The sequence below is a fragment of the Triturus cristatus genome, chromosome 1_2, assembly GCF_964204655.1.
Source record: "Triturus cristatus chromosome 1_2, aTriCri1.1, whole genome shotgun sequence".
Classification (NCBI taxonomy): domain Eukaryota; kingdom Metazoa; phylum Chordata; class Amphibia; order Caudata; family Salamandridae; genus Triturus; species Triturus cristatus.
In genome coordinates this window covers 1,139,128,769-1,139,272,947 of record NC_140580.1, presented here as the reverse complement: position 1 = coordinate 1,139,272,947, position 144,179 = coordinate 1,139,128,769, and the positions used below count along the sequence as shown (strand labels likewise).

Here is a 144,179-nt window from a genome sequence, read left to right as displayed (position 1 = left end):
CTGGCTTTTACATCGGCTGTTTCTTGCCTAGAGGCAGCCACTTCAACTTGCATGGCCGCTAAAGCAGCCAGCACATCATCAAGTGTTGCCATGTCTGTTATTGACCGGGAGACAGTTAGTGTTATTAAGGTCGGATATTTTGTAACGCCCTGAACGTCTCAGGATCGTTTAACAGACACGACAATGAGGACGCAACCACCTGTGAAGGGTTAGTTCTTTTAATGAAGGCAAATAAAATACAAAGAACAAACAAAAGTTATAGTCACTGGAATCCTCCAGGCTAAGTACGTTACCAGCCCACAGCACGGATGGTCCTAACAGTCCTCTGCATATACGCCGATCCCGGCGTATGCCAACAGAGGGCAGAAATGAAATGGCCGACAATGCCAATCGGTAGGCTGTGAGGGGCACTAAGAGTGTTGGGGAGAATCGAGGAGTCAGGGAAACACCCAGCCGGGGTCTCTACCTGAAGGGAGCAGCCGCTCAACCTCTTCCTCAGACTGCACCGGGACGCGGAGTCACCTCCTGGTGATGCGTCACCGATACCCCAATCACAAGCAAGAAGACTGAACCGAGAGCAGCCGCTCGATCGATCCTGTGGACTTCCGAGTCTGTAACGCGGCAAACACCTCCTGGTGTGCGTTACAGCTGGCAGTCCCTGTGTCTCTGGTCGGGCTGGGAGTTACGACTCCAACCAGCAAAAGCGCCACTGCGCTTGGACTCAGCCGAGTCAAAAAGCGAAGCTCAATGGTTGACCGGTAGAGCTTCCGGGTCCTTCACAGGTGACGATGGGGCAAGACACGGCCCAGGGAGTAACGACTCGACCTACCTCCGTTCTTGCCTTACTGGAGCACCACTCCGGAACACTGCTCTTCACGAAGCAGGTACGTCGGTGTAAACACAATATCCGACAGCCTTGTACCTCCCGGTTCCTCCCTTTATAGGGCGTGTTTTCCTTGAGTTATGTAACAGCTTTCCTGTTTACATAAGGGCGTGTTTCCCTTGAGTTATGTAACAGCTCTCCTGTTTACATAAGGGCGTGTTTCCCTTGAGTTATGTAACAGCTCTCCTGTTTACATAAGGGCGTGTTTCCCTTGAGTTATGTAACAGCTCTCCTGTTTACATAAGGGCGTGTTTCCCTTGTATGACAGGAATTCTTGACAGGTGGAGAGGGTGACGGAGGGCCAGACCTGAAGCGCGTAGGGCGTCGCCCGCGACTTGTGACTGACAAGGGGAGGAGAAGCGAACAGCCTCCACAGCACGCTGAGCACGTGCCAAGATGGCGTCTATTCCCGCCATAGAGCCGTTCGTCCCTTGCCCCGCGCTGGAGGGATTGGACAGACCGCCTACAAATATACTTTGAGGGGGCAGGCATATCGAGGGAGAGACGCAGAGCCTTACTGCTACACCTCGGAGGCAAGGACATACACCGCATTTACAAGACCATCGTGGAGGCAACGCCAAAGACATACCTCACGCTGCTGAACGCTCTCAATGCCCACTTCGAGCCCATGGCAAACGGGGACTATGAAAGATTTATCTATCGTCAAGCCAAGCAGGAGGCCGACGAGTCTCTAGATGCATTCCATGGCAGACTGAAGGAGTTAGCCAGCACGTGTGGGTTCCGAGATGAGCAGGAAGAGATCCGAGGACAGATCATACAAGGGTGTTACTCTTCCAAGCTCCGAGTCACCATCCTCCAGGAAGATGGCAAGCCCCTGGCGGACATACTCACGTTAGGCCGTTCAAAGGAGCTGTCGCAGGCGAGGGCCTCGCACATGGAAGCAGCCCTCCATCGCCCCGTAAAGACAGAACAAGTCCAGGTGGCAGAAAAGGTGAATGTGGTGCGGCCCAAGGTGAGACCAGCTGGAGGAAAGAGACAACCGGACACGAAAAAGGAGTGCGGGTATTGCAGAGGCCTGCCTCACCGCATACAAGATTGCCTGGCAAGAGGGAAAAAATGCAGCGCATGCGGATGGATGAACCACTTCGCTGCGGTGTGTAGATCCACAAGTGTCAAGAAAGAGGCGGCACATGCGGTGTGAGAAGAGGCGGATAGCGAAGACATGGACGACGACACCGAGGAGTACCCAGTCCACTACGTATTCGCTATCAACCAGCCGCACAGGAAGAAGCGCCGACTCCCAAAGTGTCGCATCTTAATCCACCAACAGGAAGTAAAAGCGACCATTGACACAGGGGCATCCATTGAGCTGATGGCCACCAACGTCTATCACCAACTACGCAACAAACCCCCGCTACGTGAAGCGAAGGTTCGGGTGTTTGCATACGGCCAAAAGACGCCCATCCCACTCAGCGGGTGTTTCAAGACGGAACTGCAACACGGGGAGGTTAAGATAAGCACCACCATCTAACCACATCTATGTCACGGAAGAAGGCAGCGGGATGCTGTTGAGCGGGCAATCGGCCGAAGAGCTGAGACTGATATCGTTTGCCATGGCGGTCCTAGAGGAGGAGCTGGATACCATCATGGAGGAGTTCGGGGAAGTGTTCAAAGGAATCGGGTGCCTGAAAGGGAAGGAGGTGTCCTTACATATTGATCCATCTGTCCAACCGGTGGCGCTGAGGCACAGGCGAATTGCATTCCATCTAAGGCAAAAGGTCGAAGAGGAGCTGGAGGCTCTGGAAAAACAAGGCATCATAGAGAAGGTCTGCAGACCAACCCCATGGGTGTCCCCGATCGTCATTGCCAGGAAGCCGAAACAGCCCGGACAGGTCCGCATCTGCGTGGATATGCGCCTCCCCAATGCCGCCGTAAAAAGGGAAAGACACCTGACACCCCCCATTGATGACATCTTAGGAGAGTTGAATGGGGCCAGGTGGTTCTCAAAAATGGACCTCCGATCAGACTACCACCAGCTGCCACTCCATCCAGACTCAAGGTACATAACCACCTTCTCCACCCATGTAGGCCTCAGACGGTATCGGCGCCTAAACTTCGGCATCTTGAGTGCCGCGGAGGTATTCCAAAATACCATTAGAGAAGTCCTCAGCGGGCTCCCCGGAGTGCTGAATGTAAGCGATGATCTGCTGATCTATGAGTCAACCATAGAGGAACACCATCAGAGGTTGAGGGGAGTCCTCAAGAGAATCCAGGAGTCGGGCCTGACTCTGCACCGGGAGAAATGCCAATTTTTGCAGAACAAGATTAGTTTCTTTGGATACACGTTCTCGGATCAAGGAGTGGCCCCAGACCCGGACATGGTGAAGGACGTGCAAGAAGCCCCAGCCCCAACAAACATCTCAGAAGCAAGAAGTTTCCTGGGCATGGTAAATTTCTGCGGGCGCTTCATCCCCGATCTCTCCAACCTCACCAAACCCCTCAGGGAATTGACAAAATCTACGACCACATGGCAATGGGGCCCCGAACAAGAGCAAGCTTTTCAAGCAACGAAAGCAGCCCTTTCAGCGGACACCACCTTATCGTACTTCGACCCGGCGAAGCTCACCAACGTGGTGGTGGACGCAAGCCCCTATGGTCTGGGAGCGGTGTTGGCTCAACTTCAAAGCAATGGAGAGTGGGCCCCCATCGCCTACGCAAGCCGGTCTTTGACCGAGACAGAACAGCGATACTCGCAAATTGAGCGAGAGGCCATCGCCATCTACTGGGCCTGTAGACATTTTCACGTGTATGGCCACCACTTCACGGTTGCGACTGATCACAAGCCCCTCATACCTCTCTTCCAAGGGTCAGCATCGAAACCACCACCCAGAATCGAAAAATGGATTCTTCAAGGATACGATTACCGGGTAGAGTACAAACCGGGGGCCACAAACCCGGCAGATTACCTGTCGAGGCACCCGCGGAAAGCCATCTGAGAAGAAAGGGAAGAGGCGGAGGACATAGAAGAATATGTCCGGTTAGTGACGGAGTGATCACGACCCCTCCCGATGAGTCTAGCTGCAATCGTCGAAGCGTCAAGAAGAGACGAATGTCTGCAAGCAGTGGTGGATGCTGTCAGGTCAGGGGATTGGAAGGCCATCCAAGAATCGCTAAACAGGAGGACACCCCAAGCCAAAATGACACTGGAATCCATCCTGAGGATAAAGGGGGAACTGTCCATTGACGGCCAAGGATGCCTTCTACAAGGCCCCAGACTGGTCATGCCGGCCAGCCTCGCCCAGCAGGCAGTAGACCTAGCCCATAGAAGACACCAAGGAATGGTGAAGACCAAGGGCAGGCTCAGAGCCAAGGTGTGGTTCCCTGGCATGGATTCGATGGTAGAGCAGACCGTGAGAACCTGTAATTGGTGCCAAGCGGCACGACAGCCGGACCGCCCTCACCCCGTGGTAACAGAAGAAAACCCCCAGAGGCCGTGGGAGTGTGTGAGTGCCGACTTCGGACACCTCCCAGATGGGCGTTATGCACTAGTTATCATCGATGATTTCACCAAGTATCCAGAGGTCGAAATAGTGGGGAGCCAGACAGCCGCGGAGGTGATTGCGAAGTTTGAGAAAACCATCGCCACTCATGGCATATTTGAAGTGGTCAAGACTGACAACGGACCCCCCTTCCAGGGGCAAGAGTTCGCAGAGTACCTCAGGAGTTGGGGGATCCACCATCGCAAGGTGACACCTCGATGGCCCCAAGCCAACGGAGAGGTGGAAAGGTTTATGCGCACCCTTAATAAGACAATACGCATAGCCATGGCAGACGGATCCCTGTTTGAAAGAGCGATCTATCGTTTTCTGAGGGAGTACACAATGACCCCCCACGTCACAACAGAGGCGGCGCCAGGAACGGCAACCATGGGCCGGATAGTGAGTGCCCCACCACCGACCTAGGTCCCGACACAGGCCAGCAACGAGAAGACTCTGGCCAATCGGACTCGCTCGAACGATCAAGCCAGCTGGCGGAGAGGAGCTAAGGAGTCAACGATCCAGATGCAAGATCAAGTGCATGTCAAGGACCGATACCCGGGAAGCAAATTCCGACTTCCTTTTGAACCACGTCCATGGACTGTCACCCGCCGAACCGGCACGATGGTGACCGCCCAGAGAGGAGCTGAAACTGTCACCCGGGATGTATCCTTTTTCAAGAGAGTCCATCCTGGAACACCTCCCTGTCCCGGGTTCGAGCAGAAGGACGGAGTCCGAACCAACTGAGCGGAGACCAGGAGGGGGAGGAAGACCCGGATGGCGATTACAGTTCCAGAGTTTGTGACCCCCAGTCCCTGCCAGCCACGCCCGGGGGTAACCTGCCCAGCTGCTCCCCAGCCCGGGAGGAGCACAACACCCCAAGGTGCAGGACCCCAGAGGTGGCCCTGTCCAGAGGCGGCCAATCCCACTATAGCCTGCGGAGGAATCCCGCACCGTCTCCCCAACTGGCTGACTATCTGGTGTAACCCACAAGAACTGGCAGACTGGTAACAGATCCATCGTTCATTTGCATATTGTGTTAACTGTTTGTTGTTTTGATAAAGTTTGGAAGGAGTGTAATGTCCGGCGCGCGATGTAGCGTTCTAGACTACAGCGCGGCTGGGGTGCGTTAGCGCTGACGCGTGACGTCAGACGCTAGCAAGTATTTAATAAAGAGGCGTGGCCTCGGACGACAGTCGGAGCCGCGTGTATAAACCAGATCACCGGCTCCTGTGTTGATTTAGCGGTGCGCGCTAGTATGATAATGAGCGCGAGTAGCAACGCTACAATACCAACAAGATAACTGTTCAGGGCACCAAATATCACATTGTAGCAGTCAGAAATGGGATAGCAATTGTGCTAAACGATTGCAAAGGGCTGCAGTGTGTGCAAGGTGAAGCTAGTCTGAAGGATAAACTGGAGACGGCTGAGGGTAGGATCTGTGCATTAAAGCATGATGTGAGTAGGATGTTCCTTATCCACATATGGACACTTCATTGAGTGGAATGGGAGGCCAAGAACAGCAGAAACTCTCAGTGAGCAAAGCTGCTGCTTATAACCTAGCATGGGTACAGCAGCAAGGCACGTGACGTCCATTGACTGGTCAGTTACAACACATAAATTAACATAATCAAAACATGTAAGCCAAGTAGGAAGAAAGAGTCCGTTCCTCATGAGATAACATCCATTTAGGGTAGGAGGTGTTCTATTGAACCACTGAAAGAGCGAAACATTATCTGCAACATCTCTTACAAGATTCTCTCCAACAAGAAACACAGGCAGAAATTATACATGGCAGCAGGTTCGAGTTTTCATAATGTTTCCTATGCTCCATTGCAAAGACCAAATTATATATTTGATATGGACCCATAGCTCCAGAAGGATGAAATTCAGTAAAAGCAGGCATTCAAGCTGTTTTAGATAGAATGCAATTTGCAATGGATACAGTATTAAAATGTGCAAAAAAATATAAAGGAAATTATCATTGAGCACGTCTTCTACACTCATGTCATTGCACTTGTGTTAATACAGTTTAGTACATGTTGCTGATATCAAAATAACACACGGCACAGCGGGTGACTAACCTTCCTGCAGCCATTTCACAAGTGCTTGGGGTGTCAAATCTGAGCGCTTCGGCCAGCAGCTTTGTTTACACGTTTTGAGCTGCCGCGTTTCTTGGGCCTTCGAGATGGAGGGTCACAGGCAGGTCTCCTCTGCTAAGGAGTGTCTCGCTCTGGCTGGCAGCAGTTTCAGTGGTTAGGGAACTCTCCACTCATTTGTTTTCTGGCAGGATTTAGCTAAATTAAAAAACGTCCTGCCTGGTATCAGTCACGCTAGCTAAAGTGCACAGTCAACGAGGCGCAGCATAACCCACAGGAAGCCGGCCCCACACATACTCTGCCTGCGGTGGGGCGGGCCTTGCACCAAGAAAAATAAAGTTTAATGTAATTTCACAAAAATCCAACTCAATTTAGCCAGCCAGTAGGCCCATCACCATCATCCTGCACCTCGGAGTCGAACTCGGAGGAGTCGTCAGATAACATTCATACTAAGTTTACATTGCAACCACGCAAAAAAAATAAAAAGAGTTGAATACTTACTGGGCGACGGTTACAGTCTGTTGATTAGACTCCTGCTGCATGACACGCTGCTTCAAGTAGTGGTACCGGTCGTGCTGAACTGCCGGTGCGTGCGTTGTGACTAAAGATTACGCGCGCTGTTGCAGCGCAGACGCACAGTGAGGACCAAATCCAGCCCAATCAGTGGCCCGCCCACTAGCAACACTGACTGAAGGGCAGGCATTGATTTATCAGCTAAGCTAGCACTCTTCACCGGGAAGTCACAGAATGTAAGTCAATAAATTATGTTTTTGGGACACGTGGTGCAGTTGTTGTTGACATAATTTGGCAAGCAGTGGCATTCAGGTCTAGACCCGGCCCTGAGAAAAAAGTGCTGAGTACTGGAAAACACCGCAACAATTAAGCACTGGTCTTCGTGATCCTGCGCTAGAACACCAGACTCGAGCAGACAAAACAATCATGTGGCTCTGTATAGGCGCAGCGAAAGTCACCCTGGCAGCCGCCTGGAAAAGGAGGGAGGCACCAGTGATCTCCCTTTGGCACTCTAGACTATGGAAACTACTCAGTCTGGAACGAGTGTCAGATGTCTTTCGAGATGATTTTAAGAACTTCGCGTTCAAGTAGGGACCCCTGGTTGCCTTCCTTTGACGAGGTCCTCCAGCTGCTGTATGCCCTTCGTCTATTAGAGCCCTTCATCTTTTTCAACTATAAACTGCCTTACACGCCCATAGTCAGACTAGCTGTTTGAACACCGCCACCACTGTCGAGGAGGGAAGTTTAATTTTTGTTCCCATTATCCCCTGGTTGGGGATTGTTCCTGCACAAATATAAGCTATTCAAGTGCCTCCCTCCGACGAGGGACTCAATGCGTTTTCCACCGCAAAAGAAAGATGGGACGCATACAGACATGCTGGCTATCATTAAACGCTGTTAAAGACCTCACCCACACCCCGTCAATACAAGAAACTGTAACCCTTTTTTTAGCAATCCGGTGATGGACTGATACAGAATGTTATGTGTTATTAGCCACTCACTCATTGAATCCAGAGACCCCCTGCGAGAGGTGACTTGATAGCTGTGCCGTATGATGTACTTTGTAAAAACTAATAAAACATGTTTGACAAAAGCAGCCCTCTGTTGCAGGACTGCTTTTAAAATGCAAATTGTGCCCAAATTCGACTGTTGTGTTTGGGGCACTTACAAATGAATCAACTACAATGTTTGGGCATGGCAGGTACCCCCAGGGTCTCCACTAGGTGTTCAAGGGGTGGGGAGTCAGATACTTATAAGGAGAATCCTTATAAAAATGTTTTTATATGCCCTGGGGTTAGTGAAATTGCACATTTCACTCCCTATATTGTTGTAAAGTGCTTCCCAAAATCGAATTTTGTGCTAGGAGCACTTTGAAATGAGGATCTGCAATATTTTGATATATTCAGAACCCCTAAAATCTTTCCTAGGTCCTGTAGGTATAAGCAGAATCCTTATAAAACCTGTTTTATAGGTCCTGGTATTGGAGAAATAGTCTAGTTCATTTTTCCATTGCAGATCCCCAGCCCATAGGTTAATATTGGGAGAGGTTATTGGTTAATAACTGGAGAAAGTAAAGCCCTAAAACTAGGATTAAAGGATTTAGAAGAATGGTAATGATAAATCCAACAACATGGTATTGTTGAATTTATGACTTCTTTGTCTATAAGCCAAAATTCAACCTTGTATTGCTCTGCCCTGATTGGTCAGAGATAAGTGGGCGAGCCTGGCTGCTTTGAAGAGGTGATAATTGACCTCCGGGGTTAGGAAGCCTCTCCAGGAGGAGTGGTTGCTGTGCATAGGAATGCCAGAGCCAAGGGGAGGGTTAGTAAATAATGATCTTCAAGGGAAGGGGAGACAAGCTAAAGACAGTTTCATTTACAACTCTCCTCTTTGAACCAAGGCAGATGCTAGGCTTAAGAAAGGAATGAGCATGTGTTTAGCCAGCTCTTCTCCCTCTGCTGAAAATTTGAATATTCTGAATTTTGGAAGAATAGTGGTTTCTGGGTTAGCATTGTGCCACACTTTGGAGGAAGTGGTCATGCTCTGGGGGGTGTTGCCCTGCACCTCATTGGACAGGAGTGCCCTCCTGCTGGACCCCAGAGAACACTGAATAAGTATCCGAGAGGGGCAGTGCCTCTCAGACCTGCTTTTTGAAACTTAAGAGAAACAGAAGGGCCCACGCTGAAGAGTTTGATGTGCATTCACGAGGCCCTGCACCGTTGCACCATCTGAAACTACAGTGCTGTGGATCAAACCTGCTTCAAAAGGACTAAAGCGTGGACTCCCTGCAAGCTACAGGTTAACAGAGCTCACCATCACCACAAAGTATCCTCAGCCTGGAGTGCCAACAGTGGGTTGTTGAAACTGAAGTTTCAAACTTTCAAGGATCCCCTTGGAGATTCCAGACCCTTGGATTGTGTTTTGGAGACTTTGGACCCGCAAGAGGAACTAGAGGAAGGAGTTCCTAACTGGATCAAGCCTGCTGGAGGAGGATGCACAAGTCTGGTGAGAAATCCTCCAGAACAATTGACAGGGACATATTCACCTTTAGCAAAGGCAACCGTATGTCCAAAAGTGGCACTGTTTGTTTCTAAGCACTAGAAAGTGCCTAATAATTACAAATTCATATCTCTGGTTCCCTACAGTGGAGTTTCCACGTTTTTGTGTCATTTTAAAGAGAGCAATGTTTCCTATTTTTATATATTGGTGTTGGATTTTTATTGTGTGTAGGGTCTAAAATAATTTACTGAATTGGTGTGTTTAAATGCTTTACTTACCTGTCTTTGAAGTTAAGTCTGCCTGCTCGCAGCCACGCTACCCAGGGTTGAGCATGGGAATCATTTTCTAAGACCTACTCTGAGCCCTATATCGTGTCAGTGGTTTTATTGCCAGTGGTAAATGCATATCTGCCACTACTAATAAACCACTTTCCAACATGCATATTTTTTTCTAATTACATTAAAAAACATGAAGCGCGTAGGGCGTCGCCCGCGACTTGCGACTGACAAGGGGAGGAGAAGCGAACAGCCTCCGCAGCACGCTGAGCACGTGCCAAGATGGCGTCGATTCCCGCCATAGAGCCGTTCGTCCCTTGCCCCGCGCTGGAGGGATTGGACAGACCGCCTACAAATATACTTTGAGGGGGCAGGCATATCGAGGGAGAGACGCAGAGCCTTACTGCTACACCTCGGAGGCAAGGACATACACCGCATTTACAAGACCATCGTGGAGGCAACGCCAAAGACATACCTCACGCTGCTGAACGCTCTCAATGCCCACTTCGAGCCCATGGCAAACGGGGACTATGAAAGATTTCTCTTTCGTCAAGCCAAGCAGGAGGCCGACGAGTCTCTAGATGCATTCCATGGCAGACTGAAGGAGTTAGCCAGCACGTGTGGGTTCCGAGATGAGCAGGAAGAGATCCGAGGACAGATCATACAAGGGTGTTACTCTTCCAAGCTCCGAGTCACCATCCTCCAGGAAGATGGCAAGCCCCTGGCGGACATACTCACGTTAGGCCGTTCAAAGGAGCTGTCGCAGGCGAGGGCCTCACACATGGAAGCAGCCCTCCATCGCCCCGTAAAGACAGAACAAGTCCAGGTGGCAGAAAAGGTGAATGTGGTGCCTAATAATGACAAATTCATATCTCTGGTTCCCTACAGTGGAGTTTCCACGTTTTTGTGTCATTTTAAAGAGAGCAATGTTTCCTATTATTATATATTGGTGTTGGATTTTTATTGTGTGTAGGGTCTAAAATAATTTACTGAATTTGTGTGTTTAAATGCTTTACTTACCTGTCTTTGAAGTTAAGTCTGCCTGCTCGCAGCCACGCTACCCAGGGTTGAGCATGGGAATAATTTTCTAAGACCTACTCTGAGCCCTATATTGTGTCAGTGGTTTTATTGCCAGTGGTAAATGCATATCTGCCACTACTAATAAACCACTTTCCAACATGCATATTTTTTTCTAATTACATTAAAAAACATGTCAGCTTATGTCATGCACCTTGCAGATACTTAACTATGGCATGTACAGCAAACAGGGCTTGACTTTTTTTAAAGGCCAGCAATGCAGATGTCGGACATTGTAGATTCAACATATACCATAGTGTATCACAAGGGGTAACAGTTCGCTGCAGTCCTCCAGGGGCCCCACGAGAGGTCTCTTTATCGGAGATCTTTTTAGGAGACGCCGCAGTTGTGCATGTGGGTCTTAAAAAGTGTGAAAGTGATTTAAAATTACCTAACTGGTACCTAGGGAACACACTTTATTCAGGTGTCCAGGAGGTAAAGAGTAGTGTGTGCGTACCACGCTGGATATAAAGCACCTACAAAAAACAAATATAATGGATGGGAGAGTATTGCTCTGCTGCTTCCTTTAAAATTCCATGCGTGTATGTGAAGGTGAAGGTGAAGGTGTGGTCGACATGTGTCCCTAGAGGATCCCGGTGCGCTTCTTCAGGACCGTGCAAAGTGGAATAAAATAGTTAAAATAGGGTTCAGGGACGGCGACACCCTATAGCCCTATGGTACTTATAGTAAGGTGGCGATGCGTCTAAATAGCGCAATGGAACATCAACTGCATGTTCCTATGATCAACCTGAAAGAAAGACAAAGGGATAAAAATAGAGACATTTCATGCAGAAAAGATACGAGTTGATGCAGCATTATTCATCATCATCATTTCATCTTTATTTCGGTCACTCGGACCATAAAAGGGTGCAACAAATATACAATTGAAAATGAGACAATGTAAAAATATCACACATGATAAATTAAGATCAATCATAAAACAAATGACCAAGAATCATCAAAAATATTCATTCAGATGTGTTTAGCTTAATGCATCGGTTACGGCTAATCCACATTGTTGTTAAAAATTTTGCAACTGCAAATACAATTGGGGCCGATAAGTCTGTTTTTAGGATTCTGAATGCTGGAAAGTGTTGCCTGAAGCCGAGATTTTTGAGGAGTGGGACGAGCCAATAGTTCCTTGCTCTTTGATAAGCTGGACAAAAGAATATGATATGTAAATCAGTCTCTCGCGGGTAAGCGCAAGCTGGGCATTGCACTGTAGGCTGGGGATATGTCCAGCGGTCAGTGTGCGCCCTGAGGGGGAGAGTGCCATATCGCCATTGCATGTATAGCTTCCTTGTTAACGAAGGGCCTATATCATCGAATGCGAGCTCTAGTTGATATGTGTCTTTAAACCCCAGAAAGTGTTCGGATAGGGACCCTTCCCGTGCGCTCTTGATTGAAACGCGTAGGTTATGCTCGTAATAAGCCTTGGAGATGGATTTGCGTGAGATCCTGCGGCATGCATTTCCTGGATCAGACCACAAATCCGATCTTCCAAGTGACTCGCATGTTTGCTTGATATAACCTAGCCATGGGATTTGTGCAGCTTTAGCAAGACGCAAAATCTCTTGGAGCTCAGCTCTGTAATTAGATAGTTCCGGCGGGCTCCATATTTTGCGCCAAAAAGTTATGGGTTTGAGTCCCAACTCCTCTGTAATGGGTCTTAGGCCCAGGTCTAATCTCAGTGGGAGGAGAGGGGTACTGGACGGTAAAGCTGCCAGTTGCCTTACAAAATTGTTCTCTGTGACCTGCAATTTCTGGACGGCAGTGTGCCCCCATATTTCACCTCCATAAGTAACTGCCCCTCTTGCCTGAATTTTGTAAATTTGGAGGCAGGGGCCAAATGGCTTATAGGTCAGTCCTCTTGTCATCCTTGCTATGCCACCCGTCAACTGGATCAGTTTCAGATTTGCCTTAATTCGGTGCGAATCCCACGTCATGAACTGGTTGATTGTTACCCCCAGATATTCAAACGTGTAAACCCTCTCTAATCTGGAGGACCCTATAACAGGATTCGCGCGTGTTGAGGAGGGCGGGTTGAAGATCATGTACTTGGTTTTTGAAGCATTAATCTCCAATCCGCGTCTCACACAGAAATTCGCAAATCCATCCAGCACCCGTTGTATGCCCATAGGGGATTTGGAAAGCAGCAGGGTATCATCTGCAAACATGATAGCAGGAACCCTGCTGCCATCCAACCTAGGGGCATCGATGTTGCTCAGCCCATTGAGATGGTTAATGACCCCGTTGACAAAGAGGCAGAAAAGGGTCGGTGCGAGCACACAACCCTGCCTAACCCCCCTGTCAACGGGGAAGCCATCCGAAAGAATTCCTCCTCTTCCACACCTAACCCTGGCGAAATTTCCCTGGTGTAATCTTTTCAGAATTAGTAAGATGTCGGCAGGAACCTCAAGGTCCGTTAAGACGGCCCATAGTTTGTCCCTGGGCACTAAATCGAAGGCGGCTCGCAAGTCCACGAACACCGTGTATAAGCTGCCGCCCTCGATTGACACAGTCTTCCAATATAGAAGGTTCAAACGGAAAATCTGGTCGATAGTTGAAATACCCCTTCTGAACCCTGCTTGGTATGGACTCATAATTTCGCATTCTTCAATCCAATCTTGAAGGCGATTTAGCAGGAGTCTGCCGAAAATCTTTTGGGGCACATCGATGAGACTGATGGGTCTGTAGTTGCCTGGGAGCAGAGGCAAGCCCTTTTTAAATATTGGGACAATCTCTGCGCCCAGCCAAGTATCAGGCAGCTCCATTCCCCCCAAAGTGGAATTAAATAGAATCATAAGATAGGGTGCCCAGACATCCGGTTCTTGTTTGAATAAGTCACCGGGCAAACCATCCAAACCTGGTGCCTTGCCTGATGCCAACCCGGCGATAGCTGCTCGGACCTCCTTTAATGTGAATGGCACCCCTTTCGAAGTGATGCTAGCCGTCTGGGTTGAGTTTGTCCTAGCCCCCTCAGGTGACTTATAAAGGGACTGAAAATGATCTTGCCATGCCTTAGCTGAGATGTTGGGCTCTATTGCAGGGGCCAACTCTTCGGAACCTGTATTCACGCAGCGCCAGAATTTGCGCGAATCCCCACATGCCAGGGAGATAGTAAGTTTTTCCCACCTTTGATACTCTCATTTGCTTTTAGCATTGGTGGTCAGGGTCTTATAGGCCGTTCTCCTGGCCCTAATTTCCACACTTCCCTCCCCCGCCTTAATCGAGGTCAGGAGATCAGTTTTTGCCTTACGGCATGCAATGTTATACCAGAGGGGACCGGCAGCACATCCATTAGCCCTTTTTGGTATAGTGATAAGGATTTCAGACACCGATTTGATGAGGTCTTCGTGTAACTGCCCCAGTTGTTTGTATGCACCCTGGGTGGTACCTTGCACCTTTAATGCCTGAACCTTTTCGAGTGTAGGAATTACCCGAGCGTACAGCTTGGATATCTTCCCTGGATTGGAAGCTATTTTCTCCCACTTTTGTTCGCGAGGGCTAACCCCACCTCAGATGCCTCCCTCTGCTTCCCCCTGACCTCAAGACCAGGAGGGTCGTATTCCAGTTCTAATGCGTTGTGGTCGCTATCTTCTCTAGATGTCACCCGGAAGTCTCTAATAAGTGACCACGAGGCCAGTGGGACCAGGATAGAATCACGTCTTGACTCCCTGCCCACTCTATTGTAGGTGCATCTTGGAGGGATATCAGATTTTAGCCTACCATTACAGGCCCGAAGACCATATTTCAGGGTTAGGGATGTAATTTGTAGAGCCAGTGGGGTCCATGCTCTTGGGGCCGGTGCCTGCGAAGGAGGTATAGACCACGCCAGGTCCTCCTCCTGAGCCAAACCATCCAGTGTACCCGAGAGGGGCTCGAAATGGCAATTCAGGTCACCACCTATTAAAACAAGCATTTACAATGCAACGGTCTCGGCATTATTAAAGTTAGAGCTATTGGCATTGCTCATGACAATGCCGTTTCTTTAAATGTTTTAAAAACAAAAACATAAACAAAAAAAATGTCATGAGCAATGCCAATAGCTCTAACTTTACCAATGCCGAGACCATTGCATTGTAAATGCTTGTGTTCCAGTCTCTTGGCTGGGAGCAGTCAGGAGCCTCACACCTGATGCAAATGAAGTAGAGGGGAAACAAAGGCTCACACCTTCTTGGCACTTCACACATACTTAAGAGAGGCAGCTTTTCACTTTGTTCAGTCCCTGTTTAGGAGATATGCATGCGCTGTCAGATGTGTTGGTCTTTCCCAGTATTCACACAAAGCAAATTGCATTTATATAGAGTTTACTTCCCCTGAGGAGGCGTTGAAATAATTTACTATTACTATTGACTATTTTACTTGTATAGCCCTACTCATTCCAATGCAGGGTGTCAGAGCGCTTTACATCAACACGTGCATATTACACGTACATTTATTACATGTTCAAAAATGATATGTTTGTAAAGGAATGTACAGGATGTGTTGCATAAAACTGGGGGGTTGCAAGGTGTGGAAGTCACATACCATCTTCCATAGCTCACTGTGGTATTATCCTCGCAATGCGCTCAAACGTACACTTGATAGACCTGCTAAACATATATGTGAGGGCTTTAGATCTCATGTCACTTCTTGGGGTGCCACTTCCTGTAAAGTCGTGGCTTGTGATGCCACTTTCTATGAAGTCAATTCCTGTGATGGCTTGTGTGATGTCATGCGCCGAGATGTCACGCGCCGTGGCTTCGTGCGCCGTGATGTCACTTGCATGCTGCCAAACTAGGTCAGTCCCCCCACTTATTATTTGTATGACTTGTGCCCGGCGCAAAACAGTGTTCATCCCACGTAACGCACTCGCTGCAGTCATTGGACGTCATAACTAAACTGTAGCAAGTTGTTACTCTCGGTGATATTTTACCTCTCATTACAGTAGAGGTAAGTGGTGCTGTCGAGAAGCCAAATCCTTGCGCGTCATTATTGTCCATGAACCCCACTGGTAAAAAAAAAAACTGTTAGTGACAACTACTGATTTAAGATGTACATTGCTCTCCCCCAGAGCTGCGCTCTCCTGTGTGAGGGTGGGGGGGGCTGGCGGTGGGGGAGCTGGGCCACGCTGACAGCTTCACTAACAACCCCTCGTCATCGACCAACACAGCTGGAGCAGCTGTGTTGGTCGATGACAAGCTGCAACCCAGGGGGTTACCCAGACCGGCTGCTGACAGGAGAGACAGGGGTCGGTCGGGGGGGGGGGGGGGGGGGGGGTGCGGGAGCGACACTCGTCCTCCCTGCCTCCCTTGTGTCTGTGGGGTCCACGGTTAGTAGAGGACCCTTTGCCCCAGACCGTGACATCCGGGCCAGGAGTCATGCTGCTCTGACGTCGGAGAAGGGCCAGGAGTCATGCTGCTCTGACGTCAGAGAAGGAAAAAACGGGCCAGGCTCGGTGGTCAGGCGAATGGCTCTCACCCAATGAGGCAATTAGAGACAGTCTGTGATTACAGATGTCATGCATTCTAATATTGTGTTAATAGGGATTCCGGATTGTGGGCTCCTCTGCCCTCATGGCTGTTCCGCTGGTATGATAATGTGCAGCCGGCCGCCTGTTGAGCTATGACCACGCCCCTCACCCCTCGGAAACCCCCTTACCCCTCCCCGCCGTTTTTTTCGCACACCCTGAGCCCTGCCACTGGGAGTCCTGTATATTCTGGTTTTATAAATTGGGACCACATTCCCGAACTGTAGCCCATGGTGACAAATTGTGGGGCCCCGCAGTATGTCCCCTGGCAGCCTGCCAATGCCAGCAGTGGGGGTAGAGTTCTGGGGGAAGGGGGGTGTTGGGGAAGATAGGGCTTGCACGTAAGCCCGCACACGCATTTTACCGCAAGCGCCTTTTCAAAGGCGGACACTGGACGATAAACGCGGCGTTGTTACTACAGTATGCACAGGAGTAGGACAGGCAGATTCCTCCACACACAGTATGAACAGGAGTAGGACAAGCAGCTTCCTTCACACACAGTATGCACAGGATTAGGACAGGCATCTTCCTTCAAGTTCACACACAGTATGCACAGGAGTAGGACAGGCAGCTTCCTTCAAATTCACACACAGTATGCATGAGATTAGGACAGGCAGCTTCCTCCACACACAGTATGCACAGGAGTAGGACAGGCAGCTACCTCCACACACAGTATGCACAGGAGTAGGACAGGCAGCTTCCTCCACACACAGTATGCACAGGAGTAGGACAGGCAGCTTCCTCCACGCACAGTATGCACAGGAGTAGGACAGGCAGCTTCCTCCACACACAGTATGCACAGGAGTAGGACAGGCAGCTTCCTTCAAATTCACACACAGTATGCACAGGAGTAGGACAGGCAGCTTCCTCCACACACAGTATGCACAGGAGTAGGACAGGCAGCTTCCTCCACACACAGTATGCACAGGAGTAGGACAGGCAGCTTCCTTCACACACAGTATGCACAGGATTAGGACAGGCATCTTCCTTCAAGTTCACACACAGTATGCACAGGAGTAGGACAGGCAGCTTCCTTCAAATTCACACACAGTATGCACTGGATTAAGACAGGCAGCTTCCTCCACACACAGTATGAAAAGGAGTAGGACAAGCAGCTTCCTTCACACACAGTATGCACAGGATTAGGACAGGCAGCTTCCTCCACACACATCTCTCATGGATGTCAGTGGCCCTGCTTCCTCACACACATGGACATCAGTTGGGGACGTCTCTTCCACGAAGCGTGAGCAGCGGTAGAGAAAGAATTCGCTGCAGATAGTACAGGCAGCAGTAGGGCAAGCTTCCTCAGCATGTGGCATAAGCATAAGCAGCAGGTGGTAAGCTTTGTCAACTGCAGTTGAGCAAGCTTCCCCCACAAGCAGCAGGATCAGCAGCGATTGACACACAGACCGCATTAGAGAGTCCAAACAAACACTTTGAAAGGGGCCTTCTTTTGTCACAAGCACTGTGCGCAGGAGCACAAGCGGGCTCCTTGGAGGCCGCCGTGTTCCTGCATCTGATCCCGTTATTAGGCGCCGTCAGCGCCCAGTGCGTCGTGCTTCCCCGCTCCTGTGCTCTCCATAGAGTCTCCTCTTATAACGTACAGCGCCTGTCTACTGAGTGAAGTGTGACACACTGTACACACTTTAAAATGGCGCACGTCGTTCGTTCGTCACTCTTACCATTCAATCTGTAGTTTTAAGTAGAACCTGCCCAGATCTGAAATGTAAAATGATGCCATCGTGAGAATCCGCGCCCGCGCCCTGGGCCCCCGCCCCTCTCAGCCGGGTCACATAGGGACCATTGAGGCCCGTTTGCAATCAAGCTGCAAAGTGCTCGTGTTTCGCCCCCTACGGGTTTGATCACAAGTACACTAAACCCTCAAATAAACTCCAGCCTACTCTGCTTAAACCAGCGGAATGTTATGACTTTGCTACCCCTTTCCACACCCCTCCCTGACTATCTTTTCATCATACACGGGATTGCGAGTCGACTGGAAACAAGTCTGCCTGACAAAGACATGTATACATGCTTTACATGTTGCATTGGGGTTGACATCTTTCACGCGTGCTGTCAGTAAATTGCACTGCTAGGAATAAATATGCTTTTTGGAGGGAAAATAATGCTTTATGACTTCTAAAGTGGGACTGACATCACTGGTACTAACCAGAGAAAAACTGCATTCTGCACCATTCTTTTGGCTTGCGAAATTACTCGAAGCGTTCTGCAGCAGCGCGGCAACGCAGCGTCCTTTTCGGATTCGGGGGCGTGTTTTGCTGTTGTCTCCTCCTTGAGACTTTTCGCAAAAAACACGCCCCCCGATCCGAAAAGGACGGGGCATGATTGGAGTGACGGGACCTCTTCTCCAATGGCTGGCCAGCATTTACGAGGCCAGCCAATGGAGAACAGGGCAGAAGAGGGGCGGGTTCAAGCCCCTCTTCTCCCAAGTCATTAAATCTCCGGACTTCCGGTCTGCCGACCGGATGGTCCCGAGACCTAAAAAGGGATATCCTCCGGAATTTCGTTTAGTGCAAGCGCGAGCTCCTCAATGGTGCGCGACTCCTGTGTAATATTGACTGGCCTGGAGTAAACATTTATCAACAGGAGGCTGTGTGAGTTTGGCCATTCCAGCAATACAACTAAAATGTCCTCCGTATTCAATGGAAGGACAGCGGCCCTACATCCCAGGTCATTAGCCACCCAGGTTGCGAGACCTCCCGAAGGACGCCCTCTACCCCCCCATGCTGCATGCATGGAGAATGCAGCGAAGCCCATACAGGTGACATCTTCCCTCGCCCAGGTTTCTTGGAACAAACATATATCTTTGTCCTCGATAAAAGAACTCCGGGCAGTCCAGTTTATTACCCAAACCCGCCACATTCCATGATAGGATCTTGAGCGAGGAAGGGTTAATTCCCTCTGTTTGAGGGTTGGGAGGCGCAACCATACCAAAGTGTATCCCCGGTGATGAGTTGAAGTCAGAGCTACCAGCTTGGACAGTCATCACCTCAAATGTATTGTGTGGAGGGCTGGGGGTCCCTACACGTCCCTCTCCGTTTGTTTGGTTATGCTCGGAGTAATCCTTCTTCATAGGGATTGCTGGTCGTGTATTGGGTAGCAAGATCCTATTTTGGCCCAGGTCCTCTCCGTCCCCCGTCTTACTCGGTCAATCCACCATATCTAGGTTACTAAACCTGTTGTAAGTGGGAAGATAGTCATATCGCGGAAATCTGGGAATAGGGTAATCCCTTCTTTCGGTTGGGCCCCATCTATCTCCTCTCCTGCGTACTGTTTCCCACCCCTCCTCTTCCTGCTCATAACTTGAAGATGGATAAAAGAATGATAGGGGAAGGGATTGGATAGAAGTCCCCTGGGCGTGGTGAGGCCAGCTACATATATGTGAGACAGTATAAGGGTCCCTGAGATTAATCAGGACACAATCTCCGTGGATAGATTTCCTGGTATTACCTAGCCATGGGACTCTCCTCACCATGAGGACCTCACTATGTATACCTTCTGGGAGGGGCCTATTAGTGGAAAGCCAGTGGATTACCTTGTTTTTAAGGGCCTCCATGGGTTCTCTAGTAGATGGTTTTAGTTTGGGAATACCGGTTAGGATAACTGTGTACGGAATGGCCTCCGGTGACAAATTGATTGGCCTTTGTTTTTTACCATTACCATGTACCCCTATTGCGAGCGCGGCTAACTTCTCTTGGGGACTTGCGTTAGCTACGCAGGATGGGACTTGTGGATTTACGGTTTCTGGGGTGGATAGTGTAAGGTGGTGTGTTTGTATAAACTTAGATGGAGGGCGCCCTTCCTTAACTGGAGGTGCTGGTGTAAACTTCGTGCATTGGCTAACTATTTTTGGGGCATCTACTAATTGTGCAATTCCCTTTTGGATGTACGATAAGCACGTTTCCATCTTTAATAGACGGTCTTCTAGGGGACTAAGCATTTTCCTCAGGAGTGCAAATGTCTGAAAGAGTAAAGACCTCCTCCCCCGATATGACATTGAGGCTGGGAGATGTCTGGGCCGGGGTATGGGAGGGCGATGCCCTTTTTTTTTTAAAGCAGATTTGGCCCCTTACTGGCTATGCCATGTTGGTTGTCCTCACACATCGAATTATGCTTTGGGATCTTGGGCTTTCGTCCCCCTGTAATTTGTGCCCTTCTTTTTCTTTTCGGAATAGCTCCCTCCCTCTCCCCCCGTGTTGGCCGCGCGGTCAGGTGAGCCCTGTCAATAGTTGCGTCCTTATCAGGGACACTCACTTTGGCAATGATTGGAGGTGGAGGGGGCCTGGATGGTGGAAGAGGTAATATACTGAGCTCTACGGGGGCAGAGATGTCACAATCAGTGATGGATATAATAGGGCTACTTAGATCAGGCAAGTCAGGCATGCCATTTGTCCCCCCAGCATCTGTTAGTATGCAGCCAGGCGATTGCTCTGGGGTGGTGGCATGTGCAAGGGGTCCCAAGGAGGATCTCCTAACCCAGTCGATTTCTTGTGAAATACGCCTTTCTAGGATAGTAATTTCGTCAATAAGGAGTGACCCTGCTTTAGCAAAATACGTGTCCAAAGTACCTTTTGCCATTCCAGCGGCCAGTGTGGTTTTGCTCCTCGTTTCTCTTGCGGTCATGGTCCGAAGGTCGGTTCCACGATTGAATGAGGAGTATTAGGCCAGGAGGGGTGGCCCAGGCCCTATCTCTCCCGTTCTCGAACGGCCTCAAACGGCCCGCTCTTTGCCCGGTCTTCGCCCCGAGCTGCGTCCCGCTCGCGCGGGTGTGGGCGTGCCTTAAGTAATCAGGGGAGAAGACAGGAAGAGGACCCCAGGTGCTGGCGGTGTTCTTGGCGCAAAGCGCCCTGGTCCTCGCAGTCCTGTCGTTAGAAATCCCAAATACAGAGGCACACGTTCCTGTTGTTTTAAGTGCCCTCAGTTCCACAGTCAACTCGAGAGAGCCTGGAATTAAACAGCAGATGACCCAGCCTACGAGCAGCATTATTGTTTTGTATTGTGTCCCGTTAAGACACGGGTCGAATGGGCAGGTTATGTCAGGCATGCCCCGGCCATCTCAATCCTAGAACATGCACATGCGTGATAATCACAACCATATTGTGTGATCAATCCGTGTTTGTGCCGAGGAGTTTTGTTTTACACCCCTATAGAGGACCGTAACATCAAAATATCAAAGGTGCAGTTCATGTTCGGCACCTTGATACGTGACACACACATACAAAGTTAAGGCATTGTCTACAAAGGCTTTTTTGAATAGAGGCTATCAAACTAATGGGGCATTATGTTTTTTTTAATATATAGGGACAATCACACTCCTTTACACGTTTCAGGTATAAGAGCACCTGCAAGGATGACGTTCAAGACTGTATTAATATATGGAACCACAACATCCAAATACGATCGAAAAAGGTCCACAGGGAATTTTATCCAGACCAGCAGCCTTACTCTTCCTTTGCATGAACACATCCCTCTCTGTATCAATTAAAGAAAAGTGCAAAAAAGATTCTGGGCAGTTGTCGCTACACTCTATTAAGGGTTGGAAGTACCTACAAATACACGTAGATCACAAGACAAGGGTGCACTGTTTCCACATAAGGATTTAAAGTGAATCCCGCACACATCACCCTGTATGTGGATTTATGGGCATATTGCCACGTGAGGAGCTATGCTTGACAATATGCCAAAATGTATTAACATCTTTGCTAGTTGCTGCATTTAAAAGTTCAGTCCATAATTTATCATTCCAATTTACTTGGGTTGTTCTAAGAGCAGATTTATATTACGTTCTAGCTAATGGAATCACACTTGTATTCCCTTCTTTGATAGCTTTCAGTAGGACATGCTCAGCTGTCTTGCATGCATAGTTAAAGCAAAGATTGGTTTTAGCTGGTTTCATAGCGGGTTTAAAATCCTTTAAAATAACCTTCTTGAGCTTAGAGAAGCAAATGTTATGGCTAGCTAAAAGTTGACCATTGTCTAGCTATTGTTTTTAATGTTAAAAATAAGATGTCATACATTTTTGTAATGGCCTCTTCAGAGGTAGCAATGGAAGTCTACTTATGGGCCCTCCTAGAGTTGGCAACTTCAGGCACAACACAATCGGGGGCTTTTCACAGCACCTCTTCCCAAGATTCCCCATGGCCCAAGTCCAAAACAAATGGGAAGTGATCACTTTCAAATCTATGGGGATAGCCATATCGATCAAGAACTCCCATGCTCTAATATCTAGGAGGATATAATAGATTCTACTTCTATAATTAACTCTATGGAAGGTGGGAAACAGTGAGACGTCTGATTTTGAGCTGCCGTTGCATGCTCTCAGCCCATGTGGCAGGCAAATACTAGCAACTTGGGCTGCAGCAGATAATCGAGCAACAGATAGAGCTTCCATGGCAGGGATGACCTAAAGGCTATTCATTTAGATTGTTATATGTAATAGTATAGGCGTAGCCCTGTGTGCATGTGTGGTCTCACATCGGTGGATGAGCATGTCTTGTAGATTTCCGTGTTACAACAGAGTATTAACCCACTCCAGTAATGCAAGGAAGATAGGGGTGGGAGATAACGGGGGAACCGGAGACCTTGACTAGAGAAGGAAAAGAAAGTTAAAAGGCCAAAAAAACACTCCAACCAACCTGAAGAGAGCAAAAAAAGCTCTATAACCCACCCAGGAGTAGCATCTTGAGAGAGGGAGCACAGCGAGCTTGCTTCTCTCGTAAAGAAAACCGTCAGGATTGGAATTGAAGGTACAACTAGGCAAAAAGCAGTTAAAGTGTAATTGAGATATGTAGCAGACGTAAGAGTGTACACATATGAGCAATAAGAACATTCTTTGTAAGATACTTTGTAAGGTGAGGATCATTACTTACCAGACGTGTTGAGCAGCTCTGGTGTCGCAAGATGTTGATGTCTATATGGTTTATTAACAATATAAACAATGCTGTGTACATTGTAACCAGAAGTCGTCAAGAACACATTGTATAAGCACATATAGAAACTTGCTTAATAAGCTTGCCTAAAAATCGCAGAGGGTAAGACACATAACCAACATTTAGTAAGAAACCTGTGAGACTGTGGTGTCATTAGGAATAAGGTTGTAAACTTGATGTAGCCTCTAGGAAAACCAACCAAAGTACCTGTGGGTGAGATACAGCTTGTTGATGAATGAGACGTCCCATGTAGCTGGTTTACAGACATTTATTAAACCAACTCAGAATTACGAATTGTCTGCAAATAGGTCGATATTAAGACACTTAGTGAATCATCCTAGATTGTGTGATGCTTGCAATAAGGTTTTGGAAATGCTGGGGTTCCTCAAAGTATCTTGAATTCCCATCATAGGTAATCTTGAATCGAGCAGGACCTGCAAAGATAAAGGGGATAGAAAGATCTCAAAGTTGCTTTCTAAGTGTGAGAAAGCCTTTCCTGCTTTGGATCATTTCCTTTGCATAGTCTTGAGCAATGTCGAATTTGGAGACATTCCTGATCGCCTGTTGCTTTTTCTGCATGTGGTTTAGGATTTCTTTGGCGTGCCTGCATCTTATGTGGTTTGAATATCATCCTTCCCGGCTACTACATGGCTTTAACTAGTTCAGAGTTGGACCTTCCTGAGGGGATCCAGTGGGCTCTTTAAATTTTGAAGTATTTGGGGAAGCTTAAACCCTGTGTTTTTGGAATCCAGGTTTCTAAAAATACTGCACGTGAGGCTGCTCCCTATTAGAGACCAAAGATACGCAAGTTTCCTCTACAGTTGTGATCTTTTAACGCTGTAACTTTGTTTGTATGGGCACAGATTTTGGTGGGTAGGGAGTTTATTGTTTTTTGACTCTTGGTGACTTCCATGTGGCTAATCTTAGATTCAGCTTGTTAAAGCTTTAAAGACTTTGGACACCGTATTAGTTTTGGTTTCTTGTGCTAGATTGTGGAGAGCTGTATGTCTTTTGCAGTATTAACTACATGTTGGCTGTTTGGTTTAATTTTAGCTTTATAGGAGAGTCTGGGGTTGGAAGTTCCGCTTTAGATCTTTTCTGACCAGCCTCAATTTCCTTATCTTTTTAGTCTTTGTTTCTGGTATCCACCACACTGAATTGTGGTACAGCAGACAAAACTAAATTTATTGGAGTAGATCAGGTTTGTGCTGGTGTAAACCTCTTTGTAAATGGGAGCTCAAGTGTTCGGCTAGGATGCTGAGGTCAAGTTGAGCATCACATGATGGCACACTAAGGTAAGCGTATTTCTTGGTGAAATGAGTATGATAGAATATTAAGTCAATCAAGTGTGTCCATTTATTTGTGTGTTGCTGTGCAAGCAGGCACCGGTTGTACTAGGGGGAGAAAGCTATTGGTCCATAAAGCCCAGTTCAGGTGAGGAAATTGGCGTGAAATGACAGAACCCTAAGATAAGGGTGACAGGTTTCAGTAAGATGTGAAGTGTGTATCTTGCTGAAAAAGACACCGTGTAGTGGTGCTATTTGTAAGTCAGACAGACTGAAAGTTCTAATCAGTGTAGCACAGCTATTTGTGCACACCCGTAATGCAGTTGGCACAGTAAGGTCAAAGAAGTTCCACAAAACACTAAAATACAGACAAAGTGATTGCACATGTAGTCAGCCAGGTAGCAGTTGCCATTTTCTCCCATGTCAGCACTTGGGGGCCGGGGGGGGGGGGGGGGGGCTGCTCTAGTTAGCAGAGAAATCCGGTCTCCAAGGGGATTTTTAGGAGCATTGCAGGGTATCATCTGAGGCAGCGAGGCTCCGCATGGTGAGATCCGCCTCTACATTGCATCCAGCTCTCAGAATAATTCTGGTAATTACCTTGAAGGGAGTCCGGTCACAGAGAAAGACAGTCCTGCACAGCCATCTTGTTTGGGCAATGGCACAGCCCCCAGAAAGGTTTCAGCTTTTAGTTGAATTATGGATGCCAACATTAATCTAGTATGAAAAGTGGTTGTGGTACAATTACCTTGTAGGGTACCACCCCAGCAAGGTTTCGAGGAGGATTCTATGGTTACACCATGTCACATGAATTAGCGCTCAAAGGATCCTCAGTCTGAGGCCACCCTCATTTGTGAGTGTCCCCAAATCCAACAAGTACATGTCTCTACCGATCTAGGACCTTCCTTGCTTAGGAAAAGGCCAGTGCATAGAACCTCTTTCTGGTCACAGCTAGAGGCTCAGCCTACCTTCCTTTACACTCATCAAAGCATGTATGAGGCAGGTCTTAGGAAAGAAACATGACCCAGCTTGCGACTGCTTCTTGTTAAAATGTTTGTAAGTAGAAAATGATCTAGATCCCTCTAGCACTTAACAATGGTAGTATAGCATGCACCTAATCATGCGCACCTTTCTGCAGTGTGGGGAACTGAGGGCTATCCTTCATTTCGTAGATGATGGCACTGATATTACTCTACACAACTTTGTGAGGACCCGGGCCCCACCTACATCAGAAAACGTAGTAATCCATACCACCTTTCCTCTTACTGGATGGCTACCTACTAGCGCAGCAGTTTTATTGCTGCTTTTCCAGAACCACTCTGGTCATGGACAAATCATACTCTCAAAAGGACGCTTTAGACAAAACACTGTACACAAGAGGCACATCACAGATGTGCCATATATTTAGGTATTACTGTTCCTCACAACAACGTACATCCAACAGTACATTTTAAACAGAACATTCACACCCACCCAGCGCACTAACATATAGCCAAATATAAAAATACTCAAAATGGCATTCTTCATCAGTATCCATTATGAAATATCATGAGAGTCCAGAGCAGTCTAAACATGGCATTTTTGGCTATTACGCCACCAAACAGCAACCGCTACCATCAACTGCTTGCATCTGCACAGACTAAAAAACACACACTCCAACTCATGCTCATTGAGGGATGCTCTACAGAACTACACACATCATCGCCTATCACAAGCTTGAAGCAATGTTCATTGAAGAAACATGGATCACCTCCACATCTTTGATAATTTTGAACGCACTCATTACAGCATCCAATATGCAAACCACACGTAAGTAGGAAGGCGGACTCACTGTTATCTATACATTCCCCAGATCATGCACCCTAACAACCAATCTTTAGAGCTCCTGACTTGTAACTTACCACTCTCTTTCACTTACTACACTATCATCCACTTCAACTGCAGGACTCCCAGACAGAACAAGGACTTCATAGACAAATACCCATTCCTTGTCACCACTTCATTCATTTTACACGCCCGCACCACACTCCTGGATGAGTTCAACCCGTGAGACAACTTAAAAATAAAAAAAAACTAAGCAATGCCTTCCCCAACCTCATCACTTGTCACACAACAGACAAACTTCTGAGTGTAAATCCAAGATCTCATCACAATATCACCATTCAGTGCAAATTTTCAGTGTGCGAGGACTCAACCAATGGCCTCACCATCCTGTGGTCCCTGTTCGGCATCGAACAGAGGGTCAGCCGAAAAAAGTACAAGCATTCAAATCACAGTTCTCCATCGAGAACCTAAAGCTCAAACTCATCTCTCACCCCCAGCACCCTCCACATCCAGTGTCAAAACTATCTAAACAACAAATACATTTCTGGACAATCAAGGGCACAACCATGCTTCAACTAAAACACACAAGCACATGCTGAATACTTTGGGACTCTGAAGACCTTGCAGACAATAAATGCTCCATCCATAGACAGGAAAGAAGCTGGAAGACAAACAGAAACCCTGATGACTTTATGCTTCAGTCCCTTTGTACAACATGCAGACAGCCACCCCACCACTAAGGCCCAGTACTATAATGACACCATTAATGAAGCTTCCAAAAGAAGTACTGCACTAACCCTCTTCTCTATTTTGTTAGTCTATCGGAAGAGCGACAATCTAGAGCTGGTCTCCACAGCCCTCATGTTTTTTTTTCTTAATACAGGGGTGTCCCCATATTTTAACTTTTTTTTTGTTTGTTGAGGGAGTGCCCCTCCGTACCCCCTGCTTCTTTACTCTGTTTTTTCCCACCTGCACCTCCTGGGGTGTTATCCCATGCTTCGGTGGAGGCACAGAAGTGTCTAGTAGTGAGGAAGCAGAAGCAATTAGACAACATACCATTACAAATGGGAAATGCCTTCATGACCTCAGATAAAGATGAACCCTGCCTCATTAATATTGCCTCTCAGCTGCCTCCGGTATCTTTCACCATCTGACCCTCATCCAAACCCTGAAATCTCAACTGGGATTCACTGGTTCTCTTCCTACCTATCCAATCAATACCAGTTCGTTCACATGTACAGGTCTCAGAAGATCCCACTTACCTGCAGAGTCCTTTACTGTTCCACCCTCCATGGAGCCCCTTGGCATGTAACTCACCAATAGCATTTTTTTTTTTAAATCATCAATATACCACTGACATTAAACTCCTCTTTAAAGTCTTCTCCACTCTAGACATCCAACTCTTCAAACACTGCATTCACCTTTATCCAGTTGTGGATGTCCAGCACCCTGCATGAAGTTCAACCCAAACAAAGCACAAGTATTACCTTTTGCCAAACACAATGGGTAACAACTAGTGCACACTACGATATGAACCTGGATGGATATGAACCTCAACTTTCATCCAACGCCAAGTCACTCAGATGCATGCAGGCATTGACTTCACTTCCAAGCAGCACACCAGCAAAAAACAACCAAAAAAACAGATGCCCCGGTACAAGAAAGTAACATAGATTATCCCAGAAAGCAACTTCAGACCTGCCAGTCAAGCCCTCGTGCTCTCACGCCGGGATGGTGGCAGCACCCTGCTCCACGTCCTCCCAGACTCCATACTGGCCCCATCTTATGGGCACCCTAAATGCTACAGCATGCCTATTTAAGGGCCTGAAGAAATATGACATCAACTCTATCTACCCAGTGCAATCCCACATCATCCTCAAAATCAGCGGCAGCATCTACATAGACAACACAACCACAGCACACCTTGACAAGTCAAATAAGATTACGGAATGACATGGAAACCTTGGAACAATTTGGAAAGTCACTCACAGACTACTGAAGGTGCTGCAATGACAATAACATAACATGCACCAAGATTCTCACACTCTGTCCACTTGTCCTAAGCCTGCACAATTGTGGCAATGGTGACGTGATGGGAAAGTAAAGTTCTAGCCATCTGAAAATGATTTTGAAAACTATGCAACCAGATTTCCACTCTACTTTCCTTGATGCAATTGTTAAATACATCATGAATGCAGATATCATCACTTCAGTAGTTCCTTATTTATTTGTAATAAAAACTGCTCACGCTGTGCTTCATCCATGAATCCCAAAAGACACCAGAAACTGATTTACAAAGTGAAATTAGCCCAGAAGCTATTTTCAACATTCAGTTAATTCTCTTCACGCACACTCAAGTTCTGAAATTATTTAACCGGTGTATATCTTCATTGCAAAGTTCGAATGTAGTAGCCAATCTTGACAATATTGTAGATCTCTGGAGTGCTGAAAACCACTTGGGCACTTGTGTCGGGGAGGGTGGCAATATTAATTGCACATGAGGTTTCCCATTGTCCTGGGTGCACTTCATCTTAACTGAATCCAAATGTAGCAGATGAGAAGTGGGTACACCTTCCCCACTTATCTCCAAGCGCAAGTGTCCGTCTACTTGTCTACTCTAGGAGCTGGCTTCCATCTTCTACACTGGTAACTTCATGAGGAACTTCTTGCACCAAAGGTATGACGTTGCCGCACACAGTCCATACCTGCAAGACCAAAGGGGACACTCAGTGGAAAAGAAGAGTAATGTTCAATTTAAAGTAGAAACCACTTCTCATATGATTTATATTTTACCAATCATCAGTTCTGCCACTGAAAAATGAGTTGTCATCACCAGGTAACTTGTAACTAAACATGTTTTGTGCTTGTACTGTATAATGTATGCAGCGTCCTCAAGGGGCTGGCTAAAGTTTGGATTTACATCAGCTTCTCAACACCCTGTTGCAGGGTATAACTACAAAAGGTGTTGGTTGTAGTTTTACTTATGTAAAAAGTGCTGGGTGATGAGTGTAAGGTTCAGAGATGTGCTTAAAACGGTGTTGCAGCGTCGCTGTGCTTAAAGTATGAAGTGTGAAAATCGAAGCAGTCACACATGCGGATAGTTACTCCCTTTGGGTGGTCTGTTTTGTACAAAAGAAGCCCCCATGCATGTGAATCAGTGGACCCACAAGTAATATACAATATGGATTTGCACATGAGTGACAAATGAACTGTTAAGCCATCAGAGAAGGATATGTGGTCCATCCTGAAGCAAGAGCAGATTAACCCCTGGAGACAGTAATAAACAACCACAGAATACTTGCAAAAGTGTACACCAGAGTGCCAGAAGCCCAAAATATGGAGGCACAGTTAAACAACCAAGGCATGCTAAGTGGGTTTCACCCAGGAATAACAGAGTGCCAAACATCATACAACCAGTTGTAATAGAGTTGAGTGCCGCAGGACATTCAGGAAGGCCATGGGTCAGAGTTATTTATTCATACGGTGCAGCATTCACCAAAGGGCATCATGGCGCTAGGATAATCAACAGGCAAAAACACAGATGGACAGCGAGACAGAAACAGCTAAAAGCAAAGTTAGCAGAACAGATGAGTTTTATGTTATTTTCCCTAGAATGAGCAGAGTTCAAGTTAAAGTGTCGATCCAATGGAAGAGCATTGTACAGTTTGGGGCCAAAGATCTCAAAGGAGAGGCTGCCACAATGCTACTTGTTTCTAACACAGAATGCTGAGAAAGGCAAGTGAGCAGAAGTACAGGGTTCTAGAAGGAACATGAGGCAAAAGAGAGAGCAGCGTGGGGCCAGAGTGACAGAAACCCTTTGGTACCAGAAACAGTGAATGCACTGCTAGAGCAGGAGCAAGCAGCAAGCAACTAAGATACGATCAAATCTCTGTAGACTACAAGCCACCTGCACTGCCATGTAGATCACAGGAATGGCGCTACATAGAGCTGTGGTAGAAGGACTGAGCAGTTCATCAATAAAAGGTGCTTGCAAAACCCTCTGGTGTAGACAGTGTTTTAAAAACAAACCCAAAGAAAATGGGTTCAACTAGTGATTCTGCAATAGCAAAGCATTTAAGCTAATGAATAGAGCAGGGTTGTGGATGTTAGAGGAGTGAAACATGTGTGGAGTTCTGGACCTTAAAAACTGGGAAGAAGCCACATGAAGTCACCCCTTAACCATTCTGTCATATACCTAGACTCTAGGATGGGACTGTAGGAGAGTAGGGTCTGCAATCCTATGATCACCCAGATTTTTTGCTTTTGCTTCATTGGTTTACGACTTTCTCCGGCTGTGGGCCTGCCAATCAGACCCACAGCCTAGCTGTTCTCTCTCGAAATTAACACACATGTACATTAGGTGCATCCACTAATTGGAACTGGGCCGCCTTGTCAGTCCCTGTCTCAGCATACCACAGGTATCCAGGGCATCGGTGTACCCAGGGCCTACCAGGGGCTGAAGCATGTATTATGCCACCCCTGGAATGGCCGCCCAAATCTGACACAACTGGCTGCACGACAGCTGGGGCCACGTGGTGTAATCACCCGTTGCTGTAGGTGTAGTATTCCTACACCTAAACCCTAAAATGGACACATGGATTCCTATCAGTCACTCCTATAGCAGGCCTTATCAATCCTGAAGGCAGAGTGCCGGGAATCATGTGGGACGGTGCTCTGGCGCGAGCTGAGCCCGTCGACGGCTTGCGGAACCAAGTCCTAATAGCCGTTCCATGGTGACGCGGGCCAACTACTTTTAATGCATTATAATCCTTGCGGTTATTTGCTAACTTTGGCATCACATCACCTACACATGTCGAGTAAGGTGTCATACGAATGGGAATACGAACCCCTCGCCAGTCCTGGCGACGGGGTTAGCATTCCCCCCTTTTAGAGGGACACGACATGGAAGTAACCTTGAACCCCGGTTAAAGTTGACTCAAGCCTCAGCATCACAAAATGGATGCTGCCACCAGACACAAGTCTGACCTCCTGCTGCTGGGGGACCTTCCAGCAAGGGGAGCTTGGACAAAGGGTTTCCTGTCGAGGGCGGTGTTAGCACCATCCCAGACGGGGTTTGTGTATCCCAGGTAGGCAGGGCTGAAAGGAAGGTGATTGCAAGTGGCACCCCGGTGCTCACTGTGCATAGCCCGGCTCAAACCAGTTGCGGGGGCACACCAGCCCCTGAGCTGGCGCGAAGCCGGACAAAGGATAGGGGTGTAACCACCCCCCTCCTGGCTCCACCCATAGGTAGAACCTAGTCACGGGCCAGCCCCTTTTCTTAGAATAAAGGTAGGAGCGAGTCCCCTTCCCAAATTGGATAATCAGATAATCGGATAACTCCGAATCACGAACCACTTTCCACGAAAGGAACTCTTGACTATTTCTGAAGACTCTCCCTTGTGGCTAAGGAGTAGCCACCCTGCACCAGCAGGCACCACCTAAGCGCTTGCGGTTTGCTGTACGTCTCCTACGGATCAAGACTGCCCAGCTCGACGAGACCCGAGTTCCCTGCCATCTCTGACCTTTTACCTACCTCATCAGCCCAGCTGAGAGTCGTAGGTGTGACGAGACCTGCGGGACCGGCTATCTTCAGAACCTGCACGACGCTTATCTAGCACGCCCACCGAGGGACCCTCGAGTGAGTGCACCTAGGGTTTGAGAAGCCCTAAAACCCTGAGCAGCTCCAGCATCGAAGTCTGTCTCCCCAGCATCCACGAGATCTGCGTGGGGGCCCTTCCGCTTCTTGCTGTTCCCAGCGTTGTCCGACCACTTGCCGACCGGCTTGTGGCCCTCTTCACGACGCTTCAAGATTATTTGCATCACCGGTCTGGTTGCTCCAGACTGGCTCTTGCTCCCCTTCAACAGAGGAGTACCACGGACCCTCCTGGTCCACTCCCGACGCCATCGGGACTCCCCCGCTTGGGTTGCCACTGCCAAGATCCGCTGCCCCTTCCTGGGCCCAGCATCATCGACAGCAGACACCTTCGTGGGACAGCTCGCCCTCCATCCTGGTCGCCGCCGCGCCTCCTGGTCCGAGGAACAGCCGAGTCAGACGTCACCCACTCACCTGGTCGAGGTGACTTCAGCCGGTACCCCCCTGGTACCCACACGATCGCTGGCTAGCGGTTGAGAACTGAGTCCCCTCTGCTTTCAGGTTTCCTTCACCACCGATCCAGGCTTGGATCGCTCTGAACATCGTCACTGGTCGCCTGCCAGCAACTTCTTCTTTCAGGCTCCTGAGACTACACGAGGACTCCCGACATCTTGCCGAACTTCACGCAGCCGCAGCCTCCGGGCTAGGTAACTCGAGCATCTCGGTGCTCCATCGCAGGTTCGCTCTACAAGTGTCCAGTTCCTTTTTCGTTTAGTCCCACTGATCGGAACACTCCGGAATCAGTACCTCCAGACTCTAACCATTCGCATTTCACTGTTAGTGTAGATGGTTTCTCGTGCCCCTCGGGCATTTGTGTAAATTGTGCAACTGAAGTATTTTCCTAAGAGTTTTGTAGTGTGCTTAGCTCCCTGACTCATAAAGAGCCAGGGTAGTCTTGTTATAAATAAATATCCTTTTATTTTCATAACAACTTGTGTGGAGTCCTTTCACTTGGTGTTCAAGGGGTATATGTGATGGTAAACAGCTGGCTTAACACGCCCTCTAGAGTTTAGCCTAAGACTGCTCGTATCCACGCTACTAGGATAGCTGGTCTATAAGGTTGACTTACAACCAATCATCAATAAGGGTCGTTTGGAATGATACACAGTGATCACTAGAATAGTGAGCACTACATATCAGGCCAACTTCTCACATTGGTGAGCAGCGGTTGGGATTTGAGCTTGCTGTTGTTTTACCACACACGTATCCTAAGAATATCGCAGTGAAAGATCACATAAGTACCCAGGTACATATAACTTAACTTAGAATACTCCGAGTTCTACTGAGCCGGCTGTTGTAGTGTAACAGGGCTTAGCACACCCTGACTACAACTCTTAGCAAGGGATCAGTAGGTAAACCCATAGTGTAGGTAGGTGCAACACTTACACCCCACTAGAAAAGCATGTCGGTCCACGGAGAGTCTGCAGGGACTCCCTTAGTGGTCAGTGACCCTCCACAGGTCGTGTCACGATATGCAACTCTTAGCTTCAAGGAGATGAGACAACTGTGTGCCTCCAGGAAGCTAAACCAGGGTTCTAACCCTACCATCGCAATACTGATAGGTCTCTTAGAGGCGTACGATGCTAGGAGGTCCTCTAACCCAGGTCCCCCCAGTGCAGATGGGAACATGCCTCCCTTAGAGGGAACCCTCGGTGACCCAGACCTCGACCTCCACACGGAGGAGGACGAGGACGAGTTATCGGGAGACGAGGCAGACAAAGGTCCAGTGGTAGTCGGCAGGCTTACAAGGACCAACTTAAGCAGGCATGAGAATGGAACTGGGGGAGCCCCGGGCCCACGCTCAAGCAGGCTTAACCTTGGGAACGGACGAGCTAGGTCTCTCTCCAGAGGCTCTGGCAGATCGGTTCATACACATGTCTCTCAGGCATCTTCTCAGAGAGGAATGACGTCCCCTCAGAGAAGGGAGCATGAAGCGAAGATGAGGGAAGTCAATCTGAGGATCGAGCGGGAAGAACTTGCCCTCGCCAAAGAAAGACTTGCCTTGGCCCGAGAGCAGAAATTAAGTGGGTTAGACCCCACTGGTGGCAGCATTCTCAATAGAGAGAAAGACAGGGGTATAGACACTAGACACCTGAGTAAAATAGTGCCCCCCTTTAAACAAGGGGACGACATCCACAAGTGGATAACTGCCTTGGAGAGGGCCTGCACTGTCCAGTGCGTCCCCCCAAGTCAGTGGGCAGCTATACTGTGGCTTTCCTTTGAAGGTAAAGGAAGGGACAAGCTCCTCACTACAAGAGCTGAGGATGCTAACAACTACCAAGTCCTGAAGAACACACTGATTGATGGGTTCGGCTTAACCACGGAACAGTACCGGGTGCTGTTCCGGGACACCCAGAAAATTCAGTCTCAGGATTGGGCTGACTTTGTCGATTGTGCCACTAAGGCTTTGGAAGGCTGGTTGCTGGGTAGCAAGGTTACTGATTACACAGGATTGTACAATCTTATCATGCGAGAACAGATTTTAAACAACTGTCAAAACCAATTGTTGCATCAGCACCTTGTCGACTCGGATCTGACCTCTCCCCAAGAATTGGGAAAGAAGGCAGACAGATGGGTCAGAACAAGGGTCAAGCAGAACCAGAATCAGAACCAGGGTGGTCAGAAGAAAGCAGACCAAAAGGGTAACAAGAACGAACAAAATGACCAGAAGTCTTCGACAGGTCCCCAACAAACCAAAGAGGGTGGGGGTCAGGCTTCACAGAAGAAGAAGACTCAAGAAGGCCAGTCAAAAAGGTGGTGCCAATACTGTAAAAGTAAGACTCACTGGTTTAGTGAGTGCACCAAGAAAGGAGGGCAAACTCCTGCCACTGCAGCCCCTAAGGCACCTGCGCCCCCTAGTACAGTCAGCAGTGGTAGTGCGCCTCCCAAGGCATTAGTTGGGTTAACCTTGGGAACCGAGGGGAGTGACGACTTAGTCGGCACGCTCACTCAGGCCGTCCTTGTCTGTACAGGGGATATGGATATGTCCCCTGATGCCAGTCCCAATACTTTGGGCAAATACAGACAGACACCTTCGATAAATGGAAAAGTGGCTCAGGCCTACAGGGACACGTGTGCCAGTGTCACCATGGTGACGCCTAACTTCGTGGACCCTGGACAGATCATGCTAGGTACCAGTTACCTAGTGACCAATGCCAGCAACGTCACTACCAATCACAGTATGGCAGTTGTTGATTTCTCCTGGGGAGGGGTAAGTGGCCCGAACAAGGTTGTGGTTAGTTCAGACCTCCCTGTAGAATGTCTGTTGGGCAATGATTTGGAAACGTCACAATGGTCAGAAGTGGAGCAGAGGACTCACATGGAGATGTTAGGCTTGCCAGCACATGTCCTTGCTGTGACCAGGTCACGGGCCAAAAGATGCCCCACTGAACAGGTGCTGGATCCTGGAAGAACGGACCAGACACCTTCCAAGAAAAGGAGCAGTAAGGGTAAGGCTTCGCCTTCCCCCTTGCCCCAGGTCGTGGATCAAGTCTCCGAGGAGGCTGACCTTAAAGAACTGAGGGAAACTGAGCCGCAAGAGCTTGAACCTGGTCAGGTTGAGTTTCTGGGCTCAGGGGGACCCTCCAGGGAAGACCTGGGGAAGGCACAGTTAGACTGCCCCTCACTTGAACCCCTCAGACAGCAGGCCGCTGCTGAGGCTGCAGGGAACGCCACAGGTACCCACAAAGTGTACTGGGACGATGGACTCCTGTACTCCGAGGCAAGAGACCCCAAACCTGGTGCGACCAGGAGGCTGGTCATCCCCTTGTCTCTGAGAGGTTTCCTTCTCACCTTGGCCCACGAGATTCCCCTTGCAGGTCACTTAGGCCAGAATAAGACTTGGGACAGAATTGTTCCACACTTTCACTGGCCCCACATGTCCGAAGATACGAAGGAGTTTTGCCGCTCCTGTGTCACTTGCCAAGCCAGTGGTAAGTCAGGTGGCACGACAAAGGCCCCCCTCATACCACTACCAGTGGTGGGGGTACCCTTTGAACGGGTGGGGATCGACATTGTCGGACCAATGGAACCCCAGACAGCATCAGGGCACAAGTTTATACTGGTGGTGGTGGACCACGCCACCAGGTATCCTGAAGCTATTCCCCTTAGGACCACTACAGCACCTGTGGTGGCACGGGCCCTACTTGGAGTGTTCTCCAGAGTGGGCTTCCCTAAGGAGGTCGTCTCAGACAGAGGTGCAAACTTCATGTCGGGATATCTGACTGCTATGTGGAAGGAATGTGGTGTCAACTACAAGTTCACCACACCCTATCACCCACAATGCAATGGGCTTGTTGAGAGATTCAACAGGACCCTAAAAGGGATGATTCACGGACTACCTGAAAAGCTTCGGCGGAGATGGGATGTCCTGATACCCTGCCTCTTGTTCGCCTACAGAGAGGTCCCGCAGAAGGGGGTTGGCTACAGCCCTTTTGAGCTTCTGTTCGGACATCCTGTAAGGGGACCCCTTTGTTTGGTAAAGGAAGGATGGGAGAGACCTCTCAGAAAGCCGGCATCAAACATTGTGGACTATGTGCTCGGTCTCCGCTCGCGGATGGCGGAGTACATGGAAAAGGCGTCTAAAAACCTGGAGGCGAGCCAAGAATTACAGAAAGCTTGGCACGACCAAAAGGCTGTCCTGACTGTGTACCAGCCTGGACAGAAGGTGTGGGTGCTGGAGCCAGTGGCCCCAGCAGCACTCAAAGACAAATGGTCGGGGCCCCACACGATCATTGAGCAAAAGGGAGAGGTCACCTACTTGGTAGACCTGGGAACTCCCCGGAGCCCCCACAGGGTGCTCCATGTAAACAGGCTCAAGACATATGTCGACAGGGAGGGCATGGGCTTGCTCATGGCCACAGATGAGGGACAGGAGGAGGAGAGTGACCCTCTCCCAGACCTGCTCTCTCAGAACCCTGACGATGGATCAGTAGATGGTGTTGTCTTTTGCGGCAGCCTCTCTGGACATCAACAAGAGGATTGTAAACAGGTTCTTCAATCCTTTCGACATATGTTCTCTCTGACACCCAGTCAGACCAAGTGGTGTACCCATGAGGTCGACACTGGGGACAGTCTGCCCGTAAAGAGTAAAATCTATCGGCCACCTGATCATGTCAGAGACTGCATCAAGACAGAGGTGCAGAAAATGTTGGAGCTGGGAGTCATTGAACCCTCGGACAGCCCCTGGGCTAGTCCCGTAGTGCTCGTGCCGAAACCTCACACCCAGGGCGGTAAGAAAGAGATGAGGTTTTGCGTGGACTACAGAGGCCTCAATGCGGTCACTAAGACTGACGCCCACCCGATACCAAGAGCAGACGAACTTATCGACCGGTTGGCCTCGGCCAACTACTTAAGTACGTTTGACCTGACAGCTGGGTATTGGCAAATCAGGTTAGCTGAGGAGGCCAAGCCCAAAACAGCATTTTCTACCCCGGGTGGGCATTATCAGTTCGTGGTAATGCCCTTTGGTTTGAAAAATGCACCTGCCACCTTCCAAAGGCTGGTGAATCGAGTTCTCACTGGGTTGGACGACTTCTGTGCGGCGTATCTGGACGATATCGCTGTTTTTAGCTCCACCTGGGAGGATCACCTGGTCCACCTGAGGAAAGTGTTAGAGGCCCTGCAGAAGGCAGGCCTCACTATCAAGGCCACCAAGTGCCAGATAGGGCAGACACAGGTTGTATACCTGGGCCACCTTGTAGGTGGAGGCCAGGTTCAACCATTGGAGAGCAAAATACAGGCCATCCAGGACTGGGCTCCTCCAACCACCCAGACTCAGGTTCGAGCTTTCTTGGGCCTGACTGGTTATTACCGGAAATTTGTCAGAAATTATGGATCCATTGTGACCCCGCTAAACGACCTGACAAGTAGAAAGATGCCAAAAAAAGTTCCGTGGACAGCAAGCTGTCAGAAGGCATTCGATGACCTAAAGCAGGCCATGTGCACAGCACCTATCCTAAAGAGTCCAGACTACTCCAAACCATTCATTGTCCAAACAGACGCTTCGGAGCTGGGTGTGGGAGCTGTTCTATCGCAACTGAATTTTGATGGTCATGACCAGCCCATAGCTTTTATTAGCAGGAGGCTGACCCCCAGAGAGAAGAATTGGTCAGCTATTGAGAGGGAGGCCTTTGCTGTGGTTTGGGCCCTGAAGAAGTTGAGGCCATACTTGTTTGGCACTCACTTCAAGATTCAGACCGACCATAAGCCCCTCTTGTGGCTAAATCAAATGAAGGGTGAAAACCCCAAACTACTTAGGTGGTCCATTTCCCTACAGGGGATGGACTTCACAGTGGAGCATAGACCTGGCACTGATCATGGCAATGCAGATGGGCTCTCCAGGTATTTCCACTTAGAGCAAGAAGACTCACCTGGTCAAGGTTAGCTTATTGTCCCAAAGTTTGGGGGGGGGTCATGTAGGAGAGTAGGGTCTGCAATCCTATGATCACCCAGATTTTTTGCTTTTGCTTCATTGGTTTACGACTTTCTCCGGCTGTGGGCCTGCCAATCAGACCCACAGCCTAGCTGTTCTCTCTCGAAATTAACACACATGTACATTAGGTGCATCCACTAATTGGAACTGGGCCGCCTTGTCAGTCCCTGTCTCAGCATACCACAGGTATCCAGGGCATCGGTGTACCCAGGGCCTACCAGGGGCTGAAGCATGTATTATGCCACCCCTGGAATGGCCGCCCAAATCTGACACAACTGGCTGCACGACAGCTGGGGCCACGTGGTGTAATCACCCGTTGCTGTAGGTGTAGTATTCCTACACCTAAACCCTAAAATGGACACATGGATTCCTATCAGTCACTCCTATAGCAGGCCTTATCAATCCTGAAGGCAGAGTGCCGGGAATCATGTGGGACGGTGCTCTGGCGCGAGCTGAGCCCGTCGACGGCTTGCGGAACCAAGTCCTAATAGCCGTTCCATGGTGACGCGGGCCAACTACTTTTAATGCATTATAATCCTTGCGGTTATTTGCTAACTTTGGCATCACATCACCTACACATGTCGAGTAAGGTGTCATACGAATGGGAATACGAACCCCTCGCCAGTCCTGGCGACGGGGTTAGCATTCCCCCCTTTTAGAGGGACACGACATGGTTGGAAGTAACCTTGAACCCCGGTTAAAGTTGACTCAAGCCTCAGCATCACAAAATGGATGCTGCCACCAGACACAAGTCTGACCTCCTGCTGCTGGGGGACCTTCCAGCAAGGGGAGCTTGGACAAAGGGTTTCCTGTCGAGGGCGGTGTTAGCACCATCCCAGACGGGGTTTGTGTATCCCAGGTAGGCAGGGCTGAAAGGAAGGTGATTGCAAGTGGCACCCCGGTGCTCACTGTGCATAGCCCGGCTCAAACCAGTTGCGGGGGCACACCAGCCCCTGAGCTGGCGCGAAGCCGGACAAAGGATAGGGGTGTAACCACCCCCCTCCTGGCTCCACCCATAGGTAGAACCTAGTCACGGGCCAGCCCCTTTTCTTAGAATAAAGGTAGGAGCGAGTCCCCTTCCCAAATTGGATAATCAGATAATCGGATAACTCCGAATCACGAACCACTTTCCACGAAAGGAACTCTTGACTATTTCTGAAGACTCTCCCTTGTGGCTAAGGAGTAGCCACCCTGCACCAGCAGGCACCAGCAGGCACCACCTAAGCGCTTGCGGTTTGCTGTACGTCTCCTACGGATCAAGACTGCCCAGCTCGACGAGACCCGAGTTCCCTGCCATCTCTGACCTTTTACCTACCTCATCAGCCCAGCTGAGAGTCGTAGGTGTGACGAGACCTGCGGGACCGGCTATCTTCAGAACCTGCACGACGCTTATCTAGCACGCCCACCGAGGGACCCTCGAGTGAGTGCACCTAGGGTTTGAGAAGCCCTAAAACCCTGAGCAGCTCCAGCATCGAAGTCTGTCTCCCCAGCATCCACGAGATCTGCGTGGGGGCCCTTCCGCTTCTTGCTGTTCCCAGCGTTGTCCGACCACTTGCCGACCGGCTTGTGGCCCTCTTCACGACGCTCCAAGATTATTTGCATCACCGGTCTGGTTGCTCCAGACTGGCTCTTGCTCCCCTTCAACAGAGGAGTACCACGGACCCTCCTGGTCCACTCCCGACGCCATCGGGACTCCCCCGCTTGGGTTGCCACTGCCAAGATCCGCTGCCCCTTCCTGGGCCCAGCATCATCGACAGCAGACACCTTCGTGGGACAGCTCGCCCTCCATCCTGGTCGCCGCCGCGCCTCCTGGTCCGAGGAACAGCCGAGTCAGACGTCACCCACTCACCTGGTCGAGGTGACTTCAGCCGGTACCCCCCTGGTACCCACACGATCGCTGGCTAGCGGTTGAGAACTGAGTCCCCTCTGCTTTCAGGTTTCCTTCACCACCGATCCAGGCTTGGATCGCTCTGAACATCGTCACTGGTCGCCTGCCAGCAACTTCTTCTTTCAGGCTCCTGAGACTACACGAGGACTCCCGACATCTTGCCGAACTTCACGCAGCCGCAGCCTCCGGGCTAGGTAACTCGAGCATCTCGGTGCTCCATCGCAGGTTCGCTCTACAAGTGTCCAGTTCCTTTTTCGTTTAGTCCCACTGATCGGAACACTCCGGAATCAGTACCTCCAGACTCTAACCATTCGCATTTCACTGTTAGTGTAGATGGTTTCTCGTGCCCCTCGGGCATTTGTGTAAATTGTGCAACTGAAGTATTTTCCTAAGAGTTTTGTAGTGTGCTTAGCTCCCTGACTCATAAAGAGCCAGGGTAGTCTTGTTATAAATAAATATCCTTTTATTTTCATAACAACTTGTGTGGAGTCCTTTCACTTGGTGTTCAAGGGGTATATGTGATGGTAAACAGCTGGCTTAACACGCCCTCTAGAGTTTAGCCTAAGACTGCTCGTATCCACGCTACTAGGATAGCTGGTCTATAAGGTTGACTTACAACCAATCATCAATAAGGGTCGTTTGGAATGATACACAGTGATCACTAGAATAGTGAGCACTACATATCAGGCCAACTTCTCACATTGGTGAGCAGCGGTTGGGATTTGAGCTTGCTGTTGTTTTACCACACACGTATCCTAAGAATATCGCAGTGAAAGATCACATAAGTACCCAGGTACATATAACTTAACTTAGAATACTCCGAGTTCTACTGAGCCGGCTGTTGTAGTGTAACAGGGCTTAGCACACCCTGACTACAACTCTTAGCAAGGGATCAGTAGGTAAACCCATAGTGTAGGTAGGTGCAACACTTACACCCCACTAGAAAAGCATGTCGGTCCACGGAGAGTCTGCAGGGACTCCCTTAGTGGTCAGTGACCCTCCACAGGTCGTGTCACGATATGCAACTCTTAGCTTCAAGGAGATGAGACAACTGTGTGCCTCCAGGAAGCTAAACCAGGGTTCTAACCCTACCATCGCAATACTGATAGGTCTCTTAGAGGCGTACGATGCTAGGAGGTCCTCTAACCCAGGTCCCCCCAGTGCAGATGGGAACATGCCTCCCTTAGAGGGAACCCTCGGTGACCCAGACCTCGACCTCCACACGGAGGAGGACGAGGACGAGTTATCGGGAGACGAGGCAGACAAAGGTCCAGTGGTAGTCGGCAGGCTTACAAGGACCAACTTAAGCAGGCATGAGAATGGAACTGGGGGAGCCCCGGGCCCACGCTCAAGCAGGCTTAACCTTGGGAACGGACGAGCTAGGTCTCTCTCCAGAGGCTCTGGCAGATCGGTTCATACACATGTCTCTCAGGCATCTTCTCAGAGAGGAATGACGTCCCCTTAGAGAAGGGAGCATGAAGCGAAGATGAGGGAAGTCAATCTGAGGATCGAGCGGGAAGAACTTGCCCTCGCCAAAGAAAGACTTGCCTTGGCCCGAGAGCAGAAATTAAGTGGGTTAGACCCCACTGGTGGCAGCATTCTCAATAGAGAGAAAGACAGGGGTATAGACACTAGACACCTGAGTAAAATAGTGCCCCCCTTTAAACAAGGGGACGACATCCACAAGTGGATAACTGCCTTGGAGAGGGCCTGCACTGTCCAGTGCGTCCCCCCAAGTCAGTGGGCAGCTATACTGTGGCTTTCCTTTGAAGGTAAAGGAAGGGACAAGCTCCTCACTACAAGAGCTGAGGATGCTAACAACTACCAAGTCCTGAAGAACACACTGATTGATGGGTTCGGCTTAACCACGGAACAGTACCGGGTGCTGTTCCGGGACACCCAGAAAATTCAGTCTCAGGATTGGGCTGACTTTGTCGATTGTGCCACTAAGGCTTTGGAAGGCTGGTTGCTGGGTAGCAAGGTTACTGATTACACAGGATTGTACAATCTTATCATGCGAGAACAGATTTTAAACAACTGTCAAAACCAATTGTTGCATCAGCACCTTGTCGACTCGGATCTGACCTCTCCCCAAGAATTGGGAAAGAAGGCAGACAGATGGGTCAGAACAAGGGTCAAGCAGAACCAGAATCAGAACCAGGGTGGTCAGAAGAAAGCAGACCAAAAGGGTAACAAGAACGAACAAAATGACCAGAAGTCTTCGACAGGTCCCCAACAAACCAAAGAGGGTGGGGGTCAGGCTTCACAGAAGAAGAAGACTCAAGAAGGCCAGTCAAAAAGGTGGTGCCAATACTGTAAAAGTAAGACTCACTGGTTTAGTGAGTGCACCAAGAAAGGAGGGCAAACTCCTGCCACTGCAGCCCCTAAGGCACCTGCGCCCCCTAGTACAGTCAGCAGTGGTAGTGCGCCTCCCAAGGCATTAGTTGGGTTAACCTTGGGAACCGAGGGGAGTGACGACTTAGTCGGCACGCTCACTCAGGCCGTCCTTGTCTGTACAGGGGATATGGATATGTCCCCTGATGCCAGTCCCAATACTTTGGGCAAATACAGACAGACACCTTCGATAAATGGAAAAGTGGCTCAGGCCTACAGGGACACGTGTGCCAGTGTCACCATGGTGACGCCTAACTTCGTGGACCCTGGACAGATCATGCTAGGTACCAGTTACCTAGTGACCAATGCCAGCAACGTCACTACCAATCACAGTATGGCAGTTGTTGATTTCTCCTGGGGAGGGGTAAGTGGCCCGAAAAAGGTTGTGGTTAGTTCAGACCTCCCTGTAGAATGTCTGTTGGGCAATGATTTGGAAACGTCACAATGGTCAGAAGTGGAGCAGAGGACTCACATGGAGATGTTAGGCTTGCCAGCACATGTCCTTGCTGTGACCAGGTCACGGGCCAAAAGATGCCCCACTGAACAGGTGCTGGATCCTGGAAGAACGGACCAGACACCTTCCAAGAAAAGGAGCAGTAAGGGTAAGGCTTCGCCTTCCCCCTTGCCCCAGGTCGTGGATCAAGTCTCCGAGGAGGCTGACCTTAAAGAACTGAGGGAAACTGAGCCGCAAGAGCTTGAACCTGGTCAGGTTGAGTTTCTGGGCTCAGGGGGACCCTCCAGGGAAGACCTGGGGAAGGCACAGTTAGACTGCCCCTCACTTGAACCCCTCAGACAGCAGGCCGCTGCTGAGGCTGCAGGGAACGCCACAGGTACCCACAAAGTGTACTGGGACGATGGACTCCTGTACTCCGAGGCAAGAGACCCCAAACCTGGTGCGACCAGGAGGCTGGTCATCCCCTTGTCTCTGAGAGGTTTCCTTCTCACCTTGGCCCACGAGATTCCCCTTGCAGGTCACTTAGGCCAGAATAAGACTTGGGACAGAATTGTTCCACACTTTCACTGGCCCCACATGTCCGAAGATACGAAGGAGTTTTGCCGCTCCTGTGTCACTTGCCAAGCCAGTGGTAAGTCAGGTGGCACGACAAAGGCCCCCCTCATACCACTACCAGTGGTGGGGGTACCCTTTGAACGGGTGGGGATCGACATTGTCGGACCAATGGAACCCCAGACAGCATCAGGGCACAAGTTTATACTGGTGGTGGTGGACCACGCCACCAGGTATCCTGAAGCTATTCCCCTTAGGACCACTACAGCACCTGTGGTGGCACGGGCCCTACTTGGAGTGTTCTCCAGAGTGGGCTTCCCTAAGGAGGTCGTCTCAGACAGAGGTGCAAACTTCATGTCGGGATATCTGACTGCTATGTGGAAGGAATGTGGTGTCAACTACAAGTTCACCACACCCTATCACCCACAATGCAATGGGCTTGTTGAGAGATTCAACAGGACCCTAAAAGGGATGATTCACGGACTACCTGAAAAGCTTCGGCGGAGATGGGATGTCCTGATACCCTGCCTCTTGTTCGCCTACAGAGAGGTCCCGCAGAAGGGGGTTGGCTACAGCCCTTTTGAGCTTCTGTTCGGACATCCTGTAAGGGGACCCCTTTGTTTGGTAAAGGAAGGATGGGAGAGACCTCTCAGAAAGCCGGCATCAAACATTGTGGGCTATGTGCTCGGTCTCCGCTCGCGGATGGCGGAGTACATGGAAAAGGCGTCTAAAAACCTGGAGGCGAGCCAAGAATTACAGAAAGCTTGGCACGACCAAAAGGCTGTCCTGACTGTGTACCAGCCTGGACAGAAGGTGTGGGTGCTGGAGCCAGTGGCCCCAGCAGCACTCAAAGACAAATGGTCGGGGCCCCACACGATCATTGAGCAAAAGGGAGAGGTCACCTACTTGGTAGACCTGGGAACTCCCCGGAGCCCCCACAGGGTGCTCCATGTAAACAGGCTCAAGACATATGTCGACAGGGAGGGCATGGGCTTGCTCATGGCCCCAGATGAGGGACAGGAGGAGGAGAGTGACCCTCTCCCAGACCTGCTCTCTCAGAACCCTGACGATGGATCAGTAGATGGTGTTGTCTTTTGCGGCAGCCTCTCTGGACATCAACAAGAGGATTGTAAACAGGTTCTTCAATCCTTTCGACATATGTTCTCTCTGACACCCAGTCAGACCAAGTGGTGTACCCATGAGGTCGACACTGGGGACAGTCTGCCCGTAAAGAGTAAAATCTATCGGCCACCTGATCATGTCAGAGACTGCATCAAGACAGAGGTGCAGAAAATGTTGGAGCTGGGAGTCATTGAACCCTCGGACAGCCCCTGGGCTAGTCCCGTAGTGCTCGTGCCGAAACCTCACACCCAGGGCGGTAAGAAAGAGATGAGGTTTTGCGTGGACTACAGAGGCCTCAATGCGGTCACTAAGACTGACGCCCACCCGATACCAAGAGCAGACGAACTTATCGACCGGTTGGCCTCGGCCAACTACTTAAGTACGTTTGACCTGACAGCTGGGTATTGGCAAATCAGGTTAGCTGAGGAGGCCAAGCCCAAAACAGCATTTTCTACCCCGGGTGGGCATTATCAGTTCGTGGTAATGCCCTTTGGTTTGAAAAATGCACCTGCCACCTTCCAAAGGCTGGTGAATCGAGTTCTCACTGGGTTGGACGACTTCTGTGCGGCGTATCTGGACGATATCGCTGTTTTTAGCTCCACCTGGGAGGATCACCTGGTCCACCTGAGGAAAGTGTTAGAGGCCCTGCAGAAGGCAGGCCTCACTATCAAGGCCACCAAGTGCCAGATAGGGCAGACACAGGTTGTATACCTGGGCCACCTTGTAGGTGGAGGCCAGGTTCAACCATTGGAGAGCAAAATACAGGCCATCCAGGACTGGGCTCCTCCAACCACCCAGACTCAGGTTCGAGCTTTCTTGGGCCTGACTGGTTATTACCGGAAATTTGTCAGAAATTATGGATCCATTGTGACCCCGCTAAACGACCTGACAAGTAGAAAGATGCCAAAAAAAGTTCAGTGGACAGCAAGCTGTCAGAAGGCATTCGATGACCTAAAGCAGGCCATGTGCACAGCACCTATCCTAAAGAGTCCAGACTACTCCAAACCATTCATTGTCCAAACAGACGCTTCGGAGCTGGGTGTGGGAGCTGTTCTATCGCAACTGAATTTTGATGGTCATGACCAGCCCATAGCTTTTATTAGCAGGAGGCTGACCCCCAGAGAGAAGAATTGGTCAGCTATTGAGAGGGAGGCCTTTGCTGTGGTTTGGGCCCTGAAGAAGTTGAGGCCATACTTGTTTGGCACTCACTTCAAGATTCAGACCGACCATAAGCCCCTCTTGTGGCTAAATCAAATGAAGGGTGAAAACCCCAAACTACTTAGGTGGTCCATTTCCCTACAGGGGATGGACTTCACAGTGGAGCATAGACCTGGCACTGATCATGGCAATGCAGATGGGCTCTCCAGGTATTTCCACTTAGAGCAAGAAGACTCACCTGGTCAAGGTTAGCTTATTGTCCCAAAGTTTGGGGGGGGGTCATGTAGGAGAGTAGGGTCTGCAATCCTATGATCACCCAGATTTTTTGCTTTTGCTTCATTGGTTTACGACTTTCTCCGGCTGTGGGCCTGCCAATCAGACCCACAGCCTAGCTGTTCTCTCTCGAAATTAACACACATGTACATTAGGTGCATCCACTAATTGGAACTGGGCCGCCTTGTCAGTCCCTGTCTCAGCATACCACAGGTATCCAGGGCATCGGTGTACCCAGGGCCTACCAGGGGCTGAAGCATGTATTATGCCACCCCTGGAATGGCCGCCCAAATCTGACACAACTGGCTGCACGACAGCTGGGGCCACGTGGTGTAATCACCCGTTGCTGTAGGTGTAGTATTCCTACACCTAAACCCTAAAATGGACACATGGATTCCTATCAGTCACTCCTATAGCAGGCCTTATCAATCCTGAAGGCAGAGTGCCGGGAATCATGTGGGACGGTGCTCTGGCGCGAGCTGAGCCCGTCGACGGCTTGCGGAACCAAGTCCTAATAGCCGTTCCATGGTGACGCGGGCCAACTACTTTTAATGCATTATAATCCTTGCGGTTATTTGCTAACTTTGGCATCACATCACCTACACATGTCGAGTAAGGTGTCATACGAATGGGAATACGAACCCCTCGCCAGTCCTGGCGACGGGGTTAGCATTCCCCCCTTTTAGAGGGACACGACATGGAAGTAACCTTGAACCCCGGTTAAAGTTGACTCAAGCCTCAGCATCACAAAATGGATGCTGCCACCAGACACAAGTCTGACCTCCTGCTGCTGGGGGACCTTCCAGCAAGGGGAGCTTGGACAAAGGGTTTCCTGTCGAGGGCGGTGTTAGCACCATCCCAGACGGGGTTTGTGTATCCCAGGTAGGCAGGGCTGAAAGGAAGGTGATTGCAAGTGGCACCCCGGTGCTCACTGTGCATAGCCCGGCTCAAACCAGTTGCGGGGGCACACCAGCCCCTGAGCTGGCGCGAAGCCGGACAAAGGATAGGGGTGTAACCACCCCCCTCCTGGCTCCACCCATAGGTAGAACCTAGTCACGGGCCAGCCCCTTTTCTTAGAATAAAGGTAGGAGCGAGTCCCCTTCCCAAATTGGATAATCAGATAATCGGATAACTCCGAATCACGAACCACTTTCCACGAAAGGAACTCTTGACTATTTCTGAAGACTCTCCCTTGTGGCTAAGGAGTAGCCACCCTGCACCAGCAGGCACCACCTAAGCGCTTGCGGTTTGCTGTACGTCTCCTACGGATCAAGACTGCCCAGCTCGACGAGACCCGAGTTCCCTGCCATCTCTGACCTTTTACCTACCTCATCAGCCCAGCTGAGAGTCGTAGGTGTGACGAGACCTGCGGGACCGGCTATCTTCAGAACCTGCACGACGCTTATCTAGCACGCCCACCGAGGGACCCTCGAGTGAGTGCACCTAGGGTTTGAGAAGCCCTAAAACCCTGAGCAGCTCCAGCATCGAAGTCTGTCTCCCCAGCATCCACGAGATCTGCGTGGGGGCCCTTCCGCTTCTTGCTGTTCCCAGCGTTGTCCGACCACTTGCCGACCGGCTTGTGGCCCTCTTCACGACGCTCCAAGATTATTTGCATCACCGGTCTGGTTGCTCCAGACTGGCTCTTGCTCCCCTTCAACAGAGGAGTACCACGGACCCTCCTGGTCCACTCCCGACGCCATCGGGACTCCCCCGCTTGGGTTGCCACTGCCAAGATCCGCTGCCCCTTCCTGGGCCCAGCATCATCGACAGCAGACACCTTCGTGGGACAGCTCGCCCTCCATCCTGGTCGCCGCCGCGCCTCCTGGTCCGAGGAACAGCCGAGTCCGACGTCACCCACTCACCTGGTCGAGGTGACTTCAGCCGGTACCCCCCTGGTACCCACACGATCGCTGGCTAGCGGTTGAGAACTGAGTCCCCTCTGCTTTCAGGTTTCCTTCACCACCGATCCAGGCTTGGATCGCTCTGAACATCGTCACTGGTCGCCTGCCAGCAACTTCTTCTTTCAGGCTCCTGAGACTACACGAGGACTCCCGACATCTTGCCGAACTTCACGCAGCCGCAGCCTCCGGGCTAGGTAACTCGAGCATCTCGGTGCTCCATCGCAGGTTCGCTCTACAAGTGTCCAGTTCCTTTTTCGTTTAGTCCCACTGATCGGAACACTCCGGAATCAGTACCTCCAGACTCTAACCATTCGCATTTCACTGTTAGTGTAGATGGTTTCTCGTGCCCCTCGGGCATTTGTGTAAATTGTGCAACTGAAGTATTTTCCTAAGAGTTTTGTAGTGTGCTTAGCTCCCTGACTCATAAAGAGCCAGGGTAGTCTTGTTATAAATAAATATCCTTTTATTTTCATAACAACTTGTGTGGAGTCCTTTCACTTGGTGTTCAAGGGGTATATGTGATGGTAAACAGCTGGCTTAACACGCCCTCTAGAGTTTAGCCTAAGACTGCTCGTATCCACGCTACTAGGATAGCTGGTCTATAAGGTTGACTTACAACCAATCATCAATAAGGGTCGTTTGGAATGATACACAGTGATCACTAGAATAGTGAGCACTACATATCAGGCCAACTTCTCACAGGGACGCCCTGGGAAGAACAGTGGAATAGGGAGGGGTGCTGGGCTCCGTTGGGGAAGGACATAAGACAGGGAAGGCAGCCTTGGGCGCGCACAGGGAGTGGAAATCATAGGCCCAACTTCGTCCTGGATGGGAGGCCAAGGATAAGGGCTGAGGTCAAGAGTAATGACACTGCTTCCAGAGACAACCAAGATGTTGGATGTTGTCTCTAGCCACAATAAAGGGCAGGTTTAAGGTAAAGAAGACCATTCAAGCAGACCATGTTGAATCAAAATACTAACACGAAGAAGATTGCTACTTCACAACGCAGTAACACTACACATCTGCTCTCAGAACACTTTGACCTGAGCAGTGCTCCGCTGCCCTGGTTAGGTTTATACAACTAGCACATACATTCATACATGTTCACCTATTAGTTGGCGTAAGAAACAACCAACCCTGCTCTCCTGCTGACAAACAGTCCAACATTTATTTATTTAATTTCTAAGTACAAATGTGATGGCAATGCTAAGTCACAACACGTTTCAGCCTCAAATGGCCTTGTTCAAGGAATAAGGCTGAAACGTGTTGGGACTTAGCACTGCCATCACATTTGCACTTGGAAAGTAAATAAATGTTTGACTGTCTGTCAACTGGAGTGCGGAGTTGGGTGTTCATTACACCAATGAACAGGGGGAAATTGTAAGCAGCTCAACTTGTCCGTTTTTTTCGCTTGCATCCCCTCGATTTAATGTGTGCCAAAACCAAAACATCGAGTCTGCTTCGTGAGTAATACTCATACGTTTATACATACTGACACACCACAAATGCAAAGCAAAATGATGACATAATTGTGGTGTAAAACATTTGGTACATGTAATATATCTATAAATTCCTTTACTGAGCTAGAATGCAACAGGGATCGCATAGGAGAGCCCATGATTTGCACATGCCCCCACCCGTGTGATCCTAATGGACGTCATCCCAGGCCGCCTCTGGACGTCTCCCTTCAGGTACAGGACACCCATTATTCAATACCCATGTTTTTGTTAGTGCTTTTCAATTGTAATCTAACTTTTTTGCATACAATTCAATTGCTATTTGTCAGGCTACTGGATACTCTCTATTGATAATTATATATTGTTTGTATGCAGAGGGGAAAAGGGTATTTATTAGCATTGTTGAGTGTGGGGAGGAGCCATAACTCACGAGAGGAGAAACTTTACGTGGGGCAAAGTGTCCCAAAAGTCAGTTTTGCTAACCAACATCTAAGTTTACACTCGCTGACGGATACGGTGTCTTCTGCAACACACCGCTGAAACACAGAGAACAGATCAGCTTCTTCAATTACTTGTAAGCTTGTAAGCTGAGCCTCTATCCTTCCACATTTTGTCTTAAAAGGAAACGCTCCGAAAAGCTGCCCCTCCCCAATAACAACAAAAATCAAAATAAACCCCCCCATATGGTACTATTGGGTTCTTTACCCTTCTACATTTGAGGTTGTGTGTAGAAGCCATTTACCACATAATTTGGTGGTGAGCCGAAAGACATGTCCTGCCGCCCAATTCCTCTCCAGGGCACACATGTAGTCCTCCGGCCTCCCACATTTTGTTATCACAGGAGAATGTATATGTTCTAGGGAAAGCACGTTATTTCCGGTGATGGCATCAGGAGATTTTAAGGGGACAGAACTGGAGAAGTACGAGGAGGTCCGGAGGGCATAGCATATTTAAAAGCATCACCTCCCTGAGATCTTTAGGCTTCTGGTGAAGACGTGTGCTCATGAAATGCTTCCCCACTAGAACTGAACTCTGTGTCTGAATATTCTCAGATTGAAAACTACTCCCATTAATGTTTGCATAGTGATACATGCACCTCTTCAACGCTTCCTCTGTATTCTTAAACTCCTTTCGCTAGACCTTCCTTCCCTGCTCATTGGCAGGCGCTGGGTCCTCCTTAAAGGCATACAATGTCATCCCAGCTTAAAAAATATATTCTCAATTACTGCAGGCTCCAGCCCTACAGGGACACAAGGACTGCCCCTCAGACTCTTACATGAGCTCCATTCCACTTTGCCGTCTGAACTGGGATCTCTTGCTGTCTCTATAAGGATGCACTTCCCAACCAACATGTTGCCCTTTTGGAAAGCCCGAAGGCTCATCTTTCCATAATGTCACTTATGGGCCTGTAATTGTCAAACGGTATGGTAAATGCTATTTGTACAGCACACCTACACTCCAGCAGATTCATTGGCAGGAGGCAGAGGACTGCGATACTCAAGAGCATGAAACCCAGCCGAAGTGGCTAGTTAAGAAACATGTCTGTGTCCAAAAAGGCACAGAGTCAGGAGGAGGAAGGGATTTTCAAAACACAAGGACTAAGACATGGAACGTCCCACTACTCAATCTATGGCGTATAAATGAAACCCTCCCAAAAAGGCCCCTTGTTTATATCCATCAAACCAGGACTCATGGAAATAACAGGCTCCCATTATTTGTCTTCTTGTCGGTTTGTTCTGGCCCTCACAGAAGATCTTTAACTTCAGTCCAATGCTCTCCTTAGTTATTGTTAGTCCTACTTTGTTGCAATGTAAAGACCTGGACAACCTGAGATGAGAACCTCACCCCGAATATACAGAGAGACTTCACTACAAAGACACCCTCCATCCACCTTTATTTCTGAAGTTAAACATATGGTTGCACAAACAATCTCAAAACTATTTGAAAAAGTTGTGTTTAACCAAAATGCATACCCACACAGGTTAAAATCTATGTCTTACTAAAGAATATCCTGTCCTTTTCTTTCAAGCAGGAAACTCTGCGGACTGCAGCACCATTTACGGTGTCTCTAATTCAAGATCACCCACTTCATAGGTGATATCTGAAGCTTACCAAGTCACGATGTACTGCACATGCTCGTTCCTCAGGGTCACTCGCGTTTGACCCCCGATGGGCCCTCCAGGGACCGTGCTCTCTGCAGGGAACAGACCACAAGAAATAAGGCGATGAAACTAGATCTATACAAAATTACTTCAATGGCAGGCATTCCAATCAAGTTTATGTGAGACTTTCATTGCAACCACATATCGGATAACATTGGATTGGGATCAAATTAATGACTTCAATCACAGATGACAGACTCACAAACCCTTCTTCTCCAAATGTTTTTTTTCTGCACTTTCTGTTGCCAACGTTCTTTAATAAATTCAGATTCTTACAAATACACACACATACTTGCTTTATTTGAATCAAATGTTAATTTTTTTTACATATTATTTTTACTGACGTAAAAACTTTATCAAATCAGGGGCATCAGCGCTGAAGCAGTTGTGGCACTTCCTTTGTTTTATTAGCTCATAGATTCCTCTTTTAGAAAGAGCTGGTTGATCAGTCATTTCCTGCCCTCCATTCTAAAGGCACTACTGTCAAACAAGTGACTGAAGGAAGCATTTATCTATAGTCTAACTAGCCCCACACATCAAATAGATTATCCCTAAACATTTCTTGTGGTAGTCAAGAAATGAGATGGCACCTTGATGAGGCCCCGTCTGACCAAGCAGTGAACTTTCAAAAGTTCAGACGCAAGCTAGACCTCAAGGTATGCAGGTGTGAGGAGCAAACCAGCAGACCTACACGAAAGAAAGCATGCACCTCCGTTTTAGAAAAAGTGTTACAAACACGCCTTTTAAGGAGACACCCTGTATACACTAAGGTTGTTTGTCCTATCCCCAACTGCAGGATTGCCATTGCTGTACAAGATTAATTCATACTAATGATGCACTATGCTACCATGTAGTGCTCTACAAACATTAAGGTCACAAACATCAAGCAGCTGTCACCAGAAATTTTGTTCAAGCACAAAACACAGGGAACATCTCCCAGCTAGGTTGTAGGAAGTTACGCTCTTTGGGGGTATATTTGGCGAGGCTTGATTAGGAAATATCCGGGTCCTGCCACATAACATTCCATAGTTTTAGACCGGTAAGTAGATCGCAGAAGTACCAGTGCAGCAGGGAATCTGAAATTGTAGTAAAGGCTTCCCAGATGCAATATGGTTACCCTAGGTTCAAGCCTTCTTCTCTCCATTTAGTTTTCTTTGTGCTGCCTTCTTCGAGCTAGCCCCAGGTAAAGAACACAGATGTTCTAGTGGGATTTTGTTTCCATGTCTCTTCTCCTACAATCTGACACGGCTTTCATCTCTGGATCAAGTAAACTGCATAATGCATGCTGGCTTTGGCCCCCTCTTTGTTTGGACACCTATTTTGGCAATGTCTGAACTCGAAGAGTAACCTGGCAGGCCACACCCTTTGTTGGGTTCCGGCATAGTAGGAATTTGAATTTAAGAACTTAGGGACAGATGTCCAAAGAGTTTTAGCATTTGGAAATCAGAGGATTTGAAAATTGTAATAGTCTAATCTACAAAACTAATTTAGCAAATCTGAAAAGATATTATAATTTTTTAATCGCTGGATGGGTTTAGAAATAGGTACCTAATCACCGCTTGGAAGGGTGTGTTTATGACATGCCTTCTACAGGGGTGAGAAATGTAATAAAATATCTACTTGTCCATGGGGCAGGTTGCTTCATAAATCTACTGGTAATGTACCTAAATTCACTTGTCCCTTTGGTGCCATGAAGTGTGGCGACAAATTATGGCAGCAATCTCATTATATAAGAACTCTGATATAGCCCCTCTGATTACGCCAGGGCTCATACCATAGTAGTGTTTGAATACTTGCAATCCCCTTATGTTGCCACATTTCCGCAGATTTACATACTGGGGCTGAAGGTAGTGGTAAGCAATAGCTCCAGAGTTAGAATGCCCTTTTGAGTTTGTGCAAACCTACTAACTTGCATGTTTTAAGGATTTTCAACAACCCTTCTCGAATCTGTTCCCATACTGAGAAATGTGGGTAATTTACTCCTGACAATGGCAGACGTAAACCTTCTACCAGAGTTGGGAAAAAAGTGGTTGGACGGAAAGGGAACTTACAAACACTCAGATTTTCGCATGAGCAAATCTACACATGCATATTTGCTCATGCTAAAATGCAATAAACAAATATTTTCTAGGAGTACTATTTCTTGACCTACTTCTGTAAATTCTTGGAAACTCACGAAAGCCGTATAGCTGCACTTAAGGCAAGGACATATACCATGGGTGCACTTTTGAGACTTTCTTTAATAATTGGACCTCTAATTTGGTCTGGCGTTGACCGTGACCATTTGAGTTTATTAAAATTCTGTCTCTCTCTCTGTATCAGCTGGCTTCACTGTGAGTTACAGCATTCTGCTCTTTCACAAGGGGCATATCTGCACCCAAAGTAGTTTTGTTCAGTGCCAGTAACTGTGGCAGTGTGTGCTTTTTGAGACCAAAAACTATTTTGCCTTTGCCAATGTTTGTTACAATGGTGAGGGCCTGGCAGCTCCCACACCAATAAGGTTTTACAAAAACCATGCCAAAACAAGTCACACATTGACAAAAAAGAAAAAGCTGGCCACCAATTTCAGACCTACTGGCTTTGCCAATGCTTGTTTATTTTTGTTTCCCATAATCTTATTGAAACTGGTTACACTGATTTTCCATTATGAGTATTCTTGCGAAATACTAGCATGCATCAACACGTTACTAAATGATGCTGCAGAGAAACGGTACCTAAACTTTCAGTGGTTTAGCAAAATGTTCTTTTTTCCTGATTTAATTCTTTTATGAACATTTTACTTTGAAAGAATAGAATCATCAATCTTGCTTTCAAGCTTCTGCAAATATTTGCATCAAATCAGAGATCATTCTGGGAGCATTATACATAGCCTCTTATTGCTAAACTTTAATTATGTGTGTACACATTTTTATACTGGAACCACCGTCAGTAGTGCAGTCAGAGCTTGCAACATTTACTTACAGCGCTCACCCTAATAATAAAGGCTTTCGATTAATGAACCATAAATACAAGTTTGAACAGGATTAACATATGGACAAAAATATTACCTCAACTGCAGACAGCGCCCATCCCCGATCCATAATGTGGTACTGCAAACTGGCAGCCAAAGGGTTTGTGCTGCAGGGGGTTGGGCCTACTTGTCCCAAGGACACAATACACACAAGAAACATCCCTGCTTCTAAATTTCACTTCAGAATCCTATGCATCAATGGTCTGCGACCAGAGTTCTAGTCACAAGCCATTGGTATGTCACTGACTTCCAAGCTGGGGTGCCAACTGATTCGCAAAGGGGAGCTACTTGGTCAACTTCTCCTTTGGGAATCAGGGTGGCAGCTTCAGGAGGAGCAGGCAGTGGGCCAAGGTGCTGCTTTAAAACAAAAAACAAGAAAGTTTTTCCATTTTGAAACGCAATAACAGAGATTGCTCTTGCAGGCCACTATCACTGTGACTGCAGGCAATCACAGGGGCTTACAAACTGCGACCTATCTAATGAATACTAATGAGACCGGACATTCTGCGGCCCCATATAATTTGGTATTTTGTGGCCCAACCTATTGATACATAGGTCGATTCACAAAATCAGATTGCATTTGGTGCTTTTAGTGAATGTATTCTTGTGGTGTGTGCTTGCAGACTATAAGCTTTTGATTACTTAGTTCTGAAATGTCCTGCCTTTACTTGTTGGGAACCCCAAACCGAGCTCCTGAAGATGAGTATATAGCTATGCTTTCGGATCACAATATCATGTGGTACTGTATGTCACAAAGTTTGTCAGTTCTTTGTTGTCTCGGTGCTGTTGGGTCTCTGTTTGCAGCCCATTGTTTGCCAGTTGTTATTGTTCTCAATGCAAGAGGTTCCAAAGAAGGGTCAAGCCATGCCATGTTCCCAGAACCTAAGCAGGCGCTATCAGTGGGTCTTTTAAAACTCTGTGTCCTTTGCATGCAGACTTCAGTCTGATGGTTATGTGAGGACGCAGAATGTGGGTCAGGTCTTACGACCTTTCACTAACCTGTGCAAGTGTGATGGGTGGGTCTTGTGTTTCTGTTACAGGGCTTGACTTTGGCTCACATGCTGTCTTTAGAACACAGACTGTTTTCTGTTGATCTTGAGCTCTCCCAGAGACAACAGCTCCGAAAGAGGGGGTAGAGGGTTGACAGCATGTAGGCTCTTGCAATCTTACACCACATATGCAATTGTGCATTTTAGTAATGAGGCACATGTCTTATTCTTTGTATGCAGACTCGTCTCCTGGTTGTGGTTGTATGGACTCTCAGGTGTCAGGTCTTGCGTCCAACAACAGACCGTGTGAAAGTAACCAGTGGGTCTGGTGTTTCAGTTCTTGTGAGTGTGTCAATGTCTCCCTGCTGCAGGGTGGGGGTATTTTGGTTCTTAATGTGCACATTGTTGCCTTCTGATCAGTCTGCTCCAGCCATGACCTTCCACAAACCTGCGAGTTTGCTCAGTGAATCTTATATTCAAGTGAGTTGCATGCTGTGTACTCGTATCCCTCATTCATCAGTAGTGAGGCTGCTGTCTCCTGGGTGTTCGTTTATCTGGTCCTGTGCGTTTGCGCTCTCAGATCCTGCGGTCATGTCCTACTGTTCATTGTCACAGCGCCTTCACACTCTTCCCTCAATCTGTATCCTGGTGCTATTCTTTGTGTTAGAGTTACACTATTTAGGTGTCAGGCTTCCTTTTTTTAATGCGTTTGTTTTCCTTTTCAGATATGTGATGTATATGCATGCTATTTTGTATGGGCAAAAGTGCAAACTTTTAACTTTAATGCAAAAATAATCACATTATCAGACAGCATTTCTAAAATCAGTGCATCAAAAAAAGGGAAGTAGACCCATGGAGGGAAGGAACATGCATGAAAAAGAATGGAGGCTTCAAGGAAGAAACTAGATTAGGTATACAGTAATGATGAGGGTCATTGAGAAAAGAACAGCAGGTGTTGTTTATAAATGTCACCTGTGTCTGAGCTGATGCAGGACGAGATGCAAATTCCAAGAGGTTCATGAAGAGGAGTGGATGACACTAAGGAAGTAGTCCATACTAACCCAGATTTGCATCGATTAATATAGGCTCGGCTCCGGCGACTCGCCCCATGGCCTCGAGGTCCTTATAATGCCAGTGATTCCTCTCAATGTCATTCTGTGGAACAAAGGGTTTGCGAGTTTCCGATAGCCTCACTATCCCAACAAGCTCAACTTCATCTTCGATCTGCAGAAAGATAAATAGATTATGTTGCTATTTTAAATGTGTAGTCATTGTCATCCAGATAGAGATTCGGGCAGTTCCTATGGATGATGTGTGAAGCGAACCACAAAAACGGCTAATCAATAAGATAAGGCCAAGAAAAAAGCAGAAGAAATGCTGTGGTGCATCAGGAGAGGCAGGCCCAGCAAAACACAGAGAGTTGTGCCAACACTGTTCATATTGCTATGAGAGCCCATCCTTTCAGTTCAGGACACCACTTTTGAAGTACTGAGTATAGTTTCGGAGGCCACACCAGGAGTTTTGGAATAATACTGCAAGCCCCATCTGGAGAATTACGTCCAGTTGTACAGTTTAAATGTCTCAAAGGACAGAGCCAGTATGGAGGTGGGCGAGAAGCGATCTATCAGAACAAGGCATGGTTCAAAACACAAGTGGCACTTTGAGATGTTGGCTAATTTAACAATTTCACAGTGAAACCCCAAAGGAAATAAATATTGTTAAACTTTTCACTTTTCAGCAATACAGTAGAACAACTGGAAGAGCTTCCTAGGACACGCAAAGGGTCACTTAGACACGTGTGTAAGAGTTAAAATCAGGATCAAACAGTAATTTCAGAGCTCTGTACACAAGTCCCTATTAGGAGATAAGATGAATTCTCATGCTTTCTCAGGTGTTTGTGTAGACAAGTACCTCAAGGCCTGACCTGCCGGTAACAATCCCTGAAAACCAGCATGGTAGGGTAATATTGCACTCAAAACGAACACAAATACAGTCTGGGCACCCTAATATTGCACAAATACGAGGCATACTGACTGCAAATGTAATTTGCACCGCTGAGTTTTACCGCCTCATAGGTTCCATAAGGTGAGCTCTGCTGCGACTCCACCTTCGAGGGCTCCATATTCACCCAGTCAAGCGCTCCCCAGTACAGTCTCATGGCTGTCACTCAGCTAATCTCTCCCCAGTACAATTCCATGGCCTGCTATTCAGTGACCCCCAAGCTAAACTCTCCAGAGCACTATCTGCATCAACTAGCAGACTGCACACATTAAACTGCATACGTGGAAGGCAGAATCAAGGCAGTGCACTGCTCTACCTGTCCTCGGCTTCGTGTCGATGGATTCAGCCTCTTCCTCGGAACGAACCCTCTGTTGACGAGGATGGTGATCCTACGTGAAAGAAAAGCAGGATTAACATCAGCATGTGTTTCCACCCACCCACATACTGGGCTTCGGCATTAAAGGTATGGAGGACAGTACCCGAGATCTGTGCAGTAAAATGGAGTGATGACATTGGCACCACTATCTGCACTGGATGACAGCTTCCCCGCTTCTCGTGCCTCCCGCTCTGGGTTTACCAGGGACCGTGGCTGGATGTACAACTCTTTGCTGTGATCGAAGCGACCTCTGACCTTCACAGGTCTGTATTCCAGCTCCTTAAGTTCTAGGGGACTGAGAAAATGAAAAAGAAACACCAAATTGCTTCAAAAATAAAATATTTCAAAGGGCAATTGGAAAAAATGGTTTCCAGTTGCAATGTTGCCAGGAAGCTCCCAACGGTGGGGTTTTGCGCTTTTTTTTAATTAAAACTCAGCAAAAGAGGATCAAGGAGAATATTGTGCCACTGATAGTCAAAGCAAAGCTGTGTTTGTCAAGCTGAACTCACAAGAGCCAACCAAAGAAGTGTAGACCCAGTCTGCAAGCATGGCCTATACCACATGGGCTACAGTCCTTGACACAGTCCTATTTGCCACTATGCATACCAGAAACTATACAGAAAAGTGCTGGGCCAATAGAATGTCCTTGAACCTTACATCCAACACAAATGCACGTCACATTCTTAAAAACACATATCTAAAGCGGCCAATGGCCACTTCATGGCTTCACTTAGGATCCTCGTGCAGACCTTTGGCTTATGCAGGAGAAACAGGGATGCGGGAAGCTCTGGTCACAGAAACTGATAGCTCTATAGTTATCTTCATCAAAAAACAAAGGATCCAGAAAAAGGGCTACAAAGAGAAGCTGAGTTACCCAAATTAAATGCAGCTAAAGTTACCCTTCAACTACTTCCCATTTCCTGCAAAGGCTGAAACAGCGGAAGCAGCAGCTAAGTAGGAGAACTTTAACCATGTTCTAGCCAAGAAGGCCAGTTAATCAGACCATGTACAATACTCGAAGCAATGACAAATTGTCCAAATTGTAATAAAAATCTCCTGGCATGAGTGAATCTATAGCGCCAAGACAGTCGCGAGGAGTGACTCACGCCCAACCTCTGTGTGCAAACCTGGCCACTCACTCTGTTGGCAGGGGAATCGGCTCTGCTGCAACTCTGGATTCTAGATCTGCAATTAGTTTCAGTTTCCAGCGCCGCCGCTGAACCTACGGTAGATAATATGACACAAAATAGTTCAGTACCAGCATGGGCAAAATATGAGATTGACTTCAAAGCTCACCAGAGCAGTGGTCTCCTAGACGCAAAGGAAAACAAGCATTGGCATAGCCAATAGGTCTCGCCTTTGGGACCTTATAAGTGTTTAGCCATGCACCAGTTGCATAACTAAATACTTATAAGGTCCTAAAAGCGAGACCTATTGGATATGCAAAGCGGCTGCGAAAGTGAAAGTGATCGCGATCACGATCAAACATCAAAGCGGCCGTGCGGCCGCGAAAGAGAAAGTAATCACGGTAAGGCGTGGCGCGCGCGCCCGCGCACATGCACTGTGGCTCTAGGCTGGCCTGGTAGCACTTTTTGGAGCCCTCTCAATAAGTCTTGCCAGACCAGCGCATGCGCTGGGTCAGGCGAGACCTAAAAAGGCGGGAATGACAAAGCAATCTGACCTGGTAAATAAAGTGCAATTAGTAAACTGCTTACCTGGAGGAATGTTTAAGGGGTGGTAATGAAGCCCCAACCCACACCTAGGGTATTATTCAACGATGCAGATACTCCGCCTGCAGCACAGATCTGTGAGTCTCATTGCTTTTGCATAGTAAACCAGGGCTGGCAAGGGTTTGTATCACTTAACTTGCCTCTGCATCCTGCTGTTTATTAACCTGCTTGTTGGAGTGCAAGGGTTAGCACTGAACCTGCTTCTCTTCCCTATCAGCCTTCTCTTTGGAACACCCATTTCAAAGACCGCGAGTTAAAATGCACAAATATTACAATTCTTTAGGATAAAAATATTTAGCATCAATTTAAATGTGTGAAATGAATCTTGTGCTCTTCCGTACCCCAGGATTCAAATGATATACCACTTCCATTCATTCAACGCAAAGCATGTCCAGGTGAGATGGCTTGTTCTTAAATAATGCCCCGTAACATACCAAATTGCTTTTTCCTCGGGGTAACTGAGATACACTCTTCCCACATAACTCAAGGAGTTTCCATTACAAGCAGCCTGTGGACTTACACATACAGTCAACTTTCAGCAGAGTAGATTCATGCACAGGAACCCTGCAGCAAACCTGCACTAGGGCTGTTCTGGGCTATAACCTATTCCTTTAACCTGGCCAGAAAAATCAACTATAAGTTGAAAGACTGAGTCAAACTCTTATGGCAGTTGTTGCCCTTTGTAAAATATAACCAGAACAAACCATGATCTTACACAGGACTTCAAGGCAGACAGAAGATGTGGTCTTTTCAGGTCATACCTTTCAAGCCATGTGCAAGGCTGTACTTTACTCTCTTATTTAATGCATTGCTTCATTGCACTCATAGCCCCTTCTTCCTCGATACCACATGCAAAAAGGTGTCCACAGCGAGAAGGACAGTTCTCCACTCCAGGTGCCCTGTTCTGAAGGCACCTCACTGACTCTGTTTAAAGCCCGGGTGCAGGGATAAATGTTCTTCACTACTTGCACAGCCATGCCATTCCGGCTGATCCACGTCTGTTTCACGGAGTGCTATGAACACCTTCATGTCCACTGAGTGCGCTCTACATTGCTTTGTCGCTTCATCAAGACAGCACTAGGCTCTGCTAGACAGAGACGAATAACCATAACTGAAGGGTGGTCCTGCCCACTTACCAGGATACAAGGCAACATGCAGTTGTTGGCAGCGGATTTGGTATGCAGGGGTACACGCCTTTTACCAGTCACACCTGAAGTGGTATGTACTGGCCCTCTTGCTGAAATCCACGAATGTAGTCCTTTATTTTCCCCTTCCTGGAGCTAGACTTGTGTGGTGCCTGTGCGTATCCTGTTCTGTGGCAGCGGTGTCCTCTGCTAGAACATGCTAAATATAGCTCACAATGAGAGTCCTCTTTGGATTCTTTTCATCCTGGTGGACGTGCCAACCAACAAGTATCACTTCCTTAGCTCTGTGCATCAGAGACCCTTTAGGTACACTGAATGTAAGGAGAAATCCACATGCAAATTCTGCCAGACTTGGAGATATATTTAGGAACAGCACACAGAATAAACTAGTTTCAAAGTTGTGTTAAAAATAAGGCCCTGTTTTGCCAAGCAATCAGTTGACCCAAACTTGGGAGACCATGCTTAGGGCTCCCGATACTCCTCTCAATAACCACTTGGTATCCCCCCCTCCTCAAGTGTAGAGAGAGTGGGAGGTTTCATGTTTTGGTAGTCATGGGAGTGAAAAGTTAATGGTGGCAATTGATTTGGTCTGGGCTTTTGCCAGTGTTCCCAGTCTGGTATAAGCAGTGGCCCCCTGAAACCAGTACCGTGTTCTTGTTTGGGACTTCGAAGGAAGCACAGCAGCACCACCTCAGAGAACAACTCCTCTGAATCAGGAAACCCAGTTAATACTTTCCTGAAGGTTGGGACTTATCCTAGGCCAAGAGAAGACTACTGAACCTACTGCCCCTGCCTGGGAGATGATGAGCTTCACTTCCTAATGTAGAGTATGCATGACCTTGTGGAAGGAGGCAGAGCGAAGGCTCAACTGACATGCAGGAAGAACAACTCAGGAAGGTATTACCAGTTTCCACACGTCTGCAGTTAAACAGACAAGGAGTGACCCTTTGAGCCAGGATAATAAACCCCTCAAGAAAGGTTCAAAGACATGCCACAAACTCTAAAAGTCAATGTCTGCCGGTGAGTGTGCACTGTCCCCTTGATCTGCTCTACAGTCTGGTAATCAGCACCCCAGCCTTTAACTTTATGGCAGATAGGAGGTGTAACCCTTCCTACAACATCTTTGACTTGATGACTAACCCATATCTCCGGAATTGGAGTATGAAAAAAAATGGATTTCCCGTTTGCCCCTCAAAGATCCGCTATGCGTCCATAGATAAGTGAATGTTCTTGCCCTCGGTTGGGAACCTTAAGACCCATCTCACTACAACCAATGTTTCTCAAGGTAGCGCGGTTACAAGGGTGCTACTGCTACCAGTGAGGGTTAGAGTAAGAGTAGTGTTTCCAGACACCAAACGTCTTGACCCTAGTTAACAAGTTTTAAATACAAGCCTCAAAAGTATTGGACACACCAGGATATCAACAAGTAGTGTCAACCGTTTCCTAGAATTGCTTGGCGCTTTAAACTTTCTTGAAATCAGTGAGAGTCTCTATTGCTCAACTGAATTTTGTCTAGCAGCCTATCGCGGACACCAGAGCTTGTGGCCCTAGAATAGTGGCCACGCCAGGACTTAAGAGACAACCCAGTTGTGTGTCAAGTGACAAATCCAAAACACAGAGAATTAACACTCTACCCATTTCTAGTGCCAACCAGAAACCCTCTCTTCAGTGGTTTGGTGTCTCCAATGCTCTTTTGGGGTGACGGATTTGTTGGATTTGGAACCAGTGCCACATTCTTCCTGATGCCCACAGAGTTACCTACCTCGAATGTTAGACTACAAAAACAAGGTTATATCCTAGAGAGAGCTTTGAGATGCATATTATCCCCATGCCTGGCACCCACAGGACATTGTTGAGAGCATCCTGCCTGGCACCCATAGTCCATTGATGAGACCATGGGACTGAAAGTACAAATAAGGAGATATAAAAGGATCTGAGGATTGGAACGTCTTTGCCACACTTCACCATAGGGTAATATTGCCCATATCCTTAAATGGACTTTAATATTTTCACATATAAGCACTAGAATAATATACAGTGTCATAACCCTGTTTTACAAGTTGCTAGAATGGTCTGGCTTTCTTTTGGGCTGTCTTACTTTAAATGTGCTATCTGTTCGAGCCATAAATAAGGCCCACTATTCTCTAAAGATATAGTTCTGACTCAAGATAGGTTTCATTTTGTGTGTTTACTGAGTCATATTCTCAGCTCCAAATTTATTGGCTCCTCCTGAACTAACCGATCAAGCCCCCTTAGGCAGTTAGTAGTACTCGGTTATCGAACCGGAATGCAAAAGTATCCAAAGCCCCGAACTGCCAAGCCAGGTCTTCCCTGGACCGGAAACAAGCATTCTGGGACCGGTTTCGGGGTAACACCCCTTATCAGTCAGGATGTTAGTTTCATGTTCAGGGAAATCCTGGCATGGCAGTTCGGGCTGGACTGTTCCCATGAGGCACAGGGTCAAGACTGATTTGCATATGGCTGGGTTTGAACTGGTGAGGAAATATGAATTTTTATGATCAATTGTGTCCCCTATCTAGACCCCAACGGCTCCATGTACATGCTACAAGTACATGTATGTTCCCTCCACTTCAAGCTATGAAGACGCAAATACAATTGTGTCCAACGTTAATATGTCCTCTTTCAGATCTGCCATGAATGGGTCAGATATTCCGTTCCTAAGTATGCCTTGCCACCGTCTTTATATGGTATACTTTTCACGTTTTCCAGCTCTGGCAAGGTAGGCCCTGATTTCTGCCATCGAGCTTTTTCTGCTTCTGCCTCTGAATGCTCCAGCCTGGACCTGCATCTGTATCCATGAACTTTGTCTTACTTCCTGCGCGGCTAACGGTGCCTAGCCCGGCCTGTTGACTGCCAAAACTGTATTCAGCCTTCAAGTTATCTGCTCCGCTCCTCGAGAAATGCATTCTTGTCTAGTGGCTTAGGTAAACATCCCTCCAGCTGCAGAGCAAAGGGCCCGGCCTTACTGTCTCCGTGCAAGTAATTCATGACTTTCGTTACCATGGTAGGCCCATGCCCCCTCGCATCTCATGTAGACACTTAGACGCTTGTACACGCACTAGCAGTCAGTATAGAATAGACTCTGTCCGAAAGACCTTTCCTTCCAGATAATATAGTTCCTTAAACACAAGATATTAGATATGATTTGGGATTAGGTTGTCCTGACATCCCAGACTTCTGTCTCCTCATGTAGGGCTAAATGTCGAGTTCCCTTCACCCTCTAGTTACACGTCAATCACACGTCATGCGGCTGCGCGCGCATCTCGGCCATGTATTTCTGCTGACTTTGCAGGATTCTCTTATGGATCCACCCACTTGTGTCATCATCATAATGACGTTTTTAGTATACGCCTTTATGCACGCCTATTGTAACGCCTTTTTCATTACGTATGTGTATTCTTATCTCTCTTCTCAGCTGTAACGCCTTCTGCATATGTCTTTACTGTAATGCATTTTCCTATAAATATGATAACCTGTCAATAATGTATTGCTGATCCCTTCCTGAACCTTCGTGGTGACGGAACTCGATTGCCTGGTTCGAACCATCATTCCTTTGTAAGGAATAAATTCCCTTTTATAACCTCAAATACCACGGATTCTGCCTCTTATTTTTACTGAGTTATTCTTATTGAATTTTACCGCATAAATTAAGTCTAGGTAATTTAAATTTACCACATAATTGGCGCCCGAACAGGGACACCTCTCACACCCCACGCGCCGGAGGTGCGTTGCAGACCCGGTCTCCTGCCACAGCCGGACGGACAATTACGCGTACCCGCAGGATTTCCTGTATCTCCCTCAGGCCTGTGGTAAATAAAATTCCTTTACCGGGACTGAATTTGATACAGAAACATTATAAAATAGCTCAGTAAAATGAGAGGCAGAATCCGTGATTTTAGAGTTTCGGAATGGGCTTTATTCCAGTAATCGATTATAATCGGTTGCTCCAAGTTCCATCACCACGGGGGTTCAGGAAGTGAAGTACATACTTTATTGACAAGAAATGACTTTTATAGTACATACATGACAATGAAGTAAATGCAGTAGGCGTAACAATTGATAAGGAAAATGACGAGTTGTTCTGCGTAACCAGAAATGGGTGTAATAAGGCGTAAAAAGGAACATAATTGGTTATGATGTCATATATAGGTGGATCTATAAGATAATACTTGGCCTAGATGCGCGCGCAGCAGTATGACGTGTAATTGACGTGTAACTAGGGGGTGAAGGGGACTTGACATTTAGCTCTACATGTGGAGACAAAAAGTCTGGGGGTCAAGTCAACCTAATCCCAAATCATATCTAACATCCTATGTTTAAAGAACTATGTTATCCAAGAAAGAAGGACTCTCGGACAGAATCTATTCTATACTGACTGTGCGTGCGTGTACAAGCGTCTAAGTGTCTACACTGAATGCGAGGGGGTAGGAATATTCCATGGTGACAGGACTATGAATTACTTGCATGAGGGCAGAGAAGTCGGGCTTTTTGCTTGGTAACTGGAAGAATGTTTACTTAAACTACTAGGCAGGAATGCATCGGCTGAGAGGGAAGCAGATAATTCGAAGGTGAAATACAGTTCTTGGCAGAGAATAGGCTGATGTCAGGCTTCGTGAGCCGCGCAGAGAATGAGACAAAGTTCATGGTCACAGATGCAGGCTCAGACTGGAGCTTTCAGAGGCAGAAAGCGAGAAGAGTTTTGATGACAGAATCAGGGCCTACTTGCCTGGACTGTAAAATGGCACAAGTGAACCATATAAAGCCGGTGGCCTTTCATACTTAGGAATGGAATATCCGGCCTATTCATGGCGGATCTGACAGAGGACATGTTGACGGTGGACGCACATGTATTTGCGTCTTCATAACTGGAACTGGAGAGAACATACATGTACTTGTAATATGCACATAGAACCGTTGGGGTCCAAGATAGGGGACATAACTGACCAGAAAAATCCATATTTCCACATTCCCTCCTTGTCCCCTACTTGCCCTTCAAGAGATATCAATCTTCATTAATCCATTGATCTGTTCATATAGCATCATTTGTTCTTCTTTCTTCTTCCGTGACGAATGAAATCTTGGTGGTGGAATACACGATGTGGCACACAGACCACAGATCGCTGGTCCACATTGTAGACATAGACAGCAACTGAATAGTATGAGAAGGCCAATACCTAGGAAGGATAAAACTCTCCATCCCCAGGCTGATATCACATTCCAAAACCAACTGGACCAAGTCCAAGTGCCTGGGTTCTGGTGTATCTGGCTTACAATCTTATGAAGGCGAGTGATGGCTTTATATACAGATGGCGAATTTTCTGGTATGAATACGCAGCAGCTTGATCCGATGACCCTACAAGCTCCGCCCCTATCAGCCAGGATGACGTCAAGGACAAGACGATTTTGAAGCACAACAATCCGCATAGCAGACTGCTCTTCTGTTAAATTGCCTAAGGCGGAAATAGTCTCATTCACTACTGCTTCAAGGGTTCTAGTTAATCTACGTATCAGCTTACTATTAGTAACGGTACCTATGTAGGGAAAGATGCCTTTATTAAAATCTACATACTTGTCCCATGCCGTCTCAGTGTAATCGACAATGGGGAGATCTCTCCGCTCCCTGTTGTGTACTAAATGAATATTTCTGTAATAATCAGGAGGAGCTAGGAAAACAGGTGGCAAAAGGAATGCAATGTAGCAGGTACCATCCCAATCTAGAGGTAAACGCATATATGCAGTCTGACCACATACAAAGTAGGAATGGCGAGAAGCTCTAAATGAAGATTTGCCTTGATCACTGAATTCTACTGTAGTGGTGCATTTACTATGGCCCATATGTATGGAACCAACTTTTCTTACACATAATTCACCCTTCGCTGGGAATACTGACATGGTGGGCAAGACTAGTTCAATTTCGGATACGACATTTAGAATCATGAGATTAGGTGTAAAATTACCTAATCCATATACTTCATTTTCTAGATCAGTTCCTGTTCTTTTGGGGCGACCCTCCTTGTCAGGGTAGCAGACCTTGAGTAAAACTAAGTTCAGGTTTCCCCATACCCAATGATCTTGGTAAACTGCTGTGTCTGAGTCTATGGAATTGATTAAACTAAACCATGCTCCACAGGAGCCATTGTGTGTAAATGGGTGTGGAAAGAATGGCAGGACTCCTTCATAATTCTGATAGGGAGGGAGCCGACCACACACCCAACAATTAGTAGCATTACTAGTCTGATGGGAATGATGTAACATACTAATGAAAGTGTTATTGCGCAGCGCAAGTCTATAAGATAATTCATGTGGAGGTAAGTCACTAAAAGAATGTTCAGCAGCAACATTATAAACATGTCTAGAAATAGGGTAATATATGTGCAACAACATACTTGTAATAATTATTAAGAGACTTAATAAAAACAGAATTAATAATGTCACTATGCAGTGGCTACGCAGTGATTTACAATACGCCTGTCGTTTCAACATTTTCCGGGTATTTTCTCTACTCAGGTCCAAGGGATACATGTCAGAGGCAATTCAACCGCTTCACCTTGGAGAGGACTTAAACAATCAAATTGCTCGACTTGTTGGGCCTAAGCTTTAGTTTGTAAAGTTCGGTTTCAGTTTTTTCAACCAAAGGAAGTTTTGAATCAGTCTGTGAGGGAGTGCAGGGCACAATGTCTATATCCGAGGATAGTCCATGAAATTTCTTGATATGACTTGAATGAATCCAGCCCTTGCGGCCCTCGATTTTCACGGCTGTCCTTGTGGTCAGCAGGACCAACTTGGGTGTCTTCCACCTGGGCTCCAGCTGAGTCTTTCGGTCGAAATTCCTCACAAAGACCAGATCCCCCGGAACCACGTCATGGGGTTTCACCTCGGTGTGGTCGGGAAAGGCTGCAGCTACCTGTGAACGACAAGATTGTAGTGCAGACATCAAGGAAGCCAAGTAGTCTGTCAGCATATTACAGTCAATATCAGTTATTTTGCGTGGTACGGGCGTCCCCCACATATTTGGTGGTCTACCGAAGATCACCTCATACGGGGATAGCCCTGTTCGAGAGTGTGCTACCATTCTCATGTAAAAGAGTGCAACTGGTAACGCTACTATCCAGTCGACACCTTTCTCTCTGCATATTTTGGACAATCTGATTTTCAATATCTGGTTATGTCTTTCTACGAGACCTGCTGCCTCGGGGTGTCGAACACAGTGGAATTTCCACTGATAACCTAACAGAAGTGAAACATGTTTCATTAATTCGGATGAGAACGGCTGGCCGTTATCTGAGTGAACAACACGTGGTAAACCGTATCGTGGGAAGAATTCTCGAACCAACTGTTTGGCAGTAGTCGGGGCAGTGTAATCTGAAACTGGGTACGCCTCTGTCCAACGGGACAGAGCGCAGACAACTACGAGAACATATTTGAATCCTCGACATCGTTCCATCTGGATATAGTCCATCTGGAGTACTTCAAAAGGATTATTAGGAGGATGAAATCCACCCTGTTCTACGGGAACGCTTTTTCCTGGGTTAAACTGGCAACATATCATACAGGTACGGACCTTTTGTTTGGCTGCTGCTCGTAAATGTTTATTGAACCAGATGTGTTGAATGCTGTCTAGCATAGCTTTTTCTCCTAGATGTGCTGGACTATGTATAGTGTTAATTATAACTTGGACCATTGAATCAGGAAGGAACCATACAGACTTTTCCTTCATCATCCATCCTTGGTCCGTTTGGATCCCTCCGAATTCAGTCCATTTCTTTATTTCGTCTGGTGTAGCATGTGTCTGTATGTCAATTATGTCAAGGGTAGGATCTTTAACTGTCATACAATGTGTCGGTGTCGGGACTATTGTCTTTGTCATGTCGGGGGTTTGAGTTTGAGCCGTCTGTTTAGCTGTTCTGTCGGCTAGATCATTGCCTTGGGAAATGATATCAGTAATCTTCGTATGAGCCTTACATTTCATAATTGATATTGCAGTGGGTAGATGTATCGCATCTAATAAGGCATGAATGAGGGGTCCGTGCTGAATGTGGGCACCGTGGGAAGTTAAATAACCTCTCTCTCGCCACAGCACGCCGAAGTCGTGTACAACTCCGAATGCATAACGTGAATCAGTGTATATGTTGACGTTTTTATTCGTGGCTTGAATACAGGCTTGTGTCAGAGCGATGAGCTCTGCGGCTTGAGCTGACAAAGTATTTATACGATTAGTTTCAATGACTTCAGTATCTGTTGTGACTGCGTAAGCGGCCACTAATTCTCCTGCACTTGTTCTCATACATGAACCATCTACATACAACGTCAGGTCTGGATCGGACAATGGAACATCTGTCAGGTCTTGTCTGGGTTTTGTCGTTATAGTAATAACTTCAATACAGTCATGAGCTAGTGGGTCTGTTCCGGTTACTGGCAAAAGTGTGGCAGGATTCAATGTGTTACAGCGTCTTATTTCTATATGTGGCTGAAACAATGTAAGTTCGTACCCTGTAAGTCTCGCTATAGTCAAGTGTTGTGTTTGTGTTCTATTTACAAGAACCTCTACTGCGTGTGGTACTTGAACTGTCAATGGGTGTCCTAACACTATGGCATCGCTTTGTCTGATTGCTAAAGCTGTCGCTGCCACTGATTTCAGGCATGCAGGCAAAGCCTGAGCTACGGGATCTAATGTACTAGAAAAATAAGCACATGGTTTGTGTGCTCCTGCTTGATCCTGTGTGAGTACTGACAAGGCAGTACCTTCGCGTTCTGTAACAAAGAGTGTAAACTGTTTTCTGTAACATGGTGTTGCTAAAACAGGTGCTTGACATAAAGTTTTCTTTAGGCTTTCAAAAGCTTGTGTATGTTCTTGAGTCCAAGGGAGAACAGTCGATGTGGCTGCCTCCTGTGTGGTTAACTGAATGAGTGGTTTTGCTAGAAATGCATACTGAGGGATCCACTGCCTGCAATATGAAGTGAGGCCTATGAAAGCCCGCACCTCCTTTTGTGTCTTGGGTATTGGCATATTAGCAATTAGCTGGATGCGATCTGGTGTAAGCTGCCTTCCCTCCTTGGACAGCGAGTGTCCAAGATAAACAACTCGCTGGACACAGAATTGCAGCTTAGAAGGGGACACCTTGTGCCCCTTTTCGGCTAGAAATTGTAAAACTGTCAGTGATGCTTTTTCACATTCCGGTTCGCTTCTTGCGGTGATCAGCAGATCATCGACGTATTGAAGCAGTGCAGTGTTAACTGGCATGTGGATACTGTCAAGTTCTCGTTTCAGTGCTTGGCTATAGATGCTGGGGCTTTCTGTAAATCCTTGAGGTGCGCGTGAGAATTTAAAGCTACGTCCATTTAAACTAAATCCGAACAAATATTGGCTTTCCGGATCTATTGGGACGCTGAAAAAGGCATTCTTGAGATCAATTACAGTAAAGAATGTTGCTTCGGAATCAATGGCTGTCAGTAATGACGAGATATCTGGGACCACAGGAAATTGTGGCACAATGCACTTGTTTAATTCGCGCAGATCAATAACCAATCGATATACTGGCGGGGCCTTTGGATCTGTTCGTTTAAGAATCGGAATTATCGGTGAATTACATACATTGGAGTCTGTTTCCACAACTACTCCTTGGGCAATGAGCTCGTCAATGATTTGTAGTAAAGCCACTACAGCATCTGGTGGTAACTTGTATTGTCGCATTCGTGGTAGCACCACTCCTGCCTTTAATGTGACTCGATATGGTGTAATATTCATGCAACCAACATCAGTAGGGCCTTGTGCCCATAGATGTGTAGGTAAAATCTGCAGTCGGGGATCCATGTCTCTAGACACATAGTGACCTTTAAAATCACGCAAAAACAATCTTACACCTTCCGGAGAACAACATATTATGGCTCCTAGAGCTTTCAGGGTTTTAATTCTTAACAGATTTTCTGGACATGATTTAGTAAGCAATAAATCTGTAGTTCGGGTCAGAGGTCCTATCGTAAGTGGCAGTGGTTGTGACACTTCATTAACAATAGGTTTTCCTGAAAAACCAAGGGAAATATTCTGAGAGCCTGAGAGGGGTGCCCCTGGAACTTCACTACGTTTTATAGTTGTTCGACTTGCCCCTGTATCAAGTAAAAACTTCCTATCTTGGCCTAATAATTCACTATGTACATAAGGTCCTTCTTGATCTACAGGAATCTCGATAAGGGGTAAGTCAACTTCCCTCTCTAGGCTAGTTCATGCGTAACGCTGGTACTCAGGATATTCATACTGTGCGGTCTGATACATTTGTCGTGTTGTTGTCTGTGTGGCAGCAGCAGGCAACGGTGGTGCAGCTGGCACAAACTGTATTGGCTGTTGTGCGGCTGGCATGGCCTGGGCATGCTGCATAGCTCCTTGTTCATTCTGATCTTGTCTGAGTGGCCGTGATCTTTCTTGTGTTTTACCTATGGCGATATTATGTTTTAAAACTGGACAATCGTGTACGTAATGACCTGGCTTTTTACAATAATTGCATGTCCCTTTTACAGGTCCTGCTGAATCGGAATGTGTCATACCCTTTTTATGTCCTTCCGCTGGAACTGTCTGGGAAACTAGCATTTTCATTTTCGTGTCTTTCATGCGTCTGTGTTCATGTTCTTGTTCCTCTCTAATTCTATTGTGATGGTACTGTAGCATTTGTAACATTTGTGATGGAGTGTTACCTTGCCAGGTACTCTCGAATTTTAATACTCTATTCTTTACTGGGGGCAGGGCATTTTCCACTAACTTTGTTACAAACAGATGTGGGTATGATTCGCTACTTGCTTTTATGCCACTATTTATACCAAAACATTTTTCAAATCGGGCATAGTAATCACTAGTGTCTTCATCTTGCTTCTGCTTACAGGCTGAAATCGTTCCCCAATCTTCCTTTTTCGTAGTTAATAAACGTGGCAGTACCTGTACTAGTAAACCTGGTAATGCTTTAGTTTTATCCCCAAGTCCTGCTCCTGCAGTTCGGGCCTTTTCTTCCGCTTCTAACACTGACCATTCTATCTTTTGGTCGCCTACCTCCCACTCTTTTTCCTTGAGTTTTTCATAAATGCCAGCAGGCATCAATACCTTTAATATTGTCATAATGTCGGGATAGGTATACTCTCCCATGAGTAACATGTCTTTAATTTCTCTGTGAAAACCCGCTGGATCTTTGTCATGACTGGGTACCACTTTCTTCATTTGTAACAATTCTATTTTTGATATGGGCGTATATACAAATACGCGCCTAAACTCGTTGTCCTCGCCTTTTATTGGGTGCACTTCTCGTAAGGGATTCTGTCTATCCATGTGATACGTGGTTCTTTCCTTGACGGGCAATGAAACATGCTCTGAGCATACAAAAAGAATATACTGCTTTCTTGATTCTAGAATTTCTTTAATTAATTTAGTACCTGGACCTCTCCATTTATTCATAAGCAATTCAGTCAGTATGTCAGGTAAGGGGCCAGGGTCCGAATGCTGACTCCGATATAGTATAATGAGTTGTTGAATCATATAAATCCCAGCTAACCTCTGTTCATCTGGGGTGAGATTCAAAAATGTGCGTACTACTGTATCATCATTATATTTTCCGGGACTGTCCACCCAATGGACAGCTGCCCTGGCCAAATCTTGTTCGTCCATAGAATCGAGAAAATGATAACCCCTTCGTTCTCGGAGTAGTTTGTCGGCGGTTTGGAACGAATGCTCGTTTGACCTTATATTCATTATAGGTATTTGGAAATTCCTGTTATTACCTGGACATATCGGACGTATTGAGTCAGTATGACATCTAGTCTGATTCCTTTTACAAGATCTTCCTCTACCTACATAGGCTATGGTGTCCGACTGTCCTGCGGGCAGTCCTGACCCTTCTTCCTCGCTTTGTTCGAACTCGTCTGCCTCTAATCTTTCTTCGTGTAGGCGTTCTATTTCTTTACGGATCTTTCGGCACATGGCTATTATACAATTTTGCTTATCGTGTCTCCCTTCTGATATATTCTGGCTCCATCTGGTAAGAATTTGCATTGCTTCCGGGTCTACCCCCGGTCGGTCTACATTTCTGATCACACAGTTTATGAGGAAACGTAACAATTCCCCCTGTATCTCTACTTTCTGGTATTCCATAGCTCTGTAAATACATTCTGGATCTCGCCCTGTTTGGACAAAATGATATATTTCGTCTAGATGCGCAGTCATTCCTGGTAACTTCGCTAAATACACTGCGGCTCGTCTGATACGCAATGAGGCCAGGGTCATTTCGTCCTCTATACCGGGCACCGGGTCATATCTACAATCTACGAGAAGTTCTTTAAGTGCACGAGCACTTACGAATTTGGGTGTACGTGAATGCGCTGACTCTTGAAAAGTAAGTTTATTTATTCTAGGTGGCGTAGAAAAGATATTGGTAGCACCTCCCGTGGCCCCATCTGGGGCGTCGGGTGTGAAAGGATTCGTTGAACGTGACACAGCAACTATAGGTGTGGACACAGCTATAGAAGTAGCTGTAGGAACAGATACAGAAACAGATGTGCTTGCCGGAACTTGTGACTCGATTTGTTGCTGTAGGGATACGGGTGCTGGATCTTGGCGTGAGACCTCCCTGGTATGCGGCCTATGTGGGGCAGAATTAGCATACTCGGGAGCTGCGTCATCTAAATATGAGGAGAGAAAAACATCTTCTGCGGTTCTAGGATGCCCCTTAGGATGTACCTTGATTGGGAATAATGGGGGTGGCAAGTCTTTCGGTATCTCTGGAGTAGCCTTAGGTAATCCTTCGGCCAGAAGGGGATACATACCATTCATAAGGGCATTTCTTTGTCTGTCTACTTGTTCTGATTTCACTCGGATACCTTCCTCAATTAATAGATTTTCTTGAACTTTATTTGAACTTTCTCTATTCCTTTCTTCCTGTCTACGTGCTTTTTCTGTACGTCTATGAGATTCTTTACGCCATAACTCAACGGCGTCCTTCTGTGACTGTCTGACTTTCCTTTTCCATAACTCTTCCTCGACTTTCATGATGCACTCTGCATCCCAGGTCCCCGCTGCGGGCCACCTCTGACTTTCTGGTAATCCCTTGGTGTAGTCTACCCATAAATCAAGAAATAATATAGCGTCTAAGCCATGTTTGTGATACATGAAGTGCCCTGGAGTATCCCTAGGAGGAATAGGGACGGCTTCTTCGAGAACCCCTTTTTTAGTCGTGATCTGTCTTAATTTCGAAAAGAGCGGCATATTGAGAACTGACCTTATACTTGATTTTGACCAACTGACCTGATACTTGAATTTGAACAGACTTAATACAATAAACACGATAATGAACAGTTATTCATACCACAATATGCAGGACGTTTTTTAAACACATTAAACATTAAACATTAAACCTTTAACTGAAACAACAATGATGATCGTCTGCATAACTAATCACCAAGCTTAATTTTTGACAATAACTAGATACTTCGGAATACTTGATATACTGCTAAACAGTACAGATACACTGCTAAAACAGTGCAGACCGGATTTGTGTACCCAAACCCGTCTTGACCGGCACAACCTATGTGCACGTCAGAAATGCCTCCCCGGTAATGGTACTCACCGGGTAGCTTCGGAAACGGAAGGCCTCGGTAACTTGAACTTGAACCGGACTGGACTCGACTCGTCTCGTCGGAAACTGGGCTTGACTTCGAACTGGTGGGTCTCTGTATACCTCGGATCTTGCTCTCTCAGCTAGGCTCTGGTCGGGATACTTCGCACTTCTCACCGCCTCGTCTGGGTGTTGATCGCAGTCTCAGTCGCCCCCGCTTGACCGGAGGGAGATACAGGAAATCCTGCTGGTACGCGTTATTGTCCGTCCAGCTGTGGCAGGAGACCGGGCCTGCAACTCACCGCCGGCGCGTGAGATGAGAAAGTGTCCCTGTTCGGGCGCCATCATGTGGTAAATAAAATTCCTTTACCGGGACTGAATTTGATACAGAAACATTATAAAATAGCTCAGTAAAATGAGAGGCAGAATCCGTGATTTTAGAGTTTCGGAATGGGCTTTATTCCAGTAATCGATTATAATCGGTTGCTCCAAGTTCCATCACCACGGGGGTTCAGGAAGTGAAGTACATACTTTATTGACAAGAAATGACTTTTATAGTACATACATGACAATGAAGTAAATGCAGTAGGCGTAACAATTGATAAGGAAAATGACGAGTTGTTCTGCGTAACCAGAAATGGGTGTAATAAGGCGTAAAAAGGAACATAATTGGTTATGATGTCATATATAGGTGGATCTATAAGATAATACTTGGCCTAGATGCGCGCGCAGCAGTATGACGTGTAATTGACGTGTAACTAGGGGGTGAAGGGGACTTGACATTTAGCTCTACATGTGGAGACAAAAAGTCTGGGGGTCAAGTCAACCTAATCCCAAATCATATCTAACATCCTATGTTTAAAGAACTATGTTATCCAAGAAAGAAGGACTCTCGGACAGAATCTATTCTATACTGACTGTGCGTGCGTGTACAAGCGTCTAAGTGTCTACACTGAATGCGAGGGGGTAGGAATATTCCATGGTGACAGGACTATGAATTACTTGCATGAGGGCAGAGAAGTCGGGCTTTTTGCTTGGTAACTGGAAGAATGTTTACTTAAACTACTAGGCAGGAATGCATCGGCTGAGAGGGAAGCAGATAATTCGAAGGTGAAATACAGTTCTTGGCAGAGAATAGGCTGATGTCAGGCTTCGTGAGCCGCGCAGAGAATGAGACAAAGTTCATGGTCACAGATGCAGGCTCAGACTGGAGCTTTCAGAGGCAGAAAGCGAGAAGAGTTTTGATGACAGAATCAGGGCCTACTTGCCTGGACTGTAAAATGGCACAAGTGAACCATATAAAGCCGGTGGCCTTTCATACTTAGGAATGGAATATCCGGCCTATTCATGGCGGATCTGACAGAGGACATGTTGACGGTGGACGCACATGTATTTGCGTCTTCATAACTGGAACTGGAGAGAACATACATGTACTTGTAATATGCACATATAACCGTTGGGGTCCAAGATAGGGGACATAACTGACCAGAAAAATCCATATTTCCACAGGCCAACGGGGGCGACTGAGGCTGCGATCAACACCCAGACGAGGCGGTGAGGAGTGCGGAGAATCCCGACCAGAGCCTAGCTGAGAGAGCAAGATCCGAGGTATACAGAGGCCCACCAGATTCCGAAGTTCCGAAGTATCTAAGTCACGAGTCGAGTCCAGTCCAGTTTGGTCTAGTCCAGTCCAGACCTCCGAGGCCTTCCGTTCCGTGCTTCCCGGTGAGTACCGTTGCTGGGGACGCATCTAGACGTGCACATTAGTTTGTGCCGGTCAAGACGGGTTTGGGTACACAGACCTGGTCTGCACTGTTTTAGCAGTGTATCTGTACTGTTTAGCAGTACATACAGTATATCTAGTATTATGCAGTTAACTAGTTTTATTTTAATTATTATTGTTCGTTTCTAAAAAGTTTGTGATATGTTTTAAATGTCGTGGTATGAGTGACTGTTCGATCTTCATTATTGTGGTTATTGTAATTATTGTGTTCAAGACCGAGTAAGAATTAAGTAGCAAGGTTCAAGATGCCGTTATTTTCAAAATTAAGACAGATAAAAACTAGAAAAGGGATACTCGAGGAAGCTGTTCCCATTCCACCTAGGGACACTCCAGGGTACTTTATGTACCATAAACATGGCCTAGATGCCGTATTATATCTTGATCTATGGGTGGACTACACCAAGGATTTAGCAGAGAGTCAGAGATGGCCCGCTACTGGAACATGGGATGCAGATTGCATCATGAGAGTAGAAGAAGTATTATGGAAAAAGAAAGCCAGACAGTCACAGAAAGATGCCATTGAACTATGGCGTAAAGAATCGCATAGGCGCACCGAGAAAGCGCTCAGAAAAGAAGAGAAAAGTAGAGAAGATTCAGAAAGAGCCCGAGAAAACATATTAATTGACGAAGGTATCCGAGTAAAAACAGAACAAGTAGACAGACAACGAAACACTCTTATGAATGGTATGTATCCTCTTCTGGCCGAGGGTTTGCCTAAGGCCACCTTGGAGGTACCAAAAGATCTGCCACCTCCATTACTCCCGATTAAAGTACATCCCAAGACCGCAAAGGACATTTTCCTTTCTTCCTATTTAGATGATGCAGCCCCCGAATATGCTGATGGTGCGCAGCAACGCACACCACCTGTTAACGACGCTCAACCCCAAGATCAGACGCCCCCACCTCCGCAGCAACAAACTCCTCCTCACGTTCTAAACATTCCATCTGTTTCTACAGTCCTTCCTGCACCCACACTCTCTACTCTACACCCAACAAATCCTTTTGGACTTGGCACCTCAGGAGGTGCGACAGGAGGTTTTTCCACGCCACCGCCAGCAACTAGATTGACTTATAGGGATTTAGCACACCAACGTACACCCCAAAGAGCTAATGACAATATATTAAATGAGCCTCTTACAGATTGTAGATATGATCCAGTGCCAGGTAAACACGACAGGATGTTGCTATCTTCAGTACGTTTACGACGAGTTGCAAACTATTTAATGACATTACCAGGAATGGTTGAACATCTAGACAAAATATATCGCTTTGTCCAAACAGGACAAGGTCCTGAAAGTATTGGCGAGGCCATGGAATACCAGAAAGTAGATATGCAGAAATTATTGTTACGCTTTTTCATAAACTGCTTGATCAGAAACAGAGATAGGCCTGAGGTAGATCCGGAGGAAATGCAAGTACTTACCAGATGGGGTCAGAATATAGCAGACGGAAAACATGATAAACAAAAGTATATAGAAGTCATGTGCCGAAAGATCAGAAAAGAAGTAGAACGAATACATGAAAGAAGATTAGAAGCAGATAAAACTGAATCAGAGGAAGAGGAGAAGGAACAGTCAGAAATGAACACAGGACAATTAGAATTACCAGCTAGACAAACGATAGCTTATGTAGGAAAAGGAAGATCTTTCAACAATCCAATACGTCCGATACGTCCAGAATGTAACAGAATTTTTCAAACAGTTATCTCAAATCCAAGGACCCCTGAACACTTATTCCAGGCTACTGATAAATTACTTCGAGAACGAAGGGGGTACCATGTGCTCGATTCTATGGACGAACAAGAATTAGCCAGGTCAGCAGTACATGGGCTGACAGCTCTGAAAAATACAGTGATGATGCGCTAGCACACACGTTTCTGAATCTCGCCCCAGATGAACAGCGTTTAGCTAGTATATACATGATACAACATCTCCTTATATTATATAAAGGCCAACACTCCGATCCTGGTCCCCTACCTGATATACTGATAGAACTACTCATGAATAAATGGAGAGGTCTAGGTACCGATCTAATTAAAGTAATTCTAGAATACCGACATAGATATAGTGCCTTTTTGTGTCCAGAACATGATTCAGCTCCTTCCATGGAGAGAAAAACGTATTACATAGACAGACAGAATCCCTTACGCGAAGTACACCCAGTTAGAAATGATGATAATACGTTTAGACGCGTGTTTGTGTACACGCCCATAACTAAAATAGAACTATTGGAAATGAAAAAATTAGTGCCCAGCCATGACAAAGATCCAGCAGGTTTTCACCATGAACTAAAGGATATGTTACTCATGGGTGATTATACCTATCCTGACATTATGAAAATATTGAAAGTATTATTGCCTGCCGGTATTTATGAGAAACTCAAAGAAAAAGAATGGGAAGTGGGAGACCAAAAGATTGATTGGACAGTATTAGAAAACGAAGAAAATGCCCGAACTGCAGGCGTAGGGCTTGGGGACAAAACAAAAGCATTGCCAGGATTATTAGTACAAGTATTGCCACGTTTATTAACTACGAAAAAGGAAGACTGGGGAGCAATCTCAGCTTGTAAACAGAAACCCGATGAAGACACTAGTGATTTTTATTCCCGATTTGAAAAATGTTTTGGTATTAATAGCGGCCTGAAAGCAAGTAGCGAGTCATACCCACATCTTTTTGTAACAAAACTAGTCGAGAATTCCCTGCCACAGGTTAAAAATAGAGTATTGAAAGTTGAGAGCACTTGGCAAGCTAACACTCCTTCACAGATGTTACAAATGTTACAGTATCACCAGAATAGAATTAGAGAAGAACAAGAACACGAACAAAGACGTATGAAAGACACGAAAATGAAAATGCTCGTCGCTCAGTCAGTTCCAGCTGACGGTCATAAAAAGGGTGCGACACAGTCCAGTAATTCAGCGGTTCCCGTTAAAGGGACATGCAACTATTGTAAACAGCCAGGTCATTATATAAACGACTGTGCAGTTCTGAAACATAATATCTCTACGGGTAAAACCAAGGAGAGACCACGTCCGCCTAGACAGGATCAGATCCAACAACAAGCACCTCAACATGTACAGCCTATGCCGGTTCCACAACAGACCGTAGTGGTACCACAACCACAGCCACAGCCACAGCCTATTGCCGCAACACAAAACATGACACAACAGATGTACCAGTATGCACAAAATGACTATCCAGATTATCAGCGCTACACATGAAATAGCCTAGAGAGGGAAGTTGGCTTACCCCTTATTGAGGTTCCTGTAGATCAAGAGGGTCCTATGTACAGAGTCAAGTATTAGGGAGAGACAGAAGGTTCCTACTTTATACAGGGGCAAGCAGAACAACTATAAGTCATGACGAAGTCCCAGGGGCACCCCTCTCAGGCTCACAGAATATTTCCCTTGGTTTTTCGGGAAAGCCTACTATTAACGAAGTATCGCAACCGCTTGCATTTACAGTTGGTCCATTGACACGGACTACAGATCTATTGCTTACAAAATCATGCCCAGAAAACTTGTAAGGTATAAAAACATTGAAAGCTCTAGGAGCTATAATATGTTGTTCTCCGGACGGAGTACGACTATTTTTGCGTGACTTTAAAGGTCACTACGTGTCAAGAGACATGGATCACCGGTTACAGAATCTACCTGCACATTTATGGGCAAAAGGCCCCACTGATGTAGGTTGTATGCACATTACACCATATCGAGTCACACTCAAAGCAGGAGTGGTATTACCACGAATGCGACAATACAAGTTACCTCCAGATGCTGTAGTGGCTTTACTGCAAATCATTGACGAGCTCATTGCACAAGGAGTGGTTGTAGAAACCGACTCCAATGTATGTAATTCTCCGATCATTCCGATTCTTAAACGAACTGATCCAAAAGCACCCCCAGTATATCGATTAGTTATTGATCTGCGCGAATTGAATAAATGCATTGTACCACAATATCCCGTGGTCCCAGATATCTCTTCATTACTGACAGCTATTGATTCAGAAGCAACGTTCTTTACTGTAATTGACCTCAAGAACGCCTTCTTTAGCGTCCCAATCGATCCGGAAAGCCAATATTTGTTCGGATTTAGTTTAAATGGACGAAGTTTTAAATTCGCACGCGCACCTCAAGGATTTACAGAAAGTCCTAGCATCTACAGCCAAGCACTGAAAAGACAACTTGACGGTATCCACATGCCAGTTAACACTGCACTGCTTCAGTATGTCGATGATCTGCTGATCACCGCCCGAAGCGAACCCGAATGTGAAAAAGCCTCACTGACGGTTTTACATTTTCTGGCCGACAAGGGGCACAAGGTGTCCCCTTCGAAGCTGCAATTCTGTGCCCAGCAAGTTGTATACCTAGGGCACTTGCTGTCCAAATGGGGGAGACAGCTCACACCTGACCGCATCCAGTTAATTGTAAACATGCCACCACCCAAGACACAAAAGGAGGTACGGGCCTTCATAGGCCTCACTTCGTACTGTAGGCAGTGGATTCCCCAAAATGCATTTCTAGCAAAACCACTCATTCAGTTGACAACCCAGGAGGCAGCGACATCGACTGTCCTCCCTTGGACTCCAGAACATACACAAGCATTTGAAGACTTAAAGAAAGCTTTATGCCAAGCACCTGTTTTAGCGACACCATGTTACAGTAAGCCTTTTACACTCTTTGTTACAGAACGTGAAGGTACTGCTTTGTCAGTACTCACTCAGGAACAAGCAGGATCACACAAACCATGTGCTTACTTTTCTAGCACATTAGATCCCGTAGCTCAAGCTCTTCCTGCGTGCCTGAAATCAGTTGCAGTGACAGCTCTAGCGATCAGACAAAGCGATTCCATAGTATTAGGACATCAATTGACAGTACAAGTACCACACGCAGTAGAGGTTCTCTTGAACCGGACACAAACACAACACTTGACTATAGCACGACTGACAGGTTACGAACTAACATTGTTTCAGCCACACATAGAAATCAGACGTTGTAGTACATTAAATCCTGCCACACTTTTGCCATTAAGTGGAACAGACCCACTGGCACGATTGCATCGAAGTCATTACTATTACGACGAAACCCAGACAAGACTTGACAGATGTCCCATTACCAGACCCAGACCTGACATTTTATGTAGATGGTTCATGTATGAGAACAAGTACAGGAGAGTTAGTGGCCGCTTATGCAGTCACGACAGACACCGAAGTCATAGAAACAAATTGTATTGACACATTATCAGCTCAAGCAGCAGAGCTTATTGCTCTGACACAAGCCTGTATTCAAGCCAAGAATAGAAAAGTTAACATATACACAGATTCACGTTATGCATTCGGAGTTGTACACGACTTCGGAGTCCTTTGGCGAGAGAGAGGTTATTTGACTTCTCACGGTGCCAACATTCAACACGGTCCCCTCATTCAAGCTCTGTTAGATGCAATACATCTACCTACTGCGATATCTATCATGAAGTGTAAAGCCCATACAAAAGTCACCGATATCATTTCCCAGGGTAACGACCTAGCAGACCGAACAGCTAAGCAAACAGCACAGAATAGGACTCATGCAACTGACTTGACAAAGACAATAGTTTCGACGTCGACACACTGTATGACAGTTAGGGATCCCGCCCTTGATGTAATTGACATACAGACACATGCTACACCAGAGGAAATAAAGAAATGGACTGAATTAGGAGGGATCCAAACAGATCAGGGATGGATGACGAAGGGAAAATCTATATGGTTTCTCCCCGACTCAATGGTTCAAGTTATTATTAACACAATACATAGTCCAGCACATCTAGGAGAGAAAGCTATGTTAGACAGTATTCAACACATTTGGTTCAACAAACACTTACGAGCTGCAGCCAAACAGAAAGTCCGAACTTGTATGATTTGTTGTCAGTTCAACCCAGGTAAAGGCGTACCTGTAGAGCAGGGTGGATTTCAACCTCCCGATCACCCTTTTGAAGTCCTCCAGATGGATTATATCCAGATGGAACGATGTCGAGGATTCAAATATGTCCTCGTAGTTGTATGCGCTCTTTCCCGTTGGACAGAGGCATATCCCGTCTCAGATTACACTGCCCCGACTACTGCCAAACAGTTCGTTCGTGAATTCTTCCCACGGTATGGTTTGCCCCGTATCGTGTACTCAGATAATGGCCAGCCGTTCTCATCCGAGCTAATGAAACACATTTCACTCTTGTTAGGCTATCAATGGAAATTCCACTGTGTCCGACATCCCGAGGCAGCAGGTCTCGTGGAACGTCATAATCAGACCCTGAAAATACGACTTTCTAAAATCTGTAGAGAGAAAGGTGTCGACTGGATAGTAGCCTTACCAGTTGCACTCTTTTACATGAGAATGGTAGCACATTCTCGTACAGGGCTATCCCCGTACGAGGTGGTCTTCGGTAGGCCACCAAATATGTGGGGGATGCCTATACCTCGTAAAATCACTGATGTTGATTGTAATATGTTGACAGATTACCTTGCTTCCTTGATGTCTGCACTACAATCTTGCTGTTCACAGGTAGCTGCAGCCTTTCCCGACAACACCGAGGTGAAGCCCCATGAAGTGGTTCCTGGAGACCTGGTCTTCATAAGAAACTTCGACAGGAGGAGCCCGTTGGAGCCTCGCTGGCAAACACCAAAGCTGGTACTTCTAACCACGAGGACAGCAGTGAAGGTCGAGGGTCGCAAGGGTTGGTTACATTCGAGCCATATCAAGAAATTTCATGGACTACCATCTGATTTGAACTCTCAGCCCTGCCCCCTTCCACAGACTGATTCAAAACTCCCCCTGGTTGAAAAGACCGAATCACAAGAATACAAACTGAAACTAAGGTCTAGCAAGTCAGACAATTCGATTGTTTAAGTCCTCTCCAAGGTGAATCGGTTGAATTAAGTCTCTGACATGTATCCTCTAGACCGAATTAGAGAGAGAAATAGACAGAAACAGCTCAAAAAACATGCATACTGTAAATCACTTCATAGTCACTGTATAGTGACATTGTTGATTATGTTTTTTCTAAGTCTTTTTATTATTGCTGCAAGTATACTGTTACACATGTACTATCCTATTTTCAAGCGTGCTCATTCTGCTTACAATGTTACTGCCGAACATTCTTTTAGTGAACTACCTCCACATGAGTTGTCCTATAGATTTGCGCTGCGCAACAACACATTCATTAGTATGTTACATCATTCCCATCAGACCAGCAATGCTACAAATTGTTGGATATGTGGCCGACTTCCTCCCTATCAGAAATACAAAGGAGTTCTGCCTCTCTTTCCGTACCCGTTCACACACAATGGTTCCTGTGGAGCATGGTTTAGTTTGATTAACTCTTTAGATTCAAACACTGTAGTTTACCAGAGCAACTGGGTATGGGGAAACCTGAACTTAGTTTTGCTTAAAGCCTGTTACCCTAACAAGGAGGGACTTCCCAAAAGAACAGGAACTGACCTAGAAAATGAAGTATATGGATTAGGTAATTTTACACTTAACCTCATGATTCTGAATGTTGAATCCGAAGCTGCACTAGTCTTGCCTGCTATGTCCGTATTACCAGTCAAAGGTGAATTATGTGTAAGAAAGAATGGTTCAGTACACCTGGGTCATAGTAAATGTACTACTGTGATCGAATTTAGTGATAAAGGCAAGTCTACATTTAGAGCTTCCCGTCATTCCTACTTCATATGTGGTCATACCGCATATATACGCCTACCTCTAGATTGGGATGGTACCTGTTACATTGCATTCCTTCTGCCACCTGTTTTCCTAGCCCCTCCTGATTATCATAGAAATACCAATCTAGTACACCATAGACCCCAGAGAGATATCCCGATTGTTGACTACACTGAAACAGCATGGGAACAATATACAGACTTCAATAAAGGTCTCTTTCCTTACATGGGTGTTGTCTCAAATAGTAAACTGATACGTAGATTAACCAGAACCCTTGAAGCAGTAGTGAATGAAACTACTTCCGCCCTAGGCAACTTAACAGAGGAGCAGTCTGCGATGCGGATTGTTGTTCTCCAAAATCGTCTTGTCCTTGACGTCATCCTAGCCGATAGGGGCGGAGCCTGTAGGGTCATCAGATCAAGTTGCTGTGTTTTCATCCCAGAAAACGCGCCATCCGTATATAAAGCCATAACTCGTCTTCACAAGATTGCAAACCAGATACATCAGAATCCAGGCACCTGGACATGGTCCGGCTGGTTCTGGAGCGTGTTGTCAGCCTGGGGATGGAAAGTCCTATCCTTCCTAGGTATTGGCCTTCTCATAGTATTCAGTTGTTGCCTGTGTCTACAATGTGGACCAGCGATTTGCGGCCTGTGTGCCACATCGTGTATTCCACGTTCAAGTTTTCATTCAAAATCACGGAAGAAGAAAGAAGAGCAAATGATGTTACATGAACAGATTGATGGATTCCTGAAGATCGATATTTCATGAAGGGTCCGTAGGGGACAAGGAGGGAATGAGGAAATATGAATTTTTATGATCAATTGTGTCCCCTATCTAGACCCCAACGGCTCCATGTACATGCTACAAGTACATGTATGTTCCCTCCACTTCAAGCTATGAAGACGCAAATACAATTGTGTCCAACGTTAATATGTCCTCTTTCAGATCTGCCATGAATGGGTCAGATATTCCGTTCCTAAGTATGCCTTGCCACCGTCTTTATATGGTATACTTTTCACGTTTTCCAGCTCTGGCAAGGTAGGCCCCGATTTCTGCCATCGAGCTTTTTCTGCTTCTGCCTCTGAATGCTCCAGCCTGGACCTGCATCTGTATCCATGAACTTTGTCTTACTTCCTGCGCGGCTAACGGTGCCTAGCCCGGCCTGTTGACTGCCAAAACTGTATTCAGCCTTCAAGTTATCTGCTCCGCTCCTCGAGAAATGCATTCTTGTCTAGTGGCTTAGGTAAACATCCCTCCAGCTGCAGAGCAAAGGGCCCGGCCTTACTGTCTCCGTGCAAGTAATTCATGACTTTCGTTACCATGGTAGGCCCATGCCCCCTCGCATCTCATGTAGACACTTAGACGCTTGTACACGCACTAGCAGTCAGTATAGAATAGACTCTGTCCGAAAGACATTTCCTTCCAGATAATATAGTTCCTTAAACACAAGATATTAGATATGATTTGGGATTAGGTTGTCCTGACATCCCAGACTTCTGTCTCCTCATGTAGGGCTAAATGTCGAGTTCCCTTCACCCTCTAGTTACACGTCAATCACACGTCATGCGGCTGCGCGCGCATCTCTGCCATGTATTTCTGCTGACTTTGCAGGATTCTCTTATGGATCCACCCACTTGTGTCATCATCATAATGACGTTTTTAGTATACGCCTTTATGCACGCCTATTGTAACGCCTTTTTCATTACGTATGTGTATTCTTATCTCTCTTCTCAGCTGTAACGCCTTCTGCATATGTCTTTACTGTAATGCATTTTCCTATAAATATGATAACCTGTCAATAATGTATTGCTGATCCCTTCCTGAACCTTCGTGGTGACGGAACTCGATTGCCTGGTTCGAACCATCATTCCTTTGTAAGGAATAAATTCCCTTTTATAACCTCAAATACCACGGATTCTGCCTCTTATTTTTACTGAGTTATTCTTATTGAATTTTACCGCATAAATTAAGTCTAGGTAATTTAAATTTACCACACTGGGATGGCGAAGTGAGCTAAAGAACAATGATGGATTCAACCCAGATCTGTGACTGGGGGTGAGTGTCTGAAAAGTTTCAGCGCGCCGTCCATCATCTCCTTGTGTTTGCTTTATGTTGTCTAGAAGCAGTGTGCAATGGGCCACAAACATTCAGGATGAGGGTGTGGTAACTTAGAAGCCATTGATGAAGCTGGTCATAGTTTATGAAAGTGAGGCCCATTCAACACTTACCTGCCATGTGCCGAGGCCAAAGGTGGTGATAGGGATGAGCAGAAGAAACCATTTGAGCAAAGTATCCTCTTGGGACTCTGCAGCATGATGAGCGCCAGCGACCGAGGAGCTGTGGCTTCTGCACACCTTCAAGGGAAGATCTAGAAAGGAGACAAGGGTGCATCAAGATAGTTTCTTCCACAAAATCTCATTCTGAAAACACTCATTGTGAGGAGATCAGCAGTCTGGTTTGGTGGAGCACCTTGTGTAGGTTACATAACAATCTGTGCCCCTGTTGGAGCTGCATAGGCAGGTTTTCACTTATCACCTATCAAAGTATTTCAAAATCAGAGATTTGTAAACATAGCACACCTTAAAAACTGATGAGTTTCACATCGCTTCACGACTGGGACCCAAAGCTAACATGCATCACGATTAAAAATAAGTATGTTTTTGTTCACTTTAGAACAAATGATTTTGCTACATTCAGACTGAAAACTTATCTCCTGGGCAACAAATACATCAGAAATATTGAGGTGCCACTAGGTTAGAATGTATATCTCACTGCACGTGAAAACACATAGAAATCAAATAGAGGGGAATGTTTTTCAAATTTGAGCTTTCACAGCGAGACAACCAGATATAACAGATGTAAAATGAGATGACATAGTTTAATGCCCCTTCTGGTTCCTTAAAGGATATTCCTTACTGAAGTTTACACTGTGACCTAATAGTGCTAGAAGTGAGATCATTATTCCATCGGTATTAACAAGAAAATAGTGAATAAAACAGAGGTTTGTTGCTATATCTTGCTTTACTAAGGAGTGCGTCTATTGCAGGCCCCTCCAACAAGTAGCACATGAGCTACTGGTAGCTTTCCAGCAACTTGTAAGTAGCTCTCTTATGGACAGCCTACTAAATTAGAAGCATTTTGCTTGGCTGAATGATATACCTATAACAACATTAAAAGTGTATATTTAAGACAAAAATGTATGACTTCCAAAATATATTTAAAGCCGATATTTGAATGAAAATTTAAGTAGCATTGGGGAGACTGTTTACAAAGGTTATTTACCTTGGTGCCAGAGGCATTGCAGAGATGGCTGTTATGTATTACCTATGTAGAGGCATTCCAAATTGACAAAGCTTTTTTTACATTACCGCAGGCAACCTGATGCACGGAGGGGATCACTGGCAGTAATCCTGCATAAGGTGCTCACTAAACTCATCTGATGTGGTCGGTATTACAGCACTAATAATAGTAGACGCTCTCGATGAGTTTCACTGAAAAGAAGTAGCTCTTATTACAGAAAAGGTTGGAGACCTCAGGTCTGTGGGTTTCCATGAATGCGGCAATGCACACTGGTTTTCGCAAGGTGCAGGGATAATGGATTTTGCAAATCAGTGCCTTGAAAGAGAAAGAGTTTGCTGCCCATAATGCGAGATGAAGCAATTATCCCATTTAGTCCTCTTCTATATAGTGTAATGTCAAGGTTGTGGACGGAAGCAATACTCCCGCCAGTTAGAGGGGCCAATGTTGGAAATCACCCAAACCACTGCTTTTGCTGCAGATGTGCTCCTACATCACTGGCATTGGAAGGGGGCAGACCCACAGCCCAGCCAGGCTCCCACAGGCTGATCACAGAACAAAGGGAGATGCCAGGAGCAGAGAGATGGCTGGGAAGCCAGGGGCAACGTGAAGCCCTGTCTCTGAATCAAAACCCGTGAACCAAGAACCCTGCCAGGTTCCTCCACTGCGAGCAACATGGAGAGTGTTAAAAAGTGAGACATCTGTCCAAGGGCTGTGGTACACAGAGACCCGGATGCTGAGTTCTGGGCATAGAGAGGTCTGGGGATGTACAGGAATGCTTTCACTTTTGAACCTGATATAGGCACTGAAAATTACACTACAGTTGCCTGTGCTGTACTAGGATTGTGGAATTATAAGCAGCCAAGGAAAAGGCTCCCACTAGTTGGGTCTGGTGGTTCTCACATGCCGCAATTGGCTTCATCAGTGCTTGTTCTTAATTATTATTTCTTTGTATAGCTGATACCACACTTTTTAACAGTTTCTAGGTGCTCTAATGATAGGCTCACTAAAGCTAGTTTTATCAACCTTGGAAGGATGAAAGGCTGAGCTGACTGTAGGGATTAGGAAAAGAGCTAAATCCATCCCACTATCTTTCTCTTCCAACAGTTCGAGTTACAGTCCCATCTCCCAACAATAAATAGAACCACTGTGTTTTGAGAGGAAAGGCAATCACTCTGTATTTTCACTGTTAAAACCCAATGCTGTGCTCTTATTTCTGATACTTGTTTACCAGTTGATGACTCACGAGGGATCTGCTTGTTCCCACCGACTCTGCTGGCACCCCATGTGGGAATCTGACAAAAGATTCCAAAAAGCAATTTGCTACATCATTTATTATTATGTTTTGAAATACTTCACGTACTTTTGAAAAGGAGAGTACTACTGTTGGGTAGTACCTTCAACACTTCGCAGTGTCACAGGGCACATATTCAACTAAACCTTATGATGTGGGCAAAGCAGCCCTAATCCACAAGATATTGGGGTAACTTAGTGAACAGACAGCCTGAAACATTAACTTGTTCCTTTTTTCTTTGGTATCACTAATGCAGTGATAGCATGGGGGCGCTGCACCCAGATAAGAGGAGATTAAACTGGAGTCTGTGGAGCTGTTTTTTTGTGTGAGAAAAGAGTGTTTGCAGATAACTATATATATATATATAATACAATATACCTTTGAGAAGAACCTGGGGAGTAATGTGGAGAGCAAAAGGCACATTCCACTAAATGAACGAGTTAATGATGGAAGGGAAGCAAGGGTCAAGTCAAACACTGTGTGGGTCTGTGGAATTTGAGTAGCTGTGGCGATGCTCCTACTAGCGCTTCTTACGTGCAGCCATATCTTATGGTTCTAATGTAGTACATGACCAAGAATTAGAGGAAGTAATGCACACGTAGCAAGAGGTTCCAACTCACATTAACATTTAGAACTAGTCAAAGATTTTTTTACCACCACCATACATGCGGGGGATATCAGGCTCATATTATCAATAGTGGTAAACCAGTACAGATCCCAGAATTCAAAGGGCTCTATGTTTTAAAACCAGAGCAGGGGGGCACTTTTAAGTATGGCGGGGCACTTGGCAGCTTTCTGGAAGGTTTAAACTACCCTAAATGGTGCTGAGAATAACAAGTTGGGCTAAAACAAGGGTCTGTTCCCATTCAACAAGAAGTGAAGTCAATTGCCAATTTTAACATTTATTACCCGAGTCCACAAAAACACTGCTGGTTTTAGGACTTCTGCTGCATTTGGGATAAGTGTTTCAAAAGGTTTTGAATGACTATAAACTAGCACTTTAACTAGGTTTATCAACTATGGTTAGCAGTAGTCACCTTCGGACAAACATGGCATTCACATTTAAACTCTGTACACCCATACCTAGAGTCTGTTCTGATCTAATTTTCTCCTACTGAACAGCCTAGAATGCCCCCTTAATAGAAACTGATTTAGTCTTTTATCTTGCAGTGCTCACTCAGATGTTGTCATGGTGGAATACCAATTCTGGGTTCCTTAACCACTTGAAAGGTGTTAGGTTTTACAATTGAAGTACTCACTTCTCTGCAGCACCCTTTTGTTATGACCTGACAGGCAAAGTCCTCTTGTAGGAGATCCAGGAATCGTTGTACTGAAACAGCTGTTTGGTACCTACAAGAAAATACCTTTTAGTGCACATGCATGAATAACTAATATTAGCACAGCTGCAAAGCCCTAGATTCTCATACCTGTGTCCTTTGCCTACCGGTTATGCAATCATAAAACCACTTTAAAATTTGTAAAAACAATTCTAACCGAAAGGACACAGGCCTCAAACGGTTTCACTGTGTTACTGCAGTTTTGGATGTGTGGCATGGGTTTGCTCCCAGTGCCTGGTAGGAGAGGAGAAAGGCGTGAGCACACTTCTATGCAGGTACGCATTTACACTAATATATACAGACAGATTCTCGTTGTCGTTGTGAACAGTGATGCTCATGACCGTTTTAAAAAGCCATTGATTTTGGAATGAAAAGAACATCTGGAAGAATACTCATGTTGGAAATGGACTTCATATTTGTTCTTCCTTGATATCAATGTGTGGTGCACCTGTGCTTATGTTTAAATATACAGACAGATTCATGTAGATCTTATGCTTCTGTGTGCGAACTAAAATATATATTCTCACTCTAGACCAACCACACAAAATATGCCCAGACGTGGCTCCCTTGCTCGCTTTGCCCCTGGATTCAATCTAGCCTGGCTGATGAGGGGTATTACCCACGAAACAGGTCCCAGGATGCTTGTTTCCAGTTTGGGGAAGACCTGGCGTGGCAGTTCGGGCTGGACTGTTACCATGAGGTACACGGTCAAGACTGATTTACATATACCCTCATCTTCGACCTTACCCAAAAACGAAGCTTGCTGGACTGACTTCAAAATCTACGACGAAGACTCCATTGCTAAAATCCTCTCTACATTAAACCCAAACAACCACTTCAATGACCCGCTACCATCCAACTGCCTCGCTGCGGCCTCCCGTGCCATTGTTCCTTGCTGGACCGCGATGATCAACGCCTCTCTCCAGCAGGGATCGATTCCGGACCCCCTGAAAGCCGGCCAAGTCCTTCCTATTCTAAAAAAACCAACGCTTGATCCCGCCGCACCAGACAATTTCAGACCCATCTCTAATATACCCCTACTAGCCAAAGTGTTAGAGAAATGCGTACAATACCAGCTTAGTCAACACATCGACAACTTCCACCTGCTGGACGACTTCCAATCAGGATTCAGACCAGGGCACAGCACTGAAACAACCATGCTCCACATTCTGGACGACGCCCTCCAAGCCCTGGACCAAGGCAAAACATGCCTCCTAATCCTTTTAGATCTATCTTCCGCCTTCGACACTGTCAATCATGAAAAACTACTTGAACGCCTTAAACACAGGATGGGTCTGGATGGCGTTGTCCTTGAATGGTTCAGGTCCTTCCTCCATAACCGATCTCAAAGATTCCTCATTGATGGCAAACTATCCGCTCCCACCCCGGTCACGGTTGGAGTCCCTCAAGGCTCAACCCTGTCTCCTACCCTCTTTAATCTTTACTTGGAGCCTCTCACTGAAATTCTACGCTCCGCCAATATCTCCTACCACATGTACGCGGATGACACCCAAATTTACATCAATATCTCCTCACTCAAGGAGGTCCTCGCCCTGAACGAAACCCTGAAACTAACCGTTCAGTGGCTTGCCACTAACCAACTAAAACTCAACGCCAAGAAAACTGAATTTCTCCTGATCTCCCCATCCAAAGCCAACCCGGAGCTACAGGTGTGGTTCAAGGCCATCACAGCCCTAAATTGTCCCCCGACCATCGTGGACTCCGCCAAATCACTGGGCATATTTCTTGACTGCAACCTGAACATGCGTGACCACATTAATTCAATGGCCAAGGCAGCCAGATTCCACCTGAGCTACCTCTGGAAATTAAAACCCTTCATCGATGCTCCAGATTTGAAAATGGCAGTCCAAGCTCTAGTCATATCCAGACTGGAATTTGGATGCTCCACCCTCACAGGCCTACCCAAGCGCTCCTTGGCACCGCTAAAAGCCTGTCTCAACGCAGCAGCCAGACTACTCACCGGCACCAGGAAATTCGACCACATCTCTCCACATCTGAAAGCCCTAAACTGGCTCCCTCTAGAGGCCAGAATACAGTTGAAACTGGCGTGCATTACACACAAGGCCTTATACGCAAACTCCCCTGCATACCTTTCACAGAAGCTTGTGCTATCGGGAGGAAACAGGAAATCTCGATCCACTAACAGTCTCCTGCTCCGACCCGCCCACTTTCGTAAAAGAAAGAACCTACAATAGGGCATTCACCGGGGCAGCACCAAGAATTTGGAACTCCTTCCCGCCCGTTATCAGAAGAATCCCCACTCTTGCTCGCTTCAAGAAGGAAGCCAAAACCTTCCTCATGGGTAAATTCCTGTACTAAGTCCTCCTCTCAGCAGATATGACTTGCTGCTTGATTCCATGACTATTGCGTCTTCCGCAACCCTATAACCGGACTCCACCGAGACCCAAGGGGGCCACGGTCTCTGCCAACCCTAGCTTGAATTTTAGCTCTCATGTGTGCTCCCTTTGCCCCCATGCTCCCTCATCCCCCCCCCCTATATGTTATATTTCTCTGCTTGTGATACTTTACTGTTTGCACTGTTTCTCTATGATGTTTTTTTCCTGTTAACCATGTAAAGCGCTCGGATACCCTCATGGGTCATGTTCGCGCTCTATAAAACACTAAAATAAAATATATAAAATAAATATAGCTGGGTCTGAACTGAGGTGGCGCAGTGAGCTAAAGAGTGAAGATGGATTCAACCCAGATCTGTGACTGGGGGTGAGTGTCTGAAAAGTTTCAGCGCTCCGTCCATCATCTCCTTGTGTTTGCCAAATCCAGCAGATGCACTTCTCCTGCTGGGATTGCCAACTGTGAGCCTTGAACCATAAAGGGCTCAGATGTATGTGCTGCAAATATATGATTCGTGTATCGGATTGCCACCTGCGGACTATTAAAATCTTAGATTTTACATCTATAGGGGTCACCTACAGGGCAATTAAACATTCTAAGTTGGGGCCCCTGTGAAAATTACTTTGTGCAGGCAACATATTCCTGAACACGTGCATTCTGAGAACCAATATAAAACTTCCATATTAGGAAACATCTTCTAGCTCTTCGGCCAAAAAGTAATATGTTACAGTTCTCGGGGAAGATGCACACGCGGAAAATATTAAAGACAAACTCACATCCACAAGTTAGTAAAATCTAAAAATAGCCTATAAAAGAGGACATTAGGTTAAAATGAGCTAACAGTGTTTCAGATGAGCGAGTGAAGACAGAAAAAATCCCTGAGAATAGGCTCACTGGAGAAGAAAAGACAAAAGTGTATTTACTCTGGGTACAGCTAATTCTGTAAAGACTGGTATTATGACCAGGCACATACAACTAGAGCACTTGCTACTTACCCGGTGTCTGACATTCTGCAATAAGAATCTCTTCAGTCCCCCATTCTGCAAGAGCAGCATTATTGAGGACATGGCCACAGAAGCTGTAAGAAACAATGAGGAGAAACTGGTCATCATATAACACAAGAACATTTTACATACATGTACACAAAGGCTTCCCCCTACTCCATGTGTAGTATTTTTGTAAGAAGCCGATTGCCTTACAGTCTCAGACCACAATGATAAACAATAGAGGGTTCTCATTTCATTTCATTTCATTAGTCTTTATTGTCGATGCATTTCATCATAAAAGACATTTACAAAGCATTAAAAGATAAAAGTACATATTTTCAAAGATACAAATTTTTTAAAAAACACGATTTTAAAAGGAAACATAATCAAAATGTTTAAAAATGGGTCAATGTCTTAATGCCTCTTGTTTCTAATAAACCAAACCCAAGCCAAGAACTTAGCAACAGCAATAGCAACATATTCACTGGGCTCAAATCTCAACATTTCTAGGGCTTCTGACCCTTGCCTAGTGCCCAATGTTCGACATAAGGGCTTGAGCCATTTAGCTCGGGGTGCAGCATAGGCAGGACATGCAAAGAAAATATGACCAACAGAATCAATGCAGTCAGGGCAACTTTTACATGAGTCATTAGACATACCCTTCCACTTTTTAGTGAAAAGGTTAGTCTGAAGTGTGCCTACCCTGAATTGATGATAAAGTTTTCTGTCACAAGGTCTAGTGATGGTATCCCAGTATGCCTCGAGGAATGGAGTTCTTTTTTGGACCAGGAACCTTCCCGTCAAGGACTCTGCAGTAACTGAATTAATATGTTTCTGCTGCACCATAGACCAGTAGAGACTCTTGAAGTCTTTCTTAGAGGGAAAGGGGTTATTAACCGGGTCGGTCCATAAGTTGCCCAATCCCATAGATTCCAGGAGCTGCCTGGTCTGTTTGAACCATGGTATGTTGCCAGCCCCTAGAATAGAGCGTACATCAAGGAAGGCCTTTGCATAGAGGGCCAGCTCAGGGACAGTCCATAAACGCCTCCAGAAGGCCAGTGGCTTAAACCTCGCAATGTCATCAAACGAATGACAGCCCAGATCCAGCAGGAGAGGTTTAACTGGAGTAGAACATGGAAGGCCCGTGAGTAATCTAAAGAATTTATATTGTGCCTTTACCAAAGGAGAAAGATCTGCAAACCCCCAGAGCTCAGCACCATAGAGGATTGCAGAGTTTATCCTCGCATTAAAAATTTTAATGGGGGGGCCCATCATTCTCGACTTTGATTGCTTATGTTCTTTAACTAGGCAACCAGAAAGCTGGGCAAATTTTAGAGATAAAACATCAATTTGCGGCCTCCAGTCCAGCTTATTTTCGAAAACTACCCCTAGATAGGTCATAACATGTGTACGCTCAAGCAGAGCTTTGTCCATAAAAACATGTCCCTTTATGCCTCTCCCTTTATTAAAAACCATATACTTGGTTTTGGACACGTTGACCGCCAGGTCAAAATCGGAACAAAAATGTGTAAAAACATTAAGTGCCGCCTGTAGTCCAGATAGAGTCTGAGAGAGAAGTAGGGTGTCATCAGCGAACATAAGGAGTGGGATTTTAATACCTCCAAGCGTGGGAGCGTCCGTCGATGTATTGGAGTAGTACTTAACAACACTGTTAATGAACAATAAAAACAATGTGGGAGCAAGTACACACCCCTGCCTGACACCCCGATTGACCCTGAACCGTCCAGTAACCTGGCCCTGTTTTCCCCAGCGGACTTGTGCGTAGTTGTTGTCATGGAGCCTAATGATGATATTCAAAAGGGCTGGGGGAAGCCCAAGCTCCGCCAGTACGCTCCAAAGTTTAGTTCTATTGACTAGGTCAAATGCTGACCGAAGATCTACAAAGGCAGCATATAAAGTACCGCCACACAAATAGACCGTTTTCCAGACAATCAGTTCTCAAACTGAGAGATAGTGCTGACAGTTTTGTGTAGTGGCTGTTAAAGAACATTCCCTTTCCCTATCCCCTATGTAATGTAAACTGCCAGTTAGCTCACCAATTGTTTCTATGAAAGCACATCTGCTTTCCTGTGTGTTTTAGTTGACTGTAATTTGAGGCTAAAACACAAGACTGTCTATGGGAAATGGTGGTATATCAGTTGCACACCTCTCCACAACAATTCTAAGATGAAAACAGTGAAGTTAATAATAATATATTTATGTAGCGCAATCCTACGTGAGAAGCAACAGAGTGTTGTATACAACAAGAAACCAATAGAACAGATGCAGAGAATGATTCAAGATGATCTGGATAAGGAAGGGATGTGAGGACGGGGAGTTTTGTTGATATACTGGTGGTGTTAGTGAAGCACTCATGAAAGAAGTGGGCGTTCTCGCTTAACAAGATTCACACATCAGAGTATAGGTAAGCTGGTGTCCTCCTCTAGTTCTCAGTTTAGTGAATATGTATGATGAAGAAAAAATAAGTGCTAATCCCCGAAAATAAGTGCCAATGTGCCACACCAGCAACTACCGGCTCAAATTAAACGCTGCATGTATGTATGTATCTCTCGGATGTGGCTGTTTTTAAAGGGTTTCGGAACTCAATGTGATTGTTGCTAATTAAACTCAACGACCCTAAACCCAAGGGTCTGACCCTCATTTCACTTATATTTCTCTATACAGTCATATACTTTTTATGACTCTCCTAAAGTGTTCCTTTTGGCCAATTAATGGAAATGGAAAAATAACCTGATATGCATGATTCGTTTCAATGAATAGTGTTCCTCGTTCATTAGCTTGGAAAATATGCTTTTTTATAATTCTAGTCATTTGAACACTCCTCTACCTCAGTCCGGTAGTGCACTGGCTGGATTGCGATGCCAATGTTGCTCCTGTTATCTTCCCTACTATGGTCTTCTGGAAACATATCCTGCTTCTAGGTGCTGGATTTGCAATTTTAACTGAGTGCATTCACACCCCCTCAATGCATTTTCTGCCTCACCCCCGGTCTGCCACAACGATCACTGCTGGTAACGACAATCTTCCTGTATTTTCCCACCTCCCCTTGTAGTTGTTTGTAACTCATGCACTTAATCTGTTTTGGACTCACCTCTGTCCTGGTTGCACAGGTCCTGCTGTCAAACTAAGTCCTCACTTCCGGGTCATAGGACCATACAGCCACAGAAGGCAGACTAAGAGCTCATGTAGGGAGCCATCTTGGAAGGGTATACGCGAGACCCACGGTGCTCGCACACGCCACCTCTGCTAGGACTTCCTGCTTTGAAGACCTGTCCTCTTTCTGTTTCAATCACTTGCTGTGGGAGGCCTCGTTGTTGAGTTCGGGGGTTCTTGGTCCGTTCTCTATGCCAATGATGTGTCGGGTCGGCTGTTCTACTTCCCGGTCAGGTCTGGCTTCACATCCATGTGGTACCCACATTTTAGGGGCATAAAGTGTCAGACGTGATCGCTAGTTCTTCCTCCTCCGGCTCCCAGAGACTCCCTAACAATGAACGAGCTCCCCGAAGATATCAGGAGCTTCCTTCTGCAGCACCCCACCCTGGGGCTGGTGGAGGGCAATAAGGTAAGCTGGCATGTGGAGGGACAGCAATGGTTGTCATGAGTGACAGCCGGCTGCTGCCGCAGGGACAGAGCTAACGCTGCATTGCAGCGCTAAAACTGACAGCGGACAATGGCCTTCCTTCTGTTCTTCCGAGCAGTTCACATATTCGTATAAACAGTGCCGTGTCCATGCGGCCACCTCAAAGTACGTGATCTCTCAAAGCTGCTTCCAAGCTTAAGTTATCTGGTCGGTTGAGACCATCACGAAACTGCTTATGGAACCACAGAACCTTAGAGCGTAACAATGTATGACTCCTTCCTTCTCAGGGAGTGCTGAAACAGTGTGGAACTCTTTACATTAAGTTTTATGCACCACTAACTCACTGGCCACTGACAAGGCAACTGACAATCTTTAAATCTGAACTGAAAGCCCATCTTCCTGCCTACTTAAATTGATGGATTTAAATAATTATGCTTTATCTCCTGTCTCCAGGCTTACTTCTCTGCCTCAATGTTGTATATTAAATTCACGAGCCTGTGTACGTATTGTTACTCATTGATTATGACTTTGTTATTCATGTTTCCTATGTAATGTTGCATGTCCTATGTAAAGGACCCTAACACCTTCTTGTTTGTTTTATATCAAACTGAATAATTAAATAAGAGCGTTGTCTTCACACTTTGCCTACACCTGCTCCCAGATGTCACCAGTCAAGAGACTCTGCCGAATAAAATGGAGCTGGGCGTAATTACCTACACTCTTCAAACATTTAAACATTTCTTTTTTATAATGCAAGAAAAAAAATATATATTAATCCACCGCGGAGGACAAAATGTACATACTCTCCTTATGTCACAGATCTCTATTCACAATGGTTCATTCATGCATACAATCATTCATTGGTGGGGCCCATAACACCAACACGCTTCTCATCCACGCACTCACTCGAATCTGCACACAGGAGAAAGGCTGCTAGACCAAGTGGGTACCTTATTATCTATCAGTACTAATTCTCTAATACATTTTATATATATGTGATCAAGACTGCCGTTGGGCAGTCGAAACGCGTCAGGCTGGGCACTTGCTTTTTTAAGGACTTTGCACAGGCACTCTAAAATCTGCATTAAATAAAGAAGAATTCTTTCTCCACATTTGTGGTCCGTACCTGTTTTGGGATCGAGACTCTGATCGTCTTCAGGTATATATATATATATATATATATATATATCTCCCAAGGTTGCCTCTGGATAAAGGACGCACTCCGCGAAAAGGTGGGTTACCAAACTCTTTATTTGCCAAAAGATGCACATTACGGCTTTTTAAAATCACAATCCCCTATGAGTTTCGAAGCCGCAGGCTCATTCCTCATGGGGTGACAAACAGGAAATGGCAGAAGCACCACAGCCATCTTTGTCCATTATTTGCGTGCTGTTGGACTTGGCCCTTTTTGCAGGGTCATCCCTAAACTTTTTGCCTTCCTCCTGCATTTTGTCTGACCTGTTGTTGGCTGTTTTATGACTCTGGGCACTTTACCACTGCTGATCAGTGCTAAAGTGCATATGCTCTCCTCATTGTAAATTGCTATGTTGGTGGGATTCCATAATTGGCTTATTTGGTTTACTGTCAGACTCCAGTAAAGTGCGCCAGGAGTGCCAGGGCGTGTAGATACAAATGCCGCTGGTGGGCTCGCAGCACTGGTTGTGCCACCCACAGAAGCGGCCTGGTAAAATGTGTCTCGGGTCTGCCATCGCAGAACCTGCGTGCAGTCTGGTACTGTCATGCTGACTGGGCAAGAGCACCCACTTGCCAGTCCCTAAACCTTCCCTTTACTTCATATGAGTCACCCCTATGGTAGGCCCAAGGGCAGGGTGCATTGTAAGCACAAGGTAGGACAAGCCCTGATGTGTGTGGCATGTCCTAATAGTGAATTACAGCCATTTTCGTTTTTCACTATTGAAGGCTATTCTCATAGGCCAGAATGGGCTGTTAAGATTGTTACATCCTATGATCCTAACATGCCCAGGAAACATGGTAGAAGATCGAGTTTAGTATGCCTGAACTCAGAATAATAAGGTACATCTTTTCGTAAGGTTTATTTTAATATTCTGCGTTTGCAAATGCCACTTTTAGAAAGTTGGCATTTGCTTGCCTAACCATTTCAGCCCGCCTCTGCGTGATGTGTATCTGCTGTCTGGCTTGTGTGAGTGACAGGGCTGGGCAAACCCAGATGGGCAGGGCTAGGTAGCCTGGTGGTGAATAGAAAGATTGACAGGTAGATGGGTGGGAGGAGTACACCTGGACTCTGAATAGGACTGTGCTCTGCCACCACAATGCCGGCTCCGCACCCTGTGGAGCGTCTGATGACTCTGCCCTGCACTCTGAAAGAAGAAGCCTGCATCGCGTCAACAAAGTGCTCCAGAACTGGATTGAACTAGGCAAGGGCCCCTCTGGCCTGGGAGAATAAAGGAAATGTAGTAGCCCTGCTCCTAAGAAATCAGATCCGCTTTTGACCCAAGAAGAATCTCTGCCTGAGGAGGAGGCACCGGGAAAGGTGTAAGGAGGAAGACTGTCCCTATCCTGGGGGCTGGCCTGCAGTGGTGACCTTGCTGCCAAAGGAGAGAAGAGGAACCTTTTGCTAAAGACTTTGCTTTATTTTAATTTCAAGAACTTGTGCTTTTCAAAACGATCTCCAAGGGCTTGGAAGCGAGCTTGCCCCCTGAACTGAGCCCCAGGACCATTGGGCTCAACCTAACCTTCACTCGCCCACCGCTGGACTGTGGTGTTCCTTCACTCACCGGATCCGTGACTCTTGTGCCCCCCGCCCCTCTTTGAGCCGTGACCGGACTGCTTAGCCGCCCCTGCCTTGGGAAGAGCCTCGCTCGTTCTGAGCCGCTCTCTCTATGCCGTGCTGGGCTGCCCCCGTCACCTCGCTCGCCGGAGGCCCGCTGCACACCTTCACCCCTCCTGCCGGAATCGGCGTTGTGAGCATCTTCAAGCCTCGGACGGCCCGGACGTAGAAAGCGTGCCCGGCTGCCCCGCTTTGTTCACTTGCCACCTGTAACACCCCGCTCTTGCTGTGAGCCTGAAGGACCAGACCCCCCCCTCGTGAAGAGTGGGAGCCCCAGACGCCGCCTCGCCCTTCTTAAAGAGCCGCTGAAGTCCCGCACCCGCCTTCATGAAAAGAGACCAGGTACTGTACTTACGAACTCGACCGCGAGCTCGCATCGGATCCAGGGTCCGCAACGTTCTGTTTTCCCTGTCGTCTGACGCGTGCCTCCCGGTTGCCGCCTCAGTGCGAAGTGCGCTGAGGCCCACAGTTCACCTTGTTGCCCGCATAAGAACTTTCCGTATTCATAGAGAATGTGGCCCCACCGTTTCCACCGTTACTGGGTCTTGTACTAAGTCTGCTGAAAATATATAAAAGCCTTATTTTTGTATACAACCTGATTGGTGTCCGTTTGTGGTGCATGCAAAGTATTTACTGTGTGTATAATTGCAAGTGCTTAACCGTGTACGCCCTGAAGTTTAGCCTTGACTGCTCGCGCCACGCCCCTAGAGGGTGAGATGGGGTTATTCTAAGGAGTCATCCTTTGCCCTGACTAGAAGTAAAGGGTCCCTGCTTGTCGCTGGTACTTGCCTGCGCCAACCAGAGTCCCCTCATTTCTAACACGTGCTCTCTCCAGTGAGAGCATGCTGGTAACTGTAGGCCAATTCTTCTCCATCAGTGGAGTCATTCCATTTCCCCACAGTTTCTTTGCCTTAATTGATTTATTTCACTGCCCTCCAGTGGGCTTCAGACGTGATGTGCACCTTTTAAATGATATTACCTTCCCCCGCCGATTCCGCTCGTGCAATGACAGCGTCCAGACCCGTTACCACATTTCAAACGGGAGGTGCATCCTTCGCGGCTGAGGCCGCCGCTTAACACTGGAGAGAGCACGCAAATAATGGACAAAGATGGCTGTGGTGCTTCTGCCATTTCCTGTTTGTCACCCCATGAGGAAGGAGCCTGCGGCTTCGATACGCGTAGGGGATTGTGATTTTAAAAAGCCGTAATGTGCATCTTTTGGCAAATAAAGGGTTTGGTAACCCACCTTTTCGCGGAGTGCGTCCTTTATCCAGAGGCAACCTTGGGAGATATATATATATATATATATATATATATATATATAATCTATCTATCAGGGCTCGAAAAATGTACTCGCTCGCTCGCAAATGCGAGTCAATATCTTTCACGGCGAGACAGTTTTCAGGCCTACTTGACCGGCCTGGCGAGTGAGCTCTTCATTCCCAGCCAGCCGGCCGAATACCTACACACATTAACCTGCTAAGTGATATCAGTATGGGCAAAACGGGCATAGAAGGAAAAGGACTCTGTCTTTTCCTTCGTGCCCAAAGAAGACAAAGACATTGTCTAGTTCCCCTGCCGCTGGCAGCTGCCCCCCCCCACCCCCTTTTTGTTCCCTCTCTCTCTTCCCTCTCTTACTGTCGCCTCATGCTCATTTAGTAAAACCGAGACTTCAAGAAACGCGTATTACCTTCTCTTTCCTCCTTTCGTTTATTGCTCCCTTGTGAAATGGATCCAAAAAAGAAAAACACTTGCTGGATACGTCGGCTTTTTCCGACATTTTTCAAGTGCAGCCTCGGGGTGGGGAGAAATAAAACATTCAAAACATGAAAAAAAAACGAACTAACTAAAGCAAGACAGAGTGGTTGCAAGGTAGCCAGATAATCCAGATTGAGTTATTCACCCCTAAACACATTGGCGCCACTTTACAGTGTTTGCCAGTGAAGCGCTACTTTCGTTTTCTCCTAGCTCTTTGAACAACCTTGTTTTTCCTGGGTGGGAAAGTGCACCATTCCTGGAGGTACTGAAATACCTGCTTGATGGGTGAATTGGAAAACAAAATGCATACTGTGGCTCTGTATTCACAAACGTGGTCTTTTTAAACCACACTGCTTACGTTTTGTAAAGATATAAGCAATGGGCAATGAAACGGGCCCCTTCTGGACCCTGTAGTCATGGACTTAATTTTTCAGGCAAAAGCACTCACTAATTTCTGAATAATGAGTGTAAAAAGAAAAAGGTAACCATGTTGTTCCTAGTTGCATTTCACATGCTTTCCTTAATATTGCATTCTCTGAGTGTTTGTTTTTCTAGGATGTTGTTAATTGTTTTTAGCGGGTCAGTGCAGTGCAAGATTCTCTCAATGGGGCAGTATGGTGTTCAGTGGAGGAGAGGATGTGGCACTATGGTCAGAGCTGCTGAAATTGGAACTGGGGAACCAGGTTCAGTCTTCATGACCAGTCCACCAGACCACTCTCCCCGAGGGAGCACATTCCCATGCTTAACTTAGAAGGCCCCACAAGATTTTAAAAGCCCTGGTGTCTTGGCACCAGCAGGTGGACCCTAGCAGGGGCAAGTGTAGGTTAACCTTGAAGGCCTGTACACCACAATTAATTCTGAAGTTCATCTCTGTCACTAAGGTCACAGGACCCTTGAGCATGTGTTATCTGGGGCCGTACTCTAATATGTTTAAGGTACAGCGGTGTACTCGAGTACTGCTAAGAGTGTCTTTTTTTGCAGATTTATATAGCGCTTACTCGACCCGAAGGTATTGGAGTGCTTAACATGAGCACCAGTTATGTTACACAAGGACACACTCATTTTTGTTAGGCACGGGGAGATTAAGTGATTTGCCCAGAATGACAGGATGTTGAGTCGCCGGGGCCGTAATCTAGTATGTTAAGGTACAGCGTTGAACCTGAGTACTGCTAAGAGTATTCATCCAGGGACACACTCTAGTATGTTTAATGTACAGTAGTGTACCAGAGTACTGCTGAGAGTGTTTATCCAAGGCCATGCTCGTAACTTTAAAAACATTTCAGTGAGAATAGTAATGAGGCTAAAAAATTCGATCCTGTCTTAATGGTCATAGATCAACGGCGCTGCAAATGTTTTAAAGAAAACTTGTATGCAACCAATTTGTGGGTCTAGTGCATTGATGTTCGGTCGAGTAGAAAATTCTAGTCACTAGACCTGCAGGTCAAGTAAGATTTTTAAGATTTGTCGAGCCCTGTATATATAATTTCAAAATCCTAACTTTATCATCAAAGCACTCCACTGTTTGGTCGATGGACCAACTAGTTGGACTGGTTGATGGTGAATTAGAACCAGCTAAAACACAATTAAAGCCTAAAAAACATTTGATATTTTCAGTAGTTAATTTAAGAACCACAAACTAATTTCTTATTATTTCAATTTTGTTTATCTATACATTAATCGAACTTTTAAATCTTGCATTTACTGATTACAGCTCATTATTTAAAATTTAGATTTATTAAAGAGAAAATAAACATTTAGAAATTACTCTTAGACATAGATTTAAGAAAAATGCAGTAAATCATTTACCAATAGACAGATGATAGCTTCAGATCAAATAAGGTATAATCTGCATTCTCAGGTGAAGACTCCCTCGGGAAAAGACAGTCTGACCCTCATCAAAGGATCAAACTGTCGTGCAAATTACAGGATGCGACGTAATTAAGTTCAGATACTCCGCAAAGTCCATGCATCAATTCGGAACATGGATCAATTCCACACTCAGACTGACAGCATAGAATACATTTTAGAATTTTGAAAAAGAACAACCACCCAACAAGAACTTCTTCTCAAGGAAAATTAACCCAAAGACAAACGCAACGCAACCGCAACTCCAATGCCACCAAAAACAACAAACCTATAATGACTGATGAAGGGTTCTTATATCCTTTTTTCCCCTTACTTCATACAAGATATGGCAACTTTAGGGGCAGACCAAATGTTCTGATTGGACAGTTCGGGGTTATCAATCGTTCATTGCACTTTTTCCCAGCACAAAATGGTTCTTCATGTTGACTTGGCACAAGGGGTCACAAATTGAAAGTTATTCTTCCGTTTCTCAGGCGGGAACGGCAAATGTATCTCTTCAAGGCGAAAGGGTCCTATTGACAGGTACATCCTTTGTCTTCTCCCAAGTTTCTCATTCGATCATCTTCTGGCTTGCGGTCAAGTTCCCAACAAATCGGCCTTGGCAAGGAACACAATGCTACCAATGAGATCATAAAGTACCCGTGTAGACTGATGCGAGCTCCCTCTTTAGGGTCCAACTCTAGGCTGATAGTTATTAAAAGTAGCTGGTGGCCTCCCTGACCAGTTTTAACCCACATAATCACATGAGATATCACCCACCCACCTTTATCTTGCAGTCATCATATTGCATACCAATAATAGATCTCTTCCAAAGTAACCCTTCAGAGGTCCCGTTGGGCATTGCAGCGCTGGCCCAAAGAGGAGCAATAGCCCTATGATGAAGCATGACATCCCTTTGGTATGTGTGAGGGCAACATGAAACCGTCCTGTTGATTGCGACCATGCATATGCCTGAGTCCTGTACAATTTGTTGATATCTCCTCTCTTTGAGAACAGTAGCCCTAATTTTTCTTAAAACACAGCAACAGGATTATTTTTCCTGGGGTATGGCTGAAGAACAGACTTTAAGGATTGCTTCTGTTTTGTCTCTTGCATTCAACAAACAACATTTAAGCTCAATCTTGGGCACATACAAGCTTTTATGGCACTGGAGGAAGCACCACGAGCTGCACTCGGCTGGCATCTGAGGCAGAAAGTATACTTGGCATGACATTTCTCGCTGGACTACTGTAAACAACCACGTGGCCAAACCCTGTGGAAAGTGAAATAGGCTTTGGCAAGAGTTTCCTTTTGCATTCTGACACTTCCTTATTCTTTGTAAATTCTGGTCAGTTTTGCCTGATAAAGTATTTGAAAAATAAACCTTGCTATTCATAAAGATTGAAAACATTGATTTAAATGTACATTTTTTTGATACCATAACATGTTTGCTTTTCCTTCATTATTTAAAAAAAAAATTCTTTTATGTTTTCAAACCAAATTTTATAGACCAGTATTGACAGCCAACAGGTCGATACTCACATTACAAAGGCATGGCCTATTGGGGTTGCCAATGCTTGTTCAGTCATTGATGCATTTTTTTTTTTTTTTTTTTTTTTACCCTAGCCTTGAACAGTGTAACAGTGTAATGGCGGAGTAGCATTATTATTTTTGTTTGTGGGGGTTTCACGATTTATGGGCTATATGTTGAGAATATGTACTTGATTCAACCTTGTGAAAGTTGAGGCTTAGAGAGGCACTCTCTCTTTGGTCTTTGCTTCCTCTAGATAGGGTCTGTTAGAAATGAGGGTCTCTAGTTGGCAATTGGCAATGGCTGGCCACTGTCCAAGTAGGGACCCTTCTTCCTAAGTCAGAGTAAGCAGACTACACCCTTTGACAACCCCTGCTCAACCCTGTGGTAACCTAGCACGAGCAGCTAGGCTTATCTCAGAGGCAGTGTGTGAAGCATTTATGACCATACACAGTAACACAATGTGGAACACTACAAATTGACACCACTCAAGTATTTATAAAAAAATAAGTATATTTATATAGACTTAACACAAGACCAATAACAGTAAAAATCCACAATACTAAGACCATAGGGTTACTTTAAAAATGCTGCAAAAATAGTTCAAGGTGCACAAAAGGATGTTCAGTTCAATGCAGTGGTCTCTGCGACCCTTTTACTCACAAGGTATCTGGATTCTGTAGCAAAGCAACAAAAATGTCGCTAAGGAGTTGTAGCGATAAATTTCCTCACGCTAACCAGCGATGCGTTGAATCCTTACCGCAAGGGAGGATTATGCGCTGGGTTGCGGGCAGGACAAAGCGACAAACTTCTGCACGCTAAGCCGGCAATGCGATAAAATCATTGCCGCTAAGGGAGGATGATGCGCCGAGTCTGTTGCGTGTGCGATCATGCTGCGATAAAAGAAAATGGCGCTCCGCGAGGGAGCGACGATCCTGATGCGATGCGGGGAAAATGGCGAACGCACGGCGTCCGCGCTGCGATGAACTTGGTGCGATGATTTTTGGTTAGCGAGCGTTTTGGAACCTGCTGACAGGTTCTGCGATGATCTTCGGGATAGCGGGCGTTTTCAGGCCCGCAGACAGGTGATGCGACGTCCTTGGGTTAGCAGGCGTTTTGGGGCCCGCTGACAGGTAATGCGATTAAACTTCGGGGTTAGCGAGCGTTTTCAGGCCCGCCGACAGGTGAAGCGACGATCTCCGGTAGCGAGCACTCGGCGGCAGCAGAGCGACAATTTTCCTCACGCTTTCTAGCTGCAGCTCGCTAACGGGGGTTAGCGACGATTTTCAGCACTCTTTTCTCAACAGTAGAACTAGAGGCCCTAGAACTCACAGGAGCCTCACCTGCAGATAGAAATCCTCGCTGGGAGGAAACAGGAGGCTGGTGGTGGAGTCTGATGTGCCTGAGACTCCTGCAGGAGGCTAGCTCTCTTCTAGCCCTTGGGTGATTGCTGTAGGGAAAAATGAAAGTTCCTTCAAAGTCCTTTTCCTCTCCTTCCAAGTCCAGTAGTAACCACTGCAGGCCAGTCCAAGAAACAGCACACAAGCACAAGGACAGTCCTTCTCCTGCAGATTCCTGTAGTTACACGGACACAGGTTCTTCTTGTTGTCCAGGAGCAATACAAAATGTAGGGGTTTGGGCACAAATATTTATACCCCCAAAGTATTTGTTCTTAGGAGTCACAAGTCTCTGAACCCAGCCAGAACCAGTTCTGCCCAGCCTTGGAGCACTTTGTTTACCAGGCTGCATCCTTCCTTTCAGAAAGAGGGGGTCTGCCTTCAGACGCACAGTGGGAGGTGGAGCCAGCATTCACCTTGCCAGGCACAGCCCTATTCAAGTGCAGGAGCTACCCCTCCCCTCACTCCGAGGCAGATCTCCCTTTTCAACCTAGGTCTGACTCAGCCTGCCCTGTCCCTCCAAAACCAGACAGCCAATACACATAATAGCAGAGCACACTGGAAGGCTTAGGCAAGAAAGTACCTATACTCTAAAAGTGGAAGTTTCAAACACAGAATATAAAAATAACCTTCACTAAAAGATGTATTTTAATATTCTGAGCTCAGGCATACTAAATTCGTTTTTCTACCATGTTCTGTGGGTCAGTTAGGAATATAGAATGTAATAGCCAACACCTCCCATTCTGGCCTATGGAGAACAGGTAGCCTCACAGTAGTGAAAAACGAAATTGGGTGTAATTCACTACTAGGACATGCTACACACATTGGAGCATGTCCTACCTTACACATACAATGCACCCTATCATAAGGGTGGCTTACAGGATGCCAAGGGAAGGTTCAGGGGCTGGGAAGTGTGTGCACTTCACAGCCAAGATGGCAGTTCTGGACTGCACGCAGACACTGCAGTGGCAGGTCTGAGACACACTTTACAAGCTGCTTCTGTGGGTGGCACAAACCAGTGCTGCAGGCCCACCAGCAGCATTCTGTTTACCAGCCCTGGGCACACACAGGCCACCTACTAGGGACTAACAGGTAAACCAAATAAGCCAATCATGGATGTACCAATTCACATGTCATCTTTACAAAGGGAGCATTCGCGCTGGGGCACTGAATGGCAGTGGCACAGCGCCCAGAGCATCTATAACCAGCAAAAACAGAGGAGACACAGCGAAAAATGGAAGGGAGACTCACGCCAATGATGCCAGGTCTAACACGCGTCCCCTCCAGCTGAAATGTGGGGAGAACTACCCATCCCCTTGGAAGTTCTCATCACTAAGGTGGAAAAATCTGGACAGACCATCAGCATTGGCGTGTTCTGTACCACGGCGATGTTCCACCGTGAAGTCCATACCCTTTAGGGAAATGGACCACCTTAACAACTTGGGATTCTCCCCCCTCATCTGCATCAACCATCTGAGGGGCCTGTGGTCTGTCTGAACCCGGAAGTGAGTCCCAAACAGGGAGGGTCTCAGCTTCTTCAGTGCCCAGACCACAGCAAATGCCTCGTGCTCAATTGCACTCCACCTCTGTTCCCGTGGAAGTAACCTCCTACTGATGAAGGCTACAGGTTGGTCTAGTCCCTCCTCATTCATTTGTGACAGAACAGCCCCCACCCCATGCTCTGAAGAGTCTGTCAGGACAATAAATTCCTTAGAAAAGTTGGGCGGCTGGAGTACGGGTGCAGTACACATGGCAGTCTTGAGGGCATCAAAAGCTTTCAGACAGGTGTCAGTCCAGTTCACAATCTTTGGCCGCTTATTGGAAGTCAGCTCAGTCAAGGGGGCAACAATGTTGCCATACCCCTTGACAAACCTCCTGTAATAACCCGTGAGTCCTAAGAAGGCCCTCACCTGGGTCTGGGTCCTTGGGGGCTCCCAAGCCAGGATGGTTTCAATCTTAGGCTGTAGGGGTGCCACCTGGCCACTCCCTACCTGGTGTCCTAAGTACACCACAGAACCCTGCCCAATCTGGCACTTACTGGCCTTGATTGTGAGGCCTGCTCTGCGCAGCGCCATCAACACTTCCCAGAGGTGGTGCAAGTGGTCCTCCCATGAGGAACTAAACACTGCAATGTCATCCAGGTAGGCGGAACTGAAATCCTCCAGCCCAGCCAACACCTGGTTGACCAACCTCTGAAAGGTGGCAGGGGCATTCTTCATTCCAAAGGGCATCACACGGAACTGGTAGTGCCTATCTGGTGTGGAGAATGCTGACCTCTCCTTTGCCCCATCAGTTAAGGCGATCTGCCAGTACCCAGACGTTAGATCAAACATGCTGAGGTACCGGGCAGCCCCTAACCGATCTATGAGCTCATCCGCTCTGAGGATGGGGTGCGCGTCGGTCCTCGTGACCGAATTGAGACCTCGGTAGTCCACACAGAACCTAAGTTCTGGCGTGTCACCAGGCGCTGCAGCTTTTGGTACCAAGACCACGGGGCTGGACCAAGGGCTGCTAGAGGACTCCATCACCCCTAGGGCAAACATTTTGGAGACCTCCTCTTTAATGCAGGCCCGGTCAGTCACTCTGTAAGCCTGGTGCTTGACAGGAGGACTGTCCCTGGTGTCTACCTCATGGACGCACCAATCATTGACACCAGGGAAATTAAATCAGAGAATTGCCCCAACAGCTGGTGGCAATCTCTCTGCTGCTCAGGGGTCAGTGTGGTGGAGAGGACCACACCCTCCACTGACCCATCCTTCTCTCCTGCACACAGGAGGTCAGGAAGAGGCTCACTCTCCTCCTCCATCCCTGCATCTGTGGCAAGAAGCATGCCCACTTCAGACCTCTCAGAGTGGAGCTTTAGGCGATTCACATGCAGGACCCGCAGGGGGTTCCTGGGAGATTTAAAGTCCACCAAATAGGTAACTGGACTTTTGCGCTCCACCACCTCAAAGGGACAGGTCCACTTATCTTGGAGCTCACAAGGCTCCACTGGGGCCAGTACCCAAACCTTCTGACCAGGTTGAAATTCGACCAGAGTGGCATTCTGGTCGTGCCAACGTTTCATCTCCTCCTGGCTGGCTTCCAGATTTGCCTCAGTTATCTTTCTGAAACGCTGAGTCTGGTTCCTGAAGGCCAAGATGTAGCTAAATACATCTTGGGGAGGTTTCCTGGGAGACTGCTCCCAGCCTTCCTTGTCCCGATTTAGAGGCCCTCTTACCGGATGGCCATAGAGCAGTTCAAAGGGACTGAACCCTAAGGACTTCTGTGGCACCTCACAGTATGCAAACAACAGGCATGGCAAGAGGACGTCCCACTTACTCCTCAGGGGCTATTCTAGGCCCATGATCATGCCCTCCAAGGTCCGGTTGAACCTTTCAACCAGACCGTTACCTTGGGGGTGGTAAGGAGTGGTGAACTTGTAAGTTACCCCACACTCCTTCCACAGAGACTTCATATACTGGGAGATGAAGTTGGTCCCCCTGCCGCTCACCACTTCTTTGGGGAACCCCTCACGGGAGAAGATCCCCCATCAGTGCACGTCCCACCACGGGGGCCGTCGCTGTCCTAAGCGGGATGGCTTATGGGTACCGGGTGGCATGGTTCACCAAGACCAGGATATACCTGTTGCCCATGGCCGTCTTGGGGTCCAGAGACCCCACAATGTCAATGCCTACTCGCTCGAATGGGGTACTCACAGCTGGAAAGGGCTGGAGTGGGGCTTTGATTTCCCCCCCCCCCCCCCCCCTCCCCCCACTCTTCCCACTTGCCGGGCAAGTCTCACAGGTCCTACAATACGTATCTGAGCTCTTGCGCATCTGGGGCCAATAAAAGTGGGTGACCAGCCTCTCAAAGGTCCTGGTCTGCCCCAGATGTCCTGCCAATGGAATGTCATGAGCCAACCCCAGTAGGAAGGCTCTGAAGCACTCTGATACCACCAGCACACGGGCTGACCCCGGCTCAGCAGCCTTAGGCTTGCTATACAGGGGACTGTTCTCCCAATAAATCAGATGTGAACCAGACATGTCACCTGCTGCCTGGGCTGCAGCCTGTCGCCGCATACCCTCAAGAGAAGGGCAAACTCTTTGCTGCTCACAAAACTCCTCCCTGGTGGGCTCTCCGTCCTGCTGCCAATGGGCCAGCTCAGGCAGGTCCCCCAGGTCGGCACTCTGCTCCCCGGTAGGCTCCAGGGCATCCCCCCCTCAGGGGTCTGCTCCCTCCTGGGCCGTGAGAACCAAGGGGGCCGGCTTCCCACGCCCCCTGCCCCTTCTCTCTAGGGCAGGGACCTGGGCCATACTCTCAGGCTCCAGGTCTTTCTCAACTCCCTCTCTGGCTGCCATGGACCGAGTGGTAGCACACACCCACTCAGGCAGACCCAACATTTCCAAGTGAGATTTCCTCTCCACCGTAGCCCACGGTGAGTTCTCTAAATCATTGCCCAACAGACAGTCTACAGGCATGGCGGGCCTCACAGCCACCTGAAGAGTTCCTGAGACCCCCCCCCCCCCCCCCCCCTCAAAGGGAACCTGAGCCACATCACATTGGCTCTCCGAGTTGTCTGCGGACACTACTGGGTAGAATGCATGGGGAACAACCTGCTCTTTGGACACCAACCGGGAGCTGACAGCAGTTACACTGGCTCCTATGTCCCTCAGAGCCTCCACTCTATGGCCATTGATGGTCACCCACTGCCTGTATTTCTTAGTGTTATCAGGCAGTGCAGGCTTAGGGACCATCTCAAAGTCTCCTAGTGAGACAAGGGTCAATTCTATGGGATCCCACCCACCTTGGGCACCCATCTCTTCCCCTCCCAGGGCTACACTAGCAAGCTGGCGGGGTGATGCACGGGGTGGTGCAGGAGCATCCCTCTGAGGACACTGTGGATCAAAGTATCTGTGGCCCACTTGACCACACTTAAAACAAGTAAGGGGCCCCCTCTGAACAGGCCTACCTGTTGGGGGCACTGGTTTCTTATCTTGGGGAGGCTAGGACACCACTGCTTGGTTCCATTGGGAATTACTTTGGGGCCCTTTGTGGAACTCCCTTGGTTTACCCCTGTCCCCCCCCACCTCTCTGCTGGGGACCCTGCCCACCTTTGGCAAAGTCTCCCACTGGACCCTTGCGAACCCGGGTGCTCACCCAGCGGTCAGCCTCCTCAGCAAGCTTCCTAGGGTTAGTTAGCTTGCAATCTATCAGATGCTGGCGTAGCTCAGGAAAACAATTACTAGATAAATGCTCCCATGCAATCAAATCATACAGTTGCTCAAAATTTTCTACTTTGCTACCTTTTACCCAGCGCTCCATTACTCTGCAAAAAAAAGACACATATTCAACCCACGTGGTACCCTCTAACTTCTTGCAGGTTCTAAATCTGTCTGTAAATTTCAGGGGTCAAACAATAGCGGGTAATCAAAGCTTCCTTCATGTGGGCATAAACCATCCTACTTTCTGGGGGCAGGTCCAACAAGGTATCCCTCCCCTCACTCACAAGGCGTCCCCACAACCCCGCTCCCCAATCCTTCTCAGGGACCCGGTGGGACACCATAGCTAATTTATAAGCAGCAAACCATTGCCCAATATCTTCACTTTTATGGAAATCCTTAATAACCTCTTTAGGTATATACACTCTATTCTCAGTATGCACTACTGGTATGCTGCCACCAGAGGGGGAGATCTCTATACTCTTTGCTTTAATCTCCAACTCCCTCAAAATTCTCTCATGTTCAAGTTTCACTTTCATCATCTCAAATTCTAACTTCTTATTCTCTAGGTCTCTCTGACCATCCAATTTAAGCTTAGCCATCTCCATATTATGCCGCCTATCTCTCTCCCTGTCCTCCATCTCTTCTGGAGTCAGGCCCCTTGAGGACACACTAGTGCCCAGGCTGGAAACTGCTTTATCCCCTACCAAATCTACCACTTCATCCTGCTGCTCTCCTGCATTCTCTTCCCCCTCCACAGGCTCTTCCATATTCCTAGGGGCATCCCTGGCTTCTAACCAGGCCTTCAGCGCCTTGTAATACTCTTCCCTTCTAGTGAGACCTGTGATAGGGACTGTGAAGCGTTTGCAAAAATATTTGAACTGCTTGGCATTGTAGGTTTCTAATTTCTCTTCTACCCAGGAGAGATCCTCCGAGGCATTGGATCTGGGCTTGCCCATTGTAGCGATAACTGGCAATAACAATCAAAAATAGAACAAAAACCTCAAAAACGTACGTGGTTATGTTATGGTCTGCACTCACTAGTAGTGTTCACTATAATTACTGTATGCAATCATAAATGCAAGTCCAGATCCTCACCGCTGACCACCAATGTTAGTAATGGGGGTCTCTAGTTGGCAATGGCTGGCCACTGTCCAAGTAGGGACCCTTCTTCCTAAGTCAGAGTAAGCAGACTACACCCTTTGACAACCCTGCTCAACCCTGTGGTAACGTAGCACGAGCAGCTAGGCTTATCTCAGAGGCAGTGTGTGAAGCATTTATGACCATACACAGTAACAAAATGTGGAACACTACAAATGGACACCACTCCAGTATTTATAAAAAAAATAAGTATATTTATATAGACTTAACACAAGACCAATGACAGTAAAAATCCACAATACTAAGACCATAGGGTTACTTTAAAAATGCTGCAAAAATAGTTCAAGGTGCACAAAAGGATGTTCAGTTCAATGCAGTGGTCTCTGCGACCCTTTTACTCACAAGGTATCTGGATTCTGTAGCAAAGCAACAAAAATGTCGCTAAGGAGTTGTAGCGATAAATTTCCTCACGCTAACCAGCGATGCGTTGAATCTTTACCGCAAGGGAGGATGATGCGCTGGGTTGCGGGCAGGACAAAGCGACAAACTTCTGTACGCTAAGCCGGCGATGCGATAAAATCCTTTCCGCTAAGGGAGGATGATGCGCCGAGCCTGTTGCATGTGCGGTCTTGCTGTGATAAAAGAAAATGGCGCTCCGCGAGGGAGCGACGATCCTGATGCGATGCGGGGAAAATGGCGAACGCACGGCGTCTGTGCTGCGATGAACTTGGTGCAATGATTTTTGGTTAGCGAGCGTTTTGGATCCCACTGACAGATTCTGCGATGATCTCCTTGATAGCGGGCGTTTTCAGGCCCGCAGACCAGTGATGCGACGTACTTGGGTTAGCTGGCGTTTTCAGGCCCGCCGACAGGTGATGCGACTATCTCCGGTAGCGAGCGCTCGGTGGCAGCAGAGCGACGATTTTCCTCACGCTTTCTAGCTGCAGCGGCTCGCTAACGGGGGTTAGCGATGATTTTCAGCACTCTTTTCTCAACAGTAGAACTAGAGGCCCTGGAACTCACAGGAGCCTCACCTGCAGATAGAAATCCTCGCTGGGAGGAAACAGGAGGCTGGTGGTGGAGTCTGATGTGCCTGAGACTCCTGCAGGAGGCTAGCTCTCTTCTAGCCCTTGGGTGATTGCTGTAGGGAAAAATGAAAGTTCCTTCAAAGTCCTTTTCCTCTCCTTCCAAGTCCAGTAGTAACCACTGCAGGCCAGTCCAAGTGTCAAGAATTCCTGTCATGCGAGGGGAGGAAAACGGTAACCAGCGAAAACGGACTACATCTCCCAGGATGCTTAGCGGTTGAGAGGTTATGTAAACAGGAGAGCTGTTACATAACTCAAGGAAAACACGCCCTTATGTAAACAGGAGAGCTGTTACATAACTCAAGGAAAACACGCCCTTATGTAAACAGGAGAGCTGTTACATAACTCAAGGAAACACGCCCTTATGTAAACAGGAGAGCTGTTACATAACTCAAGGAAAACACGCCCTATAAAGGGAGGAACCGGGAGGTACAACGCTGTCGGATATTGTGTTTACACCGACGTACCTGCTTAGTGAAGAGCAGTGTTCCGGAGTGGTGCTCCAGTAAGGCAAGAACGGAGGTAGGTCGAGTCGTTACTCCCTGGGCCGTGTCTTGCCCCATCGTCACCTGTGAAGGACCCGGAAGCTCTACCGGATAACCATTGAGCTTCGCTTTTTGACTCGGCTGAGTCAAAGCGCAGAGGCGCTTTTGCTGGTTGGAGTCGTAACTCCCAGCCCGACCAGAGATACAGGGACTGCCAGCTGTAACGCACACCAGGAGGTGTTTGCCGCGTTACAGACTCGGAAGTCCACAGGATCGATCGAGCGGCTGCTCTCGGTTCAGTCTTCTTTGCTTGTGATTGGGGTATCGGTGACGCATCACCAGGAGGTGACTCCGCGTCCCGGTGCAGTCTGAGGAAGAGGTTGAGCGGCTGCTCCCTTCAGGTAGAGACCCCGGCTGGGTGTTTCCCTGACTCCTCGATTCTCCCCAACACTCTTCGTGCCCCTCACAGCCTACCGATTGGCATTGTCGGCCATTTCATTTCTGCCCTCTGTTGGCATACGCCGGGATCGGCGTATATGCAGAGGACGGTTAGGACCATCCGTGCTGTGGGCTGGTAACGTACTTAGCCTGGAGGATTCCAGTGACTATAACCTTTGTTTATTCCTTGTATTATTTTTGCCTTCATTAAAATAACTAAACCTTCACAAGTGGTTGCGTTCTCATTATCGTGTCTGTTAAACGATCCTGAGACGTTCAGGGCGTTACAAAATATCTGACCTTAATAACACTAACTGTCTCCCGGTCGATAACAGACATGGCAACACTTGATGATGTGCTGGCTGCTTTAGCGACCGTGCAAATTGAATTGGCTGCCTCCAGGCAAGAAACAGCCGATGTAAAAGCCAGACTGGATGCTATCCAATCAGACCCGCTCACGCCCAGCACCTCCCTCACGAACCAGACCCCTGCGGTAGTAGTGGAAATGCCGGTAGCCGTCCCCTTGGCAACACCAGAGAGGTACAGTGGGGATCCTAACACAGTGCAGGTATTCCTCACACAAGTGGCGCTACATTTATCGTGCAAACCAAGGGCGTTCCCCACGAGTCAGGCTCGTGTGGCTTTCCTTATATCCTATTTGGCTGAAAACGCGGCACAATGGGCCGTACCCCTGGTGAGCAGGGACGACCCCATCTTATGTGATTGGGGTGCTTTTCGCGAGGAATTCCTGAAAGTCTTCGACAGAAGGGCTGACTCGTACACGGCGGACCGTGAAATGCTTGAGTTGAGACAGGGATCCAACGACCTGGTGCAGTATCTCAACGCGTTCCGAAGGCTGGTTGCGGAAACCAAGTGGCCTGTTGCTAAACAGACGGCGCTCTTCCATCACGGGCTGTGCGATGAGCTCAAGGACGCCGTGGCTCATATTGACCCACAACCCAAGACATGTGAGGGCCTTATCAACCTGGTATTACGGCTGGAACATAGGCTAAGTGAAAGAAAGGGGGATCATGGGAGAAAAGGAAACTCCCTTCCATCCTATGTGACAGTGGGAAGTCCTGAAACTTCCACCGCATCCAAGGGAGAACCCATGGACATCGGCGCAATACGAGCGAGCCTCACAGCCACGGAGAAAGAGTCACGCCGTAAACAAGGATTGTGCCTATATTGTGGCAAAAAAGGCCACTACGTACGTGAATGCCCTGCCAAACCGAAGACGTCACGTTATCGGGCCAACCGGTCGGTAACAGCCGTGGTGGACGTACCGGCGGAAAACTAGAGGACTCCCAGACCAAAGAAGGGGCATCTCGGAGTCACTCATCCATCCCTTCACTTTCCAACTCGGTCACTAAGGGACAACGACACCTGTTTCTCACAGTGCACGTGGGAGTGCATGACCAGTGGATACCCGTTGTGGCCATGGTGGATTCAGGGGCCACTGGCATGTTTATGGACCACAACGAGGCATGCAGGCTAGGGCTAGTGCTTCTTCCCAAAGCTGTACCCGAAGACGTCTATGCTGTAGACGGAAGGCGATTGGTGACGGGGCCCATCGGGCAGCACACGGGGGTCCTTCCGATGAGATGTGGGAGGAACCATTTGGAACAAATCGATTTTAACATCATCCGAGCGCCCCAATATGGCGTCATATTGGGATTGCCGTGGCTACAGAAACACAACCCCTCTGTGGATTGGCCAACACATCGCATCGAACTGACGTCACCGTATTGCATCCTGCATTGTGGAATAAGAACGGAATCCCTTGACGCAGATGAGAGCGGGAGTCAGACGGTGGCTACAGCGGCAGAAAAAGATGTGGCTCTCCCCCAGGCTTATCACAGTTTTGAGGATGTATTTGATGAGGTGAAGGCGGAAGTGCTACCACCACATAGACAGTTTGACTGCCAGATCGACCTGGTGCCAGGGACCAGCGTTCCCAGCGGCAGGCTGTATGCCCTGACGGAGCCTGAAAACGTGCATCTCCGGGGGTACCTGGATAAACTCCTCAAGCTAGGATTCATCCGCCCGTCCAAGTCTCCGGCCGCCTCGCCACTCTTCTTCATCCCGAAGGCTAATGGGGAGCTGAGAGCCTGTGTGGACTTTAGGGCATTGAATGCGATAACCGTAAAGAATCGGTACCCCTTGCCTCTCATCAGTGTACTTCTGGAACAGGTCAAGAAAGCTCGTATCTACACCAAGTTGGATTTGAAAGGGGCATACCATCTGGTGCGCATGAGGGACGGAGATGAGTGGAAGACCGCCTTTAAGACCAGGTTCGGCCTTTTTGAGTACCTCGTCATGCCGTTCGGTCTGTGCAACGCCCCGGCAGCCTTTCAGTACTTTTTGAATGAGGTATTCAGAGAGGAGTTGGATATCTACGTGGTCGTATATATCGACGACATCCTCATCTATTCGTCCAGTGTGGAGGAGCACGTACACCACGTCAAGGCTGTGCTCCAAAAGCTGAGGGAAAACATGCTGTTTTGTAAACTCAGCAAGTGTGACTTCCACGTCACATCCATGGAATTCCTCGGAGTGATGCTGAGTCCAGAGGGACAGGAGATGGCAGAACGAAAGATCAAGGCGGTGAAAGAATGGCCGGTGCCCCAAAGCGTGAAGGACGTCCAAAGTTTCATTGGCTTCGCCAACTTTTACAGGCGGTTTATAGATGGATTTTCAGGATTGGTGGCCCCAATCACACAGCTACTGAGGAAGTCCAAGGAGTTTGTCTGGTCCCCTGAAGCGAACAAAGCCTTTGAGGCCCTGAAAAGCGCCTTTGGTAAGGCGCCGGTGTTGGCTCACCCCGATCCGGATCTCCCCTACGTGGTGGAAGCGGACGCATCGGATGTGGCGCTGGGGGCTATCTTGTCCCAACGCAACCACGACACAGGGGTGCTTCATCCCGTTGCGTACATGTCCCGCAAACTCAACGACGCCGAACGCAGCTACCATATTGCGGAGAAGGAGCTTCTCGCAATCAAGGACGCCTTCACCGAATGGAGGCATTGGTTGATGGGGGCAAGACATGTGGTATCGGTGTACACGGACCATCGGAACCTACAGTTCATGACGGCCACAAGACACCTTTCTCCCAGACAGCTGCGGTGGATGATCTTCTTTGCGGGGTTCAACTTCCGCATCACATATCGGCCGGGGACGGAAAACCGGAAGGCGGACGCCCTGTCCCGTCAATCTGCAGTTAAGGAACCATTGCCTGCGACCGAGCATTCCATCATTTCCCCGAGGATGGTATTGGGGGTTATCCAACCGGATACTTTCCTGAGGGGAATAAAGAGAGGGATCAGGTCATTCACATGGCGGAGGTGGCTCCTCAGTCACAGAGAATGGCAGCTGAAGGACGGGATACCCCTGAAGGGCAGGTGCCTATTGATACCCACGCCTAGGCTAAGGAAACAAGCATTCATCTGGTGCCATGACTCTCCATGCGCAGGTCATTTGGGCTTTGAAAAAACGGTGGCTAGCATGGGACGGCATTTCTGGTGGCCAACCATGAGAGTGGATGTCAGGAGGTGGGGACAGGAGTGTCCTACGTGTGCTACCATGAAGGCCGACCATGGCCGAACCCAAGGGCTCTTACATCCACTTCCGACCCCGGATAGACCATGGGATAGCATATCACTGGACTTCGTGGTGGGCCTACCGGTAGACCAGGGGATGACGGCAATACTGGTGGTGGTGGATTACTTGACGAAAATGGGGCACTTCATCCCCTGCAAGAGAGTCCCTACGGCCAGGGAATTGGCGTCACTACTCCTAAAGAATGTGGTACGACTGCATGGATTACCTGGGGTGATCGTGTCGGACCGGGGGTCGCAGTTTACTGCGCAATTCTGGAAGACTTGGTGCACTGCGCTGCATGTTAAGACCGCCCTGTCCACCAGCTACCACCCTCAAACGGACGGCCAAACCGAGCGCCTGAACCAAACGCTCAAACAGTATCTGCGATGTTTTGTGGACCAGGGCAGGGAAGAATGGGTCGACTTGCTATGGGTTGCAGAGATCGCCTATAACAACGCCACTCACAGCTCCACACAGTCATCTCCGTTCTATAGCAACTATGGCCAACATCCCAGGTTCTTGCCATTTCTACATCCGTTCAGAGAGGACAGGATTCCCGCCACAGCGGACAGGGTGGCACACATAAAAGACACGTTGATGCGCTCAAGGGCTGTCCTAATAGAGGCCAAGAGAAGATACAAGGCTGCGGCAGACAGGAAGAGAAGGCCCGGGCCACTGTACCGCACTGGAGACTACGTCTGGATATCCACAAGAAACATGAGGTTTCGAAAGAACAGTGTGTTCCATCCCAAGTACATGGGCCCCTATCGAATTACGAAGTGTATGGGTCCCGTGAACGTGAAGGTGTGCTTGCCCCAGTCATTGCGGATACACCCTGTCTTTCATGTATCATTGCTCAAACCAGCACCCTCCAAGCCGTCTGGGACACCTAGGCCGGTATGCGTGGAGTCGGAGGTGGAGTATGAAGTGTCGGGCATACGGGCGTCCAAATGGCACAGGGGGAAGCTGTGGAACCTGGTTGCGTGGAAAGGCTATGGCCCGGAGGAGCAGTCATGGGAACCGGCTGAAGGGGTTCATGCTCCGCGCTTGGTCTCCTTGTTCCATCGGCGTTTTCCTGCCAGCGCTGGACCCGTGGGGAGCCGCTGAGAGGGAGGATGTACTGTCAAGAATTCCTGTCATGCGAGGGGAGGAAAACGGTAACCAGCGAAAACGGACTACATCTCCCAGGATGCTTAGCGGTTGAGAGGTTATGTAAACAGGAGAGCTGTTACATAACTCAAGGAAAACACGCCCTTATGTAAACAGGAGAGCTGTTACATAACTCAAGGAAAACACGCCCTTATGTAAACAGGAGAGCTGTTACATAACTCAAGGAAACACGCCCTTATGTAAACAGGAGAGCTGTTACATAACTCAAGGAAAACACGCCCTTATGTAAACAGGAGAGCTGTTACATAACTCAAGGAAACACGCCCTTATGTAAACAGGAGAGCTGTTACATAACTCAAGGAAAACACGCCCTATAAAGGGAGGAACCGGGAGGTACAACGCTGTCGGATATTGTGTTTACACCGACGTACCTGCTTCGTTAAGAGCAGTGTTCCGGAGTGGTGCTCCAGTAAGGCAAGAACGGAGGTAGGTCGAGTCGTTACTCCCTGGGCCGTGTCTTGCCCCATCGTCACCTGTGAAGGACCCGGAAGCTCTACCGGATAACCATTGAGCTTCGCTTTTTGACTCGGCTGAGTCAAAGCGCAGAGGCGCTTTTGCTGGTTGGAGTCGTAACTCCCAGCCCGACCAGAGATACAGGGACTGCCAGCTGTAACGCACACCAGGAGGTGTTTGCCGCGTTACAGACTCGGAAGTCCACAGGATCGATCGAGCGGCTGCTCTCGGTTCAGTCTTCTTTGCTTGTGATTGGGGTATCGGTGACGCATCACCAGGAGGTGACTCCGCGTCCCGGTGCAGTCTGAGGAAGAGGTTGAGCGGCTGCTCCCTTCAGGTAGAGACCCCGGCTGGGTGTTTCCCTGACTCCTCGATTCTCCCCAACACTCTTCGTGCCCCTCACAGCCTACCGATTGGCATTGTCGGCCATTTCATTTCTGCCCTCTGTTGGCATACGCCGGGATCGGCGTATATGCAGAGGACGGTTAGGACCATCCGTGCTGTGGGCTGGTAACGTACTTAGCCTGGAGGATTCCAGTGACTATAACCTTTGTTTATTCCTTGTATTATTTTTGCCTTCATTAAAATAACTAAACCTTCACAAGTGGTTGCGTTCTCATTATCGTGTCTGTTAAACGATCCTGAGACGTTCAGGGCGTTACACCAAGAAACAGCACACAAGCACAAGGACAGTCCTTCTCCTGCAGATTCCTGTAGTTACACGGACAGAGGTTCTTCTTGTTGTCCAGGAGCAATACAAAATGTAGGGGTTTGGGCACAAATATTTATACCCCCAAAGTATTTGTTCTTAGGAGTCACAAGTCTCTGAACCCAGACAGAACCAGTTCTGCCCAGCCTTGGAGCACTTTGTTTACCAGGCTGCATCCTTCCTTTCAGAAAGAGGGGGTCTGCCTTCAGACGCACAGTGGGAGGTGGAGCCAGCATTCACCTTGCCAGGCACAGCCCTATTCAAGTGCAGGAGCTACCCCTCCCCTCACTCCAAGGCAGATCTCTCTATTCAACCTAGGTCTCACTCAGCCTGCCCTGTCCCTCCAAAACCAGACCACCAATACACATAATAGCAGAGCACACTGGAAGGCTTAGGCAAGAAAGTACCTATACTCTAAAAGTGGTAGTTTCAAACACAGAATATCAAAATAACCTTCACTAAAAGATGTATTTTAATATTCTGAGCTCGGGCATACTAAATTCGTTTTTCTACCATTTCTGTGGGTCAGTTAGGAATATAGAATGTAATAGCCAAAACCTCCCATTCTGGCCTATGGAGAACAGGTAGCCTCACAGTAGTGAAAAACGAAATTGGGTGTAATTCACTACTAGGACATGCTACACACATTAGAGCATGTCCTACCTTACACATACAATGCACCCTATCATAAGGGTGGCTTACAGGATGCCATGGGAAGGTTCAGGGGCTGGGAAGTGGGTGCACTTCACAGCCAAGATGGCAGTTCTGGACTGCACGCAGACACTGCAGTGGCAGGTCTGAGACACACTTTACAAGCTGCTTCTGTGGGTGGCACAAACCAGTGCTGCAGGCCCACCAGCAGCATTCGGTTTACCAGCCCTGGGCACACACAGGCCACGCTACTAGGGACTAACTGGTAAACCAAATAAGCCAATCATGGATGTACCAATTCACATGTCATCTTTACATGGGAGCATTAGCGTTGGGGCACTGAATGGCAGTGGCACAGCGCCCAGAGCATTATAACCAGCAAAAACAGAGGAGACACAGCGAAAAATGGAAGGGAGACTCACGCCAATGGTGCCAGGTCTAACACGGTCAGTTTGTTTGCTAGGTATTTTGGTGAGCCTTGCGTAGTGTATTTTATCATCACAGGTATGGGCTTCTTGGGGTAGGTTTATGAGGAAAATAAAATGAATGCTAGGAGGGTATGTGGATGGGACAGTGGTGAAATGTTACTTATGAGCGTGCACATGGGGTAGTAGTGGTAAGTACATGAGCAGTTAAGGAAGAGTAATGGCAGGTGCACTGGAGACCTGGAAATGGTCCTCTCAGTAGCTTGGGGACCCTACAGTAATGAGAAGTAAGCTTGGGGTTCAAAAGCTAGTATTTGAAACTACATCTTCGGTCCCAGGGATGTTAATTCGAGGTACATTGAGAAGGGACAGTAATCAGAGTAGGAAGGGAGGCAACTGAGTCGAAGGGTTGTACTTGCCAACCCTACCTCTTTAGTTGGTTTGCTACTACTTTTTCAGTATCAATACCTACTGCCTGATGATGATTAATTTTTTATCAATCAATCACTGCATTTGTAAAGCGCGCTACATACCGGAGAGGGTCTCAAGGCGCTGGGGAGGGGGGATCTTGAGGAGTCTTCTGAAGGCCAGCAGGTCCTGGGTCTGTCGTAGAATGGTGGGGAGAGTGTTGCAGGTCTTGGCGGAGAGGTAGGAGAAGGATCTGCTGCCGGCGGTGGTTTTTCGGATGCGAGGGACTGTGGCGAGGGCGAGGTTGGCTGAGCGGAGGCTTCGGGTGGGGGTGTGGAAGCTGAGTCGGTTGTTGAGGTAGGTGGGTCCGGTGTTGTGCAGTGCTTTGTGTGTGTGGATCAGGAGCTTGAAGGTGATCCTTTTGTTGACGGGGAGCCAGTGCAGGCCTCTCAGGTGGAGTGTGATGTGGCTGCAGCGGGGGACGTCGAGGATGAGTCGGGCCGAGGCGTTCTGGATGCGTTGGAGTCGTCTCAGGAGCTTGTTTGTAGTTCCTGAGTAGAGGGCGTTCCCGTAGTCGAGTCTGTTGGTGATGAGGGCCTGGGTAACGGTTTTTCTCGTGTCGAGGGGGATCCATTTGAAGATCCTGCAGAGCATACGGAGGGTGTTGAAGCAGGACGCGGAGACTGCGTTGACTTGCCTGGTCATGGAGAGAGTGGAGTCGAGGATGACCCCCAGGTTGCGTGCGTGGTCCGTGGGTTCCAGGGCTGTGCCTAGTGATGTGGGCCACCAAGAGTCGTCCCAGGCTGATGGGGTGGGTCCGAGAATGAGGACCTCTGTCTTGTCTGAGTTCAGCTTCAGTCTGCTGTCCTTCATCCAGTCGGCTACGGCCTTCATTCCTCTGTGGAGGTTAGCTTTGGCGGTGTGGGGATCTTCGGTGAGGGATATGATCAGCTGGGTGTCGTTGGCGTAGGAGATGATGTTGAGGTTGTGTTGTCGTGCGACGTGGGCGAGGGGGGCCATGTAGATATTGAACAGCGTCGGGCTGAGGGAGGATCCCTGTGGGACGCCGCAGATGATCTCGGTGGTTTTGGAGCGGAAGGGTGGGAGGCGGACGCTCTGGGTTCTGCCGGAGAGGAAGGATGTGGTCCAGGCCAGGGCCTTCTCTTGGATACCGGCGTCATGGAGGCGTGCTGATAGGGTGCGGTGGCAGACCGTGTCAAAGGCTGCTGATAGGTCCAGGAGGATGAGGGCGGCTGTTTTTCCTTTGTCCATCAGGGTCCAGATGTCGTCAGTGGCGGCGATGAGGGCGGTCTCGGTGCTGTGGTTGCTGCGAAAACCGGATTGGGAAGGGTCTAGGATGTTGTTAACTTCGAGGTAGCGGGTCAGCTGTTTGACAATCTTCTCGGTCACTTTTGCCGGGAAAGGGAGCAGGGAGATGGGCCGGAAGTTCTTGAGGTCCTTGGGGTCCGCCTTGGGCTTCTTCAGAAGGGCGTTGATCTCTGCGTGCTTCCAGCTTTCTGGGAAGGTTGCTGTCTCGAAGGAACAGTTGATTGTTTTCCGGAGGTGGGGCGTGATGGTTGCGCTGGCTTTGTTGAAGACGTGGTGAGGGCAGGGGTCCGATGGGGATCCGGAGTGGATGGAGTTTATGGTTTTGATGGTGTCTTCGTCGCTGACGCTGGTCCAGACGGTCAGGCGATTGGTGCGAGTGGTTAGTCGCAGGGGTGGTGGACTCTGTGGTGGGTGCGGGGGGGTCGGAGTTGAAGCTGTCGTGGATGTCGGTGATCTTGCGGTGGAAGAAGGTGGCCAGGGAGTCGCACAGGTCTTGAGATGGCGGGATGTCGTTGGTGTTGGAGCTGGGGTTGGAGAGTTCTTTCACGATGCTGAAGAGCTCTTTGGTGTTGTGTGCGTTGTTGTCTAGGCGGTCCTTGAAGGCGGTCTTCTTGGCGGTCCTGATGAGTTGGTGGTGTCTGCGGGTGGCGCTCTTGAGGGCTGTGTGGTTGTCTGGTGTTCGGTCGTGGAGCCATTTCTTCTCCAGCTTCCGACAGGTGTGCTTGGAGAACCGGAGGTCCTCTGTGAACCAGGCAGCTTTCTTGTTGGTGTGGTTGGTTGTAGAGGTCTTGAGAGGGGTGAGGGTGTTGGCGCAGTCGTTGATCCACTGTGTGAGGTTGGTCGCGGCGGTGTCTGGGTCGGTGGGGTCGGTGGGTGGTCTCAGGGCGAGGGCGGTAGTCAGTTGGTCCTCGGTGACCTTGCCCCAGCAGCGGCGTGGTAGCTGTTGGGTGCGGTGGTGTGTGGTGGGTTTTCTGAAGGTGAAGTGGACGCATCTGTGGTGGGTCCAGTGTGGTTCGGTGGTGTGGTTGAAGGAGACGTGGGGGCTTGCGGAGAAGATGGGGTCGAGCGTGTGTCCAGCGGCATGCGTAGGTGTCGTTACGAGCTGTTTGAGTCTGAGGTTGGCGAGGTTGTCGATCAGGGCGGTGGAGTTGGCGTCGTTGTTGTTCTCGAGGTGGAAGTTCAGGTCCCCGAGGAGGATGTAGTCCGTGGAAGCGAGGGCATGGGTGCTGATGAGGTCGGCGATGGCGTCACTGAACTGTGGGCGGTGTCCAGGAGGTCTGTAGATGGGAGTTCCTCTGAGGGTGGTGTTGGGGTCGGTTTGGATCTGGAAGTGCATGTGCTCAGCAGTGGTGAGGGTGTCATCGGTGTTCGTTGAGATTTTGATGGAGTCTTTGTGGATGATGGCGATTCCTCCTCCCACTCCGTTGGTGCGGTCTCTGCGGGAGATCTTGTAGCCCTGTGGGATGGCTATGGCGATGTCTGGTGCTGAGGTGGCGTTCAGCCAGGTCTCCGTCAGGAAGGCGACGTCGGGGGCGGTGGAGTCTAGGAGGTCCCAGAGTTCGATGGCGTGCTTGCGAGCGGAGCGGGTGTTGAGGAGGATGCAGCGGAGGTGGTTGGGTTCTCCGGCTGGTGGTGTGGAGGGTTGGATGCTGGTGAATCTACAGTTCCGGCAGGTTAAAGGCCCCTGGGTGCGTTTCGGGGTGGCCCGGTAGCAGGGGTGGTCTCGTCTGGTGTTGAGTGCGTGGAGGGTGCTTGCGTCGTAGTGCAGTCTGGCGTTGCGGGGTCCAGGGGTTCTGGCGCTGGGTGTGGTCCAGGCGCGCACCGACACTCCGGGCAGACGCGAGGAGCGACGTCAAGAACGACACCTATGATATAACGGATACACGGAACTCTTTTGGACCCATGGTCATTTCGTCGTACAATTGTGTGACGTCCCGGGGAACAGAACCCATTATTGTGGGTTGGAATTATCACCACAACACAAATCACTGTCAAGCAAGACAGAGCCTTGATAGAGTCGTAGGAGATTGCCCATTAGCGACGAAACACGTGTTGGCTGTGGCTGTCACGCTGCCAGAAGAACGTAACAATAAAAAGGGAAAAACAAAGAAAGACACCAATCTTTATTTGACTGTTTTCTAACATTGCTTACTAAATGCTATGATATTATTGTTCATAAAGTGTTTACGTGTGCTGGGGACAATCATTCTTGATTCATTTTTTCTATTCTACATACTACTGCTGTTTCATGAAACCAGAGCGGGCCTCAGTAGTTACTCTGCTCCCACAGTGAACAAAAGTTATAAAAAAATTAAAAACCATGCCCAGCGCAGTCTGGAGTTAAATGAAATCCTGTTTAGCTAGCTAAAAACAATTCCATATGCAGTATAACAGAGACTGCATGAGATTAACTGCACTCTTACTTCCCAGTCAACGTCCCCATACACATATGTCCAGCCAGTAAGAGGTCCTGAAAGTGGGGCTGGGTTGTTTGCACCCATAGATCATATGTGAGCCCAGTGGCTTGTTGCATCTGGAGAGGAGGATGGGAAATGAGAAGTGAGTGGACGGGGAGACTATAGGCAGGCGGGGCAGAGATGGCACTGAAGGTACATAATGAGGAGGCGGGTTACAGAAGAGGTAAACGAGGCAGAGGAGGGTGTAGTGAGGTCGAGAGCAGGTGGGGAATAGGCAGCGCATAATCAGAATGGAGGAGAATGTGAGGGATCTGGAGGTAGGAGCTAAAGATGAGCAGAGGAGGTTGTGTGGGTTTATGATGTGCCGTTGGACCATTGGTGCTTTGAGGGATTATGCATTCATACAGCTGCTTGAACTGGTCTTGGAAGAGCGGAATGATATTGCTGTAGGTCCAGATTCTCCAGAATTTATAGTGTTGAAGGTAAAGGCCCCACAACTGAGATAGTTGGGAGGGGAAGTTTGGTTCTGCCAATGGCTACACTTTCCAGCACAGGCCTTTTTTTATTTAACAACGTAAATCAGTCCTGGTACCTGCAGCCTTGATCCACTTTAAATGAAGGAACAGGCCTGCAAACAATGTTTTGAAAAAGCTGCTGGCTGGAATTTGTTGGCAGTAGTGGAATGGGGCATCTGGTAATGATGCTCGGGGGTTGCAGGTGGGACAGCTCTACCTTGAATGACATGAAGTAATTTCCTGTGGCGACATTATGGGTCAAGACTCCTAGGATATAACTTGTGGTGATGCATTATGCTGATCAGTAATTTTGAAATTTAAAAAAATCACTTTCTTTTTGGTCACACATTGATCTGTACGGAAACCGCATGTAATTGTACCTAGGGGTTTTATACAGTAATAGAAATTTTAGAATGGAGCATTGTGCTGTGGGGGATTAATGGGAGGTAAAAGTTAGGGGTGTAATGCAAGGTGTATGGGGGAGGGAGCTATAATTCCCTCAACACATTTTGCATTGGTTTGGGAAACATTAATTACAGGTTTTTTTCGGGTGTGTACTGTGGGACAGTAATGGTGGCTTACATGTGGATATTGGGAGAGCGGTAGGAAGGGGTGTGCATGTTAGGGGGTAAGGGAACTTTTAGTGAAAGGTACTCTTTGGATTATAGAGGACAATAATGGGAGATTGATATAGATGGAGGGAGGCAGAAATGGAAGGGTTTGGAAGAATATGTTGAAGGACAGTAATGAGAGATGCCTAAGAAGGCATGGAGAGAAGGGCAGTAATTGGATGTACACCTGGGGACTTGAGGGGCACAGTAATGAAAGGCACACAAAGTAGCTCTGCGATAGTGAGAGTAATGGGAGGATGACCGAATGAGAGGTGCCCATAGGGAATGTGACAGTAAGAACTGGCACACGTGTGTCTTGGAGCACGGGGGAAGTGAGAAGTACACCTTGAGAGTCAAGTCAGAAATGGTAAGAATAAATAAGGAGGAATGCAGCAGTGAGAAGTGCACAGCAGAAACAGGAAGGAGATTCCTTAATGTGATGTGGAGACTGACAGAGACCAGGTCTTAGAGGTACTCATAGGCCTGCAGGAATAGTAATGGGAGATGCACATGGGGCATTGAGTCTGGTACAGATGTTAGACTTTCATAGTGTATGGTGACATTAAAGGGAAGTGAACCTGGGTGATGGAGAAGTGCAGTAAAGGGAGGGGCACAAAGAGCTCTGGAAAGGTGGTAGAGTAATGGGAGATGGGCAGGGTCAGTAGAAGGAGCTTTACAGGAGTTTGTGTGGCAGAATATCACAGTTAGAAGTGTCATGTGACCTAAAATGTTGTCCCTTTGAGTGTAAATTTTCTATTAATAACTCCAATTGGGTAGATTTTTATATATTCTATTTAGGCGTCATTTTAATGTCTGCCGATATTCGGGGACCACAGTACACCATACATAAGGAAGGGGAGTAAAGATAGTTACATGTGGTAAAGGGGGAGCTGTACTGAGAGTTCTTGTGGGAGCATGAGAATGGCTGCAGTAATAGATGTATATGGTGGATGATGGCAGCGAGGTGCACATCTGGTATGATGCGTGGCATTAACTGAAGATGGGCGCACAGATGGTGGGGAACAGAATTGGAAGTACATATTGAGGGTATAAGAAGGTGCCCCCAAAAAGGAGCCAAGTCTTTTGGACCAACCTGAACCCTGAGTTGGGGAAAGAAAAACACATTTGGAGGGAGTACAGGGAGGCCAGAGCAGATTAAAATACCCCCTTAATTTTTTTTTCTTTCAGGTGAGGTGCAGGTTGACTGGCCACGAACTGCCCTGCCGATTGCCCGACCTACAAATATACACCAGGGGAAAGAAGTATCTGCGATTAATCAAGACCACGAAAACATTTGATTATTGCGAGTTTGAGCCTCACGTGGTGCCAAGCACTAAAAATCCGTAGGTTTCTGCTGTGGTGTTCCCCAGCTGCTACTTGTACTATACAACATACATATTGTTTACTTGATTCCCAAAGCACCCAGCAGGGCAGGCAGACAGGTACATCTGTGCAGAGATGGACTCGTCTGTCGTACTGTGGAGATGTCCCAGCTGAGCACGTCTAGCCTGATATATGACAAAACGGCGAATTGCCAGAGGTTTAAAGGGTCCATGAACATAGAGTACTGTGGTCCGCTTATTTCTTTAGTTCCCCAGTATCTGCCATCAGTTGTAGAATCGGGGGAGTGTGGCTTGTATCCCGGTCAATATCGCCCGTACATTTCTTTCCCTAAGCTGTTGTCCTGGACCTCGCTTGTACCTTTATAGTTGGATTAGGATGCGACATTGGTCGAATGTGTTTAAAACAAAGATTAACAATTCATTCAACACCATAATCTGCCTGTGTCAGTAACTAACGCGCCTTCCCTTCTTTTAATTCAGCAGGTTTGACCTGCTGTAATGTAATGTGGGTGCTGACTTTTAGCAGCCGGTAATTACCAGGTACCATAAAGTCTGCACAACTCTTCATCATTTCGACCCCTGCACAATCAGACACTTGCACATGGGTTGAAATGATCAGGGCCAGTTGTAATCTTAGTCGCTTTTTAGGTGGCACATTTGCATCAAAGATGGGTATATCTATAGATTGCCCTTGCTGAAGGATCACTGCTGATGTTGCATGTTAGATTACTACGGACATGTCTTGCATCAGACTAGTGGGGTCTCATGGACTCACCCCAGCATCACGTCCTGCTGTGTACCCATTGTTTGAGAAGATGCAGTAGATCTTTCCAGGGCCAGAGCTAACTTTGCCGCAGGACGCTAGAGCTGTAGAATAGTCTTTGGACATTGGTTGATGCTCGACTACCATGCCGCTTGTTGTATCCCTTTTTTTTTCCTGGCAGGCATCAGCTGTTCTGCAAGTTAACCCTGCGTCACATAAACAAAGTACCTGAGCATGTGCTGCGTCATGTGCATGGAAGGCGGTACCAGCGAGCGTTGAAGAGATGTGAGTACATCCTGCAATTCGCTTGAATGTTACTGTCCAGGCAGGTGTTTCATGTAGCCTGTTTGTTATTTGCCCTAGTTCTAGAATATGGCTTTCAAGGATGGAGCTGATGAATTTTGCACGTCATTATGTTGTAATATTTATAAATAGTGCAGCAGTTACCGTTTTCAACTTGACTATCGTGTGTTGAAAGACAACTGTACCGCTGTGTTCTGCGCCTGTAGTATAACACCCTGAAGCGCTTGTCAGCATACCACGAAGAACATAGATATACAGAATCTGAGATGGAACACCTGCTTGCATTGTTGGTATTGGGTTGACCGGGTTATTTGGGAAGGCCTCTGGGTAGTTTTCTGTTTACTTTCATACTTCCGACGTAGCGCACAAAACCAGATATCTTCATATGTAAGAAGGGGAGTGGGTGCGAAAGGAAGATTGGAAAAGAAGGTGAGCACTGAAAATCTTTTAATATTGTTGACAAATTTTACATTTAGGTTCATCGCCTGCAGCGATGGCTCTCAATGAGCTCCTGAGTAGCCTGAAAATTGGCCTTTAACTTCCTGGGTGACAGGCTGCCACCATCTGCTGCATCTCCAGCAATGTTTGAGTAAATTGATTAGGATGCCCCGGTAGTTGGTGTTGATGCATTGTGATTTGGAAGCCACAACATCCCCAACAACTAAATCTCTGTCTACATGCATGGGGGAAAGGGTGGGGGGGGGGGTCTGATAGCTGAATTGGTAGTTTGGGTGTATGAGCAATCTGAGTATCGGATGCTCTTCCAGCTTGTCAAAGGCACATGCCTGCCCATTAGGTTATAATCTTGGATAAAATCCTTTTTGGACCAATTTTATGGAACACCTCTTTATTGGGTCCTTTCAAAGGTAACCAGCGTTCTCTTTCAAGAGCAGGATGAAATGAATATGTTAGAGAGGAGACCAGTGAAAGGCTGTAAACACTGTAGAAAATTCAGCAACGGATTTCTTCACCATCAGGCTCCTCCTGTGGTGGAATTACAAACCCAAGGCAAGAGTCAACCATGTCGGAGCAGCAAGTGATCTTGTGACAGAGGTTTTGCTTCTTCATCTAGATGAGAAATGTCAGGCTGAAGGTGTGGAATATGTTCCGCTGTGCCTGCTCCAGAAGAAGAAGCGTCCACCGCGTGAGGAAGAGCCGTTCACTAGTGGCAGACAGGGGGACATCGGTGAACCTGGCTCGGATGAGGAGGAGGATTCTGATGACAGCTTAAGTGACCTCTATCCAGGTGAGCTCAAGAAATGTTCTTCTCTTTGCAGAGCACCTTAACAATCTTCTAAGTAACAAGATCCTAAGATGAATCGTACTTTGTTTGTGGTCATGTTATCAATTTTCTGGCCATTCTGTTTCTTAATAGTAAGTAGGAACAATGCGTAGTAGAAACCTGGGCTAGGCATGTATGGAAACATTTGTTAAGTAAGCACTCATTTTATCTAAATTGCAAACATTCTTGGTAAGCCAGTTGCCAATACTGCACAGTTTAAATCTGAACGATAGAAAACATTTATTGCCAAATGTATGAGAAATATCACTGCGAAAGGAGTGCTCTATGCCCATAGTGTTCACCCAGTAAAGTATATTTTAAACTGTGTGTGTGTGTGTGTGTGTGTGTGTGTGTGTATGTGTACGTATGTGTGTATATATATTCACTGAAAAAACCATAGGTTTCACACATGTTATAGTTAGCTGGACATTTTACTCATAAAAAAACCAATGAAATTCCCCCGTTATAGTTAGTGCAGGCAACTATAACTCACGCGACCGCAATCCTCTGCTGATGACATATGTGTCTTTATGAAAAAAAAATATTTGTAATATATGTATAGCTAAAATTTAATGGAAGAAGACATGGGCAAATAAGTGTCTAAATATAGTATTAGCATCAGCAGAGGATTGCGGTCGCGTGAGTTATAGTTGCCTGCACTAACTATAACGGGGGAATTTCATTGGTTTTTTTATGAGTAAAATGTCCAGCTAACTATAACATGTGTGAAACCTATGGTTTTTTCAGTGAATTTGCAAGGTTTTTTAAATGCTAATTCCTAACTATAACGTGTGTGAAACCTATGGTTTTTTCAGTGAATTTGTACGTTTTTTTAAATGCTAAGTTACTTTACGCCGTTCGTGGCGTGTGCGCCCACTTAACGCAGTTCGTTCCGTGCGCGCACGGTGCGCGCACAGTGAGCACCGCGCACCCACTTTACGCAGTTAGTGCCGTGCACTACGCTGGATGGGCCATGTACGCACGATGCGCTTCGCGCACCCTCCGCACACGGAGGACATATTATGCGCTTCGTTATGAAAGGTAGTCTATTAATTGTTCCTTTTAGTAATTAGCCATGCGCTAATGGTGCCATGCGGGCACCATTTGCACACGGGGGGGGGGGGGGGGGGAAATGTGGATAGATTTTTTTTTTATAATTAAATTTTACCGTACGCGTACGGTAAGCGTAATCGGCGTTTTTTCGCAAAAAAAATAAAATTGAATTTTTTCCTTTGGGGGTTCTTTTGGGACACCTTAATCAAGGCTAGGTGGTTAGCAGCTGTCTAACATGCCCCTTTACATGTTTTCAACCTTTGTTTTTCCTCCCCCCGTCAGAGTGCGAGAGAGAAAATGACGGCCGCCGCTTCCTGGTTTCGACCGATTCGAATGTTTACTAAGATCTAACAGCCAATCAGAATCGCGCTCGCGCACGGCACCGTACGCGTACGGTAAGCTTACCGTAAGCGCACGGTAAGCGCACCGTAAGCTGCCACAGATATATATATTGATTTAAATGCTATTTTCTCAGGAACTACTGAACAGATTTACACCAGACTTACAAAAGGCACTTCCTTGACCTGTAGACTACCTCTCTGCCAAATTTCAAGTAACTCTGTTTAGCCGTTCGGCTGTAGCTGTGTCTAAAGGTCCTATGGAAAAATGCATGGGAAAAACGCGTTTTGGGACCCCCCTTTTTTCTCAGCCCCCGCTTGACGAATCCCCCCGAGACTTTCAGGGTAGAAGCGGAGCGTAGCGCCCCATTAGTTTTGAAAATTTCGCGAGGATTCGTCGACCGGCGCCAAAGTTATTCCAAATAGAATGTTGCGGTTTTCCTATGGAAACAGGGTCCTAACTATAACTACCTACTGGCGACCGCCAGTAGGTAATATATATATATATATATATATATATATATATATATATATATATATATATATATATATTTTCAAAAGACAAGACTATGGTCACAGTGTCTAGTCTGGATTCTACAATATGAATACACAGATGGTGCATGAATTCTAGTCTGAGGTTGAAATTACATTTGTGGTTAGACTCTGCAAGTTACATTCTCTGGACGCAGCACTCGTGTGCATTTATAAGGATAGGGACGCTCTCTTTACCATACCCAATTGTCTTTTTTTCTGTTTTTCAAAGTGACCATTTTCTCAGCTTGCCAGTTAACTTGCAAAGAAGAGGCTGTTTTTTGATGGGAAGTTTACTTCATGTATTTTATTTTTATTGCTCTTGTTGATTTTGAAAACTTGATTGGTGGACCAAAGCAGCTTGCTGCCTCGCGACCACCATCTCTAAATGCAGACACTGCTCTCACATACATCCTTGTATTTTTTAATCTTGGGCTATGACAGTAGGCACTGCGAGTAGGACCACTGAATTACTCGCAGTGGCTCCTCTTGCTGGGTAATGTTTCTGGGCCCCTTCTGTAAAACCTAGGGAAGTGTACTTACTTAGTACACTGACTCTAGCCCCATTTAATGTCCGTGTCACATCTGGTAACATCTTTTTCCATTATAGTACCAATATGGCTTTAAATCAGTTCATGCAACGTGAATAGTTCTTGATTTTGCTTGGGTGTTTTTTACTTGGAGACTTGTGGTTTCCTCCCTTTTGGACATGTAATAATATTTCACATGTTTTATTACAGTAACTATATTACCACAGTTAGTCTGCCTAGTATACGATGGTCTTTTTGCAATTTTTCAAGTGCTTTAAAAAAAAAAAAAAAGAAAAGAACTTTCGTCCTAATGATGACCAAATTACCTAAAAGGTTGAAACGTCAGCATTTCAACAGACTAGCGTCAGGCTTTGACAAATCTACTCACCCACTCGCTATGTCGAGTCAGATTTTCTCAGGGCGAGCTGACAAACAGGTGTGTTTTTTACTCACAAAATGAAGGAGCATTACAGATGCCTTTAACTCTTGTTTTTATCTTGTCACATTTATTCTGTGTTCAGAGACAGAGGTCAAAAGTCAGTTTATATCTACAATTACTTTTCTTTCTCTGACTGCAAAGTTAGAAGATTTTGTAAAGGGATCTGTCAGACAAACATGCTGTCCAAAAAGTATGAAATGAAAAGCTGTAGGATGTCATGTTTTATTCTAACAGACATTTAAATAGCTAAAAGGTTAACTGTACATACATTTTAAAACAAATTTCAGTAGTTATGAAAGACCTTAGTTTGTTGTTCTGTGTGATGGAAAAATATTTTAATAAGATGAAAACAAAACGGAACACTTCAGGACTCAAGGAATCTACTCGATATGGTGAGTCGGATTTCATAAGGGTGAGCTAGTTTAAGGGCATACTGGCCTTCTGGTGAGATGATAAGTAACACGTTTTATGTTCAATCACTAATTAAATGAGCAATAAAGATCTCTTCAAATCTTGTTTTTATCTTTTCACATTCAAAAGTCAGTTTTTCTTCTTACATTCACTTTTCTTTCTCTGACTGCGGAATTAGAGGATTTTGTTAAGTGAATTGTCTAACAATCGTGATGTGCAAAGTGTATGAAAAGAGGCTGTAAGGCTTTTTTTTCTAACACCGCATTTAAATAGCTAATAAGTGAATTGCACGTACTTTTGAACATATATTTCGGTAGTTATCAAAACACCTTTTTGTAATTTTTTGTGATAAATAGATTTTCTAGGATGAAAACTAATCGGAACACTTTACGTGGTGATGTGCAAATGATAAATATTTTTGCTGAAATCCAATTTAGTTCATGCACTATTTAGTTGTATCACTAAAACTGCATGTTAGTGGGAAGGTTTGTGGCCATTTTAATGGGAAATGGGCTGTCTGTAAATAACAGTGCACTACCACAACATGCTGTGGTAATCTATTTATTAAGTGACTTTTTAAACATGAACTGTGAAATATTCCTGCCCCTGCCCTGATGGCAAAGCCATTGGTGAACCAAGAGGCAAGTCAGGGATCACGTGTACCCTAGATGTGAGCTAGCTTCTTATGAATGCAGCAAACGTTTAGTCTATTAAATCCAAACAAATAGTTTTTTTTTGCACAGCTGGAATGCTGAACTTGCATATCCGAAGGTGCTCTCATATGTCCTAATGAAGAAAATGTTGGCTCTGCAAAATATTTGCCTCGTATGACATAATGAGACCAGTTTATGGTTCAAGTACATTAGTTAAGTCGAATAGATTTTTCTAGTTACTAGACCTGTAGGTGTGGTACCATTTTTATGATTTTTCAAGGCCTAATCTTGCACCATCTAAGAAACTGTGCTTTGTATCTATATTGTAGATCCCAGACAACACATTTTGACCGTAGACGTTTGTTTTGTACTTAAAGACTTGCACACTGTCCTTACCCTTCAATGTGTGTGTTAGACTTGGCATCTTTTGGCGTGTTTCCCCTGAGTTTTTGCTTTCTGACCTCCCTGTTTTGACTCTGTTTTTGCTGGCTTAGTGTCTCTGCTGATCAGTGTTAAAGTGCAAGTGCTCCTGTTGTAAACTGTGTTATGGATTGGTGTTTCCATTATTGGCATATTTGATTTACTTGTCAGTCCCTAGTAAAGTGCACTGAGTGTACCAGGACCTGTAAATCAAATGCTGTTAGTGGGCTGCAGCACTGGATTGTGCCACCCATGCAAACAGCTTGTAAATGTTACTCTGGCCTGCCATTGCAGAGCCTGTGTGCAGTCTGGAACTGCCATGTCGACTTGACAAGTGTACCCACTTCCCAGGCCCTAACCTTCCCTTTTCTTACATGTCAGTCACCCCTAAGGTAGGCCCAAGGTACGCCTGTGGGCAGGGTGCAGTGTATGTGAAAGGTAGGACATGCCCTAGTGTGTGAATTACTGCCAATTTCATTTTTCACTATTGCAAGGCTACCTGTTCCCATAGGACAGAATGGAGAGTTTGTTTATAACATCTTATAAACATAACTGGCCCTAGGAACTAGGCAGAAAAATAAAGCTTAGTATGCCTGAATTCAGAATCTAAAGGTGCATCTTTTTAGTGAAGATGATTTTAACATTCTGGGTTTGAAAATACCACTTTTAGAAAGTTGGTATTTTCTTGCTCAGCCATCCAGTAGGCCTCTGCTGGGGTTGAGGATTGACTGTTTGGGTTTTGGATGACAGGGGCTGGGAAGGAGCAGTGGCTCCAGATAGTCTAGGTGGGCCAGGAAAGGGCTGAATAGACCTGGGCTGCATTTAGAGTAGGGGGAGGAGATTTCCTTTCACCTGAAGGGCCTGGTCTGCCTCTGACAATGCCGTCTCCAACTCCCACCAGTGAGGGCAGAACTGGTTCTAACTGGGCACAGACACTCTCTGCCTAAGAGGACAAAGGACTTTGGGCTATAAAAAGTGGGACCCAAACCCCTAAACTTTAGAACTCTTTTGAACCAAGGAGGAACTACCACTTTGCTGAGTGCTTTGCTCTGTTGGCCTGCAGCGGCTGCTTCTGTCTTGGGCAGTGAAAGGACTGGACTGATCTTTCTGCAACTTCTTTCTTTGAGTATCTCCAAGGGCTTGAGGTAGAGCTTGCCCCCTGTTCAAGAAGTCTCAGGAACAGCAAAGACTTCAAGTTCTTTTGCCATCAGCACCGGGGGCTGTGTGTTTTGTGCTGCAACAGAAGGAAAAGCAACCTGATGCCATCTACGACGCCGCTGCTGACTTCGTGTCCTGAAGGCACCACAGAGGGCACTGCTGCAACGCCGCACTGTGACCCTGGTCTCCGAGACGACGCCTGCTGACGCTTCCACCGAGCCGCTGCTCGCACCGCCACCTTGTTATCCCCGATGATGAGGCTCCACGCCTAAATCAATGTCGCTGTTTGTACCGTGGTTCGAGGGCACTGTTCGTAAAGTTACACGGTGCACCGCCCTCATCCCGCACCATAGCCTTGGCCTGACGGCGCCATCGACTCCAATTTGTCAGCCGACGACAGCGCTTCAGCAACGTGACCTGCCAGCACCGCGATGAGCACCGCATCACTTCGCACCGCGACCCGGGTCTCACCAATGCCGCCTTCTGACGTAGTCACCGAGCCACTGCTCGCACCGCGACCTGAGGGCATCGCACGCCGCACCGTAGCACCTGACGCCTGCAGACGCCAGTGCTCCTGACTTCAACCGCGAGGAGTTCGATCTGCAATACGTGTGACTTCAAGGGCCTGACGACTCTTGCACAGACCTTCCGAACCGACGCCTGCAGATGCCGTGCTTTCGGAAGCTCAACGAGAGGTCGCCGATGCCCTGCATTTCAAAAGGTACTGTTTTCGGGTCTTCCCGACACCGTAGCTGGCCCACGATGCCGCGGTCAGTCAGAACTGTTTGGATTTGTTTGTTCACGACGCTGTGATAGCCCCAGAGGGAGCTATTGACTACAAGGAACTGTTTTTCAAGGTTATTTTGATAACTGAAGATTTCTAAGTACTGTATTGTGGATTTTTGTCGTTTTTGGTCTTGTCTTAAGTATATAAAAACGTTGGATATTTTTCTAAACTGGTGTGGTGTCCTTTTATAGAGCTTACACCGTATTACTGTTGGTTAGGTGCAAATGCTTTACACACTGCCTCTAAGATAAGCCTGACTGCTCGTGCCAAGCTACCGAGGGGGTGAGCAGGGGTTATTTTAGGAGTGTAACTCCCTTATCCTGACTAGGAAGAAGGGTCCCTACTTGGACAAAGGTGCAAACCCTTGCCAACTAGAGACACCCCTCCCCCCCCCCCCCCCCCCCCCCCCATTTCTAACCGTGTTGATGCTTTGGCACAGAACTCTTCCTTACCTGTTATAAAATATTAGAGAGTTTTAAATGAATATACTGGCTAGCTTTGTTTGTTATTCATTGTACTGGCAATTGGATTACCAGGAATTTTTACATTTGGATAAAACAAGTGCTAATTCATCCAGTCACACTAATGCTCATTTTTGTAATCCCAAAATAATTTTGTTCCTATAATAATTGTTGCGTTCTCGCTTACGTCACATTCTTGGGCAACTTGAGCTAAAGCAGTTGATTATCATTTGCACAATAATTGCATGCCGAAAGTGATTGCATACAGACTTTCTTCTATGTCTTGTTTATGTGCCCAGCTGAGCTCTTTGGCGAGAGGGGAAACGTTGCTTCAGAGAAAGTCGAAGACCTCCCAAAGCACAGTGAGAGACGGAAAACTATGGATGCGGAGGAAGAAGACGGTGACACAAGCAGTGGACAGGATGCAGGGATGGATGTGGAGAGACCTCCTGCCCCAAAGAGGCATCAGGTGAGCAGCTGCAGCAGTGAATGGAAATGGCAGAGTTGCACTGTGTTTATATTGTGACATGGTGTTGGACTTTACTTTGTTAATTGTAGGATTAAGAAGTGAAAGTAGATATGCAGCGTGAGCCCACAGAGTGGAGGTCTAAGATATAGTTCTGCATCGTTGACTACTTTTTCTGCTCAACAAAACAAGTTTTTGGTGCAGACCAGAATCTATTTTCTCTCCCGTATAGTAGCCCATTCAATCAACTTGCTTTCTGACTGCCTTTCTCTATAAATAAATTATGCTGCTATAAAAGCTCACGTAAAGTTCTTAAATTCAGGTGCAGATTAAATTAATGTGTTTTTATAGATTCCACTGGCATAGTAAGTTCTTGTTTGAAGCTTCCTGTCAAACTAACTGTTTTACTAGTTGTGGCAAGTGGATTTCAGTGAGTCTGAGTCCAGCATAAGCTTGGGATCCGAATATGTGGCAAAATGTAAAGTAAACTTAAGAGATAATAAAAGCAGTCATTTGGAGAATTGAGTGCTCTCTCTCATAGGTATCTAATAAACACCCATTCCCTTCAATTTTGTTTACACTAAATTCCAGTCGAAAAGGCAGTGTCTCATGAGGATTTTGTGGCATTGCAATATGGAGAAACTTTCTTAGGTGGAGATGCAGTCTCTCCTACAGATGTAAAAATTCACCAAGTCTTTAGACAATACATGGGTAATTTTTTAGTGCCACATAAATCTTGGCGTTTATGAAAATGACTGCTGTGAGAATGCTTTTTGTTTGTACTTGCTCAGCATTATCAAGCTGCTGGAGGCAAACTGCTTAGATATTTAATTGAGAAAGTCCTTGAAACAGTTCTGTATTAGCCCGTATATACTTATGGGGCACTCCTCTCTAATGTCTCTTTCCTTGTGCTCATCTTAGATCCATCACGTAACAGGCTGTAAGAGTGGCAGGGGTTGCGGACCAGCCCCAACACCTCTTCCAAGCTTTACATGTCACCTGGGGCCCTTAATTCCTCACCATCACAGCGATGACAGTATAAACTGTGCAGGCAGTGTTCTCAAGGAAGGAGCACTCCAGGAAGTGTGCTTGCCTTCTGGGCAGGAATGCCTCCGCATCCTGCTCTCCTAATTTTCCACCCTAGCAGTATTTGTACAGAATGCTCATTTGCTGATACTTCTAACCATCTTGTCAGATAGCATTAACGCCCTGACCTGTGGTTGTGCTAGTGGGATTCCCATCAAACCTTCAAAGCTGTGAACCTCGCTGAACGACTCTATGCCTTCCAGAGGGTTTGTTGTCCCTCATCCGGTGGATTCTGTAGTTGCTGGAGAAGCGTAGGTTGCTTAACTTCTTTGTGGTGGGGGTTCTTTGCAGAGCACCATAGTACTATGAGATGGTGGAAGTCCATAGTGTAAAATAAGCAGAGGAAGCCTTGGATATCCAGCAGCCTGCAAGACAGACTCCAGATTGCGGTGAGGTGTGGTATAGAATGAAGAGGAGAATTGATACAGCGATGTTGTGATTGAGAAGGGATTGTTATGTTTCCATTTGGGTGACATCAGAAAAGGAGAAAGAGACATTTTCTCAGTGTCTTCTGGCAGCTTTGGGTCCCTATTTTGATTCTGGTCATGTGACCTTAATGTCACAAATCCGCATCGGTACATTGGGATGTTGTTCCCTGAACATTCATCTGTACAATTGTTTGACTCCAAAAGTAGTCAGTTAAATGCATGTCCAAGTAGGGACCCTGCTTTGCTATCTTGGAACAAAGTTAACGCTCAACCTTCCAGGTACTTGAGTGAGGGCCTTTCTATACAGACTAGGTGACAGAGCAGCCATTTTGAGTCCTTTAAAAGTGACATTAATGCTGATGTGTGACCAGGCCCAATATTTAATCGAGTGCAATGCAAAAGACATTTGCTTTTTTCATTACCTGTGTTAATGCTTGACTGTGCAGTCTGCACGTCACATAATGAAATGTGTCCTCTCTTTGCAGAAACAGGCGGGGTCATTAAAGAAGAAGTTCAAGAGTCACCACAGGAAGCCTAAGTCTTTCAGGCAAACTGTAAATGGGAAATAAAAATTGTACTGTTTTTCTTATACATATGTTTAACTAAATACTATAATAAAACAATGTTTTTGTGGTTACAAAACTCCTCTGCAGCATCCTAGTCTGAAAACAGAAGTATTAAAATGCAAATTTGAAAACAAAAAAAAGACCTGCATATGTAGCGTAACAGTATTGGGGCACCCGTGGAGTCTGGTTGAGGAACATAAGTAAATCATGATATCTGTTTCCCATGGATCTCTGTGTGAGAGGTCAGGAAATGGTTGATCTTTGACTTTTCATGTACTAGAAGTGCCCAAGTAAGGGTACAGTACTCCACAGGCAAAATAAAAGCTGTAAGCTGATCAGACTTAAAAGGACATCCAGTCAACAAGCAGACACAGCCATCACCAATCACAGCGTTGCATACATTGTTTTAAAGTATCGCGTTTTAGAAGTCTGCCTTAAAACTAAATGACGTGACTTGGCACTTTGGTAAGTGATGCGAGCCATTCACAAACTCGTATAGAGTGTATGTCATTAGAAAACCATTGAAACCCATTTTGCTTTCGCCACATGTGCTTGAATTCCCTAAAGGATTGGATGACTCTTGGCTGAAAAGCATTGTAGGGAAGAGAGATTTTCCTTTGAGAAGCCCACTGAAGTCTCGAAGAGTATGTTTCATAAACAGTTCTCCCATGTATAGCAACGTAGAGCCTTCTGAAAGTCAAGATTGTGTAGAGTTCTTTGTATGAAGGGGAGAAATGTCAGGAGGCGCATCTGGACTGTCCACCAGAGGACCACCATGTACGTTTATAAAGTTATCTACAGTTATATTTCTGTTGTGTTTTTCTAATTCACACACCTAGCTGACTAGCAACAGTGCTCTTAAACGTAGCAAGCCCCAGTGTGGGCATACATGGGTGGGAGGGGGCAGTGTTAAGAAGGGGAGCTAATGGATGGGGTGAAAAGTCATTCTGTCTGAAATAGTATTCCTTGAAGCGGTGGGTTTTCAATGATGTCCTGATATGTAGGAGTGTGGTGCTGTTCTGATGTCTATGGGGATGTTGTCTAAGATCCTGGGGTTAGAAGGCTTGTTTTCTCCTTCCTGCAGTATTTAGTCTAGCCATTGTCCTCCAGATAATGCTGTTTTGGTACCTAGGTAGATGCAGATCATGGTGTAGAGAGCTCTTGCAAGTGATGTAACTGTCTTTGAAGATGATCCAAGCTTGCAGGGAGAGCCATTGTAGATCTTGTAGTACAAAGGTGGATTTCCTTCAGCCCCAGCTCCTGGATCCCCTCACGGGTGATAAGCCGCACTCTACAAGTCCTGATTGTTTGATTGCTTGATGCTGCTGTGTGAAACATGCCTTTCAAGGGACTGAGGGTGGTCCCTGGAATGCAGTTGAGCAGCCCATGAACTCTGCCTAGGTGGGAGAGGATTTAGGCTTGAACTATCATTCTGAAGTCTTGTCCTGAGAGAAAAAGTTTCACAGTTTCCATAAGATTGATCTGTGGACCCAGGCTGTTTTGGCCTTCTAGGCAATGTGTTCAAGTGTGAAGTTGGAATACAGGATGAATCTGGAATTTGGCCTGTTCTGTCAATTGTGGTCCGAGGCCCGTTGGGTTTAAGTTGGATAGCAAACAGGAGGAATTTGGTCTTTTTTAGGATTTAGCATCAGGATATTTTTTGACATCCAGGTTTGGATGTATTCAATGCAGGCTTTAAGTCAGTGTTGTTAGTTAAGGTGATTTCGAGAGAGTGGAGTGTCTTCATCTTACTTGTGTATCTTCATGTTCCTGTCTTCAAAGATGACTTCCGGGGGTTCAGTTGAAAAGTCTGGGTGACAGGATAGATCCCTAAGGGAATCTGCAGGTGCTGGGGTAGTCCAGGATCTGGTAACTTCTTTCTGATCCATGCTGTAGGTTCTAAGGATGCAATAGGCTGACGTAACTTCAACAAAGGTAGCTGTTTTTCATGATGTTAACTTCAGTTACTGGAAGCCATAGGGCTAACCAATATATGAGCCAACGATGGTAGAAGAAGATGAAGAGTCCAAACTTGATGGTGCTTATCTGCTGAGGAAGAGGTGTAGTGCCCATAAAATAAGCTGCTACAATAGCGTTCAGGAAAAGAAAGACATTAAATTCCTGTAAACTGTTATTGCTGCTAAGTATGCCTTGAGGTAATTGATCAGGCTGCTGGTCCTTGCTAGGTCTGAGATGAACGAAGGGGAATTATGCACGGAGTGGTGCAGAGGACTCACCTGCTTTTCGATAGCGCAGTCACAGAATTGCCGGTGTGGTTTGGAGCGGGGTCCTTTTCCTGCTTCCTTCTGTTGAGAAAGGAAGACCCTCAAAAGCAGCAGAGCCTGTAGAACAACGGTGAGTCATGAGATTCATCATGCACCCCTTGCTCTTGTGCTTGGGAAGACCACAGGTTTCAATAGAACTTCTCATCCTACGATGATGGCATTACAAAGGAGCCATATCCCATGCCCGTGCAGCATTTCTTACTTCTCAGAGAAGCAAATAGATCTGTTGCCAGGTACCACCCATCTGGAAGAAGTGGATCTGCTGTGCAAGCTGTAAAATGCAAATCAAGCTGCTAGAGCAAAGCTGTCCCATGTCTGGGAATGTACCTGCCATTCTGGCTGACTACACAAAGTCTGGTTTGAAATGCTTGAATGAAACTGTGTCCTTGGGGTGATATAGATCAATGTGCTGCTGAATCTACAGATGGTTGTCACCTTTAAAGAGGCCATCTCGGGCACCATGCTTGATGGTGGACCTTGAACTGGTTAGCTTGGGGTGTGACTGCGAAATGACTTGCAAACTCGGCTGATTGATGAATTGAGGTTTCTCTAAACAGGAGACATTGGTGAACTATGAACTTGGATACTTTGTGACTCTTATGTGGCATCTAATGCTTGGTTCTCAACCGTACACAGTTTACTGAGGGATTTCTACAGGAGCTCTGTATGAGCAGTTGGAATAGATGAGAAAAGATATAACCTAACAGAGGAAGGGGGGGGTATGTATGAGGGCAGATGCAAGTGGTAAAATACGTTCTTGGTAATTGCATTTACTGTATGGTTGAAGGAAAGATTTTCAAATACAGCACGCAGATTATGCACATTCGGAACCTGCATGGCGGATTGCTCAAATGAATCTGGTCTGGCCAATGTGAAAAAGAGAGGAGAGGTATCTGCCAAGCCGAGTCAGCTGTTGGTCATTGACTCAGGCAATTCCTTTACAACTAGTGCGGTGTTTCCTTCACACAGCTTACCATGTGGTGACAACCTCCCGCATTACACCCCAACTCCTTCTCCTTTGTACAGTTTGAGGTAGATATGTTTATCATGTACATAACTGTGGTAAATGATGTTGAAATGGCCAGGTAAGTGTAGTGCCTCTAGACAAAGGATGCGGTGTCTGTATTGGAATTAATACGTTTTAATAAAGACACAGCCCATAGGTGGCACTCCTGTTACCGGCTAGCTTTCCAGCTGGCAAACTGGAACCTTGCTCTGAATCAAGAACATACTTGGTATGTAGAACCTCACCTGGTTCTGCAATAAGAAAGAACGACGGAGAACTACACATCTCTCTGTTCTCATTTGGAAAGCACTAATTATAATCATTGACATATGCAATAAAATAAACCATTGAGAAGGCAATCAGTAGCAAACTAAGTCAGTTATCATCATGGTGCAAGCCTAGGTCCACCATTGCAAACGCTCCCCTTCTCAAATCTCATGCAATTCCTTCAGCTTTTTCCACACGCAACCGACTGCCCCATTAACATCTTCTGTATTCACACATGCAGCCTCTGTGCGTCCATCTCCTGCTGACCCCCAAACTGGCGCACATTTTCCTCTCTGTCATCAACATTGCACTACCACAAACTTGAATCAAACCGCAACCCGTGGTACAGTCTCCACCCCTCTGATAGGGCTCCCGAGCCTCACCAGCGGTTCCACACACGATCGGAGCCCCATGATCTTCGTCGGGAGCCCGCACCGAATGTCCCTGTTGCTGCTCCCGGATTGGGCTGACTGCTCCTCGGTCGAGAGGTCAAGAGGAATTTGGGACCGATGCCTGGGGTTGGGCCCGATGTGGCATCGCGATCGCCGCATGGAACCTGAGGCGTCCAAGTCGTGCCGTGC

The 144,179-nt window shown here is 47.1% G+C and overlaps 2 protein-coding genes across 3 annotated transcripts; one reads left to right on the top strand and one right to left on the bottom strand.

Moving 5' to 3' along the window:
* Window positions 1-28,613: 28,613 nt before the first annotated feature.
* Window positions 28,614-96,719, bottom strand: SURF1 (SURF1 cytochrome c oxidase assembly factor). 2 transcript variants are annotated; one of them, XM_085613870.1, is made up of 10 exons: window positions 96,596-96,719; window positions 93,493-93,575; window positions 90,047-90,137; window positions 86,425-86,564; window positions 59,372-59,454; window positions 58,336-58,527; window positions 58,173-58,245; window positions 56,917-57,079; window positions 51,807-51,888; window positions 28,614-29,114 (listed from the first exon to the last, which is right to left on the bottom strand). In XM_085613870.1, the coding sequence occupies exons 2-10, from the start codon at window positions 93,562-93,564 to the stop codon at window positions 29,048-29,050; spliced, it is 963 nt and encodes a 320-aa protein (XP_085469996.1). In that variant the 5' UTR covers window positions 93,565-93,575; window positions 96,596-96,719; the 3' UTR covers window positions 28,614-29,047. The 2 variants fall into 2 exon arrangements, with proteins under 2 accessions (XP_085469996.1, XP_085469998.1); XM_085613872.1 differs by having other exon boundaries at window positions 96,332-96,604.
* A 124-nt stretch (window positions 96,720-96,843) lies between these two features.
* SURF2 (surfeit 2) lies at window positions 96,844-140,116 on the top strand. The gene is made up of 6 exons (XM_085613873.1): window positions 96,844-97,066; window positions 128,211-128,365; window positions 129,310-129,413; window positions 130,504-130,677; window positions 137,794-137,963; window positions 139,960-140,116. Exons 1-6 carry the CDS (start codon window positions 96,992-96,994, stop codon window positions 140,041-140,043), a joined length of 762 nt encoding a protein of 253 aa, XP_085469999.1. The 5' UTR covers window positions 96,844-96,991; the 3' UTR covers window positions 140,044-140,116.
* The last annotated feature ends 4,063 nt before the right edge of the window (window positions 140,117-144,179 follow it).

What these genes read in the sequence shown, in the direction of transcription:
- SURF2 (XM_085613873.1), top strand. Translation starts at nt 96,992, where the DNA reads ATGAACGAGCTCCCCGAAGATATCAGGAGCTTCCTTCTGCAGCACCCC. An exon ending in GGCTGGTGGAGGGCAATAAG is followed by an intron (nt 97,067 to 128,210) that starts GTAAGCTGGCAT and finishes TTTTTCTTTCAG; the next exon opens with GTGAGGTGCAGGTTGACTGG. An exon ending in CCAGCGAGCGTTGAAGAGAT is followed by an intron (nt 129,414 to 130,503) that starts GTGAGTACATCC and finishes TTCTTCATCTAG; the next exon opens with ATGAGAAATGTCAGGCTGAA.
- SURF1 (XM_085613870.1), bottom strand. Translation starts at nt 93,564, where the DNA reads ATGTCCTCAATAATGCTGCTCTTGCAGAATGGGGGACTGAAGAGATTC. An exon ending in TGCAGAATGTCAGACACCGG is followed by an intron (nt 90,138 to 93,492) that starts GTAAGTAGCAAG and finishes ATTTTCTTGTAG; the next exon opens with GTACCAAACAGCTGTTTCAG. An exon ending in GTGCAGTACATCGTGACTTG is followed by an intron (nt 29,115 to 51,806) that starts GTAAGCTTCAGA and finishes TTGGTCTTGCAG; the next exon opens with GTATGGACTGTGTGCGGCAA.